The sequence below is a fragment of the Primulina eburnea genome, chromosome 14, assembly GCF_022965805.1.
Source record: "Primulina eburnea isolate SZY01 chromosome 14, ASM2296580v1, whole genome shotgun sequence".
NCBI lineage: Eukaryota > Viridiplantae > Streptophyta > Magnoliopsida > Lamiales > Gesneriaceae > Primulina > Primulina eburnea.
The window spans coordinates 279,742-407,039 of record NC_133114.1 but is presented as its reverse complement, the minus strand read 5'-3'; the positions used below and the strand labels follow the sequence as shown (position 1 = coordinate 407,039).

The window sequence follows — 127,298 nt, the reverse complement described above, 5'->3', positions numbered from 1 at the left end:
AATTGAAGTTTAATTACGATAAATTTAAATCTACAAGATTTTGTGAAAATATTTAAAAATTTGTGAGGCAAAAATAAGTAAAAATTTATCAACTCCACAAATGTTTGTTAATTAAAAGAGATCAGTAAATCTCTGCAACAAATGCATCCTCTAAGTTAAATGTATTGGTTTCCATTCTTCTAAACATTTGTATATTTTGAAATCGAAATTTAATTCAATCATCAATTTTTCGATTTCTTAAATTAAAGTCTAAACTATTTCTCTTACATCATTTTTATTCTCAATTAAACTTCAACTCATAAATTTGAAATAACTTATGATATAATATATATATATATATATATATATATATATATATATATATATATATATATATATATATATATATATATATATATATATATATATGATACCCCTATAAGGGCTCGGGTCATGGATGACCCAGGAAGTTTCATTGGGTAGCCCGTATAGAAACCAAGAGGGTGATTATTACCTACACGACTGGGTACTTCATGCATAGCCGGGTATTTACTTACCTCCCGGGCAGCTAGGGACCGGGCTTTAATGCTAAAGCCGAGGGCTCAATACCCGAGTAACTTACTTAGAGGATCTTATAGATTATAGGGAAGAAAGCGACTGGGCGGGAAGTCAACGTCTTTAGCCTGAACGTATCCCCGAAAATATTGAGAAGAAAGGGACTGGACATGCAGTCAACGTCCCTTATTCTTGGAGTACCCACGAAGCTATCGGGAAGAAAGGGACCCGACAGGCTGTCAACGTCCGAGGGTACAAGTAGTAGGTGAGCACGCGCATCAAGGTAACCCTAGCTTCCCCTTCTATAAATAACAGGTATAATTGTCATTTACAAGGTCTAGAATCTCTTCATTCGCAAGCATTCATACATATTTACTCAAGTTTTCTTCCTTGACAACCCTGCTGACTTAAGCATCGGAGTGGTCACGCCGGACACCCCTCCGGCGCCCATTCACGAGTTCCTTTCATTGTTTGCAGGTCACAGTAGAAGCCATTTACCTTGTTCAATTTCCTAAACAACACTATAAATTTTTGATTTGATCCGGTGGAGCACCCGACCCTGCTCATCCATTTCATCTGGATCGTATCATTGGTGCCGTCTGTGGGAAATTGAGACTAAGGCGTTGATATGGCTCACACGAGGAAGACTAACCAGAATAATTCCCGGGTTCAAGGAGCCGACGCAAATCATTCAAGACAAGAGGATGCTCCCCCTGATCTTATTACTATGACTCCAGCGGAGTTGGATAAGCGTATTAATGAAGCCGTAGAGAAAGCTATGGCTAGGCGGGAAGCTTCCCACCATGATATACCACTCGAGAAGGAACCAGAAAAAGAGCAGGAGCAGCAGCAGGAATTGAGGGAGGAGGAGAAGAGGGGAGAAGTGGAGGAATCCTCTGCTGGATCTAAGTCAGCAACGATAGTCGAGGAGATGTTGGAGTTAAAACAGAAAATGAAAGTCTTGGAAGGACAGCTGGAAAATCGTGGAACTTCTCGAGCGTCTGTCAAGGGACGCCCGTTTGCCGAGGCAATTATTCGGGAACCTCTTCCTGGAAACTTTAAATCTGCTAAAGTAAGGGCGTATGATGGAAACGAGGACCCGGAAGAACACTTGGCCAGGTTCGAGAATATGGCTATGCTGCACTGTTACACCGATAGGATCAAGTGTAAAGTGTTTTTGACTACGCTGGTGGACTCAGCTCAGAGATGGTTTGATGGGTTGGCTCCATTGAGTATTAAATCATTTGAGGATTTGCAGAAAGCCTTCTTACACCATTTCAGCAGCAGTAAGAAGTATAAGAAAACTGCTTTCAGTTTGTTCGAGGTGAGACAGGGGCCGGAGGAAAGTTTGAGGATGTATATCAAGAGGTTTAACAAAATGGCTTTGGATGTGCCTACTTGTGCTGCAGAGACAAAAACTACTGCCTTCACTCAAGGCTTAAAAGAGAGTGAGTTTTTCAAGTCATTAACGAAAAAAGTGCCTGAAGACTTTGAGGATTTGCTGTCTCGGGCAGAGAAGTATATCAACATGGAGGAAGCCCAGAAACAAAAGAGGGAAGCCATCAGGAAGGAAAGAGGGGACCGGGCACCTAAGCCCGAGGAGAGAGGACCACGGCGGGGTAATGCATGGCACTTTTCCCCGCATGTGCCTCTGAAAATTATCCGTGAAAGAGAAGTGCAGGAATGCAGTAGGGATCCGGTTCCCAATCATCAGCTGTCCCAACCCGAGAAAAATGGATTTTGCACCAGGCATGGTGTGTGTCAGCATAGCACCGAGAATTGTAAAGTTTTGAAAGAAGTTATGTCCCACCCACCAATCAGGGGCACGACCAGTACACCAAGAGGTCGAGAGGTCCACCTTGGACCTCCCGGCCACCGATACCTAATGCTCGAGTAGACTCAAGAAACAACCCGAGAAACGATATGGGTAGGAAGAGGGACCCAGAACCCGAGAAGAGGAGCCTTCGTACCCTGCTGCTGGACTGATTAAGATGATATCGGGAGGATCTACCGATGGGGATTCAAATCGGGCCAGGAAATCAAGAAGTAGGCGGGAGTGTCTGGAGGTGGAAGGATCTAGGAGGAATGAGGCCGTGATCAGCTTTGGCCCGGAAGACCTAAAGGGAATAAATATGCCCCACAATGATGCTTTGGTTATCCAAGCCCGGGTGGCCAATTACGACATTCTGAGAGTCTTTGTGGATTCCGGCAGTTCAGTCAATGTGATTTTCAAAGATGCCTTAGTGCAGATGGATTTGCAAGGGTTTAAGTTGGAAGTTGTGGAGACTGCCCTTTTTGGTTTTGCTGGACATGCGGTTTATCCGGAGGGAGAAATTGTTCTGCCGCTCACTCTAGGCTCCCGGGACATCAAGAAAACGGTCATGACCACCTTCACAGTGGTGGACTCCCCATCATCTTACAATATCATTCTGGGGAGGCCGGGCATGAATGAGTTGAGGGCAGTAGCATCTACTTATCATCAAAAGATCAAATTTCCAGTGGGAAGCCAGGTGGGAGAAGTTCGTGGAGATCAACCCTCTTCCCGAAAATGTTATGTGGAAGGTATCCGGGCAGATCAAGGCAAGTCGAGAAAGGAGGGGAAGAAAGCCAGGGTGGAGGAAATTTGGAAGGGCGGAGTGGAGAAAGGAGAAGTCCACTTTGTGGCAGAGGAAGAGCAGGAAGCTGTGGAGATAGGACCAGGCCAACAGATCCGGGTGGCCCGAGACCTCGATATATCCACCCGGGTCAGTTTACTTAAATGTTTAAAGACTAATATTCATGTGTTTGCCTGGTCCCAGCAGGAACTAACAGTGATTTCACCCCTGATATCTGAGCATCAATTAAACATTCTCCCGGGAGCTCACCCGATCAAACAGAAGAAGAGACACTTTGGTCCCAAGAAAGACAAAGTTATTGATGAACAGGTGAAAGAGTTGCTGCAAGCCGGCCACATCCGGGAGATACAATTTCCTACCTGGCTCTCGAATGTGGTGCTGGTACCCAAAGCCGTCGGGAAATGGAGGATGTGTGTTGATTTCCGGGACCTCAATAAAGCCTGTCCAAAAGATCATTACCCATTGCCCCAGATTGATCAGTTGGTGGATTCCACCTCAGGCTTCGAACTGCTTAGTTTCATGGATGCCTATCAGGGATATCATCAAATTCCTTTGGCAAAAAATGATCAAGAAAAGGCCAGCTTTATCACCTCGGGTGGTACATTTTGTTATGTTGTGATGCCTTTCGGGTTAAAAAATGCAGGGGCCACATATCAGCGTTTAATGGATAAAGTCTTTGAGAAGCAGCTGGGAAGGAATCTGGAGGTTTATGTGGATGATATTTGTGGGACCCTTAGCTCCTAATCGTTATTACAACACAATTTGATTAGGGTTAAGTAATCACAACGGAAAACGAGTTTAAAATTTCTTTACAATGAGCCCAAAATATCTCTTCTGATATTTAAATACTAAAAATAGTATCTAAATTCAAATCATAAAACACGCCCACACATAATCAAAACCAATCACATACAAACAACTCATATCCTCGGGACATGCCCCGGTATATAGATACATATACATATATACTGGGAACAAGACATAAACATAAAACCTCAACCCAAGCTGTGGCTCCCTCCAGAAGTACCATCTCCGGTCTCCTGATAACCTGGAGTACCTGTCATTGTCCACACACAAAGACAACAACAGCCCCCCTTGGGGGTGAGCAAAGCTCCGTATGGAACAACCACAATATATACCACAAGTATCTAAACAATGATATATGGTATGCAATGCATGTATGTCGTGGAGGTATCAGGTCAAATGCCCATCCACTGAGCACATGTCAGAATCAATCGAATCGCTATCAAATCAAATCAATGCTCGAGCTGGCACACCGGCCGATATGGGAATACACATATGACAACGTCGACGAAGCGTCGTCAATCCCACATCTCATATCCAATCATATGGGGCCACAATTGTCTATGCTTTACGGGTCATATAATACCGGCATAGCGATTGTGTTCACAAACCCCGGAGTCCAATCAAATCATATCAGGGTATCCAAGGATCATAGCTCAACGTGCATGTCATGTATCGATGTATGCATAAAATGATGTGTGTTAACAAAACATTTATTTATACATCGACACTCCAATCTCAATGTCATGTATGCCACATCAAATCATCAATTAGGCACATAGACACGTATTCCAATCCAATCCAATCAAATCAATCCAATCATATATCATATAATACAGATACCTGTCGTATGTTACCCGGTCGCAACATACCTCAATTCTTCGTTCCAATTGATGTAGCTGGAAGATACACTTTATCTACATCAATTACATACTCATTTCAATCAATAACATACTCCAAAATCATTAATATGAGTTTCAAATATCATTTGAAACTTCAAAAATTCATATCAAATCATAATCATATCATAATTCAATTCCGACTACGAATACGAGTTTATTGTCGGATATTCTACTACATATCAGAAATTCAACTTCAAATACATAATATTCCAGCACCTTGATATTTAAAGCTGATGGAACTGGAAGAAAATTACCTCAGTCAGAAGCCCTCGACGCGCAGATAACAAATATATAATTTGTTTCGCGTTTAGACGGCGTTTCGAAGTCAAATCGGACGATAGAAAATCAATTTCTCTTTCTCTATCTCGAAATTATTATGTTGCAAGTGAAGAAAACGAACAGAAAAAGAGTTCATATCCTTCCACCGCTCTCGCGCTCGGGCGGTAGAATTCTCGCGCCCGTGCGCGAGAAGTTCTGCCCCCGAGTGTCACTTGCACCGCGCTCGAGCGGTCAAAATCTACCGCTCGGGCGCGGAGGGTTCTGCCTAAAACATGCAGAGTTCCACCCTGGCGCTCGGGCGGTCATTTTCTACCGCCCGGGCGCCACACGTTCTGTACCAATATTTTGTTTTTGTACTTATTGGCGTCCGGCTTCTCAAATCAAATTCGTACAACACCAATTCATATACAATCTTCATTCTCTCAATTTCATTGTCACGAGAAACATCAAATACATAATCACATATCAAATCCATTAATTATCGATAATCATATCAGATTTACGATAATACGATACACGGTCCTTACAATATTCTGGGAAAGTCAAAGGAGGTGATGGATTTTATTGCTGATTTGGAAGAAACCTTTACCACTTTGACATCTTATGGAGTCAAGCTCAATCCTGCTAAATGTATTTTTGGAGTCAAGAGTGGTAAGTTCTTGGGCTTTATAGTGACAGAGCGGGGAATCAAGGTCAACCAAGAAAAAGTGAAGTCCGTCTTATGTATACCTTCTCCCCGATCTGTCAAAGAAGTGCAGAAGCTGACCGGGAGGATTGCCTCTCTATCTCGGTTTATATCTCGGTCAGCCCACAGAAGTTATCCTTTCTTTCAGGTTCTCAGAAAAGCCCAAAAGTTCGGATGGGATGACAAGTGCGAGCAGGCTTTCCAAGATCTTAAAAAGCATCTGGCCGAGCTCCCAGTTCTGGTAAAGCCTGAGCCCGGGGATAAGTTGTTTGTCTATTTATCCACTACTGAATATGCTGTCAGCTCTGTCTTAATAAAGGAAGAAGGCTCGGATCAAAAGCCTGTCTATTATGTCAGTCACGCTCTAAGAGGTCCCGAGCTGCGGTATAGTGAAGTGGAGAAGATGGCCCTGACTTTAGTTGTGACTGCCAGGAAATTGCGGCCTTATTTTCTATCACATCCTATTATCGTTCTTACTAACAGCCCGCTTGGAAGAATTATGACTCACTCTGAAGTATCCGGGCGGATGATCAAATGGAATGTGGAATTGGGGGAATACGATATTGAGTATAAGTCCCGGGTGGCCATAAAAGCGCATGCTTTATCCGATTTCCTATCTGAGATGATTCAACCTGCTGAGGAAGAGAGATGGAGGGTGTTTGTAGATGGGGCTTCTTGCCTGGTTGGATGTGGAGTCGGAGTCGTGATAATCTCCCCATCGGGAGAGAAGATTAAATTGGCAGTCAAAATTGATTCCCGGGTAACAAATAATGAAGCAGAATATGAGGCTGTTCTAGCCGGCATCCGAGCTGCCCGAGAAATTGGAGCGGCCAGGATTATATTATATTCCGATTCACAGTTGATTACTCAGCAGATCAAGGGCGTGTATGAGGTCAAGGACGACAAAATGCTCAAATATTTGCATCTCATCAAAGCCCAGGCAGTCGTATTTGTGGATTGGAGCATCGAACAGATACCCCGAGAAGAAAATGGAGAGGCTGATGCCCTAGCAAAAATGGCTGCTTCTTTGTCGGAAGACAGCACCCGGGAGGTTTTGTTTGTTTCCCGAGTAGTTTTAACTATTAAAGAAGAGGAAATGTTGACAATACTCGAGGATTCTTGGATGACCCCTCTGATCAAATTCATCCGGGACAATGAATTGCCCGAGGAGAAAGCTCGAGCACAGAAAATAAAAAGACAAGCCCCCAGGTTTGTTCTCCTAAATAATATCTTATACAGGAGATCATTCCAGGGACCATTATTGAAGTGTTTGAGCGGGAAGGAAGTGATTTATGTTCTTCAAGAGATTCATGAAGGATGCTGTGGTGAGCATTTGGGGGGATCATCTTTAGCTCGGAAAGCGATGCTAGCCGGGTTCTGGTGGCCGACTCTTCACCATGATTCGGCTCGAGTGGTCCGGACTTGTGAAGGCTGTCAGCATCATTCAAACTTTCAACACAGCCCAGCCACTCCTATGAAGCCTATTTGGGCATCTTGTCCTTTTGATCAATGGGGTATGGATATAGTCGGTCCATTTCCGGTTGCTCGGGCTCAGAAAAAATTCTTGTTGGTGGCTGTGGATTATTTCTCTAAGTGGGTGGAAGCCGAGCCCTTGGCTAAAATCACCGAGCAAGAGGTTTTAAAATTCTTATGGAAGAATATAGTATGTCGCTTCGGCATACCCCGGCGATTGATCTCGGATAATGGGAGACAGTTTCAAGGAAAGGAAATAACATCTTGGTGCCGGGAAATGAAGATCACCCAGTCCTTCACTTCTGTTGCGTATTCTCAGGCCAAAGGGCAGACAGAAGTTGTAAACAGAATCATTGTGCAGGCTTTAAAGACCAGACTGCAAGGCAAAGGGAAGGACTGGGTAGAAGAATTGTCTAGTGTACTATGGGCATACAGGACTACTCCCCGGGCACCTACTCAAGAAACTCCGTTCAGCCTGGTATATGGATCTGAGGCCATCCTTCCTGTTGAGATCGGTCAAACATCTGCCCGGGTAGAATCTTACCCGAGCAACAATGAGGATAGCCGTGCATTGGAACTGGATCTATTAGAAGAAAAGAGGGATCAAGCCATGATCCGGATGGAAGCATATCGAAACCGGGTCATGAAATCCTACAACAAAAGGGTCCGAGTTCGAGACTTGCAGATAGGGGACTTGGTTATGAAGAAGGTTAATCCAGCTGGGGACGTGGGCAAGCTCGAAGCTCGATGGGAGGGGCCTTACAAAATCATTAGGAGAGTTAGTTCAAGATCTTTTTACCTGGAAGATGCTCAGGGTAAACTTCTTAAGAGACCTTGGAATGTATTTCATTTGAAGAAATATTATGCTTAGCCAATGTACAGATGTAATTTTCACTTTGAAGAAATAATAAAGGATCGCTTTCCTCATACTTTTGCCTACTATAAGTGATAATGCGTAAAACTGAGGAGACATAAGCCCAGGGTACTACTCCCTGGCTCGGGGCTCCGTACCTCGACCATTCCAAAGTCCCGGGACCTGTTCCCCGGCCTAAGGTTCCGCACCTTAGTCTTACATAAGCCCAGGGTACTACTCCCTGGCTCGGGGCTCCGTACCTCGACCATTCCAAAGTCCCGGGACCTGTTCCCCGGCCTAAGGTTCCGCACCTTAGTCTTACATAAGCCCAGGGTACTACTCCCTGGCTCGGGGCTCCGTACCTCGATCATTCCAAAGTCCCGGGACCTGTTCCCCGGCCTAAGATTCCGCACCTTAGTCTTACATAAGCCCAGGGTACTACTCCCTGGCTCAGGGTACTACTCCCTGGCTCAGGGCTCCGTACCTCGACCATTCCAAAGTCCCGGGACCTGTTCCCCGGCCTAAGGTTCCGCACCTTAGCTCTTCATAAACCCAGGGCACTACATCCTGTTAAGTGTCCGTTCGTTCCAGGCATTTACATCACAGATATCCATTTAAAGTGCGGAAGGCTAATACCCGCTCACATAATTTGGTATCTTAGTTAGTTCTCAACACTTGGAAAACTGTGAGATTTGTTAGAACAAGAATATCCTGATCATATAAGGATCGAATGCTGAATTTTTATAAATATTGCAAAGAAGGATAAAACGAAAGAAAATATTGCATTACTACGAAGCCCGAAGGCAGATAGTGAACTTAAAAATAAAAAGATTACAAGCCTATTCTATATCAACAGGGCTGGTTTCTGGCTCTTTCTCCTCCTCTGTCGGCTTCTATGTTTGCTCTGCTTCTTCCTCTCCAGGTTTTTCTTCTTCCTCCCCCTCTACAGACTTCTCCTGCTCTTCCTCCTCTCCAGGTTTGCCTTCCCCTTCCTCCTCTTCGGATGCATCTTCATTGTCTCCCGCCCCGGCTCCTACAAGGGATGCAATGGCTAGCCCGAAGTCTGGGAAGTTTGCCTTATCCTCAGGTATAAGCCCGGCTTCTTTAAATTGTTGGCGACATCTGTTGAAGCCGGTCTTAAAGAGAGGATAGGCTCGATCCTCAACTGCTGCCTTGAATTTTGAGGACTCCAGGAAGGAAATCCTCAGTTGCTCCTTTTGGCTCTCAAACTCGGCCAGGGCCACCTCCGCTTTCTCAGCCCGGGACATCTGTTGTTCTATGGTGTCCATCAGGGAGATGTTCTTACCTTCAAGAACCGAATTGTGTCCTCGGAGAGCTTCCTCCCTGATGTGACCTTCAATTATTTCATCCCGGGCTTTGGCCAGCTCCGCCTGGGCAGACTCCATAGAACCCCGAAGGGTAGCCACCTCTTCCGCGTAAACTCCCTTTAACCGGGCCAGCTCCGCTTGAATGCGCTCGTGCGCTTCTTGAATAGCCTGAAGCTGAGGAGCCTGTCGATTGGTCAAGGAGGTCACCTCTTCGTGGGCCGATATCTTCATGTGAGCACTCTGTTCAAAAGAGAAGGCAGATCAAAATAAATAAAAATAATAAGTGAGGAGAAAGAAAGAAGAGGAGAAAAGAAGCTTACAGCCAGAAGCATGTTCACGCCCTCCTGGTACCGAGGGTCGGCGGCACACCCTGGAGGAAGGCCTCATCAACAGGAAGGAGCATCTGCTTGAATAGGTTTACTCTGACTCGGGAATCTTTTTCAGCAAAGAAACTAGCCCGAGCAGAATGTGCTGAGGGGAGGGGCTCTTGCAAGGACTCTTAGAGAGATCCTTGGGAAAAATCTTGAAAGGGCGCCTGGTCATAGCGCAGAAGGGGAGGTGTGTCTGACTGGTGCGCTTGAGAGGAAGCTTGACCCCCCTCTTGGTCATCTTCGCTAATAGTCAGAACAGGGATGGTCATCATTTTTCGCTGCCTCTGGCGAAGGGGGAGGGTATCTTCCTCCTCTTCTCGAGACTCAGGCGTCGCTCTCTTTGATTCAGATTGTACCCGGGCCGTCTTCTTTGCCTTGGCTGCCGCATCCTCAACTCCCTTTTCGGCAGCAGCCTTCCGGGCTCCCCTCCTCTTCTCCTTGGCTGCCTTTTCGGCTGCCCATTTCTTGGCAAAAGCCTCTTCCATTGAATCTGCATAAAGAGCAGAAGAAGGTAAAATACGAGTGCAAATATAAAGTAAGAGAGCAATTGCATAATGGATAAAGGAAAATTACCGGGTTGAAGACCCGATCCAGCAACTTCATTGATCACTCGGTCAATCGGATCCTCAACCCGGCCACTTAAGTGATGGGTAACTAGTTGCTCTTGGGTAATAAGGGTGGAGGAAGAAAACTTTCTACCCTCTACCAAGGCAAGGCTTCGGGTATAAAATTCCTCAAATTTATATGCCCGGGGAAGTTCTGGCTGAGCAGGAAGAGAAGCGAGGAACCCGGTTGGGCAATCAATAGGACCCGGGAGGCGAATGAAAAAATATCTTCCTTTCCACCCCTTTTGAGAGGAAGGGATATCATCAAGAAAGCGGGCATTAAGCCGGCAGAAAGGGAAAAGGCATTATCTCCTAATCTACAAATAAAAAAGTAATGAAAAACTTTGGAATTCATTACTAGATCATGCATCCGGAAGAGGACAAAGACCGAAGCCATGATCCGGAAATAATTGGGGTGGAATTGATTAATAGGTACACCAAAGAATTTGGCAACCTCGATATAGAAGGGGGAGATAGGGAATCGGAGACCATTTCGAAGCTGGTCCTGGAAAAAAGTAATATAACCCGAGGGGGGTTGATCAGCCCGATCAGAGGGCTCGGGTATGAGAATAGGGTAAGAAGAAGGAATGACCCCTAGGGTTCGAAGTTCCTCCTCTGCTCCTGGACGCAAGGAGCTTTGCAGAGAAGAAAACCAGGGAATCTCTGGGATCTCGGTGGAAGGACGGTCGGAAGCCCGGACCTTGCCTTTACCCTTGTCTTTTTTAGGGATCCGGGAAAGACCCGAAGAAGAGGGTTTAGAGGGTCTGGAAGAAGATGGGGGTTTCAAGCTTATAGGTTTTCTGGCGGTATGGGTAGAAGAGCGGCGAGAAGTGGGAGAAGGAGACGAATCAGAACGAAGAGCAGTAGATTCATACCCCGCCGAGCCTCGTGCATTAGCCCCGGAGGTGGAGGAAGTAGAGTTAGACATGATGGAAAGAGAAAACTTACAAGTGCGGTGGAAGATCGTCGGAGCAAGGAAACTTTGAATGCCGGAAACTGCGAGAAAAGAATTTGCAAGGGCTTCGCCGAGAATGGTGATTTGAAAGTGATTTTTGGAAAACCCTAGGGTTGCTATATATAAGGGATGAAGGACGATCTGGACCGTCGACTGAAAACACGTGTGCGGTCTCGATGCGCCCCAGAAATCACAACGGGCAGAATGAAAGGACGGCTACGCAGATCGAGGCGTCATGATGGCTTATCTACTCGGAATGCGAATCGACTGTGGCGGTTGTTCAGTAGGGCCCATATCATTTTAACCCTGCGTCAATCACCTAGGGGTACGAAGTGTTATCTTACTTTAAGCCCGGGAGGTTTAAGGCCCCGGCATTTTTACTTTAAGCCCGGGAGGTTTAAGGCCCCGGCATTTTATTTTAAGCCCGGGAGGTTTAAGGCCCCGGCATTTTATCTTAAGCCCAGGAGGTTTAAGGCCCCGGCATTTATATTGAGCCCGGGAGGTTTAAGGCCCCGGCATTTTTATGTTCTGAGTTTTGAAGGTATCGGATCTCGGAGGTATGTTTTGAATGGGTATGTTATAAAGATCTTATGTTCGAGTATGAAGAACCTAGTTTTTAGGGATTATCGTGTAGTTGTTGTTTTAGTACGCGTGAATCGACAAAGAAGTCTGTTTGCAGATAGTAAAAAGACAATGTACGTCAATAAAAATATTCACTACATAGAACATCGGCGAGTTGTTATAATGTTAATTCTTGCAGATACTTCATCTTGCCACTCAGTTATCCAGTTGGTTAACTCGTGAATACGAAGATTGACAAAAGACTCATAAGTCCTTATCTTCTCCAGCTGATGCCACTCCTTCCGAAGCATCATATGTAGCAGAACATGATCAGTAACCAAGTCTGTAACTCGGGCCACTGCAAATTCTCGGACATACTTCCTCGCTCTTGCTCTTTGTGCCCGAGTAGGGACGAGACCGTTACGGTAGGTAAAGTCCAGATCGTGAACTTTGTCCCGCACAGCCATGACCTTCACCCATACGCGCTGCTCGAGCCTTCTCTTCAGCTCCTCTAGACGAGGACGCATGGCATCCGTCACCAAGACGTGAGTACTGCTGCAAGCACTAGATCCGCTTGAACTAGACATACCGAATTAATAATCACCTTGTGGTTTGCTACCGTTTTATTTATAGACAAGCGTCTCTCAGTATGGGGAAGTCAAAGGGTCCCAACCAGTCGAAGCGTTTCCTTTGTTGTTTCAGAGCAGGAGTTAATTGAAACCATCGAATCTAAACACGTGGGCAGTCAGGATATTCCTTGAAAATTGTGCTAAGAAGGTGAAGGGGCATTGACGGTTACCAAGGCGCCCGACTGATACATCTGGGAATACGGAACGCTCTCATTCGGTGAAAGTTTTAATGATGAGTTGTATATCATCCTGATACCACGTGAGTAAGTCCGGGAGGTTTGAGACCCCGGCTCATTATTTTAAGTCCGGGAGGTTTAAGACCCCGGCACGTTATTTTCAGTCCGGGAAATTTAAAGCCCCGGCATTTTATTCCAAACAGAGCTCTAATACTTTATTTAAAGTAGGTGAGATTTTTGTTCTGGATGATCCAATCGCAGATTTACGAATTATATTCGGTTCATCATTGATTAACGTGCGAAGAAGAAAATGAAACAAATCAACAGATTTTATTCATAAAGGAATCGCTCATGCCTAGCACCAATTATTAGTACACCTACGACATCCTGCCACTCGTGGATCCAGTGGGTTAGTTCAGGAGACTGGGCGATGTTAAAGGACTCAGAGGATGAAATCTTTTCCAGTTGACGCCCTTCCTTCAGCAGCATCGCATGAAGCAGGACTTCATCAGTAGCTAGCTCTGCAACATGGTTCACTTCGAGCTCCCGTTTATACCTCCTCGCCACCGCTCTTTGTGCCCGAGTGAAGGCCAAACCCTCCTGGAGCGTGGCATTAAGATCTTGAATCTTATGCCAAGTGGACATCACCTTCAACAGGACCAACTCCTCAATGGTCCTCCTCAGATCCTCCATATGAGGATGTAGGGTATTGGGCGCTGGGACGTATATGCCACTGCAGACCGTAGATTCGCTCGAACTTGCCATGTCGAAGGTGTTATTTCTTACCTCCCATTGCCTTCCTGTATTTATAAGCACGTAGCATTCATTATTGAGGTAGGCGAAGAGATTGTTACGAATATCGAGGTACTAAAGTACTAGTCGTCAGAAGAAGAAAGGACATACGCGATTATCGAGGTGTCAGACTTATTCATTTCCCGAAATACGAAGCGTCTCCAGGAAGGAATTAAGGCTGACACCTGTCATCATAACAATCGGGACATCCAGGTAAGCAGGGGTAACATTTGTATTGAGTCCGGGAGGTTTAAGGCCCCGGCATTTTCTCTTGAGTCCGGGAGGTTTAAGGCCCCGGTATTTTCTCTTGAATCCGGGAGGTTTAAGGCCCCAACATTTTATCTTAAGACAGGGAGGTTCGAGGCCCCGGCATATTATTGCAAGCCCGGGAGATACGACGCCCCGGCATGCTACTTTTAAGCCCGGCGGATATACTTGAATCGAACAAATTAAGGTATCCTAAATAATCCTTCTCAAAATGATAAACGATGGCGATAGTTGGGTGGAATAGACGTGTGTCATTAATGCACTAATCAGTACGAATCAACGTTTTTTACGCTCGAGGTGTCGCATCCCTAGGTCTTTTCGATAAGACTTGAGAAAGATGGGGCCCCGGTATTCCCTCCGAAACCCGAGAGATGCGGAGCTCGGGCATCCTTTTTGGTAGAAATACGAAATCCTCACGTCTCCGGTTGTTACTTATTATTAGTTAATCTTGTCATTTGAGTTGTGCAGCCCGTGAGATATGCATCAGATAAAATAGTACAAAGACAGTAAACTCGGATAATAATTTTATTTAAAGAAATTATTTCGGATTACATCGAAATATGCCTCCTCTACGAAGGCTTTCCACAGATACATCCAACGTCTCACTTCTCGTGTAGCCCTTCCTTCGTAGCTCTTGGTGTCAGTGATATCGTTGAGAGCGTTCCTCTCTTTACGGAGCATCAGTTCGTACATGTGATCCTCTTCAAAAGGATCCCCCAACTCGGAAATATGTAGAGGTACTCCCGATACTTCTCCAATTTCGCCAGCAGCCGGGGAGTATTAGCCTCACCACAGTAGTAGAGAAGTTGTAACTCCTGCAGTGCCTCCCAGAAGGCAAGAATCTTGTGAAAGACCTCCTCTTCTATTTCCGTCTTTTGTCTCTCCGTAGACGCATTCATGAACTCTTCCGCCAGATCGGGGACGCTGGGATCGCTAGCACCTGCCATTATATCTTTCTAACAACACTTTGCTGGTATGATGGTTGATCGGTAAGGCACTATTTATGATAAGAACAAATTAATAATGACCGTTGATCTTCAAGATGCCTGAACGGTTGAGATAAGTTTTGGAAATTGTGCCGGGAGGTGAAAAGGCGTGCACAGCTGTCTAGGTGTCAGACTTATCCATTTCTCGAGATGTGGAGCGTTTTCTAGTAGGAATTAATTTTGGGTGCATCTCATTGTAACAAATGCGAAATTCAGGGAGGCTGGATAACAATTCATTCGGGTCCGGGAGACAAATCATCCAGGCGTGACATCTCCTCTACGGGATATTTGAAGGCTCCGATGCTATCATACACCATGAATTATTTCGCACCAATCGGGACAGCGAGTGAGACTCTAGCCCGACTATTTTAGGGATGGGTGGTGATACCCCTATAAGGGCCCGGGTCATGGATGACCCAGGAAGTTTCATTGGGTAGCCCGTATAGAAACCAAGAGGGCGATTATTACCTACACGACTGGGCACTTCATTCATAGCCGGGTATTTACTTACCTCCCGGGCAGGTAGGGACCGGGCTTTCATGCTAAAGCCGATGGCTCAATACCCGAGTAACTTACTTAGAGGATCTTATAGATTATAGGGAAGAAAGCGACTGGGCGGGAAGTCAACGTCTTTAGCCTGAACGTATCCCCGAAAATATTGAGAAGAAAGGGACTGGACATGCAGTCAACGTCCCTTATTCTTGGAGTACCCACGAAGCTATCGGGAAGAAAGGGACCCGACAGGCCGTCAACGTCCGAGGGTACAAGTAGTAGGTGAGCACGCGCATCAAGGTAACCCTAGCTTCCCCTCCTATAAATAACAGGTATAATTGTCATTTACAAGGTCTAGAATCTCTTCATTCGCAAGCATTCATACATATTTACTCAAGTTTTCTTCCTTGACAACCCTGCTGACTTAAGCATCGGAGTGGTCACGCCGGACACCCCTCCGGCGCCCATTCACGAGTTCCTTTCATTGTTTGCAGGTCACAGTGGAAGCCATTTACCTTGTTCAATTTCCTAAACAATACTATAAATTTTTGATTTGATCCGGTGGAGCACCCGACCCTGCTCATCCATTTCATCCGGATCGTATCAATATATATTTATATTATCGATATTATATATGTGTTGCTTTCGCTATTGTCCAAGTGATCTCTCTCACTATGTCATGCCTATGGATTATTGATTATAAATTCATTATAATATAATGCTGGAAAGTTTGGAGCTTAATGGATATAAATTAAGCAAAGAAAAAGAAAAAACACTCGACCGAAAAATAAGAAAAGAAAAACGCTTGAGAATTTTCCAAGCAGCAGAGGAAGCGCTGAGACGCCACATGAGAGGTCGAGAAGGGGAGGCGCTTGTTGCATGTGAAGGGCCCTCTGGAGACGCTAGAGACGCTTTACCACTTCTCTGTGCCAAGGGATGGTGCCCATATGCCTCTAGAGGTGCCTATATGCCTCCTCACGCGCAGCCCAAGTTAGAGTTAGGCGTTGAAGTGTTGTTTAACTACATTAGCGATTTCTCCATCATCCAATGTATCCAAATGTTGTCCCCTGGATGGATTTCATCAGAGTTTTGGATAAAGTGACATTTTAATACTGAAAAAACATGTCCCCGCATATTGATAACTTTACACATTATAAAATGTCAACAAAAAAAAAAACACTTGGTTCTGAAAAATTCTACAGACGCGTTTGCATTCATTTTGTCTATATTTCTTACTTCCTAAAAGAAAGATAATTTATATCATTTTCTATTATAGAATTTGAAATACACTGTGATGTACTTACAAAATAAGTTTTATCTAAGGAGAATATTGTCAATCACCGAAACACTAGAGCGAGACAAATTCTTCTTAAGGACATATTAGCATCAACTTTTGTCATTGTTCATTTGCCATATTCAAGGTACCACATTAAACCATCTTAAGAAGAATTTGGAAACTTTTGAAGATGGCTTCTTCATTTGCAACAACAACGAACACTCCACTGGAAAATGGAAAAAGGCTAGAAAATTTTAACGGTGTAGAACTCAAAAGATGACAACAGAAAATGTTGTTCCATCTCACAACTCTAAGTTTGACAAAGTTTCTAGAAGAAAATCCTCACATTGTACCCGAAGGTCCAGTTGATGCTCAAAAGAAAATTGTAGCTAATGCATCTAATCAAAGTGACTTTATATGGAATAATTACATTCTGAATGGACTTTACAATGCACTTTAAAACGTGTACTTTCAAGTCAAAATCATGAATGAACTATGTGAAATGCTTGAAAAGAAGTGCAAGACAGAAGATGTTGGCATCAAAAAGTTCATTGTTGGACACTTCTTGGACTTCAAGATGGTAGAATTCAAATCTGTGGTGAGTCAAGTGTAAGAAATACAAGTACTATTGTATGATATTAATGCAGAAAGGATGAGTCTAAGTAAAAAGACAAACCTGGTGGACAACTCAGATGTAGTTCAAGAAGACAAACCTGCGAGAAGACAAACCACATGGTAAAAAGACTGCAGAGATCCGAAGAAAGGGAAAGAGAAACCAAATGTTTTTTTTTCTGAATTTGATTTAACTGCAGTTGTCTTTGAGACAAACCTGGTGGACAACCCAGATGAATGGTGTGTTGATACGGGTGCTATCCACCATGTTGGGTTTAGAAACTCTTAACAATATTATTTTCGATGATAACAAAATTTGTTATTCTATTTCTAATATTTTTACTCAAGTGTGAAGTTGTTAACTCAAGATAAAAATTAAAACTCGAATTTAGCCAAATTGAAAATCGGCGAGTTACAGTGTTCCGATGATATTTCAAATATCGATGATGCAAATGACCAGCCGTCAAAACGACTGAACATAAAATTCAATTTGGGACAAGTCACATTTCACGTCAGTTGGGCTATATCAGATTTTATCTCGACAAACAGATGGCAGAAATGTTCACCAGTTTGGCTGATCATCAATGATCAGTTGGGTATGAGCAGTTCTGACATTTTGGTCAGCCTAATTAACTTTATTATCCAAATTAACCATTCACTATGTGCTATGAAGCTAAGAAAATGATCTACAACTAACTTCACAAGTCAAATTTTAAATTAAGTGTAAGATACTGATAAATGATAATGAAAATACTAGTTCTGCACATGATCCTCATCAGTTTGGTTCAATCTAGTTGACGAGCCCAAGTGAATGACCGGTCTAGCTGATGAGCCCAACTAGCAGTGGATCTCAAAATCAGTTAGGCTCGAGAAAAATGGCCAGAAAGGTGGAAATGATCGTTTCAATATCGGAAATAATACAGAAACTTTTCAAACGGTCATATTCTTATGTCAAACATATATATCATTGTTGAAGCATATAAATATAACATCTTAAAAATCAAATACAAGCTTTTAAAGAGGATTCAAATCATGAATATCTTACATGAAGGAATTATCTAGAATAAGAGTAAGCCCAAGTGTGATTATACATTTGATATATACATACACTGTAAAAATCATCACACACAATCACTCACACATATACATAATAATTGGTTTCAAAGTTTAGATGAGTGGGTTTTCACACAAGGATATTAAAGATTGTGTTTGTAGCCTTGACATAAGAGACGTTAAACATAACGTGGATTGTGAGATTGCGACATACATTCGAGAATGTGCTAAGAGTGTCAATTAGACAACATATAAGTCCTAAATTTATATGAGTTTCTACAAGGAGTTGTATAAATCAAAGTCTTCCGGTAGATCCTTCCCAATGAGAAGAAAAGATGACATAAAAGTTGTTAATCTGTAAACATTTATAAACAAATTCGTGTCTATTTATTTATCGAATTTACCAATTATTGTTATTGTTTTTAAGATGAATGTTTCAACTAAAAATAATCTTACATATTTAACTTGTATATATTTTAAATGTTTTACAAAAACATTTATTCGAATTCTACGAAAGATTATTTTGAATGTCTTCCACTTGGTTTGAAAACAAACCTCGATTTAATTATTGGTGTTCAATATTTAATGAACCGAGCTAATGTAGCTCAATAATTATCCCCCAATCGATCATGTTAAATGGTATCAAAGACGATTATTTTGAAAGAGCATTTTAAACTGATTCTTATCTTTAAAATTCAAATTTTCATATTTTCTAACGTATATATGCAAAGTTTAATTTTCAGACAGTTTGCAGAACTGTGGGAAAAATGGAATAACTCTGTGTTCGAGTGTCGAAATTAAAAATCGCTTTTTACATTGCATATATACTTGTATAGGATCTCAAAGGTGTATAACATGCAGCTTAATATAAATTTTTATAAAATTTAAAAAAATCATGTTGGGTTCAAAATTGATTTTTAAAATTTTTATAAAAGTCTATAAATATTCAAAATATTAATAGAGTTTTAATGACTACATGAAATTCTATTAAGTACAATAATTAAATCCTAAGATATTACAAAAAAATGTCAAAACAATGTCTTTGATTCAAAAGACAAAGATTTGGATATACATGTGATTGAGAAATCCTAACTCACATACTCAATACAAACACTTAAATTTTCATTTTTTGTTAAAATTATTTTTTTAGTTATATTTTTTGTAAAATTATGGGTTAAAGAACTCAAGTGAGTCTCATTTGAGACCGTCTCACGGATTATAATATGTGAGACGGGTCAATCCTACCCATATTTACAACAAAAAGTAATACTCTTAACATAAAAAGTAATATGTTTTCATCAGTGACCCAAATAAGATATCAGTCTCACAAATATGACCCGTAAAACTATAACACAAATTTTTATCAAAATACCATGCGTTGTAGCGGGGCCCATATCCAGTCACGTTAGCTGACTCCTAATCTCCTCTGCGTTCCCACGACCGAGTTATTGTTTTGAAATCCATTCTCAACTCAATTCAATCAATTGATTGAAATGCGGGAATCAAAGCCAGTTATGCTATCCCTTTTCGACTTCAATGCGTGGTAGTTCCTTCGCTGCACAGATTTTTCAACGTTTACATATACAATTGTTCGTTATTTGTAAGAATCTTGGCTAATCCGATTGCTGGTGTTTGCAGATCGAAGTGATTTCGCGTAAAATTTCAGCCAGGATTCGAGGAATTGATTTTTTCTCATGATTTGCGTATAGATTATTGTCTGTTTGGAATATTAATTGTTCAATATGTTCTCGCGATTTTTCGGTAAGCCCAAGCAAGAGGCTAATGCTTTGGAAACCCTAGACAAGCTAAATGAGGTATACTTTTTTATCCGTGATCTATTTATTAACTTCCTTCATCTTTGTTATCGTTTTGTTTATTCTTTTAATTATGCGAATCTTCTGTCGGGTTGAGATTTTTTGGGTGTAATAACAGTGCTATGTGATGAATGTTATGATCGTTCTTGTGTAGTTGACATAGTTGAACATAATAAATGCTTCTGTTAGCCATTTGGTGGAAACTAAATCAGTTTGCGTTATAATTGATGTGTTTTTGTTGGGTTTTTTTTGCTAGAGATGACAGGTGATCGCTCTGAAGCCAATAAATAAATTGCAAATTTATATGCAAGTTTTTTAAAAAATGAAGTTTCCCTCCCCCAAATTGTATACGGTCCCTTGTGTTGCCTCCGTCACAAATCCTCGGTCTTCCCCTTGCATTTTGGGTTCCACCTACTTTTGTAGATCAACCACCTCTGTTAAGGAACATTGTTCAAAGAAAGTAATCCAACTCCATTGATTTCAAGGCATGTTCCCATGTGGGTGAATGTGTTCCATATTCCTGAATTGGCCCTTTTTTGGACATTTTTTTGATGACTTAATTCTTTCTGAATTTATTTAATCATTCCTGTGATTCCATGATCTCTAAGTAGTTGCTTGCGAGGTGATGCAGACTCTTGAGATGCTGGAGAAAAAAGAGAAAGTTCTATTGAAAAAGGCTGCTGATGAAGTAGAAAAGGCGAAGGAGTTTACTAGAGCCAAAAATAAAAGGGGTATGGTTGATTGATGAGGGCTCCTTGGAGGTTCTCTTGCCCCGTACCCAGTTTACCATCTTTTCATCCTGAAAGTTTTTGAATTTTGTGTTTTCACTCTCCTGTTTATTGTTAAATAAATTTAATATGCTGGTCATATCCCCGAATACTTTAACTATTTTTATAACAAAGAACTTTGCATGAATTATGGTGATTTTTTAATGTTGTTTTGTAGTCCTAACTCCCCCTTATATGTTGTCACATATTATGTTCTTATCATGGTGCTCTTCAATATTCCGTCCCTTAATCTTCCCTTGCATAGTCCATCAATGACAGGTTGTGGTTGGGCTTGAATAAATAATCTGCTTTTCCTAACTTTATAAGTATGTTGTCTCAACATTTTATAACTAGATCTTAACTTGCCTGCTTTCTCACTGCTTTCCTGCTTTCCATATATGTACAGCTGCGATACAATGTTTGAAGAGGAAAAGACTTTATGAGCAGCAAGTTGAACAGCTTGGAAATTTCCAGTTGCGTATTCATGATCAGGTACTCCTGAAAGTTGCATAATATTCCCGCAGATGCTGTTTCTGCAGTTGATGTGGCTCTGTTGCTAAACTGAACCTGCACCTTTGTTGCAGATGATAATGCTGGAAGGTGCAAAAGCTACAACAGAAACTGTGGATGCTTTGAGAACTGGAGCAGCTGCGATGAAAGCCATGCAGAAGGCCACGTAAGTTGCTTATTACCCTGTAAACTATTTCGTTTAATAAAAATGGGCTTACTCGTGATTACAGAATTTTGAACCGTGCAAAAGTATCAAGGAAGACAAAAATTATTACTATAGGAACATAAAGAAATGATACTGTGGGGCCCGGGTCGTAATATAATCATTATCAACTTATAGTAGTGGAAGCATGTACAATCCTTAACTTTACAAAAGATAAGACAATCTTGTACATACACCGTTGTCCAGGGCTCCATTCATTCAGTCATTCAATAAGTGATAGCCGATCGGTAATCAGTCAGGAATAAATAAATTCCGAAATTCAGTATGAAGTACAATATGACCAATAAAATGAGAAATACACAATATGATGCAATATATATGAATAAATCGGTAGTTATGAAATGAATAAATTGGTAGTTATGAAACTTTCTTGTAAATTCATGCCAAATTTCAAACTCTATTATTGAAGAAATTTGTAGAAATACTCACAATAGAAAAAACCTCATATTGGTAAAGTAACTTACTTTTTGTCTTGATTTCAATCTCAAGCGAAGATAATTTCCTATAAATATAATTTGAGTTATTTTACATCGGTCATGATCGGTGGAAGGTATGAATCTTTTAAAAATCATTTTTGAACAAAATTTGTATGGATAGTTTTGATTAAAACTTTAAAAATTCATAACAATTAAAATACATGTTCAAAAATCACCAAACTTTTAGTGCATAAGTGATCGGCCGTCGATATGTCAACCACCAGATTGGGGCACAAAATTCACGCGCGGTCGGAAATTTTAAGGTGGATTGGTCTTGGCTTGATCTACATCTTTTATGTTTTACATGTTTTCAAATTCGAATCGCATAACAGATTTTGAAAAATTAGAATGACTATGAAGTTCATTTTGGACGACCAACAACAGTACTTCCCGTGACTGTGGGGATGATTGGCTGGCAAATATGTGAATTAGAAAACATTTTGCACACTTTTTATTTTAAAACCGAATTGAAGTTCGTTCAAGAAAAAGGGTAAATCGAGCTTGAATTGGCTACCTGAAACACAAGTTTCTGGAATTTTCCAGAAGCTGTTCTTCTTGATTCTTGAATTTCTGGGCAAGATCGGTTGCTGATATTGATACACCTTCTGTACACTTTGATTTATGGGTAGGCAAGGATAAACTTTTCGGGATTTTTGGAGATGGTTTGGTAATTTTCCCCATATTTTTCACTATTTTTGCCCCTCTCTATTTGTGCTCTATAAAACCCACGAAATTCAAAAGATTGTTGTGATGAAATACATCATATGAGGGTTATTTATAGTGGAGAATGAAGGAGAGCGAGTCATCTACCCTTAGCCAAGTGTTGACCCTATCTCGGTGATACATTTTCTATTAAATTATTGACATATTTTTCATTAAATTGGTGACATTTAATTATCTATTAATTTTAATTATTAATAGACAATTTTAAATTAATTAATATATTATTGAGTTTTATTTAATGATTTTATATTATATATATTATTTTTATTTATTTATTTATTTAAGTTATATTATTTTAGAAAGCATTTATATGTGTTTGTAGTGTTCAATTCAAATTTTATTTTAGAATAATAAAATTCATTTCATATAAATAACATATTAATATTATTTATATGTTTTTTATTTATTTCATTCCAACCCTTTTAGACATTAAGTAGATTAATATGTCTTTGAAATTAGGAATTTATTTATCATTTTCCTCACTGACTTTCGCTGTTGCAGTAACATTGATGATGTGGACAAAACAATGGATGAGATCAATGAGCAGACAGAAAATATGAAACAAATTCAAGAAGCATTGTCTGCACCTATTGGCACTGCAGCTGATTTTGACGAAGTATTCATTGCTCTGATTACCTCTTATGTTCAATGTTTTGATTGCAGAGAAGATATCTGACTTGTCTCTTTTCCTAGGATGAATTGGAGGCTGAGCTTGAAGAACTTGAAGGAGCTGAGCTTGAGGAGCAGCTCCTGCAACCTGCGACAACAGCTCCTGCTGCTGCTGTTAGAGTTCCTGCCGGAAGGCAACCAGCAAAGAAGATTGAAGATGACGACGATGAACTTGCTGAATTGCAAAGGGAGATGGCCCTTTGAAGAGGTAGGTTCTTTTCTGACCTTTGATGCCACTTGTTCGTTTTGCCTTTTATTTCAATTCAAGTTGATTCTCTGGGTTATGGTTTAAAAAAATTGACTCTCTGGGTTATAGTTTAAAAAAAATATATATAAGGAGATTTAAAATTCAAATCCTTGTCACCTAATTGATTTTAGTTGGTTTATCGAAATATAAGGAGATTTAAAATTCACCCTGCCTAATTTTAAGCGTCTGTATTAATAACTGTAACCAATTTCAAATTCACCAAGCATTAGACTAGTTTAAAATGATCAAATCCCTCCTAGAAAGTTAATTGCCTGTCATCTTTCAGGTTTTGCTACTAAAGTCGGGTGTACACTATGTTGGTAATTAAATCAGGCCTTGAGCTGCCCTCCCAGTTGTCAGACCAGAATTGGTCATTCTGGCATTTTAATGGTATTGGTGAGTGAAGAATTATATAGATTTGTGTTCCAATTGTGAGTGGTGGGGGAAGAAATTATTAAATATGTTTTGTGAATGATTATGAAGTGATTTTTAAGAAAATCCTCTGCGATTTATACGTATATATATTGACCCTAAATGGATGTGAGGGGGACACTTTTATCATGCGTTTTTTTATTATTAAAGCTCTGGACTGGTAGCGCAAGTAGTGAACAGACGTGGAAAGAAGTACACTTTCGATCATTTTAAGAATCACTTGGCGTTAATCTAACTAACTACATCAAGAGGTCGCTTCTATTACAAGATAATTCTGACTAACACAACTTGTGGTCTACTTCTTTAATTGAGATAATTCTGTTTAGCTTTCGCTAGAAACAACTAACTTTGAGGTTTCTATTATGAGTTTTTTTTTTATCTGCTAGTTATATCATAAACCAATTGACAACACCACATATAGTATTGTTCATTTTTCCCGGTTATACAAGTGTTTTATTAATTATATAATAATAATAATAATAATAATATATCAAAAACTAGATTGACATTAATAACGATGTCCTCAATTTTTTAAATAGTTATTTCATTTGTAATATTTATAATTTAAAAAAGATTGAAAATTTATTGTGCATAAAATTGCTTTAGCCAGTGGCTGCCGATGTCCATTATATATATATATATATATATATATATATATATATATATATATATATATATATATATATATATATATATATATGAATATTTTTGTATCGTCTCTTATAAACCAATTAATCCATTATTTGGGCTGGGATCTTATACTTGTTCCCAAAATTTTTTCCTAAATTTTTTGTTTTTTGAAGACTTTAAATTTTCAGAAAGAAAATCAAGATTGTGATGATTTTATACCATAAATCAAAATCAATGCATATGGACAAAAAACCCATTGATCATCCAAAGCTAAGAATGATTCTTGAAAAATCGACATTCACATCATATTGCACATATCAGGATCAAACGCTTACTACTAGACCAAAATGTATAACTGTTAGTGATATGGGTGTTAGTGATATGGGTAAAAGAAAGAACATCATTCCCAAGTTTGTTGATCGTAATTTTTCTTCAATCAGTGTTGATGGCTATGATTTTTATTTTTTGATGAGGAACAACAACAAGAAAAAGAGACGATCCAAAAACACTATCATCTAATTCAAGAATGTACAAGCAATCCGACGGCACCTAAAACTCGAGTGATGCCTTGCCACACATGTAATATATTCACCAGATATTTCGAAAATGTGAAACTTTCCTCCGGTGATTTGCAAACCAATTGATAATTATTGTTCGAAAGTATATAAATGACAACAAGGAGGTGATTATAGAGTTTTAACACGACACATCAAGAAAGATCATCAGGCGGAAATTGATATTGATCATTCTCAAACTCAAATATCAACATTCCCGTCTCAAACAAGTAACGATTCCTGACTATTTTATTCCGAAAGAGAAGTAACAACTAGATATTGTAAGATTTGACAACATTCTTTTAGTTTTTATAATAAATTATGTTTTGAAAATTTGCTTTCAACAAGAACAAAGCCTTCTATTAAGCATATCCCACGAAATACATTAAAACAAAAACTCAAAAAATTAGTAGTTAAACCCAAAAATAATTAATTAAATAATTTTTTAGTTTAAATAATAAAGTTTCATTATGTTCAAATATGTTGAATGATCATTGACAAAATTATTCATATATGAGTATTAATGTCATTGGATTGAGAGTTTTTTGAAACATTAAGAAAAGATTGCTTTTATATAGATGTTTTAACGAACCATTTTGAACAAAATATTTTTCAATTTATATTTATTATTTAAAAAAAATATGATTTAACTTCTAAAATTTTTTCAATTTATTTTGGTAATGATAGTGTAAATACTTCCAGTGTTATTGAATTTATTAAAATATGTAAACTATCACTAGGTGATATTTTTTTTATATTAATTGAACATGTCATATTTTAAGTTTGTATGTTAAAGACAGTTTTTTTTTTAGAATCACATATTAATCAAATCAGGACAACAATTTATTATCTATGGACACATCCTTAAGTTATGAAATAATGTGGAAATTTTTTCAAAATCAATGGTATGAGGCCTAAACGGTTTGCACAAGACGTTCCCAATAAATTTGGAATTCAACATATAAATTGTTATCATCGTATTTTCAATATAAATATTAATTAGGTTTATTTTTTCATGAACATCTTCAATTTTTTGATATTTACTTGTTTGTAAATCAATGAAACATATGCACTAGTATTTATGAAATTTTATATGTGTTTAATGATGATAATGACCAATTATCCGATGTTTATTATCATACTTCTCTTTTAATTTTAGCACATTATTGTAACATTGCATATATTTTTAGTGAACATGTTAAATCTAGTTATGATATTTTAGTTCAATATATTTATGTCATGAAAGCAAATTGTGGAAAATAATTTTTAGAAATTCCTGAAATATTTTTATGTCATTTTATTTTAGATGTTAGACTTAAATAAGATGTTTTATAAGAAATGAGGGCATTATATTATGATTCTTTAGGCTCTACTACGAAAACAATTCCATCTACCTAATTGATTTTGTTTAATATTAGAACTCATTTACATGACGTTTAAGTCTAACATTTTATTTTAGTCTAACATCTAAAATAAAACATCTTATTTTTAAGTCTAACATTTTTTTTTATTCTTTAACCTAATTGATTTTGTTTAAACTCTAACTTCTTTTAATATTTAAAATTGATTTACCTGTGCTAATACCAAATTTATCAAAAATTATACAAAAATTTACACATATTTTTTTTTTTAAAAATGGAAGCCCGGGTATAAGAGGCTGTAGCTCCGCCTCTGGCCGTTGAGCAAGTTTTTAAAATTCATTAGATGAGAGATGTTCTAATTTAAGGTTGAAAAATTTAGAAGTCTTATATTCGAACATAAAATGTTAAAAATGATGAAAAAACCAATACGAAACTTATGAAATATTTGGAACAAGGATGTAAGAAAATGTGAATGATTGAGTCACGTAGTTGCTAAAAATAATTATGTAAAGCAGATGTGTGAAGTATTTGGCGTTGGTGTGTCCTGCCAAGAGAATGAGAAAGACGGGGATATATATATATATATGTCTAATAATTTATATACAGACATACATACACGTATGAAGTGTGTGTGGTAGATTGATCATAGGAGCAACAATTAATTAAATAATTGAATAAAACACGTATGTCTTCCGATAATAGCGAAAATATTCGATAGATAGATAGATGGAGTTGTTCAATTATTGGATGACCTTTCTTTTATATTCTATGTATTATTACAATACACGTGTATTCTTTTTTTCTCGTTCGTGGCGTTGTGGAATTGCAATAATATGAATAACTACTAGTCAAGTAGAGAATGAACGAACAAAAAATGTCCTATTTTATTCCTTATGCATGTCGACAAAACCATTTCTACATACCAACTTCAATTTCATGCAGGCTGATGTGATGATCAATTTCAGAGTCCATGGCTGTTCTCACCTTTCATGTAGAGTTGGTGCTGTTTCAGCTACTTCTTTTTGTCATCCGGGCTTCATCTTCTACTTCTTGGCCGGACGCAGATGTGCTGTTGTTCCACCAGGACTACAGTCCACCGGCGCCTCCTTCTCCGCCGCCGCACCCCCCATCGCTGTCGTGTGAGTCTGATCTTGGGGGTGTTGGTACGCTGGACACCACCTGCCACATACTATCCGATTTGAATTTAACCAAGAACGTGTACATAAGAGGGACGGGTAATCTCGTGATTTCGCCAAATGTTTCCATCTATTGTTCCTCCTTCTTGGGCTGCGAGCTCGACATAAACGTCACAGGAAACTTCACGCTGGGAGAAAATTCAGCTCTAGTTTGTGGTGCCTTTCAGTTGGTTGCAGACAATGCGAGTTTTGGGAATGGCTCTTCTGTGAATACCACGGGGTTGGCAGGTTCGCCGCCACCTCAAACTAGTGGCACTCCACAGGGGATGGATGGAGCGGGAGGAGGGTATGGGGGCAGAGGTGCGGCCTGTTTGAGGGATAAGAGCCAGATTCCGGAAGACGTTTGGGGCGGTGATACGTATTCTTGGTCGGACGTTGTTAAACCACTGAGTTATGGGAGTAGGGGTGGAACAACGAGCAGGGAAGTTGATTACGGGGGCGGTGGAGGTGGGCGGGTAATGATGGTTGTGACGAGTTTTTTGGAGGTCAATGGTAGTGTTTTGGCTGATGGAGGAGATGGGGGCCACAAAGGTGGAGGTGGCTCTGGAGGGAGTATCTACATTAAGGCCTATGAGATGTAAATTTTTCTTACAGTCTTGGTGTTACTTAAATCTTACATTTTTTAAAAAGTTGGATCATCGTGTATACCTTTGAAGTTGTATTCACTGATTTCTGGTTTTGATGATTTGGTCTGAAGACCTCATTGTTGGTAATCTAAATTCGTGAGTGTAAAAGTTATGAGTATACTTAGATTATACAAGTCTTATCTGACATTGAACACAACATAAGAAATATTTGTAGACCTACATGTTCTGAATTTATGCGGCTCACAATGATTGGTTCTTATTGATTTGATATAAGGTGCATCAGTATCATATATCCCAATTATCACTTGGGATTATTTTTAGTATGGAGAACTATGCTATTTTCTCGATCAAATGCTACTACTTAGTACTTACCATTTAGGCAATATCTTGTTTCTCCATAATTTGTTAAACTTACAAATGAGTAATGGTATCCACTTCCTTCCTTCGTTGGACCTATGGAGTATGGATATTAGCAGAACACTCTTTGGTCATTCCACATTACCTATGGATGATAGACACCATATAATCTAATTTTCATCTCATCCATCATTATTCCGTGCCTTGTTTTCGTATTAATTTGATTGGGCCAACGAAAGGTTGGTGCATATGAGAGTTTGATTTCACTTATCCAAGTAGTTTCTTGTAAAGTGCAGGATTGGAATTGGCAGAATAAGTGCCTGTGGTGGCAGTGGTTTTTCTGGAGGTGGCGGTGGTAGGGTGTCAGTTGATGTTTTTAACAGGCACAATGTACCATTCATATCTGTACATGGTATGGGCTATTGCATTATTATTTCTCCATTCATTTTTCCTTTTAGCCATTGGTTATTCTTTGTTGCTTCTCCTTCTTCTACCGCCTTTACTGCCTTCTGCTTTATTTTCATATCTTGTGTATTACATGACAAAATACTTTCTCCAATTGGCATAGTGGAGAGGTAAAATACTTTTCCAAGGGTTTTTGCAATAAATGTGGGTCAATCCAAAATTTACTATGTGTAAGGCCCAAGCAATCCGAAATTTACCGTCTTTCTGCAGCAATGTCATATTAAATTTCTGTTTGTCATTTCATAAGGGACAACTGGAAGAGTATAGTGGATTAGAGAGCTTCATGCACACCATATGCACAATATGTTTTGTTTCTTCTTATGTTTGCTGTGGTTGAAACTTCATATTGTATGGGTTGTTAGACATGGTTGTTGTTCCAATACAGGGTGGACATTCTCATTTTCTGTGTTCTAGAATGATTTGAGTTTTTTCTCATAGCTGAAAGATCGTCATTCACACTACTTGGTGATAGAAACGTTATGAAATGAGTTACGAGAAATGTTCAAATTATTACTTCAGGTTATTTGATTTTGCAAAAGCTGCCAATGTAGTTAAAGGTTGATAGAAAGAATATACTTGGAATATCCAGTAAATTAACTGACAGATTAATATCAATGCTCCCAATCCCTTCTCTGCTCATTGATCATCTTGGTAGTATGTATGTAGTTGCTGTAGTTTGTAATCATGTCGCTTGTCTTTAGCTTGCATACCCTGCTGGGTCATATATTACTTGTTCATGCTGTGTATAGCTTGTTAAAAATTATACACTGCATCTTAGGTTAGGTTTAGGATATAAACCTAAGAGGGAAACCATCCCAAAAGGCTGACTTATTGGGTGGTATTATAAACCTAAGAAGGGTATCACCTCAAGAAGACTTGCCTATCGGGGTGATATATATTACACTTTTTTTGTTTATAAGCTACTATTTATTAATTTCAATGATCGACGTGAGACATTTGTAACACGGTAGGAATTGAAGCATTTAAATTATCTTTCAATGTGACAATTTGTGCTTTCAACGCAGGAGGAAGTAGTCGTGGCTGCCCTGAAAATTCTGGGGCCGCGGGTACATTTTATGATACTGTTCCCCTCAGCCTTACTGTGAGTAATCATAACAAATCAACATATACAGACACGCTTCTAATGGATTTCCCTCAACCATTTTTGACAAATGTCATTATAGAAAATCAGGCAAAGGCTGCTATTCCCTTGCTGTGGAGTCGTGTTCAGGTCAGTGTATTTCACTATCACACCCTCTAGCTACGAGTGTGCCAGGTACTACATGATGGACACATTGGGCATGTCGGTAATTTCGATCATACACATAAGAGAAGACGTGTTTTTTCTTGTTGACACCTTCGATTGAATCTTAGATGATCCATGGCGGGTTTCTGGAACTCTTAAAAAGTAATCAATGGCAAAGACTTGAAAATTGACTTTAATCATCTGCATAATGTTCTTGCTTTAATTTCTGTGGCATTAGAATCGATTTTATAGTTGGTTGCATATGCATTTATCTTTCTAAGCCTTTGAAAAATATAATGAACTTGTAGTTGGCACATTTTATACTGATAATAAACGGTTGTAGGGATCTAATCAAGCCTTTTTCGTGGATCATAAAGGTTCAAGGACAAATCAGGCTTGGCTCTGGAGGTGTATTGAGCTTTGGGCTTGCACATTATTCAATGTCGGAGTTTGAAATGTTGGCAGAACAGCTATTAATGAGTGATTCTGTCATAAGAGTGAGTGTCACATTATTCGATTTTACAGTTGGTTGCATATTCATTTGCTTTGCTGAATACTGTCACACTCACTAATATGTGGTTTATGTGATAATATCCAACTTTGCTCCTCTGCTTGCACCAACATTATGTTTAGACACATGATTTTCTTGTTTCCATTTCTTTCCCTAGGTTTTTGGGGCCCTTCGCATGTCTGTCAAAATGTTTCTTATGTGGAACTCTACGATGATAATAGATGGTGGTGGAGATGATAATGTTGAGACCTCATTGCTGGAGGCGAGTAATCTCATAGTCCTCAAGGTAAGCTACCAGCTACTTGTCCTAAATTTGAGCTGTCTTGTGTTTTGGTAATTGTTTGTCTATTCTTTGTTTAGAATTCATCCCTTATCCATTCAAATGCGAACTTGGGAGTTCATGGGCAAGGTTTATTCAATTTATCTGGACCAGGAGATTGCATTGAAGCTCAACGTCTTGTTTTATCATTATTTTATAGAATCAATGTAAGTAAAACAGCAAAATAAATTTTTGGGCTTTTTTAGACTTGTTACATGTTTCCAACCTAAAGGCTTTATTCCGAGGTGGGCCATGGAATTGCATATGCTTTGATTGTCATTTCTCACCCATGCTGACAAGCTGCCTAGCTAGCTTTGTCATGTTCTAGTTTTGTATCTGAAAGCAGCATATTTTTTTATTTCTTATTTGTTCTCTTTCTACCCCTTTCTGGATTTTTTTGAGCTTCCGTTAGTTTTTGTTCATTTGATATTAGTATTCTCTTTATTAAGGGACAATTGTTTCTTCGTATGCCACATTAAGTCACCTGATGGATTTCAGAAATTAAATATTAAATATTAGTTGGCACTTTAGAAATGTGAAGTGAACCGTAACAATATAGAAGGAACCCTCTCAATATTTAACAATTTTCTAGGGATGTCTTTAATCAGACGTAACTGTTAAAGTGCACAAGATCTGAAATTAGAGAATGTATTTCTCGTATGTGCATTAACCGCTACAAAGGACAGGGAACTACTATTTATAGTAGCTGAACCAACTAGAAACGTAAATTGCAAAACACGTTTATTGTGATGACTTATCTCCTATATACTAGCTAACACAACCCCGCCTCAAGCTTGGTATAAATTGCAAAGACCAAGCTTGGACAACAAAAAGGCATGTTGTTCTCTGCCCAAACTCTTCGTGAATACATCGGCAAGTTGATTATCATTGGAAATGCGAGCTGTCTGAATGATTCCCAACTTGAGCTTTTCTTGGATCAAATGGCAATCGTTTTAATATGTGTAGTTCTCTCATGATACATTGGGTTGGCTGCAATGTGTAGTGCAGCTTTATTATCACATAATAAACTTGCTGGACTAGTCAGGGTAAGGCCCATGTCACTGAGAATACCACTGATCCAAACAATCTCACAAGTTGCAGCAGCCATTGCCCGATATTCGGCCTCTGCTGATGATCTTGAGACGGTATTCTGTTTCTTGGTGCGCCAAGATAACAATGAGTGACCAAGTTGAATACAAAAACCAGTCAAAGAACGTCGAGACATAGGACATGACGCCCGATCAGAATTACAATATGCTGTCAAAGAATTCTGTGAAGACAGTAAAATGCCCAAACCAGGAGAGCCTTACAAGTACTTTACCACTCTAACAGCAGCATTCATGTGGGATTTCTTTGGGGAATGCATGAATTGACTAAGGTGCTGCACAACATAACAAATATTAAGTCTTGTAATGGTAAGATAAATCAATCGACCAACCAACCGTTGATAAGCATCGCAATCTGGAAGTAATGATCATCGGATGGCACAAGTGAAGTTGGAGTAGTCAGGTGTCCAATTCAACGGTTGTCAACTTCTTGTGTTGCTCCATTGGAGTGTCAAAAGGGGCTTGATGCCAGAAACACCAACATCCTCAATAAGCTCTAGTGCATATTTTTGTTGATTGAGATAAATACCATCATGAGATCGAGCAACCTCAATGCCCAGAAAATATTCCAATCTCCCAAGATCACGGATTTGTAACTGAGAATGTAAAAAACACTTCAAGTTAGAAATCGTGTCCTCACTACTCCCTGTAATGACTATGTCATCCACATATACCACAAGTATCACAATATGGTTGGAATCTTTTTTAACGAATAATGAATGATCGTGCTGTGATTGTATGTATCTTGCGACACGCATGATCGCAGGAAACTTGAGATTCCATTGTCGAGACGCTTACTTAAGTCCATATAATGACTTACACAATCGACACACCTTATGTTTATCTTGAACATGATAACCAAGTGGTAGTGTCATAAAAATCTCTTCATCCAGATCACCCTGAAGAAATGCATTGGCCACATCCATCTGTGTAATGGGCCACTGATAGGCTGCTGCTAAACTCAACAAGCACCTAATGGTGGCAATCTTGGCCGTGGGTGAAAAAGTATCATGGAAATCAACTCCCGGTTGCTGAGTATAACCCTTCGCAACTAGACGTGCTTTGAACTTATCCACTGACCCATCTGGATTGTGCTTAACTTTGTAGACCCAACTACATCCGATGGGTTTATTGGTATTATGTGGGAGATCAATTCACATCCCAAGTGTGGTTCGATTCCAAAGCAGCAAGTTCCAAATCCATGGCCGTTTTCCATCTAGTATCCTGAACTGCCTCATGATAAGAACGAGGTTCATGGGTAGAGGAAATAGCAGCCACGAAATGTTGGTACGGGGAAGAGAATTTAGAATAGGATAGACGATGAGATAATGGATAAACAAACTCGGAAGAATGACTTTGGGGGAGAGTTGAACAAGAAAAATCTTTTGTCTAGCGAGGTGCAACTTGTGTCCTAGAAGATCGGTGTAGAGGTGGAAAAATGCTAGGATCATGTAACTGCAATGTAGAAGGATCAGATACAGGCGATGAACTCTCAAAAGAATCTGAACTAGGTAAATGGTGTGGAAAAGGAAGGACAAAAGGAATCTTTGTGGCAAAAAGAAATATGGTCTCATGAAAAACAATGTCTCTGGATGTAAGCAATTTCTTACTCTCAAGACTCATGACCCTATATCACTTTTGCACATTTGAGTAACCTAGAAAAGCACAGGTTGTTGCACGGGCAGAAAACTTGTGATCAAGATGATGGGAAGTAACATAACAAAGAAATCCAAGTGTTCTCAAATGACAGTAAGAAGGAGCTTTATGAAACAATGACTCAAAAGGTGTTTTATTGCATAATAATGGGCTTGGTGTTCTGTTTATAAGGTAGACAACAGCCAAAACACAGTCTCCCCAAAATTTAAGAGGAAAAGAAGATTGAAATGGCAAAGCTCTTGCTATCTCAAGAAAGTGTGCTTTCGTTCAACATCCCCATTTTGTTGGGGTGTATATGGACAAGAAGTGAAATGAACCACACCAAGAGAAGAGAAGAAATCTTGACACTCCATTTTGAAAAAATCTGCAGCATTAGCACTTCAGATCGATTTAACTTTGGCTGAAAATTGTTGTGCTACTAAAGCAAAGAATTGCTTGAGCTGACGAAATACATCAAGCTTAGAATGCATAAGAAATGCTCAAGTACGCAGAGAAAAATCATCAAGATAGTTAGGAAATACCTCTCCTCATTATATGTAGGTGTATGGAAAGGACCCCAAATATAGGCATGTATAAGCTGAAATAGATGCAATGACTTAAAGACACTCACTTTGGGAAATGCCAATGTTGTTTGTTTTGATTGTGGGCAAACTGTACAATGTGTTAAGGATATGTTTTTAGATAAAAATGGCAACAAAGACATTCGAGAAATTGACATGTAGCCTAATCTCTTATGCCAAATATCACAGTCAATAGAAATCCTAGGAACAACAAGGCTATGCTGAAACTGTAAAATATTACAACGAGAATCAAAACATGAAGGCGAAGGCTCATTGTTGGCTGTACTTGAATGCTGGAACAGGTGGTTGGTGAGATGATACAACCCATTTCTCTCTTTACCAATCCCAATTATCCTCCCATTTGTTAGGTCCTGAAATAGGCAAAAACGTGGGTAGAATATGATGAAGCAATTATGAGTTTTGGTTAACTTAGAGACAGACAAAAGATTGAATTGCAATGAGGAATACAAAGCACATTAGGCAAGGTAATAGATGATGATAGGGTAACTTAACCAATATGACTTATGACAAGTTTGCTACCATTTGGCAGCCTAACAGAACTAGAGGAATCTGTCATGGATTTAGCACATCGCAAGAGAGATGAACATCTTGTGATATGTTCATTTGCACCAGTATCTATGATCTAGTCATCACAAAACTTCAACATATTACCTGCCATATTAGCAACTGGATCCTTGGAAGAGTGAATGGTATTAGCCCCCAACAACTTCATATCTCCGCATATTGTACTGAAGTGTTAACTCGGACAACAGGCTTGTTGGTGGCTGTTTCTTCTTCCTTAGAGTGACAGTCTTCTGCTAAATTCACGGCCACATGTGGTTTCTTAGGTTTTCCATACTCCTGAAACTCCTTTTATTGTCAGAATGAAGTTGCTGCCCATAGAAACGGTGCCCTGGATGATAGCCAATTAGTTTGTAACATATGGCTTTAGTATGCCTTGTCATGTTACAATACTCGCAATGATTGAGATTTGGATTCTGAGTCTGATACTTCTTAGTTTCCTCGGACTTATATTGTGAGGAGTAGAATATAGAAGCTGGCTGTGTATCCACTGGAACCAAAGATCGATGTGTTTCCTCTTGTGATAAAATAAAAAAGGCTTGTCCAACATTGGGGAGTGGATCCATCATAAGGATTTGGCTACGAATTGACATATAGCTATCATTCAATCCTAGAGCAACCTTTGCTGTTGTTCGTGCTTCAAGTATTGCTTTGCAGTGTCACATTCACAAGAAGGAAAAATGACTAAAGAAGCATACTCGCCCCCAAAGATGCTTAAGTTTGGAGTAATAGACAGAGATAATATTATTTCCTTGAACCAATCAGCTGATATCACGATGAATAGAGAAGATTCGTGACATGTTTACCTTATCAAATCGCTCCTTCAAATTAGACCAAACTACTGATGCATCTGTGGAATAGACAATACCTCCAAAAATCTCTTTGGAAACGGTTTTCATGGATTGATCCATGAAAGAACCAGAGCATTGCATCGTTCCCACTGGTTTATAGTGGCATGTCCAACTTCAGGCCGTGGATATGATCCATCGATGAAGCTGATTTTGTTCTTAGCTCTTAACGCAATATGCATAGCTCTACTCCAGATTCCATAGTTCTCAACTCCAAGGAGCCTATCATTCACCAAATTCATACCTAGCATGTCCGAAGGATGTGGAAACAACGGATCATTGAAAACAATTGCGGTTGCCATCACGAAATCAGGGAAGAAAATTCGAATAACTGCAATCAGCAACATATATCAGATCTCAATCGAGCACTTCTTCGCCGAAGAGAATTCTTCAGTCGCGAGCTAGATCTCGATTTGCCGAAAAAATAACGATTGTGGCGAGCACTTAGTGAATTGCAGCTAGTTTAGCTAGATCTTGTCTGCATCAAATCAAAAACCGGAGTCCAGCAGCAGAAACGAGTGATTGTTTGCTCTGATACCATGTTAAAGTGCACAAGATCTGAATTAGAGAATGTATTTCTCGTATGTGCATTAACCGCTACCAACTAGAAAGTAAATTGCAAAACGCGTTTATTGTGATGACTTATCTCCTATATACTAGCTAACAGTAACCACCGCAATAACAAACTTATATCCTGGAAGCTAAATCTAGCTTTGATTTGAAAAAAAAATCCCGCGATTATGGTTTAATCGGAAACCGAATATCACCAAGAGTGGAAGGGATTTCGGATACTATTTCTCTACTGAATCGAAAATGAGAAGTCCAGTTGACCTCCACAAGTTTGTTTGCAGTCAAGTAAAAATTTGCTTGTAGTATGAACTGCATAACTCCAAATGTCGTCACGAACTCAATCCCCTACGTGTATATACATAGGTTGAGAATAAATTATGCAATAACGACTATACCAGCCCATCAAATTATTAGATCAAATAATCTGAATATAATGGATAAAATCCAAGTAAATTGAGCCCACAAATAGGCTTCTAATCTTATGTTTCAAGCAGGCTGATCTAATTCAGTTCTTCATGTACGAGTTGGTCTATATTAACTTGGTTTAGTCTTCAAAATCTTGAGTGATCTCACTAAAAGCCTTTTAAAATCTTGTGGACTCTGCTCTTGAAATTAGTTTTTGACCAACAGCTGATGGTTCCTTTTTGGTCTTCTTAGCCTATTGAATTTGGCTCAATGTGCTACCATTTTGAACACCACAGCCGCAAGCTTCCAAATTGTTGATGGTCTGCCTTTACTGTCACATCACAAATTTTGTGTGATTATCATAATTTATTTTCACTTGAGTTAGTTTTGTACTGGAAAAGTAAGCAGAAAATGATATATTTAAATTCTTGTGTTGGCTCTCTTGGCATTTATGATTTCTGTCTTGCTCTTTGTCGATATAATTGTAGCCCTGTGGTAGCTCCGTGCCTCAGCCACTCAACTACGTTGTGCTTTAATGTTTTTGTTGTCTTGGTGTACTTTCTATTTCCGAACTTCAACACTGATAAGATATTTTTTGTTGTATTTTACATTATACATGCCTTTTCACCCACCACTTTCATTCAAAAGAAAATAAGCATTGAGAGCTATAAAAGTTGATGTCAAATGTCACTTTAAAAATTTTAAAATATTCAACTTCTTGCTATTTGTGAATGTAAAACGAATATTTTTTACAGAGCGTGTTTTATATTCAACCTAGCAAGACTTGCTAATGTCGGCAATTATTTTTAAGTGCCTGTGCTCCTGGATAGGATTGCAATTGGTCTTTAACCAAGTGCTGTTGTGTGATAGTTTGTATGTTCTACAGCTTTAGGTAGCGGACACATCAATTTTTTTAATACTTAACGGGGCTGTTTTGTGCTTTCTTTCTCATGCCATAATGAAGATAGGCCCTGGGTCTATTATCCGTGGTCCTTTAAAAAGTGCCTCTAACGAAGACAGGTAAGTTATGATTTCCAGTTCCTGTTTAAATAGCATGAGAAATGCAATATCTTTTCTCACTCTTTATTGATTTTTGCTACTTGTTAGAATGGCTATACTGGCTTGTGAATCACAAGATTGTCCCACCGAACTGGTTCATCCACCTGAAGATTGTAACGTGAATTCTTCTTTGTCCTTTACCCTACAGGTGTGGAATTTGCCACGTAGAAATAATGTGATTTGCATGTTTCCATTCAGTGCGGTTCAAAATAATATCACTGTTTGTTATTTCTTTCTCTGGTTAAGTTCCATAAATATTTACAACTGTTTCTTTTGTAGATTTGTCGAGTGGAGGATATCATTGTTAAAGGTTTTATCGAAGGTTCTATCGTTCATTTTCATAGAGCAAAGGCCATCTATGTCCACTCTTCTGGAACTATAAGCTCATCAGGAATGGGTATGATTACGTCTTTCCTTCACGCTGCATCACTTAATATCATTCTGCGAGGCATGTCTCTCAACTTCACCAGCTTAAAAAATCTTCGACGAATGGGAAACTTTCCTATTACCTTTTACTTGAATTAGTGGAACAATCTCTAAATTAGCCAAGAGTTAGATGTATCCATGTAACTGAATCTCATTTCATGTGTTTGACAATTAAGTATCTACTATTTATGCAGGTTGCATTGGCGGTGTTGGCCGAGGAAGTTTATTGAGCAATGGTCTTGGCAGTGGTGGTGGACATGGTGGTAGAGGTGGAATGGGCTGTTACAATGACAGCTGCATCGAGGGTGGCATATCATATGGAGACACAAATTTGCCCTGTGAATTGGGCAGTGGAAGTGGAAATGATAGCTTGGCTGTCTCTGCTGGTGCTGGCATTTTGGGTGAGCTCAAGTTTCAGCTGATTTGTTATGGTTTTTACTTCTATAGAATCAAGGAATGACATTTCCTATGTCATGTTGTCTTAACCAAGAATTGAGGTTATATGAAAACTGGATACTGTTGTTTTGGTGGTTCTAGAGTGGAGATCGTCATGAGAGCTAAAGCTTCAACATATTGAATTTTGCATGTGGATAAATTTATATTTCTCTTCTTTCTTAAATTCTCTCATCGTATGTTTTGGGCTTATTGTTATCATAAGTCCATAAACCATGTGCAGTGTTTTGGGCTACTTAGTTATATCGTATTCTAGATTCGATTGAGCAGATTTTGTATATAAATGGAAACAGTTTTTGTAACATTAACCCAACACTGTATTCTCAAAATAACTTTCCAAGCATAGAGACGTTATTATGCAACATATATTTATTGCAGAACTTATTTCTCTCCATTCCTAAAAATATTTGCTTTTCTTCTTTTGATCTTGATTTCCCTCTTCCTTGCAGTGATGGGTTCGCTGGAGCATCCATTAATGAATTTGTTTGTCGAAGGTTCTGTTACAGCTGATGGAGACAGCTTTGGAGAGAACCTCCAACAGGAGTATGCATTAAGTAATGATGCAAATATAGGGCCTGGGGGTGGATCTGGTGGAACTATCTTGGTGTTTTTGCACTCTCTGGCTCTTTGTGAATCTGGAAGTTTATCAAGTGTCGGAGGTCATGGCAGCCTAAGTGGTGGTGGAGGAGGTGGTGGTGGTAGGATCCATTTTCACTGGTCAGGCATTCCCACTGGAGAATTATATTGGCCATTGGCTGAAGTGAATGGAAGCATTCGTACAAGGTTAGTGCAGATACTTAACCTACAGTTGGTGATTTATCCCAAGTTTTTTATGTTTTATCATATGATAGTGCTAGTTTATGTGTATAAAGAACAAAATGTGTGTGGCTTTATTGTCGATGGATTTCTTCGAGAAAAATCCCGATTATATCCTGCACATGGCTATTTGTTAAGTTTTTTTAAATGGCAAGGCTCTGGGGACTGAACTAGATATAAAAATGGAATTTGTGGGTTGAAGGAAATGTCATTTGGCCTAATGTACGTTTTAAAGTATCAAACTACAATTTGAGCCACCTCTCATGAGCTCTAGGTTAGTGAAATTTGTTGGACAGACTTTTCTTTTTATTAAGTACTTGCATCAACTTTTCTTTGTATTAAGTACTTGCATCATTGAAATTAATTGTAAAACAACGAATTGTTGGACTTTGCTTTTCTTTGGGTGAGTGCAGTTCCTTTGAAATGAATGGATATAGCATGATTTGATAATTATCTCATATTTTTCTACGTACTATTGTTGTGTGAATCGCATTATGTCAGTTATACTAAATTCTCTGCTTGTACTACAGGGGTGGATTAGGTGGCAACCAAGGTCTTCCAGGTGAAAATGGAACTGTCAGTGGTAAAGCTTGCCCAAAAGGCCTTTATGGAACTTTCTGCGAGGTAGCTCATTATTATTTGCTTGGGAGCAATTTCTAAAAATTTCCTTCTCCTTCCCAAAATTCTAAGTTTTGTTAAAAGAGTTAACAGTAATTACCGAATTGGCCTTTGATTAATTTGAACTCAAAAGCTAAAAACTACAACATTTAGTTACATTGTGGTAATTTAATTGATTACTGAATGTTCAACATAAAAAATTTTTGTTGCCTCATTTCATTCACTTACCCATTGCGATTTTTTTTTGCAATGTTGTGACTAACCTGGAAACTGCCAACTTCTTTTTCTAGATTTCACTTGATGATTACTATGTTTGTTCTCTTAGTTATCTGACAAACCAGAGGAATTTTTGACATTCCAGAAACTACAAGGTAAAAGGTGATAGAGAAGAAGCTCTCTGATAATGTTTCTCTTAATTATGCAGGAATGTCCAGCTGGCACTTATAAAAATGCTACTGGATCAGATAGATCCCTCTGTTTGTCATGTCCAGGGAGTCAACTTCCTAATCGTGGTGTTTATATTCCTGTCCGAGGTATAATATACTGTTGGATTGTGTTTTTATGGAAAGTTTATTTTTCTTGAAAATTTGGAGCAGTATTTATTTTTATAAAAACATAGATTTGCGAAAACATGGAAACTTTTGAGTTACGCTCTATCAGTGGGCTTCAGATAAATTATTGTGTGCTCTGTCATAGTCATAAGTTACACTCGTGTTGGATCGTCTTCATGTTACGTGTAATTCAGGCTTATGTTTAACTGAGGTTACTGTTGCCCGAAGCAGGTGGTGCTACGAAAACACCTTGCCCTTACAAATGTGTTTCTGGGAGATATCACATGCCTCACTGTTACACAGCTCTTGAACAGTTGGTGTATAAATTTGGAGGACCCTGGTGGTTCGGTCTGCTGCTATTGGGCCTACTCATTTTGCTTGCATTGGTTCTCAGTGTTGCACGCGCGAAGTTTATTGGGGTTGATGAATCACCAGGGGCTGTTCCTACAAAGCAGGATTCTCAAACGGATAATTCAGTCCCTTTCCTGGAGTCGCTAAATGAAGTATTTTCTGGAGAACCTAGCACATTTAGTTTTGCTAAATTTAAAAGTTATAAGATTATGGGGGAAATACAGATTGCAATTTTAATGCAAACCTAGAATTTTATGGTAATGAGGAATGTAATTTCGACTAATTTCGACATTCCGTTTCCCAATCAGGTTTTGGAAAGTAACAGAGTTGAGAAATCCCAGAGTCATGTGCATAGAATGTATTTTTTGGGTCCAAACACATTTCGTGAACCTTGGCATCTTCCTCATACACCTCCTGAACAAGTTAAAGGAATAATGTAAGTTATTTCTCTCGTTTTTCCATACCAGATTCTTGTTCCGGTGATTCATTGTTGATATGCATTAATTACTTGTTTAACCAAGCATTTACTTTTATGATCCATCTTTTACACTTTGACATTAATGGTCTGAACTCTTTCTTATTGAAATGGTAGATATGAGGGTGCATTTGTTACGTTCGTGGATGAGATGAATGCTCTAGCTGCATATCAATGGTGGGAAGGGTCAGTACATAATGTTCTCTGTTTTCTTGCATATCCTCTCGCGTGGTCATGGCAACAATGGCGACGGAGAATGAAGTTACAGCGATTACGTGAATTTGTGCGGTCTGAATATGATCATGCTTGCCTACGTTCTTGTCGTTCACGTGCACTGTACGAAGGCCTCAAGGTTATTTTCTAAAGGATCCTTATTTGTTTGAATTATGCATGCGTTCTTCATGCTCTGAATAGATATCCTATATTTGAGCATGCCTTCTTCATGCTCCATCGTAGTACTAATCCTTTGGTTTATGTGTGATACCACCATTTCACCTGCTCCAAGTTTTTTTCTCAATGAGACATTTAAAAAATCTTTGACCCATGCCCGTTTCTGGTTGGCCTATGACCAACATTAGCCATCAATGAGTTTTTTATGTTCTGGAGATTATAATTATAAATTGTATTATTTCACAAGAAGTGTCGCTCATTCACTCTAACCAAAATAAGTAAGAGACATGAGTTTGCTCTACATCATTGGTGTGGTTGTTGAAAAAAAATTTGGGGAGAATGGTTGGAACATGGTCCAGAGATAGCCCATGCAAGTGGATGAGTATCATGGTAACATTAAAAAGATGTCGTTATGACCTGAGCTGTTAAGTTAGTAATTATTCATGTTTGCGACTGTAGGTTGCCGCAACTCCAGATTTAATGCTAGCTTATATTGACTTTTTTCTTGGTGGTGATGAAAGGAGAAGTGATCTTCCTCCTAGTCTCTGTCAAAGATATCCGATCTCTCTACTCTTTGGGGGTGATGGAAGCTACATGACTCCTTTTTCACTTCATAATGATAACATCATCACCAATCTCATGAGTCAGGTGTGTCATTATGCCATGAAATTGAGGTCCATACATAGAAGAAGATTATACTTAAAAAAAGCCATTTGTCTTGTACTCGTCAACAAAATGCCAAATTATACTGACTTGTACCTTTTCTGACAGTCTGTGCCACCAACAGTGTGGTACCGCTTTGTGGCTGGTTTAAATGCGCAATTGCGCTTGGCACACAGGGGTTTTCTGAGATCAAAATTTCACCGAATCCTTCGATGGTTGGAATTATTTGCAAATCCTGCATTAAGGAACTATGGGGTGCATGCCGATCTTGCCTGGTTTCCATCAACAACTGATGGGTATTGTCATTATGGGCTTTTAGTTTATGCTGTTGATGAAGACAAAGATATTGAATCGTTAAGATGTGATGATGGACTAGGAAACCAACAGCATTCACGGTATGATATTTGTTTTCAACATTATAGCATATATTCGTAAAGTATTATCTTTAATCTGCTATAAAGGCTTCCCTTTGCGTGAGCTCATGCACAAAATTTTACATACCGACTCTTAAAGATATTTTTGTGATTTGGATAATGTTTTACCGATGTGGAGGCCATTTCAGTCACTTTTTTCCTGACGTCATACACATGAAGGTGGTTTGGATGATTTTATATTTATTGACATTCTCCTGTGAAACATTACATCCTTTCCAATATTCTTTGGTCTAACCAACTTTTGGTCCCTTTGTCTTGTTGTCATGTAGTTCCATCAGTATCTATTCAAAGAATAAGGCGTATTCAGGTCAAACTCAGATAAGCACCGATGGTAATCCACGGTGGAAGATTTGTGGCGGGATTTTAGATATTAGAAGCTTGAAGGTGCTTGAAGAGAGAAGAGATATTTTTTTTCTGCTCTCTTTTCTGATTCAGAATACTAAACCAGTTGGCCACCAGGTATCTATTTTCTTATCTCTGTTTATATCTGTGCATTGTGTGTGTGCAAGTGTGTCTGGTTGAGTTTTACATGATTAAGAATCTAAGATGATAAAAAATTGGTTTCAGTTCTGACTCTGCACCAACTTCCACATACCCGAATAGGTATATAATTGATACTGTGTGTGTCTGTACGGTAGTGTATACTGTACAAACTGAAGTTTTGTGTCTACAAACCACCCGAACCCAACCTGACTATCTTATGCATTTATTTAATGTCATTTTCCCGTAAACTTTTTTTTTCTTCTGCTGCAGGATCTTGTTGGTTTGGTCATTTCTATCCTTCTTCTAGGAGATTTTAGTTTAGTGCTGCTCACTCTGCTCCAGCTGTATTCATTTTCTCTCGCAGACGTCTTTTTTGTTTTGTTTATTTTACCGTTGGGGATCTTGCTTCCGCTCCCTACTGGAATTAATGCTTTGTTCTGCCATGGACCACGGCGATCATCAGGTCTTGCACGCGCATATGCTTTGTGGAACATCACATCTTTGATAAATGTTGTAAGTTGCTTTATCCGTTCTCGATCAATATGGTTTAATCATAGACCACTCATCAAAGGGTTAAATAATTTTATTTTTTTACGAATCAAATAGCTCAACTTTGTTTCTTATTCATCTTATTTAAGTTTCACTTCTCATCTTTTGCTTTCCAGTAATATTATCACTTGTTAATTTTGAACATTGGGACCATATTCTGGAAAAGATCACTATTTAATATTTGGTTCCTGTTAAAGGTCTTACTTCATTGGTTTCTCTCCAGGGTGTTGCGTTCATTTGTTTCTATGTGCACTACCGTACGAAATCAAGTGAAAGACTCCCTTTTCAACCATGGAACATGTGAGCCAAATCTCCAGATTTTCAAACATCATTAGTCTATTTCTTTTAACACGTGTTTGTGACGATCTTCCTTCTATATTTACGCGCCCAGGGATGAAAGCGATTGGTGGGTCTTTCCCATTGCACTTCTTTTGTGTAAATGCATCCAATCTCGGTTCGTAAATTGGCATGTGGCTGATCTGGAAATCAAGGATAGTTCGTTGTACAGTGACGACTTCGACTTGTTTTGGCAGTCGTAGTCTATTTATTGAAGCAAATATTTTCCACTCCAATGCCCATCAAGTTTTTCTTATGGGTTTCTTGTTCAATATGAATATTTGTGGTAGTCATTTTGGGGTTCACACATGTAATTAAATTTATCTTGAAAGGGGTTATTGTAAGTAGTGTGTTACTGCAATTTGTATATAAGCCAACCTATCTTTTGAACTAGGTAGAAGCATAGTTACAGTGCTTTGTGAAAAGAAATTATTTCTTGTCAAGTAGTTAGGCGTTTATAATATAAATTTGAGAATCACATTGGATATAAGCTCGCATTGTTAGTTCAATGATTTTTTTTTTTTTTTTTTTTTTTTTTTTTTTTTTTTTTTTTAATATAAATCGAGCCGAATCTGAGTAGAATAGTTTACCACCTCTTCTGTAAAAGTAGGATTTTCTTCGTCTTGCAGGTATTCCCTAAATCCCGAGTATTAACAATGTTATTGTATAATGGTTGTCAATATGATCATGAGTGAGTGTATTTGGGGCAAAAAATTGCTTCCGGATATTGTTTTAATGGAGAGTTGAGAAGCCTGCTATTATAAAATGAATGAAATAAAATATTAATCATATAATCGACTGAAATATGTGTTTTATGTTGGTCCTATGTGTGACAGTTTGAGATGATAATATGAAAATAAAGTATAAAAACTGAACATCGAAATTTACATGAAAAAAAATTTAAAAATTATTAGGGTAAAAATCACGAGCAACAGAAGAATTTCACAATTATATTTTATAGTGTGCAACCACTAAATGTCTCTTAATATAGAATAACAAATATCTCACAAATATTATAGAAGTAAGTACTTAAATGCTATAAGATGAGAGAAAACTCGATGAAATGATGATTTCTGAATGCTTTTCGTCCATGTGAAAACGTGTATAAAAACGCGTCTTCTATCTGCATATTTCTTTGATCTGAAAATTTCGCTGCATAAGATACCCAACCACCCCTATTAACGTGGTTGTCTGCTCATCCATTTAATAAACATTTGTCTACATTTCTTCCACTTCGATATTTGACATGAGAATAAAATATATATCCACACATTTTTTCAATCTTGTCGGTCCCTACTCTTTACATTTCCGCTAGACCATTTGAGGAGTGGTGATATTGACTTGGTCAGAACATTAGCTATATTGTCTTTTGTATGGATCTTCTATGTATCCACACTTCTTCTGTTACTTCCCGTGTAAAGTGAAATTGAACTCTAATGTGTTTCGTACTGGAATGAAAGACCGGATTCCTTGCGATGTGCAAGACACTCTGACTATCAGTAGGGGTATGCAATCGGTCTATTCAGTTATCGACCGAACCGAATAGACCTATAACCGATTTAATCGATTTTATTTTCGAATAAACGAACCGATCAAAATATTCATAAAAACCGAATTAACCGAACCGATTTTCAAATCGGTTATTTCGACCATCGATCGAAATAATCGATATTTTTTGAAAAGTGTGAATTTTAACAAAAAAAAAAAACAAAACAATGGAGAGCTTGTAAATAACAAGAAACATTGAACAAAAAAAAATCAATAACAAATAGAAATATTGAAGATAAAATTATTGGATGAATGAGCTTCTTTCTAACATATGAAGTTGAGTTTCCTTCTAATGTATTTTTATAGCCCATATACAATTTAAATTAATATATATACTAACTCGGTTTAACCGAATTTTTCAAATTAAAACCGTAACCAAATCGAATTGACCGATTGTTGAAAATTTCAAAACCGAACTTCCGTTCCGAACCAAGTTTCCGAATTAATTCGATTCGGTCGGTTAATTCGATTTAACCGAGATTTTGCACACCCTTAACTGTCACAAAACAAAGAAATATTCTCTTGTTTGTGCTTGATCTCCTCCAATAACCTTTTAATCCATATTACCTCTTTGCAAGCTTGAGTAGCTGTCATGTATTCTACCTCCATTGTAGATAATATCATAACTGTTTGCAGTTTTGAAACCCAACTTACTGCTCCTCTGCAAGTGTAAACATATAACCAGTAGTAGATTTCCTCTTATTAGGATCTCATGCATAATCTGAATCGACATAGTCCTTCAGTGTAAAATCTGATCCTTCATAACATAATGCAGAATTTGAGGTATCCTTAATGTATCTAATGATCCTCTTAATAGTGCTCTAGTGCTATCATCCAAGATTCGTCATATACCGACTAACTACTTCTACTGCTTGAGCAATGTTTGGCCTTGTACAGATGATGACGAACATCAAACTTTTCATGATGATGCATATGGTATTCGAGACATTTTATTTCTCTCTGCTTCACTGATGAGACGCATCTTGGAGGATAACTTGAAGCAAACATGAAGATGGGTTGAAATTGGCTTACTATCTTGCATGTTGAAGCGTTGCAAGTCTTTCTTCAAATTATTTTTGTGGGAAAGCCAAATCTTTCTGTTACTTCTGTCTCGATGAATTTGCATCCCTAGAATCTTGTTTGCTGGTCCCAAGTCTTTTATATCAAGTTCCCTTGCTAATCGTGCCTTCAATCCTTGGAACTGATCTTTGTTGGGGCCTGCTACTAACATGTCGTCCACATACAACAACAAAATAATATAATCATCATCAGAACTATTGCATACATACAACGGTCTGCACTCAATCTGTTGTATCTAAGGCTCATGATATAGGAATCAAATCTATTGTATCAACACATTGGCGCCTGTTTGAGATAGACTTGTTCAACCTGCAAACCAAGTTATTTTTTCTTTTTTCCGCAAAACCTTCTGGCTGGAGCATATAGATTTTTTCTTCAGATCTCCATAAAGAAACACAGTTTTTACATCTAGCTGTTCTAGATATAGCTCAACCACTGCTCACAACGCCAACATTACCCTGACTGTTGTAAGCCTAACCACATGAGAAAATATCTAATTGAAGTCAATGTCTTTTTTCTGACCATACTCTTGTACCACCAACCTAGCACGATACCGCTCCACTTGGCTATTTCGATCACGCTTGATCTTATAGACCCATCTATTTCCAGAGGCTTTCTTCCCTCGTGGTAGTGTAACAAGATCCCAAGTGTTATTATTGTCTTATGCCTCCAACTCTTCTTGCATTGATATCATCTACAATGATACATCCGAGCTTTGAGTAGCCTCGTGAAAACTCGATGGCTCTGATAATAGACAATATGCAATATTACTTTCAATGACATAATTTGAAAGCAACTTGGTGGTCTTCTATGTCGAGTTGACTGCCTCACAATGGAAACCTCAAACTCAACACGTTCTTGTTCTTCGTGCTCTGGTACTGCATTACAAGAAATTTGACATTAGTCCGTCTTATTTTCCACCTGAAATATAGTAGTTTCTGAATTAAGCATGCCTTTATCTCCCTTTACTTTATCTTCATCGAAGATAACATTTCTGCTGATGATAAGCTTCTGGACAGTAGGATCCCACAAGCCAAACCCCTTAACTCCATCGGTATAACCCAAGAAAATACATTTTCTGAATTTCGAATCCAACTTCGATCTTTCTTGCTCATTGTACAGAACGTAAACAAGACTTCCAAATGTATGCAAATGAGAATAATCTATTGGCTTCCTGGTCCACATCTCCATAGGAATCTTCAGATCAATCGCCACTGAAGGAGAACGATTGATAACATAACAAGTGGTTGTGACTTCTTCCGCCCAAAATGATTTGTTTAGACATGCAGTCCTCAACATAGCTATTGTTTTGTTCAACAATGTTCTGTTCATGAGCTCTTCCAGCTCCATTCTATTGAGGTGTTTAAGCCGTCGTGAACTATCTTTTGATGCCCTCATGCTGACAAAATGCATCAAATTCATCACTGGTATATTCTCCTCAATTGTCAGTCCTTAGATACTTGATTTTCTTTTCAGAATCAAGTTCAACCCATGCTTTGAAATCTTTGAAGAACTAGAAAATATCTGATTTCTTCTTGATTGGATACACCCAACATCTCTTAGAGAAATTATCAATGAACAAGACAAAGTATCTCTCTCCTCCTAGGGATACAACCGGTGCTTGCCACATATCCGAATGAATAAGCTCCAATATGCTTTTGTTTTTGACATTGCAAGTGCCATAATCTGTTTTGTTCACTTGTAACATAATGCTCATAAAAGGGTAGTGACATTTTTGTAAGTTCCGGCAGCAGCTTCCTTTCTGAGAGTATTTTCAACCCTCATTTTGATATATGCCCGAGCTTTCTATGCTATAAAACTGTTAAATATTCTCTTGAATCAAACGATGCAACAGATAGTTCTGCCTCTTTGTGTGTTTCTCCCAAAAGTATATACATATTTGCAGCAATGTTTTATGCCTTCATGAAGGATCGTTTGCTGAGCAATCTTTCAGATGCTTCAAACAAAATATTCTTCAATGAGATGCAATAGCTCGTGTTCTAAGAATATTAACACCGATGAATTAAATCGAGTTTGACTAAAAGCCAAGCGGAAGAAACTCGAAGTAATTCTTCGTGAAGAAGACTGTTATATTAGAAAGCATTTTATCTTATGTAAACTGAATAATCGAAAAGGGATATACTAGTTTTTGCATTCATCAGTTCAGTTATGGTGACAGCTGAACTAATGGATATTCTAATTGATACAAACAATTTTAAAAACAATAGTTAAACAGTTAAATACACAAATATTTTTATGGATGTTCGAAGACTTCAACTGCTCCTACGTCACCCGTTCTACCGCCTCGGGTAGGATCCACTAAAAGACTTTGATTTATACAACTATTTGTACAAACTCACTCAGCTAGGACTTACCCAGTGCCTAAACTGAACTCCTAGACTTAGACTGAAGGCAACACCTTCCAGTCAACACTTTTTTAATGTCTATGTGAGAAAGACTACATACACAAGTTTAACGTCTTTGTGCAAGACTATATTTGAGTGGATGAGAGTGTTTGTGTGTGAGAACTGAACAAGGATGTTCTCACACACTGAGGGAAATACGCTTATAATCTAATCTGATATATCTGTGAAGAGTTCCCTCGACTGGGCTGAATGCTTCTCTCTTTAAGATGATATGACTTTGAAGCGTGCCCTTTCTTTTCTCTCTTGTGTTGTGTGTTATTGTTTGAGTCTTCACTAATATTCTCTTTATATAGGCGGGAAAAATGATCGTACAGTGAGACTCATTGGTTATATCCATTGCATCTTGAATTCGTTTATTGGACTTTGTGTCTCGATTTTTCGACTGCCCTTCTGAAAAGTTTTTGTCTTTAATGCTATGATGCAACGTCCATTATTGTCCTTTGACTAGATAATGGCTTTGTAACTTCACGTACAGCTGGATTCCACTTGAAAGAGTTTGTCTCCATCCATAACTGAAAGATTCTAACTGATGCTTTGAACTGGTCAGTTGAACTGATCTTTCAGTTGGGCTGGTGAAATCAGTTGATTCATTAGTTGAACTGATTTCACACTTGTTCAGTTGGACTGATCAGCTGGGTTTCTTCATCAGTTGAACACTCCTTCGGTTGGCCATGCTTATGAGGTTTTCCTGCTGAATCACCTATCAACTGGACAATCAGCTAGACTGCTCAATTGACGTAATTATTTAGACTGATTCATTTCGTGTGATCAGTTGGGTCTTTAGTTTTGCGATGTAAACATATCGTAAGTGATCCTAGATGCTGCACACTATGGTTGATCATTAGTAACATAATTAACAGGTTTTGTTATCGCCAAAATCAAGATTGCGAACTTGAAAAGTTACAACACTTCATAAACACATGCGCAACCCTTCACAATTTTCATGATCCCGTTCTCGATACGGGTTTTTTCATCCGATGTCATCCAATTTGCCACCATAACAAAAGATATTTCATCAGTCCCTTCACATGTCGTACCACCTGTATGATGCGAATTGTGCCATCAAACATTATTTTTTTGATAGTATCGACCCCATCGATTTCCAAGGCATGTTCATTTCCCATGAATACAGATCCTCCTGAGACTGGTTTATAATGATCAAACCATTATTTCTGAGATGTCATGTGTCACGTTGCTACTAAATCCATAATCTATGTGTCACAAAATTTGTACATGCCTTCTGTAACTGTTGCCGCTTCGCTAAATAATATTTCACCACTGCCTGAAATATTGGTCACATTTCCTTGAGAACTCTTCTCGATACTCGTACACTTTTCTTAAAGTGCCCTTTACCTCCACATTTAAAGAAGTAAATATTTTTCATTTATTTCTTACTTTGATCTACCTCGTCTTTGGCTCTCACTGGAGTCACGGTTTATAAATCTTCCTCTTCTCATTGGTAAAGTATCTGCCTACTTCGAAGTTACCAACATATCTCTTGGAACATTTCATGTTCGTAATATTGATTTTGATGTTAAAAAAACTTGTTTATTTGTTTCTAATGAGTTTACCTAAGTTCGCATAAACTGAAACTGATCAGACTTTGAACTGATTAGTTACCAAGCTTAAACTGGAGCTATGGAGATGCAAACTGAAAGTGACAACTGATTGTACGAACTGAACCAATACAACTGAAGTATCAGGAGCAGTTCAACTGATTGTCCAGTTGATAAGTGGTTCAGCAGAAGACCTTCAGAAGCCCGGTCAGCTGATGAAGTGGTCAACTGACGAAGAACCCAACTGACCAGTTCAACCGAATCAGTGAAATCAGTTCAACTGATGAGTCAACATATTTCATCCTCACCAGTTCAAGGACAAGTTCAACTGACCGATTCAGAACATCAGTTAGGATCATACCAGTTTGCAGATACGACAAGCTTAATCCAATTTTGCACAAATGTACATAAGCTATTGTACAATCAATGTACAATAAGAGACAGTTGCAGCAGCACTTAAAGCCAAATTTTCTAGATATCTATTTGAGGGAACATATTCAAACTGCAATGGATTCATTCACTGAGTCTCACTGTCCGTTCAACCAAACGCCTATAAATAGAAGCTGAAGCTCAGTGAAGAGATTACGAGAGTTGACGAGTAAAAAGACAAAATATAGAGATGGCACACATAATGCTTATCATCTTTGAAGAAGCAATCAGCCCAGTCGAGAGAACACTCCAAAGTTATATCAGCTTAGTTTAGAAGCTTATTTTCCTCAGTGTATGTCAGAACACTTTCGAGTAGTTTTCAGAGATCAGTTCTCACACACACACACACCACCACCACCACTTGCACAAAGACATAAAACTTGTGTATGTAGTCTTTGACACACATACGTTAAACAAGTGTTGGTTGGAAAGTGATGCCTTCAGTCTAGACTAGGATTTCAGTTAGACAGTGGATAAGTCCTAAGCTAGGTGTGTTATTACACTCGTTGTAATTAATCAAAGTCTTCTAGTGGATCATACCCGAGGTGGTAGAAGGGGTGACGTATGAGCAGTTGAAGTCTCCAAACATCCATAAACATATCTAGTGTTATTTCTATTTAACTGCTTGTTTTTGTTCTTAATTAATTTGATCAGTTCAGCTGATATCGGTTCAGTTTTGTCCATAACAGAACTGATATAAGCCAGAACTGATCCCATGTAATTTTCAGTTATTCAGCTGCACAAAGTATAAACTGGTCAGTTTTCTTAACGAATGATTACTTCGAGTATTTTTCGTTTGGTTTATAACCAAACTCGATCTAATTAATCGGTGTATACATTTTTAGAACACGAGCTATTGAAGTTCATCGAGAACATTGTGTTTGAAGCACCCTCAGAGATACCCGACCCGATCCATCACTATCTTCCTTATTCTTGCGCCAGCTTTCTTCTCCAAGAACCGTCGCTAAGACATCGTCGAATTTTAGATAGGCCATAAAAATATTGTTGGTTAAGTTGATGATAAATTGATTATATGAATCTGGTAGACTTTAAAGTAGAAGCTCCGCACGTTCATTTTTCTCTTTATTCTACATCGCATAAAATTGCTTCCATTTAATTTTTTTATTTCGTACTTGTCGGCCATTATGTCTACAACAATTTAGTAGATTGGACAAAATAATCTTGTTTTAATGAAAAAATCTCAAAAAAATCTTTTCTGATGTATAAGATCAGTCTAGGCTGCAATCACATATCATACTCAAAATTTTAAGAAATTTTAAAACAAAGCTCTAATACCACTTGTTGGTCCCACGTGTGGCAACTTGAGATAATAATATGAAAATAAAGTATAAACACTGGATACCGAGATTTACGTTGAAAACCCCTAAAAAATTTTAGGCTAAAAACCATGGGCATGATGAAAACAATTCCACTATAGTCTATAATATTTTATCGTGTACAACCACTCACTGTGTTTACAAAGAGAACACACACTTTCTTAATACATGAGAACAAAAACCTCACAAATATTATAGAACTAAGCACTTAAATGCTATAAGATGAGAGAAAACTCGATAAAGAGATGAATTCTGAATGGGGGGAGGAGCTCTATTTTTAGAGATTTTCGTCCGTGTGAAAATGCGTATAAAAATACATCTTCCATCTGAATTCTCTCCGAAATTCCGTTGCATAAGATACCCAACCACCACTATTAATGAGGTTGTCTGCTCATCCATTTAATGAACCTTTGCTGATTTCCTATTCCAAGCTTGACCAAGTGACATGTTCTTTTTTTAAAAAAAGTATGTGGTGCATGAGATTGGGGTGGGTGGTTTGACCTCATCAAATAGGGTTTGGCTCATGTAGACAGCTTGACGTCATATTTGATTTCTATCCATTGGGAAAATGGTAAAAATTAATATTTAGTAAAGTGACTTGTTTTAATCTATAGACATATATCTTAAACTGGTGTGATATTTATAGGAGAGACTGATGTATAATTGAGGCAAAAGATTCAAGTGGGTGATCCAAAGACGAAATATTCGAGAAGGAGTAGGAGGAATATAAACAAAGATGTGATATTCTTTTTCTTCACTATTTCTTTCTCAAACTCTTCAAACCAACATATTCTCCATGAAAAATATTATTCTCTAAGAAGTTTATATTACACATTTTCCTTCCCTCCCAAACAATCCAAAATCAAACACATCTTTTCTCTTTGTATCATTTTCTTTGTTCCGTACAACCTCAAATTCCAACATGTATACACTAAGCTCTATTGGCGTTACTTTTGGTCTAAATACACTTCAACCCAACAATCCAAACTCCGATGCTTGTTCTTTTCATCGCCACATTGTGTTCCTCGGATTTCTAGATTCGATCTTCCTCACATCACCAAGAAACTGGCAAACTCCATTTACATTTGCATTTAAGGTGTTTGATGATTTACCTGATTGCAAATGAAGCATGCACATTCTATATTTTCTTAATGGTTCAGTGTGAGATTCTTATTGATTCCATGGTTTGGTAAAGTCAGTCAAGGTGAAGTATTCCTTAACCACGATTCTAACGACGGATGCTATCGATATATAGAACTTCATATTTGATTGGCTTCATTCTTCTTTACTCTACACATTGTCAGTGGCTTCTATGTATTTGCACAAAAATAACATATATTTATTAATCTTAGAGATCATACCTGGAAATGTATTTACATCATTCGTTGGGTATGTTTGCTTGATATAGTGTTGAATTTTGCACTTAATGCTGGCCCATTTTCTACATATGCTTGAATTGGGATTTTTTTTGGGGATAAACCACTCTGCTATAGGTGCGGTAGAAATTCTTCCAATGATGATGTATCATGCACTTCTTGCTTCTCACTAGTTTATGGTCATATCTCATGATTGGAGCTTCATCTATATTTCTAGATCTTGCATCACTTTTCTGATTTATAAGTCACGATCATTATTTAGTTGCAAGAAAAAAAGTGACCTTGAAACGTCTACGGATTAAATTAACTGTTGAAATATTTTATTTTTTTTAAAAGTTATGACCGAAATATACACTCATAAAAATTTAAATAAGTTACTCATACGTTTTAAAATTCATCCATTCATTGACTAAAAATAACTGGAGATACACGAAATCTTAAAATGTAATAATCTCCTATTCTTCTGTTTAAAAGAGAAACTCGAGCATAATACAAGAAGTCTAACAACTCAACAACGTAAAACAAGATTCAAAATCATTTAAAAATGTCGCTTAAACCATGTCTGATAATCATATTATGCCGAAAAAATACAAGGTCCTCGGGTTTTCACGTGCACCCCCAGCTCAGGCTACTCAGTCTTCAGCACCTCCGGTCTCCACATCAACATGCTCACCTGCATCATTCACACCTAGTGAGTTTAAAGAATCAACACACCTGAACCGTGATAGCAAGTACATATACATCACTGTGAGACCCCGAAACTAAAATAGTATTGATGACATTTTTGTAAATAAGTTGAAAAATATTCAATTTATTTTGATGGCATTTTCGTAAATAAGTTGAAAAATAATGAATTAATTTTAAAGAATAAAATATGGCATATCTTTGTCATATGAAGTCCAAATGATTTGAGATTTGGATATATCGTAGAAAACTCAAAGATGTAGAAGTTTCATGTTTTGAGTTTTGAGAAATTTGGTCGTTTGATCGGTCCAAAGGGATATACCGATGTTAAAATATTAAATAGTAAAAGATAAAGTTGAGACTCACGTGAACGCCTCATTCCCTCAAGAAGAAAACAGAGGCAGAAATGAGAGATAAGTGAGTTTTGATTTTCTTTTCGATCGTGCGATTTATCGGTGTATCCAATCGACGAACCGATTCCAGTTCTGAGATCGTTGATACGAGGTCTTTGATTTGAGGTATAAATTTTTATAGTTTTGGTGATATTTGAAATTCGTCGATTTCTGGAATAAATCCGATAAATTGTTAAATCATATAGGAATTGAAGATTGTTGAATAATGTATGATTTTAACGAAGAAGAGATGATTATAGTGATGTTATTTTAAATTATTCCCAATTTATTATAATTAGAGAATTTTAATCATTTGATTGAGATTGAAGAATTATTTGTCGGCTATATATGCGGTAGAATAACTGACAAGAAAATAAGTTTTGAAGTCGGAGTGGAATTATGCGATGAATTGAATTTGATATGAATTTTCGAAGTTTCAAAAGATAATTGAAACTTATATTGTTGATTTAAATGAAGTAATTTATTGAAATGAATATGTTATCCGATGTAGATAGATTATTATACTGATATCTTCAAGCTACATCAACTGGAACGAAGAATTGAGGTATGTTGCGACCGGCTAACATACGACATGTATCTGTATTATATGATATATATTGGATTGATTTGATTGATTGTGATGAGATTACGTGTCTATATGCCTTATTTGTTGATTTGATGTGGCATACATGACATTATGATTGAAATATCGATGTATAAAATAAATGTTTTGTTAACACACATCGTTTGATGCATACATCGATACATGACATGCACGTTGAGCTATGATCCTTGGATACCTTGATATGATTGGATTTGATTCTGGGGTTTGTGAACACGATGCTATGTTTGGCATTATGTGGCCCTTAAAACATAGACATTTGTGGCCCCGATGATTGATTGAGATATGGGATTTGATGGCGCTTTGTCGACGCTATCATACGAGTATCCCTGATTGAGGTCGGTGTGCCAGCTCGAGCATTGATTTGATAGCGATTCGTTTGATTCTGACATGTGCTCAGTGGATGAGCATTTGACCTGATACCTCAACGACATACATGTATTGAATATCATATATCATTGTTTAGATATTTGTGGTATATATTGTGGTTGCTTCAGACTGAGCTTTGCTCACCCCAGAGGGGGCTGTTGTTGCCTTTGTATGTTGACAATAAAAGGTACTCCAGGATATCAGGAGACCGGAGATGGTACCTCTGGAGAGAGTCATGGTTGATTTGAGGTTTCGTGGTCTTTCCCAGTATATATATATATGTATCTCTATACCGGGACATGTCCCGAGGATATGATTTGGTTGTATGTGGTTGGTTTGTTTATGTGTGGGCATATTGTAATGCCCGAATTTTGAAAAAAATAAAATTGTGGCAGTAGTTGTGATGATTTATGGCTTTATGTTATGGTATGAATGGTAATGAATGTTATAGAATTGAATAGATAATGGATGGGTAGAATCAAAGGTTGAATTTGAGCTAAATAGATAATTGAAGTGCAGAAACGATATGAAAAATGTGGCAGTAGTTGTGGTTTTTAGCATACTGTTTTGTATATTGATCTAATTGATGTGAGGCCACTTTCATTAGAAAGATAAGACATAAGGCTATAACTTTCTTATTTTGAGTTTTTGTCAAATCATTAGGGAAGACGAGCCAAAAGCACCCCGAAGTGTGTCGTGCATATCGTCGTTCCTACAAGGACACATGTTGGGAGATTGAGCATAACTTTTTACTCAGACCTCCCAACGACATGAGGCCAATTGGATATGCAAGCCAAGCCATAGGGCTACAATTTCTAGTTTACCTCTTTCACAAATTCTGAAGTTAAAAATGCATTTTGGACAGAATACGGCGCGCCCCTGCGTCAGATCCCGCTCGATGGCGCGCCCATTGCTGAAATTTTGGTGTTTGGGCAGTATGGTGCGCGCCCTTGCGCCAAAAAACGCGCCATGGCGCCCAGCACATGTACAAAAACGTGTTTTGAGGTTTGGATGGTATATATTAGATTGGGGAATGATTTTTGTATCATTTCTTCTCATCCTCATTTCTCTCCATCGGTTTAGAGCTAGGGTTCCTCATTTCTCCTTCAATTCAATTTCTTCCAAGATATTAATATTGATTGAAGCCTTAATCTTTGCTTGGAGATTAGAAGTTCTTCTCCTCAAGAGTTTAGAAGCAAGGTAAGAAAGCTTATTTCCTTGGGTTAGTGATTGATGGTATTGTATGTATTGATGGTATTGTATGTATTGATATTTTGGAAAAGAAATGGAATTGTAGAGGAGCTAACTCTTTAGCACTGCACTCCACGTGTTTGACAAAATGATTCAATGAATGTTTTTATGGCATATTACGGTTAAGAAATGATACAGATTACTTCTTTACACAATTGTTGGAATTTGAGTTTTCTTGAATATCTAATTTGCGGACATTGATTTGAAGCCGTATTGAATTAATTATGAATTTTGTACAGAAATTGCTCTGTTTTGATAAATGATCCGAGTTCTTGATTTATAGTAGAATTCAGAGGTTCAAGACTTCTCATCTACACATTTTGATCTTCTTTTGGTAATATTTGAAAGGTATGTTACGGTCGGTAACATACGAGGTAAAAATATCAATTTTTTATTTTAAATTGAAAATTGTATGGCTCTATGAATTACTTGTGATTTGATGATGATTGTGCCCTTGAGATGAGTTTATTATTATATCGAAATGATGATATTGATTTGCATCATTACATTGCATATTGAGCCACTTTTTGATTCAGATTTAATATGACGGAGGTCGCCTTGATTTATTGATTTGTTGGACGTATGAGGTTATAGTTGAGTTAGCATAGTGTATGCGGAGGTCGCTGCTATGGCCTGAACACTATCTATAGGCACACCATAGTCCTGGAATTGTAGAACACAGCACCCCACCCCGAGCGGTTGAGTCGGTGGATGTTGCTGGGTGATTCTATTCCCTTGGGTAACCTATGACCAAATGATTCACTTGATCTTGAGATTTATTGATAGCCCACAGCTTCTGATCATGCATTGCATTATATTGCATCTCTATGAATTTATATGAACTATTTGTAAATTTTAATTCTCATATATTATTGATTGTATCATACTGGGTTTATACTCACTGGCATGTCGGCTACCTCTTGTTTTCATGTGCTTGACGGTAGGTGAGGCGAGGCTTGGGATGCCAGAGTCCAGTTCCAGGCGAGGAGATACGAGTTAGAGTGGGATTCTCGGGTCTTATGAGCTATTTGATGATGTTGGGATTACTTTTGTTCACTAGTTATTTTGACATGTTGAAAATTATATTTCAAACATTTGAGACATTTAAATTATTTTGACGATGTTTATGTCAGTTGGTGAACAAGAAATTATATTTTATTAAATCGTTTGGTTTGATACATTTAAAATTATTAGTATTAGATATCGGACCCGGGGCCCCACACATATTTTATAATATGAGATGAAATACTATTTTTAGTATTCAAATTATAGAAGAGATATTTTGGGCTCAGTGTAACGAAAATTTAAACTCGTTTGTTCGTTGTGAGTAATTAACCCTATCAGATTGTGTTGTAATAACGATTAGGAGTTAAGGGCCCTACACGTAGTACTGTAATTAAAATACCTTTCATGATCTTAAAAGCATGAGCTTAAACATAACGTGTCAAAGCATACACGTGTCCATAACATGTCCCATCATGTCAATATATACATGTTCATTTTCTTTATTTGAATTCAAATAATTAGTGTTGACTTTCGTATCAGCTCTAGTCGATGTATCTATCTACGTATAACAATGGTACCCGGCGGTGGGGATATCAGCCACAATATTACCCATCCACTAAGCCTTGGCCTTATATGTTCGTGTTCGTTTTCGTGTTTGTATTAGTCACAACAAACTCTTATCCTTCAAAACATATCATCATATTCATCAATTATAAAAAACATGCATAAACGTAAATTTTCTTAAAATCAAGCATGCAACGTATTTGTCATATTTTCATAAAAATTCATGTTCATAATAAACATATACATTTTAAAACATGTAATTTTTGGTTATCAGGACAGTGTCAGGACTGCTAACTCGATTCGAGTGCAAAATGATCATTTTGCCCCTAGAAACTCTAATTGACTCTTTTACCCTTAGATAACAAAATTTCGACCCAAAGCCACCCGAACTTTTTTAAACACCTCAAAACATTGTTGTAATCCTTCCTTAGACCTAACCTCGAGCTTGTTCTGTAACTTTTACGATTCGTTTTAGAACTTGGACCGGAGTCCCGGTTTTATCCCGAATCAACCCGAAACTTAACCAAACTCTCTTAAATTTTAACCACCACTTATTTACAACCTACCAGTGTAAGGCCCAATAATTTGATTACCGTAATTTGAAATGATTTGTGTATAATTACCGTAATCTGAGATTAATCTGAAATGATTTATTGATTAATCAAGGTAATTATAGACGGAACAGAGTGGACCGGAAAAGGTAAGAAAAGACGCAAAATGTATGTGCAAGGAGGTGTGCTCACGCACATGCGCGACGTGATGCACGAGTCTTGCGCGGAGTGGACAGAAGACCCCGCGCATATGCGCGGCGTGTAGGCGCGCATATGCGCGAGGTGTCCAGTAGCCTAGGAAGTGATCGGCGCATATGCGCGACGTGAACGGGCGCATAAGCGCGAGCAGTGCAGTGAGTTCTGCGCACATGCGCGACGGAAGGCGCGCATATGCACGAGAGATGCCGAGACACACGCGCCGAGAAATTGTGTCTCGCGCATATGCGCCGAAAGATGTCGCGCATATGCGCGAGACGTGTTACTTGAAGGACCAGGCCACTTGCCTTGCTGCATGCGTGGTATATATATATATATATATATATAAACATGCATATTTCTTCAGAAGAAAGAAAAAGGAAACGAAGGAATCGAGAAAAGTTTTAGTAAGGTTGTAGAAAATCCTTACGCCTTTTGTGAGCAATCCGTCCGTCTGTTTTCGAATCCGAGTACAATACCGTGTTCCTAGCGACGACAGCTACAACTGGACGTAAGTTTTGTTACGTTTAGATATCGTTTGAAATTATGATGTTGTCAGAATTGAATACGAATCATATATAGTGTTTCTGATACAGTAGACATCGTATATTTGAAGTCAGAATGAAGAACGGACTGTTTATGGAATTGTTATGATTTTTGGATTCAATTTGACTGAGATTTCATATCAGATGTGTATTGTTATTGAGAGTATGAGTTGCACCGATACTGATTACGAAGTCTGGTATTATATTTGTGATGTTTGTACTGACGGGGTTATCGTAACTGTATTGTTATGCCGTCAAAACATCAGTTGATTGATATTGATCAGTTTCAGTAGTGACTTCGATTATATCGGGATATTATCGATATGGATTAAATTGTATATGATCCGATATTGATCAGTTTAAGTTTTGATTTGAGTATTGATCAGAACAGGTTCTGAATTGAGTTATATATTGATATTGTGTCTGTTCGGTATTGTTATTACCAGATTGAGAATGGACAAAGTTGAATTCAGGACTTCGTCTTCGTCAGACCGTGAAGATAAAGCTATAAGTCAATGTGTATTGGGAGATCGACTTGAGTCAGTTTGGACTTGAGTTTCCCTAAATCACATACTTTACTTTATTGCATTGATATTTGCATTAATTTGATTGATGTACTTGTTCTCTTGATTTATAGATAGCAGGTATTAGAAGAGTAATCTTATGACAGAAGTGCCTGTTAGTGGTGGGATCGCCATGGGCACATTGCACGATGTCATAAGATAGTGTATTAGCGATAGTGACATAGTCTATCACCGGATAATTGGCTATCGATGTGGATAGAATTATAGCTCCTTCTATTACTGGTGATCGGTACCGTATCGACGTGGATAGAATTATAACTTCTTCTATTACTGATGATCGATGTCATATCGATGTGGATATAATCGGAGTTTCTTCTATTATTGGTGATCGATACTATACCGATGTGGATAGAAACATAGATTCTTCTATTACTGGTGATCGATGCTATATCGACGTGGATAGAACTGGAGTCTTTTCTATTACTGTTGGTTGATATGGAATGCCAATTTCTGGAAACCGGGATCCCTAGGCTAGGACTGAGTCTAGTCTGAGTCGTGGAGTCACGAGCATTGTCGACAGTTTGATATTGATTATGTTTCAGCTTTTGATATATATTGCTGTTATCTATCCATGCTTTTATGTTTATCATATGACTGCATATTTCGTTGATTTATACTGGGATTATATTCTCATCGGAATTATCCGGCTGTTGTCTTGTTTGTATGTGTACTTGACAACAGGTGGGACAGGTTCAGGGTCCAGAAGATGAGGAGAGATCGTGATTAGAGTGGAGGCTCCGGACTTGGATTAGAGATAGAGTTTGGACATTTGAGATTAGTTATTAAACCTTAGTCGAATAAATGTATGTAGTACAGGACTTGTACTTTTATACTGAGATGTATTTACGTTTTATTTCACTACGTTCCGCATTTTAAAAAAAAAAATTAGACCCTGTCTATTATAATTGATTATTTAGTCCCAATGATAATTAAGAACATGATTAGCGTCCGGATCCCCACAACCAGCCCCTAAACAACCTAAATACCAATTAAGACCCTCGAGAAAGACCATATAGCTGCTGGGAAATTTTGCACGCTAGAGGACCAAACCCTAGTTACAATTACAAGCTAAACGCTTGACCCTGCACCTAACCAGCTTGACTCGTAAAAAAGTGTGAAATGATGGAGAAGAGGAGTTTGGAACTTGAAAGTTAATTTGTGATGTTCGAAGACTTTTTATTTTATTTTATATTGATATCATATATTTTCATCGTGATTTTTTTAGATTTTCTTTTTTTTGTTGATTAATTAATAATTAGAAATTACTATTAGATTATAAAGTTAGTATTTAAACTAATGAAAAATAAATATCATATTTAGTCCAAGTTTTATTATTATGTGTTTAAAATAAAATATTAATATTGTTATGTGTTTTGAAATTTTTTATTTTTTTTTTAAATTAAAATAATAATGTATTAATATTGTGTAGTAAAAATTCAGACCGGGTTTGTAAGATTGGTCCGGGTATTGGTATAGAGTTTCGGGTCGGGTCAAGATCATATTGAGAATTTTTTTTAATACTATTGTTTCAACCTGACCTGAACACACCCGTATGGATACACCTAGTCCTTCTAATTCATCTTCGATCAAAATCAAGTAATCTAGGGATGTCAAAGAATCGAGTTTAGGTAGGATTAGATATCTCTTTCTTTATCCTAACTTGTTATATTAATCTCTTTTCCTATCCCCGTAAAATATTCAATTTCATCATCAACCTCACAAAAATCGGATGTTTGGATATTCATACTCTACCCAAATATTTTATCATCACCTACAATTGTATTTTCTCAAATTTGAATTATTTCGAGTAAGCTATGAATATTTACTAGAACAAAAAAAAAAATTAAATATATAAATTAACAAATTAAACATTAAAAAAAACAAAATATTATAAATAATTTATTATCACGTCATTGTCCTACGAAAATAACATCACTTTTATGTTAATAAGTTTCTTTATTTCGTTCAACTAATATCATTAAACGAATCAGTGGGTAGATTACTTGCTGTTCAAAGGATCAAGAACTATCTAGGTTGGAATATGAAGCGAGGTAATCAAAAGATGGAGCATGGCAAGTCTATATGCTATATCAAGAGTTCAAAGGGAGCTATTGTTTTTGGTATGTGTTTGGGCTAAAAATAATTTAATTACAAGCCCAAGTTAATTCTGAAGCCCAATTAAATAAGCCCATAACAGACTAATTCTTAATCGATTCAAAACTGATCACTGAGCGCGGAAGAGAAAAATAAAGTGGGAGGATAGTTAGAAATCGTGGCATTAATGGAGCAGATAGTGGAGATCATGGGGGAGTGGAGAAAACTGCACAACAGTCGGAAGAAAAAGACATCGGCAAACGCAACAATGGACACACACACACAACTCTACACAGAAAAATCTGCAAAAAAAAAGCTCTCTGCAAAATTCAATCTTCAAGCACTAGTTTTTAAGTTTTCCAGCAAATTTCTAGCACTCTACGCTTTCTCGTTTTAGATTTCAGCAACAAGTTATTATATTTTTCATGTCTTTGATGAATTCCTACAGTTTTGTAAATTCAAAATCATGTCAGGGATTTATTTCCATCACTTTCCAATAGTTTTTCTTTATTTTGGCATCGCATTTGTTTTAGGAGACTATAACTGACGGTCGAATTTAGAATTCACGTCGCTTGAATATTTAGAAGTTAGATTTTATCATTTTCACATAAATCGGTGCATTTTCGCACCTGGCACGCCCGCAACACCAAATATTGTGCAAACATATTTTTGGCACGCCCGGTGGGACCCGCACTATGGCGCCAAGGAGAAAAGAAAACGTCAACCAGGAGAGTGGAGAGTCTCTGGCTAATCAAGAGGGAACTCAGGTTCCACAGCCAGAGCAACCTACTGTTGAACCACATGCTGAAGAAGTAGATCTGCAGATTCCTACTACATACGATCAAGTTTCAAACAAGGTGATGGAAGAGTTAACTGCTATAAAGATTGAGGAAATATCACTGGCCCTGTCCAAGGCAATGGCCGACTGTTTGAAGACTCTACTGAGTAGACCGAATTAATCTACCAGAGGGGAGCAAAATACCACCGTCAAAGAGACTGGTCAGGGAAGCGACCAAGTCCATGAATTCGACCAGGGAGTTGGAAACTCAAGGGCTGGCGATCCTCGCCGCCCGGAGTTCACTCTTCCGAATCAGCCAGAAAGAAGGTATACACCACATCACAAGAGAGAACAAACCTTAGGAGGGAGGGCTCAGCCATATCCATATTCTCATGGAGTGGGGAGCTCAAAGAAAACTCAAGTGTATAGCGTGACGAATCCTCTATACCAACCAGAAGCTTATGATGACATATCGCACATGGATTATCAAGGAATGGATGGGGGCTTCCCAGGAGGTAAAATTGGTTTAAATGCAGGGTTTCAAGCTCGGGGGGCAAATCACTACCATCACTCACTCCCAGCTCGGAACATGCACGGGATTGATCCAGAAATGGTGAAAGAAGCTGTTCAAGAGCTGTATGGGCCGGCCTTGAAACAAATTGGCCGCCCAGAGTTCCGCAAACCCTATCCAGACTACATAGACATTAATAACCCATATCCAAGGGGTTATAGAGTTCATGATTTCAGTTTGTTCTCCGGGGAAGATGGCCAGTCCAGCATGGAACACATAGCCAGATTCACCATTCAATGCGGGGAGTTAGCCAACTTGGAGAACTTCAACAATCTAAAGTTGCGGCTATTCCCAAATTCCCTCACTGGAACCGCATTCGCTTGGTATGCCTCACTCCCCAGAAATTCCGTGATGATTTGGCAAGAAATGGAAAAACAATTCCACATTCAATTCTACAGAACAGAACCAGAAGTGTGCATTGCCGACTTATCGAGAATCACTCAAAAGAAAGGAGAGTCCGTGGAATATTTTATCGACAGGTTCAAAAAGATGAAGAATAGATGCAAGGTGTTCTTACCGGAGACAGAGTTCGTGAAAATGGTACAAAAAGGGCTGGATTTTGAACTAAGGAAGAAATTCCAGGGAATGGAGTTCAGGGATTTCTTCGAGCTAGCCGCCAAAGTGGCTGAATACGAAGAACTCTTGCGGGAAGAGTCCTACAAGAAGAAAACTGTTATGGGATCTTATTATCAGAAGGTGGAAGATGTGGCATTGGCAGAGATGCAATCGGCCGGGTCTTGCACAGTTCCCCTGCTAAAAAAGAAGCCAACAGAGAAGAACAACTCCCAACTCCCCAAAGACATGCAGTATACATTCGATGTATCAAAGACCGAAGAAGTTTTCGACTTCTTGGTGAAAGAAAAGTTCATCACATTCCCGCCTGATCACAAGATGCCACCTACAGAAGAGCTGAAGGGACGAGAGTATCGTAAATACCACAACTCCTATAATCATGCCACCAAATCTTGTTGGGCGTTCAAGAACATTTTGCAAGATAGAATTAACAAGGGAGTTGTGAAATTCCCCAACAAACAAGAGTCTATGGCGGTGGATGATGATCCTTTTCCCCCGGTAGCCTTGGTTAATGTGAATGTGACAGATTTGAGGGATCTTCTCAATGAGAAAAGAAGCCGATCCTTTGCAGTGAAAGACCGAGTAATCAAGAAATACTGGATTCCAAAGGGTCAATTGTTTGAAGCCCATGGAAGACATAGTGCCGATCAAATACGAACAGTTCAACCGTGTTTCCCCAGAAATGTTGGTGAATCCGCGGCCTTTAGGCCGAGGAATCAACATTTCCTTGAAAGACCAGTGGTGGAAAAACAATGGTTTAGAGGGGAGTCATCTTACAACCATCGCCAAAGGTATTCGGACAAGAGAAATGCATATGAATTTGAGTCACGAAGGGTGGAAACTAGAAAATTATCAGCCGATCAAGGCAGAGAACGGCGTTCATACGAAATCCCAAAAGGAAAAATGATTGAGAGCAGTGGAGTAAAGCCGAGATACGTCCTTCCAGCCAGAGGGGAGTTCAGTGAGTCTTGGAGAGTGGCCCAACACAAAAAGTTCCCTAGGCCACCCACTAGGATACAAAAGAGACGACTTTTGAGAGAAAGAGCTGTGGCAAGAAGAGAGGAGTCCGTTAAGTTGAAAAATGAATCCACAATTGATGTTCCAGTTTCCAGGGAGCCAGTGGGGAGTAAGTCCAAGTTTGGAAGATCCGCTACTGAGGATAAGTTTGTTGAAGATGATGATGATTTGTTAAGCGAAGAAGATGATCAAGCAAGAAAAACAATCAATTTTTGTATTGGAGAATTTCACATCACTGTGGATTGTGCCACAGGAGTGGTGATACTACCCGAGAGATTTAAAATGATGGAAGAAGAGAATGGGGAGTTGATGCCCCAAGGATCAGTGCAAAAGAAAGAGCATGCAAATAAACTCTCTGAAGGGAGTTCGAGAGTGATTATCTAGGAGGGCCACCCAAATAAGCCTCAACAGGTGATACTTGAGAAGCCTACACCGGCCATGACCAAGCACATAAGGCCGTTGTACATCAAGGCCCATGTCAATGGAAAACCAGTGTCTAGGGTCTTGATTGACAATGGCTCAGCCGTGAATGTTCTTTCAGTAAGGATGTTAAAAAGTCTTGGCAAAACTGAAGAAGATTTGATCCCTACTGAGGTTTCTGTTGCTGCGTTTACCGGGGAAACCACCAAGACCATTGGAGTGTTCCCCGCTGATGTTACTGTAGGGAGCATGTCGTCTTTATGTGCATTCTTTGTGGTGAACTCCTCCGCCAACTTCCAAGCATTGTTAGGCAAAGATTGGATCCATGCAAACCAGTGCATCCCATCCTCAATGCACCAACTGTTGTTATTTTGGAAAGGAGATGATGTGGAGGTTGTAGAAGCTGATGGACAGCCGTTTCAAACAAGTGCAAGTGCAGTGGAGGCCAGATATTACAATGGGGATTTTGGGCCTATCAAAATTCGTAGCAATAGCAAGAAAGAAAGTCCATTATACATGCAAACACCAACTCCAAGCTCGGTGTTGGAAAGAATCCTTAAGCCTATTGTTATCGTGCCGCCTAGGCCGATAATTCAATCCCTTATTGAAGAGGTTGAGGATTGAAATGAACCAAAAAGGAAAAGAGGTAGCTGCAACCTCTATATGGAAGGCACATGTGCAGCAGGTACTGAACAAATTAGAAGAAGAGTTAAAGCTCACCAAACCAGACAACAATGAGGAATGAAGAAATAACAGAGCAGAATGAGAACATTGTGCAAACAACAGAAGAGCATGGAAGTTTTGTTTTAATATAAGAGTAGGCTTATTGGCCACTTTTGTATATGTGTAGTTCTTCATTTTGAGACTTAAATGTGATGTGGGCCTTGGGGCCACTGATGTAAATATCCGTTGTTTATGGTTCAATAATGAGACTGATCAAATGAAGTGGGCCAATAGACCACTTTCATCATTTTGGAGGTATCTTGTTTCATTAGGGAGTCGGGTGAGGAAATAAAAGCAAGTAGAGAGGCTCATCTTCAGGGGGAGTTGTCCTTCTTCAGTGGGGAGTTGGCCTTCGGGGCCACTTTTGTATATATTAAGTTCCTTATTTCAAGATGTCACGTGATGTAGGCCTTAGGGCCACTGAAATAAATATCTGTTGTTTATGATTCAACAAAATAAAATTGATCGGAGAAAGTGGGACAGTAAGCCACTTTCATTATTTGGAAGACCATTTATTTCACTAGGGAGTCGGCTTTACGGCCACTCATTATATATGAATTCGGTCGATATTTCCAATGTTTTTATGTTTCCAGAAATCATGGTGAAGTAGCCTATACAGCCACTGCATAAATGGTTGCTTGCATGTGCAGTGACAGACCCGTGGCCATTAGGCCACTTAGAAAAGGGCAAGAAAGAAACATACCGAGCGGGGAGTTGGGCTCACCGAACGCAACATCGAGTAATAATGAAGAACAGAAGAGAACAAGGACGTTATGCGGACCCCAAGATGGAAGAAAAATAGGCTAACCAGCCATTTTTGTATGTTTTTAGCTTCAGGTTGTGAGATTTTGTTTGAAGTAGGCCTTAGGGCCACTAGTGTAAATATTTGTGATGGTTCAAAAATAAAGATGATCATTAAGTTGACCAGGAGGCCACTTTTATCATATTGGATTCATTGTGTTTTGATAGAGAATCAAAGAAGAGGATACCCTCGAGTGGGGAGTCTTAAGCCAACCTATGGTTTTGATTGAAACTGTTGGAATGAATTGGGTTGAGGGAATTAAGAACGAATATAAACTCCTTCCCAACATCCGATACACAACATCACATTAAACTCATCCTCATACCACATCCAACACCCAATGACCACAACACCAAACCAACAATCAATAGATAAGAAGCGGAGCCACCGCATGCAAGAACAGTAAGTAAACGTGTATGCGGGAAAGGGGTCCAACTGAAGTGCAAATACGTGTATGCGGGAAAGGGGTCCAACTGAAGTGCAAATGCATATACGTGTATGCGGGAAAGGGATCCGACTGAAGTGCAATGCATAATGTAAAGGATAAGGGAGTCGTCTTGAGTGATGCAGCATGTAAGGGCACATAAGTTCACGTAAGAGTTGAAAAGGTACCTGTGGTTAAGGAAACTCCAAAAACATCACGGCGTGAATGCCGAATGCACCATAGGACTGAGGCCAACCCATGGCCAATTCGCAATCCACGCTACCTGCTAAGAATAAAGACGCCACATCCCAGAAAAGAATCAGTACAAGACCCTGGTACAGGAATTCAAACCCTCTTCTCGAAGACCTCGAGATTAACCATACAAAGCAGGAAGGGTAAAGATCGTACTCCCACCAAGACAACAAGCAATGTTCAGGTGATTATTGTCACACAAATACGAATGAGATTGCGGTTCAATGTTCAAAACACAAAAGATATATATCAAGTAACAATTTAATCCAAGAAAGAAGAAATATTACCAATAGCAGTAGAAGGCGGCGAATTCTTGGGAGTTGTTGGTTGGGCTGAGGATCCCACGAAGCCTGTCGCCGTCAATGATGGGGTTAGCACAGGTGAATCAAAAACAGCCGAAAGGGAGTCTAAGCAAGCTGTAATGGGCGCGAGACCATGGCTCGAAGGGGAAATAGCAGTCGACCCTGTCAAAGTGGACGGGCTGAAACTTAGCGGGACGCCCGTAGATGACGCAGAGACGACAAGGAAGGGATCGAAACCGGCAACGGAGCCAGTGAACACAACGGGCTATGGCGCAAAGGAGGTGGCTTGGCCAGAAATGGCTCCCACGGCACTGAACTCATAGGAATGCGCAGGAGGGGAATCGTGAGCCATATAGCGTCTTTGGGCTGCGATAGAGAGCAATCGACATAAAAAAAAAAAACAGCTAGGAGGAGCTTGAGAGTCGCCACGGTTGAGGTGTAAGGCTGGCGGAGCGACGGGACTTCGCAGTGACAGGGGAGAGTAATCGGACAAAGGAGCGCCGAAGGGGAAGAAGGAAAAAGAAGATCGTGATTTGAATCTGTGGGAGGGAATTCTACTGGGCAGTGAAAAATTCATTAAGGAATTGGGCTTGGCCCAACAAATCACAAGCTCACTCCAAAGAAAATGCTCACGGGCCGCTCCAAACAAAAGAATTAAAACTGATTTATATACAAGCATTTTGGCCCAATGGGCCAATGCTTGCGGGGGGCAATTGTTTGGGCTAAAAATAATTTAATTACAAGCCCAAGTTAATTCTAAAGCCCAATTAAATAAGCCCATAACAGACTAATTCTTAATCGATTCAAAACTGATCACTGAGCGCGGAAGAGAAAAAGAAAGTGGGAGGATAGGTAGAAATCGTGGCATTAATGGAGCAGATAGTGGAGATCATGGGGGAGTGGAGAAAACTGCACAACAGTCGGAAGAAAAAGACATCGGCAAACGCAACAATGGACACACACACACAACTCTACACAGACAAATCTGCAAAAAAAAGCTCTCTGCAAAATTCAATCTTCAAGCACTAGTTTTTAAGTTTTCCAGCAAATTTCTAGCACTCTACGCTTTTTCGTTTTAGATTTCAGCAACAAGTTATTATATTTTTCATGTCTTTGATGAATTCCTACAGTTTTGTAAATTCAAAATCATGTCAGGGATTTATTTCCATCACTTTCCAATAGTTTTTCTTTATTTTGGCATCGCATTTGTTTTAGGAGACTATAACTGACGGTCGAATTTAGAATTCACGTCGCTTGAATATTTAGAAGTTAGATTTTATCATTTTCACATAAATCGGTGCATTTTCGCACATGACACGCCCGCAACACCAAATATTGTGCAAACAGTACGTAGTTTGACCATAATCTGCAACATTTTAACAACAGGAGTAGGATTATACACGAAGCATTACAGTTTGCATCATTACTCTCCATTGAGTATCACTTCTCAGTTTTTCATTCAATTCTGTATTACAGGAATATTCAGGTTCAAAAAGATCCATCCGCTGCCGCTGTGCGTGGATGACATTTCGTACCAAGATTTCCCGCCAATTTGTTGCTCATTCTCTTCATGGAACTTCCAGAGACCTCTTCGATCGACTCTTATTCCTTCTTAAAAGCTGCAAAACAATCAGGTTAGTGGAGCAAATACACTCCCAAGTGCTTGTTAACTCCATTCCCATGCCCATGCCAAATTTTTTACTATCTAAAATCATTGACCTCGAAGATTTCAACTACTCGACCCTTTTCTTCCCTCGAATCCCACTCCCCAACTCGTATGCTTTCAACATCATGATCCGGGGCCTCACCACAACGTGGCAAAGATTCAATCTTGCCTTGGAATTTTTTGATAGGATGAGATTTTCAGGAATAAAGCCCGATAATTTCACGTACCCATTTGTGTTCATTTCTTGTGGTTATCTTTTTGCCTTGAAAATGGGCGGAGCAACCCACAGTGAGGTTGTGAAAAGTGGGCTGCTTTCTGATTTCCACGTTGCTCATTCTTTGATCACGATGTACTCGCGGTGTAGTGAGCTGAGCTATGCACGGAATGTGTTCGATGAAATGGAAGAAAGGGATTTGGTGTCATGGAATTCCATAATATCCGGGTACTCAAGGTTGGGATTAGCTGCGGAGGCGATGGAGATGTTTGAGGAAATGAGGAAGGGAGGATTCGAGCCTGATGAGATGACTTTAGTGAGTGTTCTTGGGGCCTGTGGAGACTTGGGGAACTTGAATTTGGGCAGGTGGATCGAGGAATATGTTATGGCGAGGAGAATGGAACTCAACTCCTTCATTGGGTCTGCTTTAATTAACTTCTACGGGAAGTGTGGTGATTTGGACTCAGCCAGAAGGATTTTTGATTCCATAAAAAGGAAAGAAGTGGTCATTTGGAACGCAATGCTTACTGGGTCGGTCTACAAACTTATTCATTTTATTTTTGTTATTGCTGTATTCTTGATCAACGTTTCTCTATTGCTGCGAGCTTGATGCTTTTTTGTTCCTTTTCCTTTTCCACCTGTGGTTTAAAACAGATATGCACAAAATGGATTGTCGGATTCTACTCTTTCGATGTTCACTGTGATGAAGGAGACAGGGACAAAACCTAATGAAATCACTCTAATTGCGGTTCTCACTGCTTGTGCTTCTATTGGTGCTTTGGAAATTGGAAAACAGGTCGATGAATACGCGTCAAAGAATGGATATGAGCATAACATTTATGTTGCTACAGCTTTAGTTGACATGTATGCAAAGTGCGGGAATTTGGACAACGCATCTCGAGTTTTTGAAAGCATAGCCAAGAAAAACGAGGTCTCTTGGAATGCTATGATCTCTGCGCATGCTTTTCATGGAAGAGCACAAGATTCCCTTTTCCTATTCCATCACATGTTGGAAGAAGGAAAAACTCTCCCAGATGACATCACATTTGTGGGGGTACTTTCTGCTTGCGTTCATTCTAGGATGGTGGATGAAGGGTACCGATTATTTGATTTGATGAGCTCAAAATTTGGGCTGACTCCAAAAGTTGAGCATTACTCATGTATGGTCGACCTTCTATCTCGTGCTGGACGGGTTTATGAGGCTTGGGACTTTATTCAGAAAATGCCACAGAAACCAGACGAGATTTTATTGGGTGCATTACTTGGTGCATGCCAGAAGCTCAAAAACGTTGATATTGGGGAAAGGGTCATGCGGCTTCTTTTAGAGATAGAGCCTTCAAACTCTGGTAATTATGTTATCTCATCGAAAATATATGCTGATATGAAGAGGTGGGATGATTCTGCTAGGATGAGATTTTTGATGAAACAGAAGGGTGTTACTAAAACTCCAGGATGTAGCTGGATTGAGATGGATGGTGACCTTCGCGAATTTCATGCTGGTGACTTGTTAGTTGAAGATGCACAACAGATTCACCAAGTTCTTAATATTCTATACGAGGACCTGCTTATGGAAATTGATAATGTGGATGTTGAACTCCAAATTGAATATGCTAATGTCATAAACATATAAGGTACCAAAGCATTTAACTCCTGTTTTGGTACTTGAAAGATGTCTCTAAAAGCTACTACCATAGACGAACCAGCTTTAGTATTAAGTAGTGTCATTAAACACTTGATCATATCAAGTTACAATGTACTAAATTCAACTCATTGAAATTTATCTTACTTGTTCGGATCAAACAATCAGTGTTTGTGTGACTATAGTTTTGATGTATGCTAATCGTGGTGTTATAAGCTATAAGGAGCTGAATTAGGTACTATGGTTTTTTTTAGCTTTTTTAATATTTGTTTTGCAAAGTTTACGAGTTTACACAGTCTAAATCCCCTTGATCAATCAAACAAGCAAAATTAAAACAAGTAAATGGATGCAAAAAAAAAGTAAATGAAAGTGGTAAAGAACAAAGGATTTATGGAGGTTCGACAAAACATGTCTACTCCTCTCTATGGATTATAAAATCCTCAACCCTTGGTTGGATCGTAGATGATCCATGATGGGTTTCTGGAACCCTTAAAAATAATCTTTTCAGTTGGTTGCATATATGTTTATCTTTCTAAACCTTTGAAAATGTAACAAACTTAGTTTGCACCTTTTTTACTGTTAATACACAGTTGTAGGGATCTAATCAAGTTTTTTCATGCATCATAATGGTTCAAGGACAGTGCAAGCTTGTATCTGGTGGAGTATTGAGCTTTGAAGCGAACATTGTCAGATTTTGAAATATTGGCATGAGAGCTTTTAATGAGTGATTCTGTTGCCTGTGAAAATTGAGTTATAGGCTACAAATGTGTCAGTTCTTTTCCTTTGCTGAGTACTGTTACACTAAAATAGTATATTTTTTTAGTAAACTATAATATAGTCATTAATTAGAAGCAAAAGTTACAAATAGCGCGCAAGTGATCTGCACATGAAGAAAGAAAAAAGACGAAAAACCATATCAAGTCAACGACATATGTAATTTCAACTTCTCACTAGGTCTGAAATCGAGAAGTTCTTAAACTCTGCATGCTTATTTGTCTAGGTAGATGCCCGAATTTAATCTTGTCTCAACATTTTTCAACCGACTTTTCTAAGCGGTAAAAAATCCGTCTACTTCGTTCCAACCATACTGACAAGCAAATACAATGAAGAAACACATGGATTCTTGCCCTGAATTCTCCCAGAATCCTCATCTGGTTAAAGTTAGTGGCCTCTTATCTGATGCTTGACTTATATAGGAGGATTCTGGGTTTATGAATTTGCTGTCAGTATATCAGCTAGAAACAGTTATATTATATTTGGGTAAAAGTGTTTCCGTAACTACTCTGTCTTACTGCTTCAGTCTTCATTTATCTGTGTCGTCGATATAAATTTCTAGGTGTGGCGAGGCTTGGATGTTACTCTTGCATTGTAAAAGACTAAGAAAAATAATCCTTGTTAATTTTCTTTGTCTATTTTTTTTGTTCATGCAAATGGAAGTGAGCATCACCTCTCTGCAGTACTGATGTATTCCAGACCTTGAAATAAATGCGCTGAGAATATTTTGCTTGCTAGTCAACATTGTTTACATCAATCTTCAATACCGCAGAGGATTCTATATCAAATACTTCATGGTATTTGTTGTTGTCATTCTCTTTTTTTTTGATAGAAAACTAGAATATTATATATTAATAATGAATTGGTTTACAATTGATCGCGGATAAGAAATCCGCTGTCAACTAACTCCAACGTAATCATATTCTAAACTGTAAGGCCGTCAAAACTAATGGCCCGACCTAACAAACTTCCAATCTCTAACTACATCTGTTACACATAAATGACCGAATTTTTGCAAGCTCGTCGTCCATTTTGCAATTCTGAATTTTACTTTGTCCCATACATGATCGACCGACTCTTGTTCATCTTCAAATATTCTTCTATTTCTTTCCAACCATAAAGACCAAAAAACCCCATGAATAATCATCTGCCAGAATTCCTTCAGTGATGCTGGCAGTGGGCATTCGGAGTCAGCATCTAATAGATCATTAGCCTGATTCGGAAATGCCCATTGAACTCCCATTTCTCTTTGAACTTTGATCCATATGCACCGAGCGAAAGAGCAATGTATTAGGATGTGGTCCTGGCTTTCTTCCTCGTGTCGACATAAGCTGCACCATTGAGGCCATAGAGCACAACTCCTCCATCTTTTTTGCATCTTGTCACATGTCGGCAGCTTCCCCAAAGCGACGATCCACGAGAAAATCTTAACCTTTTGTGGTACATTTACTTTCCAGATATATGTGAAGTAATTGAAATGTGGAAATTCTGAATTGTTGAAAAAAGAGCTGTAAAAAGACTTGACAGAGAACAACCCCGACGAATCCCCCAACCAAACTCTATAATCCCCCAAACCTAAATTCAATCTAACTCCTTGTAAGACTCCTAACAGAATGACGAACTCTCGTAACTCCTCGTCGTTTAAATCTCTCCTAAACCTAATATCCCAAATCAATGAAGAGGAACCCCCCGTGTTAGAGACCTGATAGAAATGACTGATCGTTTTATTATTTGTGGTAGAAATACGAAATAATGAAGGAAATTTGACCATAAATGACTCCCCTCCCTCCCAGATGTCCTCCCAAAATCTTATGCGATTACCCTGATTTGGCACCCCTCTAATTAGTTGGTGAAAAGACTCGTAAGACCGAGAGATACACTTCCACATACTTTTAAATGTCGTTTTCTCCGCCAACCCCAGATCCCACCCATTTTCATTCAAACCGTACTTGCTTTTGATAATCTTTTTCCACAACGTTCCCCTCTCTGTCGAGCATCTCCACCACCACTTTCCTAGTAGTGCCTTGTTTCTGAGATTGATATTCCCCAATCCCAAACCTCCTTTTTCCTTTGGTTTACACACCTGTTTCCAACCTACCACATGACAATGTTTATCTCCTTCGTCACCATCCCACAAAAAATTCCTCATTAACTTTTCCAATTTTGCTGCCACATTCTTCGGTACTTTGAATAGGGACATAAAATAAGATGGCAAGGCGCAAAGGACGGACTTAATCAAAATGAGACGCCCACCTCTAGATAGATAGGCTTTCTTCCAGCTGGCCAATTTATTCGACATTTTTGAGATAACAGGTTCCCAAAACTCCATCTTTGAAGGATTTCCTCCCAAAGGTAAGCCTAAATACCTGATCGGCCATGACCCTTTTAATCCCCCAAAAGTAGCAGCCATCTCATCCACTTCCTCATCCGGGTAATTCAATCCGAGCACAACACTCTTCCCCATATTTATTTTCAATCCAGATCTAATTGAAAAACTTTTGAGAATGTTTACTATGACCAACAAGTCCAGCTGTGAGCTTGCGAAGAAAAGAACATCATCTGCGAACTGTAAGTGTGAGATTTGCAGCTTATTCTTTCCAATTTCGAACCCCTTAAACTCATTAGCTTCCCTCGCCTTATCCACCATTCTTCCCAACACATCTACAACAATATTGAAAAGAAATGGTGATAGTGGATCCCCTTGTCGTAGCCCTCTTTCCCCTTTAATTTTCCCACAAGTTCTCCCATTGACAAATATCGAGAAAGAGACCGTAGATACGCATCCCCTAATCCACCTCCTCCTTCGCTCCCCGAATCCCTTTTAAGTAGTGCAAGATCTAAAAATTGCCAGTCGACATTGTCATATGCCTTTTCTAGATCAACCTTAAGCACCCATCCCTTTTTCCGCTTTTGACGATATTCTTCCACCATCTCATTCGCGATAAGACAACAATCAAGTATCTGTCGTCCTTTGATAAATGCACATTGGTTTTCTGCTATGGTGTTATCCAAAACCCTTCTCAATCTATTAACCAGAACCTTGGACAGAATTTTATACAAGCTCGTGACCAAGCTAATAGGTCGGAAATCCTTAATCTTTCGCGCATCTTGTTTCTTAGGAATGAGACATATGTAAGTCTCATTAGTGATTCCATTCACGATCCCAGATTCATAAAATTCCGTGAACACCTTTGACACATCCCTTCGAAGTGTATCCCAATTTTGTTGGAAAAATGCCAAGGTGAATCCATCCGGACCCGGCGCTTTTGTTCCATCACATTCAAACACTGCCTTTTTAATTTCTTCCTCGTCAAACTGTTTTTCCAGTATCTCTGCTTCATCTATGTTAATCGGTGCCCAATCCATGCCTTCTAAACCCATCCCCGTCTCTCCTGATCTTCCTCTTTCCCTGTCTTCCTTCGAGAACAATTTCTTGTAGAAATTTATAATTTCAAGCTCAACTTGTTTTTCTTCGGTGATACATCTACCATCATCCGCTTCCACACTTTCAATCAACGCTCTGTTCCTTCGATTATTTAATAAAGCATGGAAAAATTTTGTGTTTTGGTCCCCTTGTTGTAACCAATTAATTTTCGCTTTTTGGCTTTGAATCTGGAAATTTGTGAATGTTGCTTGTTCCAGTTCGCATTTTACCACTCTTCTCTCATCATTCAATGCCTCTGTCCAAAGACCAGCCGATTCAAGACCCTCCAGTTCCTTGATTCTGTTGCTCAATTCATGGATTCTAACCCTTACATCTCCGAAAACTGCCTTATTCCATTCTGTTACCTCTCTTTTGACTATTTTCAGCTTCTGCATGAATTTGTATCCATCCCACCCCTGAGCACCCTCTTTGTTCCACCAAATCCTTACTAAATCCTTGAATTTTCGATGAGCAAGCCATGCATTTTCAAATCTAAATGGTGCTGGTCCCCATCTCAGCTTAGTTGTATCTAGCAAGACTGGGCAATGATCTGATGTGAGTCTTGGGAGCACCGTTTGTCTGTAATTTGGAAATAACTTTCTCCATCCGTCTGTAAATAAAAATCTATCCAACCGACTGCAAATTGGGACTACTCTGAAATTTGACCACGTGAATTTTGCATTTAGCAATGGTGGATCAAAAAGCTCCAACTCGTTTATCAAAGCATCAAAGCAGGACATGCTTGTAGTCATTGAATTACTGTTTAGTTTTTCTCCCAAATTCCTCACCACATTGAAATCTCCTCCTAGACACCAAAATTCACCACATATTGCTCTCAAGCCCGCTATTTCATCCCAAAACAATTCTCTGGACCTTGGCTTGACAGGCCCGTAAATAGCGGAAAACCACCAACTTATGTCATTTAAATTAGAAATCTCAATCGAAACCGAGAACTCCCCAATCAGGTTGCTGAGGACTTTGACTATTCTTGGATCCCACATGACAAGAACTCCCCCCGATCTACCCGCCGATGGCAAACAAACCCAATCAACAAATCTGGATTTCCAAACACTTGCCACAAATTTAGTATCTATCTTTTCACGTTTTGTTTCCAAAAGAATCACAATGTCCGGTCTTTCCTTTTGAATTACTGCCCGTATTAGTTGTCTTCTCCTTACCGCCCCCCCTCCTCTGATATTCCAAGCGCAAATCTTCATCTAAAACAATTTGGACCCCTCGAAGTGGAACCTCTTTCATAACTGATTCCGCATTGAAGTCTATACATTTCCCTCTTCAAGCGACCCTTCTACTGCATATCTCTTTCTCCTACATTTTCATCTATCCCAACCCCTGCCCCTTGTTGTTGTAGGAATTCCTTAACCTCCCCCTCCTTCGGCGTTGGTGTATCTCTGGTATTACTAGACTTTTCATCAACATTACCTACCCCACTCCCTATAAGACCACTAGACTTACCCAAGGATATAGAAGGAGATGATAAAATTGCATTTAACGATACGTAATGATATGGAAGGGAAGATTGATTACCGTTAAGTATCTGTCCCATTAAAGGTTTCATATTTTCTCGTGGATCATCGTTTAACTTGCTCTTTGTATGCGTTGGAGTTGAGAACAAAACCTCCAAATCAACAGCATCATCTTCAACCTGTTCAGGTTCTTCTGAAATGAAATATCCCACACTTTCTGAGTCGATAGAATCAAACTCTCCTTCTAGCAAATCATCATGTGAATATCAAACTCAATGTCCTCCAAGTCTTCCTTCTCCTTCGCTTCTTCTCTGCTGCACAGGTACTTGGCATGAATATTTTGAGTAACACTTTCCGGTACTATCTGTGACTCAGATCTCTCAACCTCTTCTGAATTGCTTCTTCGGCGATAAGTTTTCCAGAACTGCTGAGGTTTGTTATTGTTTAAACCGATACCCGGCCGCTTGTCGCAATTCTCAGAGTTTTTGCTTTCCATGGATCCAATAGAAGAGCTTTTAAACCTGGTTACAACTTTAGGATCTATATTCCTTAGAATTTTCAGCACCTTTCCTGCCTTCATTGATTCGGATATCCTCGTGGATGTTTTTTGTGATTCTTGTGGAGAATTTTTCCCCTGATTCGCTTCTGAAATGCCCCTCCAGCTCTCCGGCCCACGTACCTTTGTTGTTGCCGCATCAATCTTTTCTTGCAAATGTAGGTCCTCGAAGTTTGTGTTCCCCATGTTGTTTTTGTTATCCCCATCTTCAAACCTTGCTAAAGTATTGTAAATATTATTGTTTCCCCAACCTGCCAATATCTTCTTGCCATTTACGACTACTTGAGCATAAGTCTGCTTTTCATATTCTTCGTAACCTTTAGAATCGAATGTTTCCACCCGGATTCTAATCTCTGTAGGTCTTCCTTCCAATGGTATGCTCATCTTTGTTTGAATAAAACCACCTTCAGTTCCTTTCACCTTAATCCTCGCTGCTCCCAGCATCCTGAAATGAAGAGTATCGGGGCTGATGGCCAACAATCCCCCACAAAGATCCCCAATAATTTTAAAATTAGTTGGTGACCATAGTTCCCAAGGTAATCCTCGTATCCATATCCAACTATTGCAGCAGCTTTCAACGGAGTCCGATGTATTAATTCCTGTGGACCAACTATCAAATTCCAAAGACACTCGTGAATCGAAATATCCTTTCTTTAAGTTTATGTAGAAGGTATACTGTTCCGCACTCAAGGGCCACCATAGAGCTTTGTCAGCTTGAAATGGAAATAGCTTAATGTTTGATGTCGTTGATTTCTGGAGAACTTCTTCGATTAGCTTCCACGAAGAAGTTGCTCTGCCTCTGGTAACGATAATAGCCTCCTTCCAATTCTTCTTAACTTGCCTCTTATTACTGACATCAGAATCTGGGTTAAGATCTTCTCTGCTTTGCCTCTCCTCCAAACACTTCTTCTGTTGATTCATTCCCGACATTGGATGATTTTTGCCGTAAATAGTTCCTTTCTGAGCGAATTGCCTGTGATAATCTCCTGTTATCAGCTTGTCCAGTGCCTTTGATAATTTAATCCACCCGATTGCTTCTTCTTCACTTGGTACAATAGTAATGAACTTTTTCCCCAGCTTGTTGAACTTAGACAGTTCAATAAAACTTCCACGTTTATTGTTGAACCTCTGTATCGTGAAAACCGCATTCCTTCCCCTGAATCTGCGAAAAGACAAGGCTGCTTGGTTTAAGTGAATATATTCTCTGAAGGTGAGACTAATCCACCTAGCCTCGTCGCGATTAAAGTCCAGCATATAGCAAGCATTTCTAGTTCTTTCGGACCACCATATAGATCTGCCATCGGAGCTCGATCTCAGAGTGAACGTTTTAAAATCGATCTTAACTGTCTCATCCCTATTAATAGATCGTGAAGCGACATAACCATCCCTGAAATTTGTAAACTTATTTGCGAACATGACGACCCACCAGCTTACGACTCAAACCGGGAAAAAGGCGAATTTTGAAAACTGATAATTTCAAAATTTTGAATTTCTGATTTTTTGAAAAAGGAAAAAAGAGGGTGGACCCGCCGACGGCCGCCGACCGGCGCCGGCGACGGTGGAGATTGAAAAGGAGAAACTCAGAGGTTTAAGAATCTGGGTTGATGAGGTTGGAATCCAAATGGGAAGAGGAAAAGGGGGGAGAGATTCTCATCATGTACTTCATCGAAACTTGAAGCCCCAAAACTTGCTGATAGTTCAAAGTACCAATTCACTAAAACTTGCAAACTTTGGATTGGCCAGGGCATGTATTCTTGCAGGACTCTTACACATGAGGTGAATGTTTTAGAACTTGATAGTTGTTATGCTGTTCTTAAGTGTGCCTACATCAATTTTCAACTTCCCTGGATATGATCGTTCATTTATATTTGCTTTGTCTACATAGTTTCATCTTTTGAGAATTTTCTATTTAGTTATTCTTGTTGATTCTACAATTTAAAATGCTTCTATTAGCTTCTTTGTTTTCTCTTATATAAGCTGCTCTTGCCAAGATGCAACCTGTGGCAAACATGTTCAATTTCGTTTCCTATTAGTCATCTCTAAACCAACATGTGAAATGAATTTTCACCTTAATGAGTGAATGCAATTTATTTTCTTGAGCCACTAATATTTTTTTATGCAGGTTGTGACACTGTGGTACAGGACTCCAGAAGTACTACTTGGATCGCGCTTCTATTCCACTCCTGTGGATATATGGTCAGTGGGTTGTATATTTGATGAAATGGCGAACCATAAACCGTTGTTTCTCAGGGACTCTGAAATGTTAAAACTTTTTCAAATTTTTAGGTGATACGACTATTGAACAATATTTCTCTTCTTGTGCTTGTCCCTTCTTCTGATGTCACTCGTTGATAATCTGAGAAGAGTATTCTTAACATGCTAACATTATTCACATTTGCTATTTGATTTTCTTTTTGGTGCACAATGCATATAAAATGATACAAATATTTCCCTTCTCATGTATGTTTTGCTTAGTCGCGCAGGCGGTTTACTTGCATCTTAACTGTTTAAGATAAAATTTCTCTCGTCTTTTTTTTTCATCCATGATCCTTCCTATTTTTGAGGGTGGACTTGATCCAAATATGATTAATCGTGAAAATGTTATTTCTACATATTCAGTTTAAAATCAAATCATTTCTCAAGACTTGATTCCGAAGAATCAACTTCTATTCTTAAACTTGATTGACGTAATTTATTATTTATCTAATGTTTCTGTGATCCGTCATGTAGAGTTATGGGCACTCCAAATGAATATGTATGGCCTGGAGTGTCTTCTCTGCCTGATTTTAACCGTACATTTCCAAAATGGCCAGCTAAGTGATTGGAGTTGGAGCAATTTTTATTTCATGCTTACAAAACTCAAGGGCACGTAAGTTTTAATTGTTACCTTTCTTTACAGGACCTTGCTACCGTGGTCCCAAATCTTGATGCATTTGGTATTGACCTCCTTTACGTAAGTTCTTTTCCGTTCGAAGATGCAATTAGGTTGATATAAAATAGAGTTTGGATGCAATTAAGTGGCCTTTAAGAGATGATCATTCAGCGAAGTAGCTCATTTTTTCACCTCTTACATAAACTTAAATGAGAGGGCCTGGTCAAAGGTCTTTGTACTGCTTAGAAACCATAAGAAAGTAAATAGATCAGATAATCTGATCACCGATGAGTATTTCCTTTTTCAGAAAATGCTGCATTATGATCCCAGCAATTGAATCACAGCCAAACTTGCACTCAAGCATGGATACTTTAAAGATGTTGGATTGGTTCCCTGATTTGATTCACTTCATCCTGTCTCAAATGTTTGGTGGTATGTGACATCTCTTGAATTTACTCATGAAGATAGATTTGTGTGACGGTTTATGTTTTCTTCCTTTCAAACTCATTGAATATATGGTTCAATTGATACTGAAGCAGTGTAGGTCAATTTCACTTTCTCAAATTCCCTTGTGTCATCATGCTATGGTTTTCCCCCCCATTTTTTGTTGTTTCAACTTAAATTATGGTTATCTTAATTATGTTTTCCTGGGATTGATTGATCTTGTTTTGTGTTTTGAGTAAAGATAAGAGGAGAGTACATTCACAACGAGGGATTTTTTCTTCATGATAGAATGCTATAACATTGTATGATATTCGTGATGTTTTCTGATTTTTCTTCTCTAAAAATTTTAGGTTGGAATTTGACCTTATTTTGAAAAATCTCGAATTTTCCACTTTTTCACCATTTATTTACTAATTGCTTTTAGTGGAGACTGAAGCTGCAAATTTGTCTGAGATTTTGATAGATTATTAAGAAAAATTAAAGATATTTATACATACAACATGAAACTAAACATTATATATATATATATATATATATTTCCAGTTCGAAGATAATCCTTCTTCATTGAATCAATCATTTTCTGGAACCACATTCATTTCTTTGACATCATAATCTCTTTACAAAGTTAGGATATAATTAACGTGCTTCTCTTGCTATCTGAAATTTGACAAAAACAAAAATAAGATTTAAAAAAAAATGTCATACAAAGGCAGACTCATTATTTTTAGTGGACGGGTGTCTTGTGGTGTGTTAGTAGGTGATGTTAGCATGAAAATATTTAATTTTATTTGTGGGAACACAGAATTAGATATTTTGGTAATTTGTTTGAGCCTATCGATTTAATGTAATTTGAGGAAGAAACTACAATGAAATTTAAAGAATTTTTTATTTGATCGGATTCATCTTCCATAAAGCATGTACCCTAATTGTTTTACACGTTTTGTGTGATGAAGCATTTTTATATAAAAATTTGAAAGACTTGGAGATAGCTCTCGAGCTTTCTTTTGTCGCTTTACTTCTTGGAATGTCTTCATGCACCTGCAATAGATACATGAATTGCATGCCCAACATTAAAAGTTTTTCAGATATTGCTCATAAATAAAAACTGAAGATTCATTCTGAATCATATGTGAAATCATGTACCATCTTTTCGAAAGACAAATAATATGTAAAACCCCGTCTAAAATGATATATCTGAGAAATATAAGTTGGGTATTTAGTGTGTTAAAGGACAAATCACGATCTTAAATAGATGAACTGGTTAAATATATGCTCCACAATCCCATATGTATGATACAACCGTACATATGGGTTTTATTTAATATTCAAGTGACATGCATACAACAAAAGATCCAATGCTTTGCTATATATGATGTATATCAGCTGATGGAGTTTAGACTTAATTAGATGAAATATTGTAATTATCATATATATGAAGATTGAAGCTGGCATAAAATACCATGCCTTGCAAAGTTGCCAGCCTTGCGGCATATTTGTAATTGTGTGCATTCTTTTTTAACCTTCTTTGCTCCTATCCTGCAGGAAAGAAGAACAATCACGCTTTTAAATCTAAAAAAATCTACCCATTTTCCAGAATATGATTTATGCTTGGATTACCTGGAGCTGCTATTTTTGAATTTATGCATAACGTTGTCTAGTTTTTCAAAGTCAAATGGGCCATTATTCCTGTCAAAAAAATATTTCAAAATTGTATTTACAACCATAGTTCTTGTCAAGTAGTTAGGCTTTTATAGTGCAAAATTTGAGAATCACATTCGAGATAAGCTCACATTGTCAGTTCAATGTTTTTTTTTTTATAAATCGAGCTGAATCCGAGTAGAATAGGTTTACCACCTCTTCTGTAAAAATAGTTTTTTCTTCGTCTTGCAGGTATCCTTAAATCCCGAGTATTAACTTATAATTAGTTTATAGATGCATGTGGCTTAACAATATTATTGTATGATGGTTATCAATATGATCATGAGTGAGTGTATTTGGGGTAAAAAATGCTTCCAGATATTGTTTTAATGGAGAGTTGAGAAGCCTGCTTTTATAAATATGAATGAAATAAAATATTAATCATAAGCTTCTTGTAAAATTAATCGAAATGAAATCTGTATCATATTGGTTTGACATGATCGAATAGTGTTTTTCTCATATAGGCAGCTTGACGTCACAATTGATTTCTCTCCATTTACAGTAAAAAGAATTACTTAGTAAAGTGATTTGTTTTAATATATAGATAGATATATTAAACTAACTTGTGCGCTATTTATAAGAGAGACTGATGTATAATTGAGACAAAGACTCAAGGAGGTGGTCCACATTTCTTCGTCTGCTAAAATTTTACTTTTTTATCCTCAAAATCATTGTTATCCATATCAACCCATGTTGTGTAATCGTTGGATTGTTTGTAAATTTTTATGTTGTCTTTCAAGTGTAAATATATGCAGTTTTGTAAGAAAAGGAGATACCAAAAGAATCTTAAATGATGGGTGCTTTGGCTCATAATCGATAAGCTATTTTAGAGAGAATCGGAAGGAACAAGGGAATTAAAGTAAAAAAAAAAAAAAAAAAAAAAAAAAAATTAAAGTGGCTGGACAACCTTTATTCCTTGTTTTATGGTGCATCATTGAGCTTTCCATCCACACCTATACATACATACATACATACATACAAGTTTATTAATTAACTATTATATATTAATGTCCATCTTTGTATAATAAAACAAACATAGATAATCATATTGGGTTGTTTTCTGTTTTATTAAAAAAAGATGTCGATACGAAATCCGCAGAGGATGAGACAATCGTCGCTATTGCTACTCGGCATAGTGAATGTTCCTCTATATCACTACCTTCAATCAGTTAAAAATATATTTTTATTTTGAGCTCTATCTAGATTCATTATTCCAAAATATTTTCTCTGTCACACAAAAATTCAAATTCAACATCCCTTTCCTTTTCTTCACGTATTTGTATATACTGAAAATAATGCATTTACGTTGCTCGTGGAAAACATATGTTGGAGTAATTAGAATTCGAAACAAATCGACAAAATATAATTATAATAGTATTGTAAATTTTGACAATTCATGTTAATTACACACATATGTAACTCATTTGGAAAAAAATATATATTTGTTTAATTTTTAAAAAATGATTTGGCTACTCAATTTTTTTCTCATGTTTTTTTATAATATTGGTTTTTTTTTTTCATTATTTGTCGTATTCTCTCAACAAATGCATATATTTTATTATAGTATTCGGTTACTACAATTTTGTGGGCAATCAATGATCTGCAATTTTTTTTATTTTTTATGATGTTGGCTATTATTTTCTTTCATGTAAAATGACAATCATTGCTATTGAATATTTCTAATTTCCTAGTCACCTTTAATTTATTATACATTTATATTTGATAACATATAAAGTGTATATTATTATAACAATCTATCATCATATAAAAGTATTGACGTACTGATAAAATATATTGATTGAATGCTGTCATTTATTTGTAATTTATAATTATAATATTTTAAAAAATAAATAATCTTTTTACTGATTCTTATGACATCTATTTTAATATTTCTTATTAACTCACGCATAATGAGTATAATTAAATTGCTAATGTCCTATGTTACTATCTACAGAAAATAATATCTTTAATTTTCTTAATTTTTAATATATCTTCACAAGATAATTTGTGAATCCTTATTTTGAGAAAAATCCATTGCATTTATAAAGTTTGAATGATAAATATAACTTTTTAATATAATAAATTTAATTCAGAAACTGAATTCATTGTATGAAAAACAAAAATTCTTCCTCCATCTCTATTTTATTGTAAAACTCAGAGTTCATATTTTTTCCCTTTTATCTTTTTCATCCCACTATAAAAAGTTATAAAAATAAAAATTCATGTATATAAAAATATTTTTATTTATCGTTTTTCTTGAGTATATATTTTGTTATATGTGAACATATAATCTACTTCATTGTCTTAATCGGCACATATCTTCACTATATAATTTTTATACATTAAAGATGCATAAGTCCATTTTGTAGTTTTTCATTACCTGGACTTAGGCCAACACATTAAGATATGAATACATAGATATAAGAATTTTCAAATTCAATTTATTCACAATGATTTTTCATAACAAATACCAACTCAAAATAATGAAAATTTGGATTCATAATTAGTTTAAATACTATTTAAAAATAATAGGTGGAAACATTTCTTGACCTTTTAGTTGCAAAATACAATGATAAATGCATGTAGGTGTACTATTTCATTGTAACGATTATAACCTTCTTTAAATATCTCATTTCTCATTCAATGATCAAAATTTGTTTATTTCTTATTCCGATGATTGACAAATCCAATATTCCATTCATATGTTTTAGTTAATAATACTTACATGAATTATATTGTGTATTTTTTCAATTTCAAAAGAATAAATTATCATTAAATCTGCAACAATATCAAAAAACTGAAAACTGTTTCTAAATTTAAAAATCGAGTAACATATAAGAGACCAATTCAAAATTAAAGTTGATGCAACTTGTTTCCTCTAGTTTTACAATTGAATAATATAGGACCGAACGCTTGTCGTTTTACCAAAAATTATAGCTGATGGTAACAATGCAAGTAGGGGTGGGTAAAAATACCGAATTTTCGGTATACCGAGATTACCGTGCCAGAAAAATGCCGAATTTACCGAAATTTCGGTATACCGAAGTCGGTACATACGGTAACAATATTGAATTTTTCGGTATGTTAACGGTATGCAATTTGAAAATTCCGGTATATATCGGAATACCAAAATATTGAAAAAATATACAATTTTTAAAAAATATATAATATTTTAAAACAGTAAATTTATAAAATGTAAGCTTTTTTCTGTTATGAAATGGTATATACCGAAATTTCGATATACCGTACAATTTCGGTATAATCAGTATGCTAGTTATATGTATCGAAATTTTTTGATATCGAAAATTTCGGTACGATATCGATATGAATTTTCTTATACCGTAATTTTTGGTACGGTATCCAGTATATGATCTTCGGTACGGTACGGTACAATATACCACCCCTAGATGCAAGTCAAGTCTTTTAAACGATGCAACAGCTTAAACGCTAGCCAGCAGGGCTAATTATTATACCTAACAATTTCTCTCCTAATAATTGCATTCATTACCATCAATGAGAATTAAACTCGTGACCTTGACTGATATCAATTATAGGATCAAACGTTTATTGTTGTACCAAAAGTTATAGATGGTTGTAACAGTGCAACTCAAAACTTTTAGGTAACGTTTGGTTGGGGTGATTGGGTAGGATAGATAATTTTATCCTACTCTATCATCCTAATCTATCCGGCGTTTGGTTGGGGTGATTATTTAACCAAGTCAATCCCTCCTATGAATGATTAGGTTATATTAGGTAGGTTAAAATAATACCTCCTCACCCCCTAGGATTATTTATCCCACTCTTAATACCTCCTATTTTTCCAATTTTACCATTCTCCTAAATTCAAACTCACCACCCACTTCCCGCCTAAAATCAAACTTACCACCACTTCCCGCCACCGACTGCCGCCTCCACAACCGCCGTCGGCCGACCACCGGTTGACCGCCGAAGGACCGCCAACCGCGGCCGAGCACCGGCCGACAGGCGATGGACCGCCGGCCGACAGCTGTTTAGCGACGGTTTGTAAAAAACCGTCGCAAATAGCGACGGTTTTTTTCAAACGGTCGCTAAATGTCAAATTTTTTAGTAACTAAAATAAATAAAAACTAGATCGGCGACTGTTTCTCAAAAACCGTCGCTAATAGCGACGGTTTTTAAAATCAGTCGCTAATTTTCCGGAAACTGCCACCATTTCCGATCGGCTGCCGCCGTCGCGAAGGGGAAGGGCAATTTCGTCTTTTCATCCAAAAATTCAAAATTATCCTACACTTAAAAATCTTACCGAACATAATATTATTTTACACCATATATTACAATCCTACCAAAATCATTTTCTTTATCATTTACATACTAATCATTAGTTTATCCTATCCTTCCAACCAAACGCAGCCTTAGATAGTAAAACAGCTCAAGAGCAACATTTCAATTGTTCTACCCATATGATCAATTATTGTACCCAAAAAATAAGTTTATGCAAATGACCTTTTACTTTATTACGAATTTATAAGACATTTGAGTAGAATATATACTTGATATTCCACATAAGTACTAGAGGAAAAAAAATCATTTTCATCTATTCGATAATTTATATTTTAAGATAAAAAAATCAGAAAAAAATACATAACATGTTGACAAAATCCAAAAACCCAAATTGAAAAGTGAATTAATGCATTCTTTATTAAAAAATAATTAATACATTTATTTGACCTAACAGTTACCGTGCGACATAAAATCAATCCACTAAACTATAAATATCTACACACTTTAAATTTTAAAAATCTACACACTTTAAATTTCCAGTGCATTCCGTATGTTCAATTAAAATTGAATAATATTTTCTCCACGACTGAAGCATTTACTAAAATTTTATGTTATGATCGGGAAAGAGTTTAGAGGGGGGGTGAATAAACTCTTTAAAAATATTTGCTTTTTAAAATTGGCTTTCAATTGTTTTTAAGTTGTTGAAAGTTTTTCTTGAACGACTAGAAATATGAATCACTTGAAAATTGTGAAAAAACGGTTCATAATTTCTAATGATAGTTTCAACTGGTTGACTGTCTTGTTAACAAGAAATGGCTTGAAGAGTAAGTGCACGCGAAAAGTAAAGACGCATGATTTTTATGGATGTTCAGTGATAAAAACTCTTATGTCACTCTTTCTACCTCTTTAGGAAGGATTCCACTAAAAGACTTTGGATTTACAAACTTATTCCAACAGCTCACTCCAATCAGGACTCATCACATTGTCTATTTTGGAACTCTCAGTGATCACTTTATACTTCTAGATTTTAATAACCCTCGGTTCACCAGGCTACACATTCAATCAAATAACCAAAATGTTACGTATAAAAAAAACTGGATGTTTTGAGTAGCACGAAATTTATCTTGATTGATAAGATATCTTTCTGTTGAGTGCATGCTTTATAAGCGATGAAGTATATGAACTTTAAGAGCACTCAGATCTTTGAGTATGCAAGCTTCACTAGTGTGTCAATCACGTGGTTGAAAAACTTAAATGATCAAATTGTCTTCTGCATTCTTCAACTCTTCTTTTATAAGAAATCATTCCAATGGTCGGATAAGATGAATAACGTAAACCTTTACCGCTAGAAAGATGTGTCACTATCAGCTGCAACTTCATTAAATGTTCTTCAGCATACATTTAATGTTATCTTTGCTTGTGTAGCTTTAAATCTTGTTCCTCGAAGAGTTGCTACTGAGCATCCCTTTATTGCGACTGTTATCTTCATTAGGACTTGAAGGACATGTAAGAAATCTTTCTATTCTGGGATAATGATATTAATGCAGATCTTTATCAAGACTCGTGCAGAATATGATTGATTTGTAGCGGTGCAAAATCATTGAATATCCTGAGCAAGTCATAGAATGTCTTTCATTAAGTGAACAATAATATCTCTTTAACGAAGCGGTTTGAAGACTTTGAACAGTCGGTTGAAAGTCTTCTAAACAGTTGAAACTTCTTCAAGCTGTAGGCGAACAGCCGGTTGAAAGTTCAAGCAGTCGAAATCTAGACGGTTTAAATGGTTCTTGTTATACAAGGAAGATTGCAGCTATTTTTTGAAACAGTTAGATGTTGTCTTGATTTAATCAATCACAAAAAATTTAGGATAATAATAATTTCTTAACAATTTCTCCCTTTTGGTGATAACGAAACTTAACTGCAGAACTATACAACAATTTACAGATAATTAAGAAAGCTAAATAAGACAAAGATTGTATGTCGTGAGTGAATGAAATTACAAACTCTAAGCAGTAAAACAACAATAAAAAATAGCTAAAAAATACAATATGTTAACCTTTCTGTTGTTCTTCAAGCTATTTAGCTTCATCTGTTTTGGCACGCTCTGCAACCTTTTTCCTAACTGCTTCTTCTACTTTCTTAAGTTCCTTCTGCCACTCTCTTTCCCCCTTTTTGACATCACCATGCATCAGGAATTGCATGATTTTAGTAAGTTGAGCTCCTTGGGTATCCATGCGCTGATCAACATGTGTTCTTAGTCTAATCATTTGGCCCGAAAGCTCAGTGCACATATTTGAGATGCGAAGAATTATGCCTTTCTTGTCGTAGGGTAATGCTTGTATTCATGACATGGAGAGGTCATATTTCATGGATTGAAAGGCTTCTTTAAGATCAAATTGCTTCTGGTTGAGGGCAAGAATTTATTGATACATAGTCTTCAGACGATCCAAAACCTCCTGCTTATTGTCTCCTTCCACAAATTCTTATTACTTTTATGCCAAAAATATTATTTTTTATTTTAAATATGAGCAGAGTTGACCAATATCATGAATAAAGATCAGTGAAAAGCTCTTAGAAGAGATATGTTCTTAATTTAAACATATAATTTCTAGTTAATAGGTACAAGTAGATTAAAGAGAGTATAAAAATATAAACTCTAAAAAAATGGCATATCACAATGATTTTTTATCATGTTTTATTCAAGTAATTTAAACTGTTGATTGCAAATTTTTTTAAACACTCAATTTCTAGCAAACGTTACAAAGAAAAAGATTACATATTAGAAATCTGTAACTCTAAAAATCATATAAAATAAAAAATTATAAAATTATACTCTCTAAAAAAGTACATGTCATAATTTTTTTTCTGTTTTTGTTCGTGGGTGATGCCAGAGAATTTTTATGTCTTCGTCGAGAGTTCTTCTTTCTCTCCTCGTCGAGAGTTGTTCTAAACTACCGTTAATTTTTGTAAGATCTAAATGTTGAAATTTTGATCGTCTCTCAATGGAAAGGCTCATAGAAAATTTGACGCTATCAAAAGATGAAGATGAAGAAATCATCATTGAAGCCGACTCAAGCTCCCTGGAAGGTTCAGAATTGGACTTATGTTTGATTGGACGACTCCTTAATGATCGATCTATCGATTTCAATGCTATGAAAAATAGAATGGCGAGCATATGACGCCCAGGTAAGGGTATGTGCGTGAAGGAGTTAGAAGGAAACTTATACCTATTTCAAATTTTTCACGTCATCGACTTGAAGCGCATTATGGATGGCGGCCCATGGTCATTCGATAACCACATTCTTGTTCTTCATAAATTGGAATTGGTGGAAACACCAGCTATGCTTTCCCTTCACAATGTGGATTTCTGGGTTCAATTATATGATTTTCCGATAGGTTTCATGTCAGAACATATTGGTAAATTACTTGGTAATTTTATTGGAAAGTTTGTTGCATATGACGATAGTAACAATTCTTCCATATGGCGTACTTTCATGAGAATTCGAGTTACAGTTGATGCAAGGGAGCCATTAAACGCTTTAAGAAGATTAGTAAACAAGGAGGAGATTGGGTGATTGTAAATTTTAAGTATGAAAGATTGCCACAATTCTGCTTCATTTGTGGTTTACTTGGCCATATGGATCGCTTCTGTCACAAGCTTTTCGCCATCCCTGAAAACGATATCAAAAGAGAGTGGGGAACTTGGCTTCGTTCACCAATAAGGAAAAACACAAATACAGAGGGGAGTGGATGGCTTCGGGATGATGTTTATGCCGCCAAACCAAACAATAATATTGCTGGTTTAGGTCAGTATTATAGGAACTAATGCAGTCTGAATGAGATTGTAAATTTGGAAGCAAATCTTCTTGATACGTCGAAGGCACAAAGATGGGAGGATTTGAATTCTAATCACCGAACAATCAGGGTGGATAACAAAAAAGATTTAAAAGAAAATCCAAATGGATGTGCAAACCAAAGCTTAATGGATAACTCAGAGAAGTGTATCATGGAAATAAACGAGGAGCGAAAAAGAAGGCGTGGGATTGAGCATATCACGGATTCACAACACAATATGGATATGGGTATTAATATGCAAAGGAGTGAGGCCCAAAGAAATATGAAGATTGAGATTAGCAATCCAAAAAACTTATTATTGGCAGGCTCTGGATCCCAGGCCTGCCAGAACCCATGATAGTGTTAAGTTGGAACTGTCGAGGATTGGGAAACCCGCGGGCACTTCCTATGTTACGTGAGTAAATAAGAACTCACACACCAGATCTCATTTTCTTTTTTGAAACTCTTGTTCATGCCCAAAATTTAGAAGATATACGTATAAAGATTGGTTATGATGGATGTTTTGCTGTAAATAGAGATGGAAGAAGTGGGGGAATTGGTGTTTTCTGGCGACCTTCTTTTACATGTTCACTGCTGTCATTCTCAAATAATCATGTGGACATGGAAATACTGGATAATGCTATAGGTGGATGGCGTGTTACTGGATTTTATGGGTTTCCAGAGAGGCACCGAACAAGAGATTCTTGGAATTTACTTAGGACTATTGCTGCTGAATCCCATTTGCCATGGTGTATAATTGGTGACTTCAATGATCTACTACACTCCGAGGAAAAACAAGGAATGGTAGAGCATCCAGAATGGTTGTTCAAAGGCTTTCGAGAAGCTGTGATTGATTATGCACTCTAGGAAATCACGATGTAGGGATACCAATTCACATGATCTCGGAGTAGGGATAAGTCAAATGCAGTTGAGGAATGGCTTGATCGAGCTTTTGAAAATTCGTAGTGGATGCCTCTATTTCCAGAGGCCCAATTGAGTAATCTGTTTGCGGCTATCTCTAACCACTCGCCATTACTACTTCGGACTTCTCAACTAGAAATCTTTCCCCAAAAGCGCAAGTTTCGGTTTGAGAATAAATGGTTAAGAGAACCTAATTGTAAGGAATTGGTATAGAATAGCTGGAATGCTAAATCAAGTAAAGGTATTCTCCCCAGACTTGAGAGGTGCTCTGAAGTATTCTCAAAATGGGGACAAAGACGATTTGCAGGTTTCAAAAGGAATATAAATTTGTACAAACAGAAGCTGGAACAGCTTAGACATCTTTCGGATCCCGACTCGGTGGAAGAATATGACACAATAAGGAAAAATTTGATCGACCTCGTAATGCAAGAAGAGGATCATTGGCGTCAGCAAGCAAAATCATTTTGGTGGAGTGAGGATGATTTAAATACAAAATTCTTTTACTCAAATGCAACCGCCATAAGAAGGAGGAAAAAAATCACAAGGCTACAGGATGGAAATGGAATTTGGCATGAGAATGGAACAGATATAACTCACATTTCTATGAAGTACTTTACTGAGCTCTACTCGGAAAGTAATGGAATTTATGATCTAGTCATAAATGTGATCAATCCTAACATTTTGCCAGAAGATAATGACATGCTCCTCGCTTCTTACACTACAGAAGAATTTAAAGAAGCAGTGTTTCAAATGCATCCCGATAAATCTCCGAGACCGGACGGCTTCAATCCAGCGTTTTATCAAAATTTTTGGCATCTAGTGGGTCAAGATGTATATATCAATTGCAAGAAATGGATAGAGCATGTATCTTTCCCAGCAAGCCTCAGTGACTCAAATATTGTTTTGATTCCGAAATGTGAAACCCCATCATCTATGAAGGATTTTCGTCCGATTGCCTTATGCAATGTAATCTACAGAATTATGGCCAAAGTGATAGATTAAAGAAAATTCTTCCAAAGGTGATATATTTAGCGCAATCCGCTTTGGTTCCGGGTAGAACTATAACAGACAATATTTTGGTTGCCTTTGAGACTCTCCACCGTATGAAATAAAAACAAAAGGAGAAAATGGGTGGTGTAGTGTTGAAAGTGGATATCAGTAAGGCATATGATAAAGTCGATTGGAGATATCTCAAATGTATTCTAATTAACATGGGCTTCAACACCGGATGGGTACACCTCATTATGAAATGCGTGACTTCTGTACGTTACTCCATCTTGCTAAATGATCAAAGCATTGGCCCTGTTACACCTCATCGTGGCCTCCGACAAGGTGATCCTTTATCTCCTTATCTATTTATTTTATGTGCTGAAGGTCTTTCTGCACTAATTCGAAAAGCGGAAGCACATGGGTACAAGGTATGTCGAGGGGCACCCATTGTATCTCACCTGTTATTTGCAGATGATAGCTTCTTCTTCTTTAGATCCGCAACTGAAGACGCGAGTGTTATGAGGAATATTCTCCATACGTATCAGGAGGCTTCAGGGCAAGCAATAAACTTTGGAAAATCAGGTATATCCTATAGTGGTAATGTTCACCATGATGCAAAAGATAATGTCTCATCAATCTTAGGGTTGAACTCTCCGCTTGATAAGGGAAAATATCTGGGCCTCTCATCCTTGATTGGGCGATGTAAAAAATTGGTTTTACCTACATTAATGAGAGAATTTGATCGAGAATACAATCCTGGAAAAATAAATCACTGTCAAAAGCAGGGCGTGAGATACTTATTAAGACAGTGGCACAAGCTATACCATCATACTGTATGAGTGTTTTTCTATTGCCGGTGTCTATAGTAGAAGAAATCCAGCGAATGTTGAAATTTTTTTGGTGGGGATCGAAGAAAGACAATCAACGCTGTATCCATTGGCTTTCTTGGGACAAGTTGAGTGTTTAAAAAGAGAAAGGAGGTCTAGGATTTAGAGATCTCTATGGTTTCAATCTGGCAATCTTAAGGAGACAAGGCTGGTCCTTTATTGCCAGCCCAGATACACTCACAAGCCGAATTTTCAAAGCTAGATACTTCCCTCAAGGGGACTTCCTCACAGCTCAGTTGGGCCATAATCCAAGTTTTGTTTGGAAAAGTATCTGGAGCTCTCAATCATTGTTAAAAATTGGAAGCCGTTGGAAGATAGGAGATGGAACGAAAGTTAATACTTGGAATGATCCTTGGCTAAGAGAGGCAAACAATTTTTGGATTCAAACACCAATGATCGCTGGAATGGAATCACTGATGGTGGCTGAATTGATGATCCGTGGATGCAAGAAATGGGATGCTGAGCTACCAAATGAACGTTTTAATGCAAGGGAAATGTGTGAAATCTTGAAAATACCTTTACAAGAAACTCCAGTGGCAGATACAAGAATATGGCATTACAGCAAAAATGGGAGATATATCGTTAAATCGCGGTATTGGGTGGTTTCTGAGATTATGTTCGCCAATATGGAAGTTACGACTCCGGAAGCATGGAAACAAGTCTGAATTTACAGATCCCACCAAAAGCCAAAACTTTTTTATGGCGGGCGATTAGAGACTGCCTACCAGTTAAAGCAACTCTCCAACGCAAAGGTATTCCGGTCCCCCTCACATGTGTACGATGCGAAGATCATATTGAAAACATATGGCGTGCATTCTTACAATGCCCTTTTGCTCAAGACTACTGGAATGAATCCCATCTCTCCCATAATATAAACTCATGTGCAGCAGAGGTGGAAAGTTTTGCAGAAATGATATTTTTGATGCTGAATACATTAACGAATATGGAAGTTGGAAAGGAGTTTATGATCATGTAGGGCTTATGGAAACAAAGAAATGATAAACTATGGAACAATAAGCATTGCACATCATCGCAGCTGGTTCATGGAGCTTCATAGGCATTGTATGATTGGCTACAAGCAAAAGAACGAAGACCTCTGTTAAATCAGACCGTGCAAAGGGCTGGACCAATATGTAAAAGATGGCACAAACCTCCTCCTCACTTCCTAAAATGCAACACGGATGCAGCTATTTTTACAGACAATAATACATTCGGCCTTAGCAGCGTCTTGCGAGATGAAAATGGAGAATTTATGGCATGTCGAGTGCAACACGGCCCTGGAAATCCAATGGTGAAGGAATGTGAATTTCTTGCTCTACTCAATGCTATAACCTGGATCAAAGAGATGAACATGACAAATGTCATCTTTGAACTTGATGCAAAAACTATTGTGGATGTTATCAAATCCTCCGACCATGATACTATGGAGTTTGGATTTCTTGTGCACCAATGCAAGCATCTAATAAATCAAGGAACCTCATTCTCGGTTCAGTTTGCTTATAGACAAGCAAATGCGTTAGCAGATACTCTAGCAAAAGCTGCTCATTTTTATGCTAGTCCTTCTATTTATTTTGAAAGCCCGTCTTGTTTGATTGAACATTTGGATGATTATTGTAACTTTTTGCATGATTAATGAAATTTCTTTTTTTTAAAAAAAAGTACATGTCACAATGATCTTTTACCATGTTTATTCAAGTAATTTATAAATGTAAACCCAAAATAATTAAGGTTTTTTAGCTTTCAAATTTTAATTTATTTATTTATTTTTTGTTGTTTCAAAGTTTGACACATAAAAAAGGTGCAAAAAAAATTTTTTTTTTTGATATGATATATTTTTATCGAAGTGGAACTTGGAACTTGAAATCACTCCATGATACTGAAAGAATTTTTTATTTTATATTGATATGATATATTTTTATCGTGATGTTTCCAGGTTTTCTTTTCTTTTGTTGATTAATTAATAGTTTAGACAATTATTATTAGACTGTCAAATTTTGTATTTAAACTGATGAAACATAATTATCATATCTGAGTTAAAGTTTTGTTATTATGTTTTTAAATTAAAATATTACTATTGTTATGTGTTTCTAATTTTTTTATTTTATTTAATTATTTTGTTTAAAATAAAAAGAATAACTAATTAATGTTTCGGGTTGGTCAACTTGGTTCGGGTTCATGTATAGATTTTTTGGGTTCAAATCGGGTCCGGTTGAAAATATTGTTGCAATATTTTTATTTCAACCCGACCCGATCCCATCCGAATGACACCCATGGTCCTAATTCTTCACTCCAAATCAAGCGCCGTGTTCTTACACGATCTGGAGCATGTAATAGTGGACCAAGTCATGGCCCAAAGCTTTGTCCCATTTCAATTGTGTGACTTCCTTTCCTAAACGGACTTGGGCCGAAACTTTTTTCCCCGTAATTGAACGATATTAAATTTAAATTAATTAAAAACAAGTTAATTGAAAAAAATAATAAATAGTTAATTAATCAAATTAGACACGTTTGCTTTCTGCTGCCAAGTATTTGACACGCAAACGAACCGGGCGGAGACCCATCCCTTTTCGGCGCTAAATCTCTCCCGAATGCTCTTCCTGCTGTGATACATGTTGGAAATCAATTGAAAAATCGTGCAATTTCGGATAATTGATCGATGGAGGAAGATTTGATACCAGAGAGTGAGAGGTTACAAATTGAGCAAATTCGCGAGCTGGAATCGGAGGAGTTGGAAATCGAGGAAGTCGACAATGAGGATTTGTCTGACGAGGATATGTAAATGTCTAGTTGATTTTCAGATTCATTTTCCAGATTTTTTTCTTTCATAGTTTTAATTTCACGTTTGTGTACGTACTGTTTTACTTTTTAGTGTTTGGTTTCTGGAAATTGACGTGTGGCTTGCATTATATGAATGCCTTTCTATCACGTTTGATTTGATTTAGGGCTTTTGGATGCAATTACATAGATTGTGTGAGTTCCGTCGCTGGTTCATTATTGATTTTATCCTCTTAAGAATTTGCTTAACATGTGATGCTAGATGTAATGGTGATCCCGACAGATTGTGTAGGTTTGCTGTTTCTTTTTGCACGCATGCAAGCGCATGGGATACTTTGGTTCGCGGATAGTTCGTGTTGCCTTTTTGTGCATGTGCCTATTTAATTGCTATGTGAATTACAAATTAGAGAGATGGACCAGTCAGAATGTAGGATATTCATTAGTAATTTTGTTGCATGTTTGGAATTATCTAGAAAATTTCAAAGTTTATCGTCACTCCGTGTACTGGGAAATGCTAGTGTATTATTATACTTTACCCATTTTATTTTCTGTAATTTGATCATTTTATCTCGGGTTTGTAGTCACCAGTGGTGCTGCTGCATCCAACACTTATGACACCTCCTTAGTTGCATTGCATTCATACCTTGGTGGTAGGCATCTTCGTGTGAATTATCTTTTTTCCCCTACATATGTTTCAATCAAACATGAGATTCGATTGTTTTGTGCATGTGTATCAGAGGTTGATGACACTCATAACAGAATGGCATTTTTGGATGGTGGCGCTGTGCTGACGCTTCCGCTGTTCTATCTAGAAGGTACTTACCTAAAAACGTTGAGGTTGAATGACATCACCACTAACGTTTTCTTATTTTGTAAGTCAACTTGAATATTCTTCTGTTTTGGTTCAAGCATCCAAGAAAATTTTAGTGTTGCACACTTTTTTTATTCATTTGCATCAATAATCTCTTTCTATATCATTTATCATGGATGATGTCCTCCATTCAATCGAAATCGATATTTATTTATGTTCTTGTTATAAATGCCATTAAAATTAATGAGATTATCACAAGGGATGTTGCATAAGGTAGGATCAAAGATGGACATCAGATCTATTTTTTTCAGCTTCTGTATCTCTTGTTTTCAACTTCTTGCAGGTATTGTTTTATTCCCTGAGGCGACACTTCCTCTTCGAGTGATTTTTCCTAATTTTATAACTGGAGTTGAACGAGCAATGAGACAAGCTGATGCTCCTTATACTATTGGTGTGGTATGTGAATATTTCCTAATTCCTACTTCCTTTTCATGTGTCATTACTTTATTTTAGCTGTTTTTTCTTGTGTTGTATTGATATTGGCGATATATTTCAGGTTCGCGTTTATCGAGATTCAAATAGCGACAGGATAAGATTTTCAACTACTGGCACAACTGCTGAGGTTAGCAGAATTCCTTTAACAGCTGGGTATTTTCGCTGCAGGAAATAGTTGATTTTCTGCTTTTAATGTCCAAGATTCTCTTGCTCTTTTCTGGACCAGATTCATTATGCTACTACCAATGCTTTTTTGTAGTATCAACCGTTAAAATAAAAAATGTAATCTAATATTATCAGGAGATGCAGCCATATTATGAATGACTTATTGCATAGTATATTGTTTGCTATTACTTGTTTCATGAATATTGGAATTTCTTTTAAGCATACAAATTTTATAGACAACATATCGTATGTACAACTCTACTAAACTTAATTTTTTTTTATCACAACATACCATTTGTACAACACTGCTGCTGACCACAGGACAATGGCCGATGTGGTCGCCCTCCCCTTCATTCATCTTTTTTGTCCTCCCGCTTCTCCTTTTCTTCCATCCCTTTTTTCTTATACTCTTCCCGATAAGGGATTTTAGCAGCAGACAAGACTAGATCCAACTAACATCTATCGGAAGGAACATAACAGAAAATATGATTCCCCTCTCTCTTCTCCCCACTCTTTTGTACCTCAACCCTCGCCCACGTGGCTTCCCTACCTTCCTCCTAGAATATACATATTGGATCATGCGCCTCTGTTGTTCATGCCCACAGTGTTCTCAATGCCTACATCAGAAACAAAGGGTATAGACTATGGCCCCTTGTTACCTGGAATCACTTGAGTATGTTACTTCAAAAAAATTCGTTTTATGAGGGTAATCTCAAGGAGTCCGGTTTCTGTAAGTTGAGAAATCTCTGTTGAGTTCTACTGCAAATGAACAATTAACTCCTTTCATCAACTTTAAATTTTATATAGAACATTTAGTTCTAGAATCCTTACAACTTATCGCAGATTCGGCAACATCGGCGGCTAGAAGACGGTTCAGTAAACGTGGTTGCCCGCGGCCAGCAGCGTTTTCGTCTGAAGCGCCGCTTGATTGATGCAGAGGGAGCAGTAAGTTCTTTTAAATTTTCAAGCTAGAGTTCATGTTTTTGTACAGTTCATTTTATCATTATCTAACTGTTTTAAATAGCCATGTGGAGAGGTTCAGATAATTAGGGAAGATCTGCCACTAAGAACACCACGGGAAGTCGTTGGCAAGCTGGCTCCATTGAGAAACTTGCAAACTAGTAGTATCTGGAGCACACCATCTTTAAAGGATTCTCAGCTTAATCACCGCAGCTGTGAGGAGGGAAAAGATTCTGATGCAATGTCAGAGGGGAGTTTTGAAAGTGAACTTTCATCAGCAGAAAAAAGTTTGCACCAATCTGCTCTAGCCTCTTGTTGCCCTAATGTAAATGATGAGTCAATGAGCAGTGATGAGGAGAACTTTGTCCAGCATTCAGAATTTCATCCTGAATTGTCAGGATTGGATATCTATTTGAGGTCGATTCATTCAGAACACAACAAACAGAACTTACATGCTAGTTCTAATGTTGGAAAAAGGACCTTCTCAGGTGTGCAACATCACTACAGGGCAAAATGGGACAAGCGCTCCGTAGCCCTGCTTCGGAATGTTCCTGGAGCATTTTGGCCCAGTTGGGTTTACAACATGTTTGATTCTTATTCTCTTGCTAGAAAGGCAGCTGGTAAGGTGACTTTCCTTTGCATGTTTGGGAGAATATCAACATCTACACTATACATTAATTGAGACCACTTTACGTTAACTTTTTGGTATACCAAATATGTAATGCCCATAATACGCTTCATAGTATTAATACGTCTATTTTTCTTTGTTTTTTTGAAAGAAAAACCTCTAATTCAAACACCTTATTATCTATTTTATCTATTTGTATCCCTTGTTAAGCAGAGACTTCGATACTGATTGCTTGGGTATACAGGATGTAAAACCCTGATGTCTAACTACTAGTTTATATTTTGCATCACTTCATTAAGTATAGGAAATGAAGTGTGGAACTTTTGCAAGTTCTGCAACATCTCATGTTCTATCCCTTTATTTTAAATGTCCTTTAAGTTCACATGACCTTACTTTATGTTTTCTTTTTTAATTTGGCACAAATAGCTTTTACAAAATGAAGGTGCATGAACTGAAAACTTGTAAGTGATTCAATATATGTAATGTTGCAGATAGGTGGAAACAAGTTGTTAAATCACCAAGCATGGAGGGGCTTGTAATGAAACCAGATCTTCTTTCATTTCACATTGCTAGTAAAATTCCAATATCTGAATCTAAGAGGCAAGAGCTTTTGGAAATTGATGGTACTTCTTATAGATTGCGAAGGGAAATTGAGTTACTTGAAAGTTTTGATAAAATTCAGTGCAAATCTTGCCAGGTAATGTAGCATGTCATTACAGATTATTCATATATGCCTCGTGCTCCCATTTTTTTCGTTCATTGGATGCTTCTATGTCCTCTTGGGATATAACTCATAAATAGGTGTCAACTTTCTAAAGTTGTTTGTTACTCAATATTTTTTTAACAGGTCAAGGAATTGTGCATCATATTACAATCTCTATAACTGTGATTGAATTTGTTATACATTTAAATATGAATGTGTTACCATGGATGAATGTATATGTTATAGTATTCGTGTACCTTTGTGTCTTTGTTGAATTGATGATCACATTTTGCTTACCTTGTTTCTTTCATAGACGTTGATTGGAAGGCGAAGTGATATGTTAATCATGTCTAGTGATGGGCCTCTTAGTGCCTATGCTAATCCGCATGGTTTTGTGCACGAGGTAATGACTCTCTTCAAAACAAATGGAGTAGGAGTTGCAGGGCCTCCAGTGAAAGAGTTCAGCTGGTTTCCCGGGTATATTCTCTTCTTTCGATGGTTTCCTATGTCTCCTAATTAAAGATCCTGGTCTAAATTTGCTTATACTGGCATGGTATTTCATTGCCATCTGAGCCAATATATTTTGTAATGAGGCACCGCAAATAAGATATACACTCAGTCGTTTATTTATGGCAATAATATTTTATTGTTCAATGTTGGCGTTACTGCCTGATCCTTGATGAGTTGTGAGAATCACTACATGCCAAACTACCTTTGTATGACCTGTTTCTAGCATATATCATATTTGTGACTTGATTTCACCAAAATTTAACAGGCAATCTGTTTAAGATTTACCAGTAAGAGTTGACAAGAAGAAAATCTTGAATAAAAGAAGCTTATTGCTTTTTTTTTTCCAACGTGTTACTGTTTCCCTTGGTATCAATGTCACGACAGGCACAATTAAATACCTTATACATTCTGAATCTTGGTTTGTTCTTAATCTGTCAAATGATGTGAGTTTGATATTTTGGGCACGTATTGATGCAGGTATGCATGGTCGATGGCTGAATGCACCACATGTGGAACTCACATGGGTTGGCACTTTTCAGCCACGAGGAAGAAAATGAGGCCACGGTCATTTTGGGGAATAAGAAGCTCGCAGATTTTGGATGATACGAACTAAATCAATGTTACTATCTTTTGAGGAATTTGGTTCGCTGGTTTTTCATGTAGATTGTTTGTTGTTAGTCTGTGGAAAATAGAGAGCTTTGATAAAAAAAAAATTGACGGCTGTTGTTAAAGTTGCTTGGGATGTTTTGCAAATATAGAATCAAATAATCAGAATCTGTAACTAAGCCACCTCCAGGTTTTAGTATTTTGTGAAATTTCTCTTTCTTTTAAGGGATGCCGTTTATCGCGGGATAAACACACCATTTAAAAATAGACTAAATATTGAAATTAGAGTAGCAAAACGCATCTTTTTCTTTTTTTTTAAAAAAAAAAGAAATTCATTGAATTATTTATACAAATCGTGAGTGTTGTTGCTTCATCTTGATTTATTTGGAGTCGTGATGCTTGATGTCATTATGATTCGTAGTACTCTCTAGCATCTCAAGGAAAGCAAGAAAACCGAAATAGAAAAGGAGAGCAAAAATTATGGGACAGACCATATTTGCCATTTGCCCAAACGGGTGAATTTCAAATTCCGAAATCTCGTACAGCATCTTCCATCGACAAATTCAAGAACCCTGATTTCGTTGCAAACAATATTACTTGACAAACGTACAAAGAAATAAAACCTAAACAATAGAGTGGCAACAAACTCGAAGAAATGAGTACAACCTTAAATCCAATAAAAGAAGAAAAGAGAGAATATTCCAAGACAAAGTGAAAACATTGGTAACATCAAACCACGTGTTGATTATGTATAGGGATGTAAATGAGCCGAGCCGAGCCGAGCCGAGCCGAGCCGAGCCGAACAGTAGCTGGCTCGGGCTCGGCTCGTTTAACTATTTTTTCGGCTCGGGCTCGGGCTCGGCTCGAGCTCGTTACGAGCCTTAGGTTTGAAGCTCGGGCTCGGCTCGTTCGGAAATTATGACGCTCGGGCTTGGCTCGAGCTCGGTTCGTAAATGGCGGTTCGCTAATGGCGACGGGTTTTATAAAACGTCGCTAATATCGCGACGGTTTGAACAAAAAACCGTCGCTAATTAATTTTTTAAATGTTATAATTATTTAAATCTGAAATAAAAATATATTGTACTGTATAATCGAAAAAAAATTAACAAAATTTGAAAAATGTAATCATATTATTAATCTGCAAATAATAATACAAGTGTTTCATACAAAATGAATCAGCCATGTAGCGCTCCATCTCATCCTGTGATGTTGATTTAAAATGAATCAAACTGAATTTTCTTAATGTAACGTTGATGAGAATAACGAAATTTAATAAACTTAAGTGGAGCAGGCGGGATCGCGTGTCAACGAAAGATCCATCTGCATGTCGATGTGTGTGAACGTATAGCTCCCAAGACGTTGGATCTCTGCCATGTCGTGCTCGCTAAAATAAATTCAATAATCGTAAAACATTAACATTTATAATTAATGAAATATATATTTTTTTCCAAAGTACAATTCAATAAATGTCACGAACATCGTCGCTCGAATATTGAACCTCTTCTGTTTCACTTTCAGTTCAAATCAATTTCGTTGTCGTACATAACATTAACATCGACTAGATTTTGAGACGATAAAAGAAATTGAGTTGAGATGTCATGAGGTCCACTTTCGTTGTTTTGAAATGCATCGTTCGCATCAATTTGATTATGCTCAGTATTTGGCTCAACATCAGTGACATAAGCTCGCCTACGTAGAGTACTCACATGCATCCAATCTAATTCTGCTCTCTTCGTTGTTGGATAAGTCAAATACACAACTTGCGAGGCTTGCGTAGGAACACAATGGTTCGTAGTATCCAAGACTCTTTTTTCGATTGACATCAACAATTTTGTACTTTTTATTAGGAAACACAAATGGTTTGTAATTTCGTCTAAATATGGTTTGTTCTGACATTTTTTCGATTGTAAGGACAACAGATATATCTATTTAATAAACACTCAGGATGACTAAGTGCAAATGTTACAAACGACTCTAAACGCGACAATTTATAGACAGTTTGCTAAAACCCTAAACCCTAAACCCTAAACCCCAAAACCGTTGTCATCAGCGACGGTTTGCTAAAACCGTCGCTTATATTAATCGGCGACGGTTTATTCATAACAGTCGCTATTATAGCGACGGTTTGATGTAAACCGTCGCTATAATAGCGACGGGTTTAAATAAACCGTCGCTTAATTTAATATGCGACGGTTTTAATGCAGACCGTCGCTATATAGCGACGGTTTAGTAAAAACCGTCGCTGATATTTCCATTTTTTTCACTCATCGACCACTTAAACGAGCCGAGCTCAAGCTCACGAGCCAGCTAAACGAGCCGAGCTCGAGCTCACGAACCTATTATCGAACATGTTCACGAGCTAACGAGCCGAACATTAGTAATCTCAAGCTTGGCTCAACAAAATTGTCGAGCCCAAAATAAGGCTCGGGCTCGGCTCGATAAGCTTAACGAACGAGCCCGAACGAGCTTTTTAACGAGCCGAGATCCGAAAAGCTCGCGAACAGTTCGGTTCATTTACATCCCTAATTATGTAGTTCGGTCAGCGATAGCTACGATACACCAGAGTATGTTAGAGTAGATTCTCTGCAAGCCTACGGTTGGCTAGGGAATTTATTGACTCAAGTGAAATATACAATCTTTATTTTAATATAATTTAACATTTTATGGTCTTGTTATACTTTATCTGTATACCCATGCAAACAACATAGATAAAAGTCCTTGATTATGCTTTAATACAAATGAATCGTAATTCGATGTTGAAACTCATTTGTAAATACTGCATATTCTAAATTCGTTCCTAGTCGATTCAGCCGCCTAAAACAGGGATAAAGGCCGCTTGAGCTCGAGACTAGCATCTGTGATGTTGTGTACTGCGTTTCTTGGTGAGGGCATAGAGATGTCCAAACATGCAGATGGGTAGTCATATGATGATTATACCGAACAACCCTCCCTCGGACTTTCCAAGTGGTTATCATTCATCGAGAGGATAAGTCTGTTGTTATGATTGTACACCATTAGTCCTTACGACCTGGGACAACACTGAGGCTCTATATGCTAGGGTTGTGCTTTGACTCGTTTATCGGCTCCAGGAGAGTCATCAAGTGGCGAAGTTGGGTATAGTTGCGACACATATAGGAGCCAGTGCATTGTAGTCGGGGATTCACCGCTCACCTGCGGGTGTGGATATCCTATGTGATCTAATGAAATAATGGTGCATGGAATCTCTGGCCAGAGTATGAGATGTACGTTAGAGAAGGAGTTCTCAAATAGTACACGCGATGCCACTATTATAGTTATCACATAGTTATCGAATTATTATGCAATCCTCGATGAACCAATGGTTGCAGATTCGATCGGGATATATGAGATGAAGGGACCGTACTGTACGTTAATCATAATCGACTGGTTCTTGCAGGCACTATCAGTGATACCTAGGAGATCATGGGGCGATGCTACTAGACGCTCTTACCATGATCCGATGGGTGCAATCAGAAATGAGTTCTTACATTCTTAATCAATGTGTTGATGAAAAGAATGGGGCTAAATAGGGTAAGCCCAAATAAGAATAAATATTATTCTGAATCACAAAGAGTTGTGAACCCACGACTAGCTGTATCCCTGAACTATTGAGGGTCACACAAGCACTGGATCGTTTGTTCCCGTTGAGAGAATAAATTCAAGGAGTTGAATTTATATTATGATATAATAAATTCAAGGAGTTGAATTTATGATAATTAAATTTTGAGAAAATAAATTCAAGGAGTTGAATTTATGATATAGTAAATTCAAGAAGTTGAATTTATGAAATTTGGAGAGAATAAATTCAAGGAGTTGAATTTATAAAAATTTGAGAATTTAATTTATTAAACTCAAATGTTGGGTTTATTAAATATTAAATTTTGGAGGTGATAAAAATTCAAGTAGTTGAATTTATCATTTCAATAATAAATTCAAATGTTGAATTTATAATGTATTTAATTTATTAAGCTCAAGAGTTGAGTTGATTAATTAATAAATTAAATATGGTTGGTAATATGTTTAATAGGCTTGTAGGAGTACAAGTCCAACATATTAAATAATTAAAGTTTTAATGGGCCTTGATTAATGGATTAAACTAGTGTGACTAGCCCAATTAATTAATCAAGCTAATTAATGTTAATTAAAAGGGCCCCATTATTATACTATGATAATTAGGTCATTGGTTAAATATAAAAATAAGAGTTTGACCTAAAATAACCTAGCCTCCATTCTTCAAAGGTTGATTCACGTGAGTTTCAAAAATTCCTCCCAAAATTTTTGGCCAACTTTTCAAGAAAAAGAGAGTTGAGCCGTCTCTCGATTTTAATCTCCAACGATGAAATTTCTTCCAAATATTCTATTGCAAGAGGAACAAATCTTCTAGTCGTGGACCTGATTAGGAGATCTGAAGAACGTACGTGGGATTTACAACAAGAGCTATCTCCGCTAACCCCGGAATAGTTGGAGCCTAGTGATCTATTCACCAAAGGTATAATCTTTCTGACATCCTATGAATGTTTATGTAAAATCATACGAGCGCCCAAACAATATCTTGAATGTCAAGATCTAAAAATTTTTAAAACTTCTGCTGGGTTTGAGCGTGTAGAAAACCGAGATCCAACAGAGTATACATACAACTCTCGGCGTACTTGACAAAATCCTTGGGGCGTGGGATCCTGGAAGCCCAACCTGCACGGCCAGAAGAAATGATATCAAGCTAATGTAACTTATTGTTAGCAATGTCAGTAGCACTCAAAACGGAAAAAGAAACCATTTAAATCCATTCTAAATAATTCATCGACTATGATAAAATCTTAAGAATTTGTCCATGAGAACTTACCAAGTTCATATGCCTTAGCCGCAACTTCAGCTGCAATGGGGCAGAAATCTTTCTAATATTTGTGAATGGTGGATATATCAGTCCCTTGGCATAGTTCTCTTCCGTCACTTGAGCTGCCAAAGTTTCCGCTGCAGCGAAAAGTTACAATAGAATTGGAAGTCGTCCCTTTAAATTGTAGAGTTATAATGCATTTTAAAGGCTCTGTGAATACTCACAGGCTACCAAGAGCAGTTCATCATGTACATGCACTGTACCAGACATGATCCAACCCAAACCGAATCCAGGAAATATATAAGCATTATTTGCCTATGAAGATATGTGCTGGTGTTAGAATAGAGAATGAAGCAATAAAAAATAGTGCTTCTTTAGGATGTGGATATAAACCTGATCAGGCACGAATACTTTCCCATTGTACTCCACTGGATCAAACGGACTTCCACTGGCAAAGATGGCACGTCGCTGCAAGTGATATTGTACTATGAAAACTTGCCAAGGTTTTGGCATGAGCGCATTGGAGTTGAGGCGAGTTTGAGAAGTAGTATTCTTGAGTTTGACTACTTGAGGTGACTCAAACAAGCAATCTATCGAGAGCCAAGGTCATTCAGATATTCGGTCTACTCACATTTTTTATTTTTAATTTCTTTATTTATGAAAGAAGTAATAATTTAATCATCTTAAAATAAAGTAGAAAACAAACAAATAACTAATGATCGAGTTTGAGTAGCTCAATGAGCATTCGAACACGAATTTTTTGTTTTTGAGATCGCAAGAACAACTTGGCTCTTTTACACCCCTAGTTTATATAATTTCAATGAAAAAAGATCCATTTACCTCACTCCAAGCATAAGCTTCTTCAGCAGTACAGTCTGATTGTGAAGTTGGGTTTGAGAGAGCAAGAATCCGAGATTTCTATTTAAAAAATAGACTAAGATTAAAGAATAAAAAGTAACCTCATTTAAAGAAGCCATGGTCTCTACGACTTCGTTTGTAAAAGTTCTTCCAACACCCGAAGTTCCAATCAGAACTGTTCGTTTTATTGCCTGAAATTAGTAGATACATTACATATCGAGCAAAATAATTATCGTGGAGATCTTAGCGATACAAAGGGCTCAATTCAAGACACTGTCTTCCCACTTTAACTGCATCCAAAAGTTCTTTAACTGGTTCATGATCATGAGCCCATGGTTTCTTGAAATGCTGAAGGGACTCGAGATGCAAACTGACAACTAATCCATGTGGTCACAAATATAAAGTTTAATGATAGTAAACAAATTTATGTGGTACGTAATAAGAAAACAAAAGGGATGATGTCTTAAAGACGATCATTTTGTACCTTAGAGTCCACAAGCCAGATTTTCTTCCTCGTCTCTTCGACTGGAGCATTTGTCTGCACCCATGAGTCGAAAAATCAAGCAAGAAGCATAATTTAGCATGCACATTATTCAATAGCGATGACAAAAAATGAACCATACCCTTTTAGATATCTCAAGGGCGATAAGTTCAGCTATACCTGTCCCAACCTTTAAGAAGCAAAAAATAGAAGTCAGATCAAAGGATAAATTGTACCATATTCAAAGTTTATTTCAAATTTTCTAGGTAGCCCATTCATGCAAATATTGCAAGATAATTCACAAAACATAGGATGTAGAAAATATATATAAATTATATAATCAAGCAGGGGGAATGGGAATTCAAGAATAAAGTAAATGTAACCTCTCCAGCTCCTAGGAATAAGAAAGTATGATCAGCTAAAGTTCCACCAACAAGTTTCAGAGCTGCGACAAGCACCGCAAGAACTGCAGAAGCTGTACCCTGAGATGCCATAACTAAATTATGATAAATTCTTGACAAAGAGGGTAACATTTAAAATCAAACAGAAACATCAGAAAATCACTTTTACCTGGACATCATCATTAAACACGAGATGAGTCGTTCGGCATTTGGCAAGTAGCTCAAAGGCATTATGGTTTGCAAAATCTTCGAACTGACAAAATTATGAAAATTTGGACCAAATAAGAACCCGAATATCGATAATTGAAATGTGGCAAAAGATCATGCCCCACCTGTATCAAAACCTTCTCCCCATAATTTTGCTTGATTGCAGACATGAACTCGTCTAGGAGGTCGGCGTATTCCTGAAAGCAAATTAGAAGATATATCATTACCTTAAACATGCGAAAAAAGAAAACTTAAAAATGTAAAATTATGTATTCTTATTTTCCAAACAGAATAAAAGGAATTATTTAGACCTGACCGGTCGCTTTATTTTTCCTCAGACCAATGTAGAATTCATCTTCCAGCAATTTCTTGTTATTTGTGCCAACATCAATGATAATAGGCAGGCATTGTCAGGGGAGCATACAAAATTATCAGAGCAAGATAACTATATAAAGCGTGAGCTAAAAATTAGCAGATTTATTAAGCTATTCTATTAAAGCTTGAGCTAAAAGTGAGAGTTGCGCTTACTACTGAGGGACAGACTCCTCCAAGTGCAGTATACAGAGCTAGTTTTCCTACCGGAATTCCCATACCCTGCAACAATTACGAACATTTTCTTTTTGTAATTCCACAGGAATTATATGCTTCAGCTTCTAAGAAAGTATAAGAATATTTTATTTCACCTGGCAGCCAAGATCTCCAAGTCCTAAAATACACTCTCCATCAGTTACAACAATAACTTGAATCGACTTTTCTGGCCAGTTTTTCAACACTTCAAGAATCTTCCTCCTGGAGAAGTTGGATCATCGAGTTATCAAAATAAATCACAGAGAAAAGTTCTCTATGGGTGATACCCAAGGATGAATCCATCAAGATCCGGCCTAAACTCCCGGCCAATCTCTAAAGTCCACAGGTGACTGGTTCATGACAAGTCCAGGTATTCTACTATAAATACCAGGTTTGAGCGTATGATAAAGTATTTCACTATATTGTTTTCAGCAGCACCTTTAGCTGCTCCCTCCATATATCCTTAGTCACTGACTTGAACGTCGGAGGGGTTACGCCAGGACACCCTCCTGGCCTCCTCTTAACGGTCTTTTTCTTGATTTCAGGCTCAGGGTAATCTTAAGGCCCACGTCTGAACTAGTGACTCTCGTCGGGATCGGACCCTAAATTTCTCGTGAGTATCACTTGGCGCCGTCTGTGGGAAAATTTGAGTTGAGACGTAGAGATGGTAGGGAAGAGAGGGAGTATAAGAGCTACTTCAGCATCATCGCGTCCTCAGATGGGACCCGAACAGTCTCATGCTGAGGCAAGGCAGGAACAACCCCATCAGGAGGCGAGAACAGAACATCCTCGTCAAGAGAACAGGGTTGAGCAACCCCGTCCTAATGAAAATGTGGGGAACTTGACCTTGGAGCAGTTGGGCCACTTTATCACTCGGACAGTGGATGAGGCTATGAAGAGGAACCAAGAATCTATGTTTGCTGAAGAGCAAGCCACTCGCCAAGAGCAAGAGGAAAATGCTGAGGGCCACCAGAGCAGGGTTGAAGAGACACAGCCCCACCAAAGTGGGGAGATTGGTGAGATGAGAGAAATGTGGAAGGAAATACAGATGTTGAGGCAGCAGTTGGGAAGCAGAGCGCCGGCACCCAAGAGAGGAAGTCCCTTTTCACTAGCCATTTTAGAAGAAGGACTTCCTCCAAATTTTCGACAGCCGAATGTTGGATAATATGATGGACATACCGACCCTGAAGAGCATTTGGGGACATTTGAGAATGCGGCTCTGTTGCACCAATATTCAGATGGAGTCAGGTGTAGGGTTTTCTGGGCACATTAGTGAGGTTAGCCCAGCAGTGGTTTAACACTTTGCAGCCCAACTCTATACGTTTTTTGAGGACTTCTCAGATGCCTTCTTGCACCGATTTGCTAGCAGCAAGAGGCACCAGAAAAATTATTTGAGCCTGTTCGTGATGAAACAGCAAGAGAATGAAACTTTACGAGAATTTCTCCAGCGTTTCAACAGTTCAGCGCTGGAAATACCAGCTGCTACTCCTGACATCATGATAAGTGCCTTCACACAAGGATTGAGGGGAGGGGAGTTTTTCAGGTCGCTGGTCAAGAAGCCCCCTTCAAGCTATGATGAACTGTTGGCTCGCGCTGAGAAATATGTAAACTTGGAAGATGCCCAACGGTACAGAAGGATGGAGAACCGGCACCGAGGAAGTAGAGTTGAGGGAGTGGAGAAAGGAGGAAGGAAGAGGGGTGCAGGGGAAAGAGAGAAAGACAGAACTAGAAGTAGAGGACAATTCTCATCACATGTTCCCCTGGATAGGAGTCGAGATAAGGTGATGGAGGTGAGGGAGTCAGGGGAGAGGGGGGAGAAGTCACAGAGGGTTGAGAGCAGTGCTCGACCTCCGCCACAAGTTAGACAAGAGGGGTCCTCGTCCGGGAGTGAGCTGAGATCTCGTCCGTCTTCTAGGCGGGGTCGAGGCTCTCCATGGATACATCCGAGGATCGAAGAGCCGAGGAGAGAGGGTCGAGGTCAAGATGTCCCTCAGGAGCCCGTCGAGCCGAGAAGGGGAAGGAACGAGGATAACCACCCTACAAGAGGAATGATTAATATGATCTCGGGGAGTGCTACTGATGGAGACTCTGGGCGAGCTCGGAAGGCACATGGGAGAAGGTTGGAGAACTTTGAGATATCTAGGGGTGAAGACTTACCACAAGATCCCATCATCGGCTTTGGACCGGAAGACCTCCGAGGTGTTGTGACTCCCCATAATGATGCCTTGGTGGTGACGGCCACCATTGCCAACTATGATGTGGCGAGGATATTTATTGATAATGGAAGCTCCGTAAACTTCTTGTTCAAGATCACGTTGGATCAAATGAAGCTGGAAGGATTCGAGTTTGAGCCGGTCTCTACCCCGCTGTATGGGTTTGCAGGACACGCCATCCCACCTTTGGGTCAGATTGTGCTTCCCATATCCTTGGGAACTGATCCTCGGCGGGTAACAAAGATGATAGCGTTCACCGTGGTGGATATTTTTTCAGCATATAATGGAATTCTAGGACGACCAGCCCTGAAGGATTTCAGAGCCGTAGCTTCCACTTATCATCAGAAACTTAAGTTTCCTGTGGGAAAAGGAGTTGGAGTCTTGTGCGGGGACCAAAAAGTCGCGCGTCAATGTTATGAGGGGGTAGTGAGGGAAGAGGGGAAAAGAGCGCGTATAGAGGTTCACATGATTAAGAGAGGAAGAAGTGAGTGAATTTGTCCCAGGGAGGTATAAGAGGAGCATAAAAATTGGAGAAAGCACAGGGCAAGGCTTCAAAGAGACCCTGAAATGCTTACCACCTCAGAAATTCTTGCTCTTGAATTTATTGTTGATGTATTTCATCTTTGCATTTTCCCATGTAATCAGTTGGAATTCAATAAAACCAAGTTCTTATATTAAGTTCATGGATGTTGTTCTATTGTGAGGATGAAATAAATTTTATTTTTCTGCTAAGGCATCGTCTAGCAGAGGAGCAGTGGGGGTGGAGGAGCAAAAATTTTAATTTCCTGCTAAGGCATCACCTAGCAGAGGAGCAGAGTTGGGGTGGAAGAAAGATTTTATTTTCCTCCTAAGGCATCGTCTAGCAGAGGAGCAGGGGGGAGGAGCAAAATTTTTATTTTCCTGCTAAGGCATCGCCTAGCAGAGGAGCAGAGTTGGGGTGGAAGAAAGGTTTTATTTACCTGCTAAGGCATCGCCTAGCAGAGGAGCAGAGTTGGAGTAGAAGAGAAATTTTATTTTTCTACTAAGGCATCGCCTAGCAGAGGAGCAGAGTTGGGGTGGAAGAGAAATTTTATTTCCTGCTAAGGCATCGCCTAGTAGAGGAGCAGCGTGTAGAAGAAAAATTTTATTTTCCTGCTAAGGTCTCACCTACAGAGGAGTTAGAGGGTGGGGGCGTTGAATATTCATTCTCCTGCTAAGGTGTCACCTAGCAGAGGAGTTAGAGGGTGAGGAGGAAGAAATTTTTTATTTTCCTGCTAAGGTGTCACCTAGCAGAGGAGTTAGAGGGTGGGGATGTTGAATATTTATTTTTCTGCTAAGGTGTAACCTACCAGAGGAGTTAGAGGTTGGGGATATTGAATATTTATTTTCCTGCTAAGGTATCACCTAGCAGAGGAGTTAGAGGTTGGGGATGTTGAATTTTTATTTTTATTTTCCTGCTAAGACACCGCCTAACAGAGGAGCAGAGTTAGGAAGGAGAAAATAAATCTTCATTTTCTTGCTAAGGTATCAACTAGTAGAGGAGTTAGAGGGTGGACGTGTTGAATCTTTATTTTCCTGCTAAGGTATCACCTAGCAGAGGAGTTAGGGGATGGAGAAGTTGAATCTTTATTTTCCTGCTAAGGCGTCACCTAGCAGAGGAGTTAGAGGGTGGAGGAGTCAAATTTTATTTTCCTGCTAAGGTGTCACCTAGTAGAGGAGTTAGAGGGTGAGGGCGTTGAATTTTCATTCTCCTGCTAAGGTGTTACCTAGCAGAGGAGTTAGAGGGTGAGGAGGTTGAATTTTTATTTTCCTGCTAAGGTATCACCTAGCAGAGGAGTTAGAAAGTGAGGAGGTTGAATTTTTATTTTCCTGCTAAGGTATCACCTAGCAGAGGAGTTAGGGGGTGGGGAAGTTGAATCTTTATTTTCCTGCTAAGGTGTCACCAAGCAGAGAAGTTAGAGGGGGGATGTGTTGAATATTTATTTTCCTACTAGGGTAACACATAGCATAGGAGTTAGAGGGTGGAGACGTTGAATCTTTATTTTTTCTGCTAAGGTCTCAGCTAGCAGAGGAGTTAGAGGGGGAGGTGTTGGATCTTTATTTTCCTGCTAAGGTATCACCTAGCAGAGGAGTTAGAGGTGGGAGGTGTTGCACCTTTATTTTCCCGCTAAGGTATCACCTAGCAGAGGAGTTAGAGGGTGGAGGTGTTGAATCTTTATTTTCCTGCTAAGGTATCACCTAGCAGAGGAGTTAGAGGGGGGAGGTGTTGAATCTTTATTTTCCTGCTAATGTATCACCTAGCAGAGGAGTTAGAGGGTGGTGATTTTGAATTTTTATTTCCCTACTAAGGCATCGCCTAGTAGAGGAGCAACGTGCAAAATTTTAATTTTCCTGCTAAGGTATCACCTAGCAGAGAAGTTAGAGGGCGGGAGTGATGAATTTTAATTTTCCTGCTAAGTTATCACCTAGCGGAGGAGTTAGAGGGGGAAGGTGTTGAATCTTTATTTTCCTGCCACCTAGCAGAGGAGTTAGAGGGTGGGGATGTTGAATTTTTATTTGCCTACTAAGGCATCGCCTAGTAGAGGAGCAGCGTGAAAAATTTTAATTTTCCTGTTAAGGTATCACCTAGCAGAGGAGTTAGAGGGCGGGAGTGATGAATTTTTATTTTCCTGCTAAGTTATCACCTAGCGGAGGAGTAAGAGAGGGAAGGTGTTGAATCTTTATTTTCTTGTTACGGTATCACCTAGCAGAGGAGTTAGAGGGTGAGGATGTTGAATTTTTATTTCCCTACTAAGGCATCGCCTAGTAGAGGAGCAGCGTGAAAAATTTTAATTTTCCTGCTAAGGTATCACCTAGCAGAGGAGTTAGAGGGCGGGAGTGATGAATTTTTTTTTTCCTGCTAAGTTATCACCTAGCGGAGGAGTTAGAGGGGGAAGGTGTTGAATCTTTATTTTCCTGCTAAGGTATAACCTAGCAGAGGAGTTAGAGGGTGTGGATGTTGAATTTTTATTTCCCTACTAAGGACATCGCCTCGTAGAGGAGCAGCGTGAAAAATTTTAATTTTCCTGCTAAGGTATCACCTAGCAGAGGAGTTAGAGGGCGGGAGTGATGAATTTTTATTTTCTGCTAAGTTATCACCTAGCGGAGGAGTTAGAGGGGGAAGGTGTTGAATCTTTATTTTCCTGCCACCTAGCAGAGGAGTTAGATGGTGGGGATGTTGAATTTTTATTTCCCTACTAAGGCATCGCCTAGTAGAGGAGGAGCGTGAAAAATTTTAATTTTCCTGTTAAGGTATCACCTAGCAGATGAGTTAGAGGGCGGAAGTGATGAATTTTTATTTTCCTGCTAAGTTATCACCTAGTGGAGGAGTTAGAGAGGGAAGGTGTTGAATCTTTATTTTCTTGCTAAGGTATCACCTAGCCGAGGAGTTAGAGGGTGAGGATGTTGATTTTTATTTCCCTACTAAGGCATCGCCTAGTAGAGGAGCAACGTGAAAAATTTTAATTTTCCTGCTAAGGTATCACCTAGCAGAGGATTTAGAGGGCGGGAGTGATGAATTTTTATTTTCCTGCTAAGATATCACCTAGCGGAGGAGTTAGAGGGAGAAGGTGTTGAATCTTTATTTTCCTGCTAATCTATCACCTAGCAGAGGAGTTAGAGGGTGGGGATGTTGAATTTTTATTTCCCTACTAAGGCATCGCCTAGTAGAGGAGCAGCGTGAAAAATTTTAATTTTCCTGCTAAGGTATCACCTAGCAGAGGAGTTAGAGGGCGGGAGTGATGAATTTTTATTTTCCTGCTAAGTTATCACCTAGCGGAGGAGTTAGAGTGGGAAGGTGTTGAATCTTTATTTTCCTGCTAAGGTATCATCTAGCAGAGGAATTAGAGGGCGGGAGTGATGAATTTTTATTTTTTCCTGCTAAGATATCACCTAGCAGAGGAGTTAGAGGGTTGAGATTTTATTTGCCCTAGCAGGTTAATAATATCATATACAAATTCCGAAGAATCCATAAATTCAAATACAAAATACTCAAAAAGCCGCAAAGATGAGCCGATGATGAGCACAAATGTGTTGTACGCTCGTGCGGGGCGAGGGTGCACCGGGCGAGCGTGCGCTGTGGTACGAGGTGGGCGGGCAGAGGCGGCGTGGCTGGGCGAGGATGGTGGGGCGTGGCGAGGGGCGAGCAGGCAGCGGTGGCGAGCATAGGCGAGGCTGTCTGCGCTCGGGCGAGAAGGGGCGAGGGTGAGGGGCTGGCTAGGCGAGGATGTCTGGGCTTGGGCGAGGAGGGGCGAAGGCGAGGCGCTGGGATGGTGGGCGAGCTCGGCAAAGGCGAGGGCAGCGTGGCGAGGGGCGAGCAGGCAAGGGCGGCGAGCAGTAGGCGAGGCTGTCTGGGCTTGGGCGAGGGCGAGGCGCTGGCTAGGCGAGGAAGGGCGAGGATGTCTGGGCGAGGCTAGGCACCTGGGCGAGGAGGAGCGAAGGCGAGGCGCTGGGCTCGTGGGCGAGCTCAGCGAAGGCGAGGGTAGCGCGGCGCGCAAGGCCAGGAGGTGAGGCGCGCTTGGGCTGTGCTCTGGCGAGGAGGCACGGTGCGAAGGGGCTGTGCTCAGGCGAGGCGACGCGGCGCGAGGGGGCTGTGCTCAGAAAAAATGCACGGCCTCACCCTTGCGAGTGCTTATTTCTGAAAAAATTATGGGGCATTGCCCCCACTCCCCTACGACCTGACCGGACAGGTCGATCCCCGCGACCTGACCGGGCAGGTCGATCCCCGTAATTTTTGCAGCGGCAAACATCGTTCGTTAACGACAAACGAAATAAATTTTTCTAATATGGTACGTCCTCGCGCCGATAAACCAATGACAACACAACTAATCGAACTTTAAACCTACGATTCAGTTCGACTCGGGAGGGAGAGACTGGTGATACCCCAAGGATGAACCCATCAAGATCCTGCCCAAACTCCCGGCCCATCTCTAAGGCCCACAGGTGACTGGTCCATGACAAGCCCAGATATTCTACTATAAATACCAGGTTTGAGCGTATGATAAAGTATTTCACTATATTGTTTTCAGCAGCACCCTTAGCTGCTCCCCCCATATATCTCAGTCACTGACTTGAGCGTCGGAGGGGCTACGCCAGGACATCCTCCTGACCCCCTCTTAACAGTCTTTTTCTTGATTTCAGGCTCAGGGTAATCTTAAGGCCCACGTCTGAACTAGTGACCCTCGTCGGGATCGGACCCTAAATTTACCTTGAGTATCAATGGGGTAACATTAACTGAAAAGAAAGCGCACAAGGTAGTACTTTTCTTTTAAGCTGATGAAGAGACCCTGCGGACGCCTGAATATGCTACCATACTTCTGGCAGGCCTCACCGACTGTTAGGAGTATATATAGACAACGGGTAGAAGTTCTTCAACATGATCAATAAGAAGCTTGTAAAACAGCTTTCATTTCTCTCCTGCATGCTTAGGAAATGAAATCACACACAGCTTTCAGATTTTTTTTGAATAGAAGATCAGATATCTTTCCCAATTCTAATAGGATTTTAAAATGATTCGTCACGTTACGATTCTACTCTATTCATTTTCCATGTCCAAACGCTCGGTTTTAACTTGAACAGAATGTATGCATTAATGTGTGCATTACTGTTTCGCACCTGGAGATCCATCATGGCCATATATCACTGCAATGGAACTTTACAATCACGTCGATTCTTCATCAACCACTTCTCCTGATCACCCAAATAGGGAAAAGTAATTATAAGCAAACTAGGAGAAAAGTGTGATGACTAAAATGAAATAATAATTTCAAGACATTACCTGAAGCTCTTGAGAAAACAGTGTTGCAGGCAAAAAACCTGTCAGGTAATGTGTCTCTCTTTCCTTTTCAGTGAAAGCCATCCCTTTGTTGTGATGTGGATCGCGCAATAATGTAGTTCCACTGAAGATACATGTGACATATTTCAGATAAGCAAATGAAGGGAAGAAGACCATTTAATAGAAAAACAGATATGATGATGCAATATCCAGCCAGACATACATGATACATAATATGCACCCAAGGAATAATTCTTGCCTCGGCTTGGAATGGATTAAAAGCATCACGTGATGGGATATTGATATAAATCAAGACTGATATTGATTTTTCAAGAATTTTGAAGAATGTGATGACCTGGCTACCGTAACAGTCCATGGGGTTACAAGCTGATCCTCCGACGCCCTATCCTCGCAGTACACATCCTCAACACCTCCTCCGACCCCGGTTTTGTTCACTAAATCAAGCACCGATTCTCCGTCCATTTCCTTGAATGTGCTCTTGGTTCTTGTCTCCAACACTTGAAGAAATCCAAATGCCAACGAAATGAGCTGGTTTAAGTGTACCCGATCGGCTAACTGATGAGAGCATAATGGAATGTCTCTATAAAATGTACAGAGAGAGAGAGAGAGAGAGCCGGGGATTTCCGCCTTCTTGGCCACGGTAAAAGTTGGTATTTGGAGGTTGACAAATGTGTCATTTCTTATGAATTTGGTGAATAATTAATGATAATCATATAATTATAATAATAATAATAATATATAATACTCATTAAAGTTTTTTGGCCACCTATAGTATATTGAGTAAGCTTCTCGTTAGACGATCTCACGAATTTTTATCTGTGAGACGAGTCAACTTTATCGATATTCACAATAAAAAGTAATACTTTTTCATGGATGACTCAAATAAGAGATCCGTCTCACAAAATACGACTCGTGAGACCATCTCATACAAGTTTTTGTCAAGTCCATTTTTTGTAAACAAAAATCGGATCTACTAATTTAAGTGTGCATGGCTAGCATCCTAATTATTAGCGGAAGTGGATATCATGTGAGACCGTCTCACGGATTTTAATCTGTGAGACGGGTCAACCCTACCCATATTCACAATAAAAAGTAATACTCTTAGCATAAAAATAGTACTTTTTCATGGATAACTCAAATAAAAGATCTGTCTCACAAATACAACTCGTGAGACCGTCTCACACAAGTTTTTGTCTTATTAGCGATATCACGAATCTTTATTCGTGGAGTGACTCTCATGTGAGACCGTCTCACGGATCATAATCTGTGAGACGGTCCAACCCCACCCATATTCACAATAAAAAGTAATACTCTTAGCATAAAAAATAATACATTTTCATGGGTGACCCAAATAAGATATCTGTCTCACAAATATGATCCGTGAGATCGTCTCACACAAGTTTTGTCTTATTCGTGATACTAATCGGTGTAACTCTTATTTAAAATAAAAAGTAATATTTTTAATATAAAAAATAATTTTTTTAATAGATAATCCAAATAGAAAATCCGTATCACAAAAATGTCTATCGAGAGACTCTCATAAAATAAAATAAATGATTTAAAATGACAATGTTTTAATAAGATAAAAATAAAAAGTACAGTATTTTGATAAAAAAAAATCCAATAACAAGCTTGTGATATTCAGAGAATAACTTTCAACAAATTTTATTTTTTAAAATAATTTTTTTTAAAAAAACATTTTACCAAGATTATTTTGATGAACTTACCCTCTTAAGCTTCTTTCTTCATGTGTACGTCCCCTAAGCGGGTCGGTTGCTATGTTTTTTTAGGCATTTCTCCAGGAGCTACAAAATCCATGGATCTTCGTCCCAGGAAGAAACTACCCTTTCCCGGGTTCACAAAAGCTGAGGTATTTTCCCCAATCAATCAATTTGTTTGTGGGCTTTTAAAATTATTCGTATGAATTGTGTTTAATGCACGGCACGGCACGTTAATGGGAGAGGATAGATTGAAGATTCTTGGGAGTATTGGCTGCCAGCGATTTTTTTTTCTTTTTAAATTTTAACTATTTGGGTGGAATTTTATTATTGACTTCGTAAGGGTTGGTCTTGCTTGAAGAAATACTGAAAAATGATTACTCATATCTGAGTGCCGGTTAAATATATGCTCATACCTTTTTGACCAGGCATAATTCTAGACTTGCAGTGTTTGTAAACTTATCTTTTTTTATTAATCGATCAGATTGCTAGAATGGAGCAATTTCTTTATGAATCTAAAGAACAGTCTCTGGACGATGGGTGCTATAAAAAATTGGCTAGGGTCTTCAAGTAAGCTCTTAGGGTCCATTACCTGCAAGAGTGTTGAATCTTTAGTTCTTGCTTAAAGGTTGTATACTTCTGAAAATATATTGAAATGGCCTCAAATTCGTTTGCAGCCGATCTAGCGGTCGTGCTGGGAAACCTCCTTTGAAGTGGACTGAGGTTCTATATCATCCCTTTTGATGAATAACTACATCACTTCATTTCCTGTTATTTGATGGCTGTTTTGGACATCCGTGGTGCTGTAAATGGATTTCAGGTTCAAAGTTGGTTTCAGAAGCATCAACAAAAAAGCAGCTCTCCAGAGACATCCTCGGTCGCAGCCAAAAGGTCTTCTGCTGATCCAGAAGCTCGTACTTCTCGTAAAGCACCTGATAATCCAAATATGCCTGAAGGTGCATTTGTCTATAGGCCCTTCAAACTAGCAAGTTAGTCTGCAAAGTAGAGAATTCCTCTTGCCTACTTTGCAATGTCATTCCTTTTGGCCTTATATTTGACATCTGTTTGTTTAGCTTATTCTAGAATTTTAGTATATTATGTTAAGATGTGATAATATACTAGTATGTTTCTGAGAATTGGTGAAAAGGCATACTAAAGGTCATAATTATATTGGGAAAAAATGGAAAATGAAAATGGATGAAAATATATTTTTGAAAATTTGGAATGATAATGATGAGATGATGTTTGGTTTCATTTTAGGGAAAGGGAATTGGTTTTCCCAAATTGAAACCAAACAAAGTGTTGGGCTGCTGAAGGCTTTCTACACTACAAAATGGGAAGTGTGGCAATAGAAATGGGTTGGAGTGAGTCACTATTGTGCATGGGTAGTAATTAACTGGTAAATCAATTGATTTGTTGATAAAATATTTCTCATGGTCTGATGTAGAAATTTTTTGTACTGGAGAGTAGCATCGCAGAAGACGATCCAGTCTCCTACAATATTAATTTAAATTGAGATAGAGTTGTATGCTTGTTATTGTGATTGGTTGTGAAACTTAAAAATAGGTCGAGTTTTTGTGGGTAGATTACTGTTCAAAGGATGTGATCCTTGAGAAAATTTATACGATGACAGGTGAGAAAGATCAAGAACTATCTAGGTTGGAATTTGAAGCGAGGTCATCAAAAGATGGAGCATGGTAAGTCTATAGGCTATATCAAGAATTCAAAGAGAGCTATTTTTTTCGTAATGTGAACTCATTAGCTTGATCATCATCTGCAATGTTCGATTTTTATTTCCATACGGCTGTACTATAATTTTTTGATTGAACTCGCTGACACTAACAACAGGAGTAGGATTATAAGGAAGCCTTACTGTTTTGCAGTCAAAGTGGTCAAACAACTGTCATTATTCCCAATTCAGTATCACTTCTAAGTTTTTTCGTTCATTTCTGTATTACAGGTATGATGTTAATACATTTCTCGCCCATCGATTTCTCGGTTCTGGGGATATTGTGAGTAATATAATTTTGCCATTACAGATTATAATGATGTTATAAATTCATAAACTAGTGAACAGAATTTTCTGTTAACACATATACTTGAGGAAATACTGTTTAAAATAGCACCCAAATGGAGGGAAAGAAGTTTATTAACGACTCTACTTTGACAGATTAAGTTCATTGCAGGAAGTTCGTGTGAGATATGTTGGGTTTGGAACCGACGAGGACGAATGGGTAAACACTAGAACTGCTGTGCGCCTACGTTCTATTCCATTGGAGCACTCAGAATGCCACAAAGTTAAGGTTGGAGATCTTGTGGTATGCTTCCAGGTACCGTTTGACTCACATATAATACGTATAATTCTGAGAAATAAAGCATATTTCTAACTCTGTTGAGTATATAAACTGTATGATGAGTTTCATTATCGTTTTCATGATGTTATAAGAAAGCTTAGTAGAAAGCTGCAAGTAGATTTTGGGATCCTTTGAAGAAAAACAATGAAAAGATATAGAAAGATAATGCAAATTGTTTTTGATGAATATAAAACTGACATTTTACGTGGTTTCTTGAGTTATACGTGACATATTACTTATTAGTACATAGCTGTATCCGCTATAATTTCAAGGATCGGGGGTTCTAATGTATATAACATGTTTACGTCACATTCTTCTAACCAGGAGAGACAAGACCAGGCTAGATACTACGACGCCCACATCGTCGAGATTCAAAGGCGACTGCATGATATCAGGGGTTGCAGATGTGTTTTCTTGATCAAATATGATAATGATAATAGCGAGGTAAACGATGTATACTCTAATTGACTCTAAATCATGCTCTATCTGATCTGCTTTAAGTTTCTATTTTGTTAGGAGAAAGTGCGTTTGAGGAGATTATGCTACCGGCCAAACACAATAGCTCAACAGAATTAGGTCTCAGAAGTGGTGCTGTGGATCAACATATTTGGGTTATGAACAATATGCTTAGGTTCGTTAAATCTTGTGGGCACCTCTCGTTGGTTTTTGTGAATGTGTATGGATATTTAGCATCGGATTATGCTTGATGGAATTGCATATCTATATGGTTTTTACTTTTTATAAGTGTTGCATGTTTGCCAAAATTGGTGGAAAATGATACTTAATTTCTTGTTGAATAATCTCGAGGATTTCTTCTACGTAGAATCATTGGGATAGCATCCGAGATATCCCAATCTACGATTATATGTATGTTGGAAAATAGTATCACCAATCATTTATCCTGATAATTGAACGATTGTTAATGATAACATTTTATGACTGAGCAGTTCGCTTATGTTGTGTTCTCCGTGCCATGAACTTATTTCGTAAGCTTAAGTCCCATTTTGTGGCCCTATGTTGAAGCTGGTATGTGTGATTGTTGTTGCTTGAACTGATGCCATTAATATCGCCGGAATAGAGGACTGGAATTCAGATATTTGCATTTGATTTGATGACTGGTGGATAACCCATTTACTCCATTGCCATTAATATGGAAGATAGAAACGTTTCTTACTAAATTCATTCAAATTCGTATTTTTTAATTTCATATAGAATTCAAATTATTTGTCCATTTAAAATAATTCTTCAAAGTATCAAATCAACATTTCTTTCTTAACTTGGATTTTAAATAATAAAAACTTTAGCTAGTAATTGAATACCAGTATCTCTGCAACAAAGTTTTTATTTGGACTGAAATCCATTTATCCTTGTAGTCCCCCTCGATCAAGCAGGGACTAATCCTGTCGATTGGAGACAATTTTCTCTCTCCTCTGGTTATCATTTGTCATTTTGAACATATGGTGCGATGTTTTTATTAGAGTAAATGTCGAGCAAGTCAATTTGTGGTTTGAGTTTTATTGATTCTAATGTGAAAAACAATATTTATTTTAATAATTCTTTACGGTTTTATCCAATTATGTCATTTACTTTATTTATATACTCATGTAAGCTGCATAGATAAATTTCTTGAATAAATAGATATCATGATGTCTGCTTTTCAACGTAAGATCATGAAACTCATTCAGAAGCGTACCATAAATTTTAAAAAGGTTCTTAGCAGAATCAGCTGTCTAAAATTAGGATAAAGATCGCTTGAGCTTGAGAGTAACATCTATGATGTAAACGTCATGTTTTATTGGTAAGGGCATATAGATGTCTATTCATACAGATGACTTATCATTTGATGATTCACTGAACAACTCTCCATCGAACTGTTCAAGTTGTTATCATTTATCGACTGGAATAGTCTGTGTCTATGGTTGTACACCATTAGTCTTTTGATCCGGGATAACATAAAGGTTCTACGTACTAGCATGCACTTTGATCCATTTATTTACTCTATTGAGGGTTATCAATTGGCGAGGTTGTGTGTAGTTTCGAAATACGTAATAGCAAATGCTTTTGTAGTTGGGACTCACCGTTTTCCTACGGATGAAGAATTTCTTATGTGATATGATGAGTGAATAGTACAATAGATATCTGGTCAGAGTAAGATATGTGCATTTTTGTAAATGTGTTTTCTCAGTGGCATATAACATGTCACTATTATTACTCAAAGATACATCACATCGTTATCGAATTCATATGCAACTATTGATATGCTAATGATTGCTGATTTGATCGGGATATATAAGTTGATGGGACCGTACTGTATGTCAACCATAACTTAAGGTTGTTGCAGGTACTATCACTGATACCTAGGAGATCACGAGACGATGTTACTAGACGCTCTTACCGTGATCTGATAGGTGCAATCCGATGAAAAGAACGTGGCTAATTAGGATTAGCCTGAATAAGAATAAACGTTATTTTGAATCACAAGAAGTTGTAAACTCATAGCTAGATGTATCCCTGATTCGTCGAGGATCACACAAGTATCAGACTCTGTGATTCCCGTGAAGATAGTCAAATTTAACGAGTTGAATTTGACGACTGTAATTTGATGGAGATCAAACAGAAAGGTTATAAATGAGTTTACAAGTTGATTCAATTGAAGAAATAGAAGTTAACTTAATTGAAAATTAAGTAAGGAGAGTGAAACTGTCTATTTTGGTGAATTAGTTCACAAAACTGGCAACAGCAAAAAAATGGATCAGTTAAATTTTTGATATTCGAAATTTTCATTATATAAACAAGATTTATATCATTGATACAAATATGCTGTCAAATCATCGCTCAGGGTTATAATGAATTCACAATTATTTATTTAGTGAATTTAGAATTTAATTAAATAATAGTATTAGTAGTAATAATTACTAATATATTAACATTTACATGATTCTCATGGAATATTCTAGAAGGGTCTAGAATTGATTAATTAATTTATTAACAATTAATTAATAAATTAAATAATGATTATTTAAATTTGTATATATGCATGTACATATGTATATATTTATCATGTATGATCAAGAGTTGACTTTACATGATATTTTAAACAAGAGAATTTTAGTTAATGGAAATAAGGAATCTTGATAGGAGTATGATTATGATGAATCCTGAAAAGAGAATGACTCTTGATGTGACAATGAATCAAACTCTATAAATATTTCATTGAAGGTCATACGAAATAATACTATTTTTGCACACAAATTTCCTCTCCTCCCACATACAAGTTTTGGCCACCTTGAATTTTTTAAGAAAAATTTCACGGTTACTTCCACGACCATCATCGTCACAGGATCTCTGAAATTCCCGCGATCGAGTCTCAACGCAAAGGTTGTTTAGATCTCTAGTGCGATTTAAACAAAGAATCCAGTCTCCAATCGTGGACTTGATTCATGTTCAAAGTGATTTACAAGAAGTGTTATATCTGCTTAAAAATCGGAATAATCGGAGCCGATGTTAAATATGCAGAGGTAAACAATTCTAAACACCTTCTGGATGATTTATAAATATTACGACGTCCAACCATCCAGATTTAATTCATACTACGCCCAACGAACGTCTCGAACGTCGAAACTAAAATTTCAAACTTTCGCTGCGTATTGAGTGCGAGAAAAGGTACTCCAATAGTATTATCAGAGACTGTTTCCCAATCATATGTTTTGTTTAAATCGTGTTGAATATTTTATTTCTAAACACGTTTGAAATTCTTGAAAAATCACTGTCCCTGAAAATTATTTCTTAGGAAAAACAAAAAAATGCTTTAAATTGTATGAAAGTAGACGACAAGAAGGAAATGACTTCTTCCCCATAAAGTTGGAGACCCCTGCTGGTTGGACAACTATGACTAGATGCAAGTTATAATGAGGATTCACATCCTTGTAGTGTTGGTGGGGTGGTGCGGAGTCATGATGGTAATAAGTTGCTAGCGTTTGGGCAGAACATGTGTAAGCATCTGGCAGTTGTTCACAGAGAATTAATTGCGATTCGAGAAGTTCTGAAACTAGTTTGTGCGAAAGGATTCCAAAATATTAATGGTATTACTAATTATCATTTGTCGGTACAAGCATTTACCGACTCAAGCGAAGCTCTAGGTTACACGGGAGCTTGTGCTTCAGAGATTAATGCAGACTTCAAGTGGTCTTAGTCTCAGATCTAGGTTACACGGGAGCTTGCGCTTAAGAGATTAGGGAGTTAATGAAGAATTCAAGTGCTCTTAGTCTCACTCATATGTAGGAGTGGGAAAAAATATTGAATACTTGGTATACCTAAGTTATTGTACCGAAAAATATCGAATTTACTAAAATTTTCTGTAGTATCGATACCGAACTTTTCGCTACGTTAATGATATAGAATTAGAACTGAAATACCAAAATAATATATATCGGTATAAAATGTTATATACCGATATCGTATCGTACCCTATCAAAATCTTGGTATACCTCAACATTTCGGTAGATATTGATATAAGTATTTTTAATATCGTGATTTTTGGTCTGGTACGGTATATCACTCCTACCCATTTACGAAGATCAGCAAATCGAGTTGCTCATTCTTTAGCTGCGTTTGCTTTTTCCTCTCATTCATCTTTATGTTGGGTGAATGATATTTTTAATACTTGGCTAGTGAATATTGTAATAACATATCTTTCATAATTAATGGATTTACAAGTTTCTTGTTAAAAAAAATAATAATAATGCTTTAGTTGAATTGTTTACCGGATTTTTTTTGGCCCCCTCTTAGATACAAGTATGAGGCCTTGGACTAACTCGACTTATATCAAGTAAACGAGTCTGGTTGGTATTAAGGCTCATAGTGCACTCGTGCTTACGCAGGGCTAGGGTCCAGAGCTTTGGCAGAGTAACATCAGAGCTAGGTCATGAGCAAAAACAATCAGAGATAAGTGCTATGTTGAGAAAATATTATGTGCATAGGAGCTGCCTTTTGAATTTATGAGACAAAGTAGTAATGCACGAGAACTATCTCATTAACCTGTATGAACAAAACAACCTCCTGTTTCTCGATGCTCATTGGAATTCTTTTTTGTAAATCTTGTTGTTACCTCTTCTCTGCGTTTCTGAAATCTGGTCTTGAATCACGAACAAATAGCAGCAAAAGGATCAAGTCGAGGCAAGGATTTTCCTTTGTCCGCAAGACGAAATTGCCCGTATATAGTGCTATACGTCGCAGGCAATCGTCCCCAAGATACAACGACTTCACGTCAAGAATTTGCAGCACTTCAAATCTCGAAATCAACGAACACAAAATATGCAAGAGCTCTCAAGTATTCAAAGAAGCAAAGAATGCAGCAAGATGACCAAATTTTCGAACCTGTTTCTGT

The 127,298-nt window shown here is 38.1% G+C and overlaps 7 protein-coding genes and 2 pseudogenes across 29 annotated transcripts; 7 read left to right on the top strand and 2 right to left on the bottom strand.

The window, feature by feature from the left end:
• The first annotated feature begins 2,525 nt into the window (after positions 1–2,525).
• LOC140812367 (uncharacterized) lies at positions 2,526–3,893 on the top strand. The gene has a single exon (XM_073170612.1). The coding sequence runs from the start codon at positions 2,526–2,528 to the stop codon at positions 3,891–3,893; it is 1,368 nt and encodes a 455-aa protein (XP_073026713.1).
• Positions 3,894–19,614: 15,721 nt separating this feature from the next.
• LOC140812558 (vacuolar protein sorting-associated protein 32 homolog 1-like) lies at positions 19,615–24,197 on the top strand. Of its 2 annotated transcripts, none has more exons than XM_073170853.1 (8): positions 19,615–19,788; positions 19,887–20,062; positions 20,694–20,793; positions 21,236–21,321; positions 21,414–21,505; positions 23,263–23,377; positions 23,455–23,638; positions 23,964–24,197. In XM_073170853.1, the coding sequence occupies exons 2-7, from the start codon at positions 19,991–19,993 to the stop codon at positions 23,632–23,634; spliced, it is 645 nt and encodes a 214-aa protein (XP_073026954.1). In that variant the 5' UTR covers positions 19,615–19,788; positions 19,887–19,990; the 3' UTR covers positions 23,635–23,638; positions 23,964–24,197. The 2 variants fall into 2 exon arrangements, with proteins under 2 accessions (XP_073026954.1, XP_073026952.1); XM_073170851.1 differs by having other exon boundaries at positions 19,615–19,791.
• Positions 24,198–27,488: 3,291 nt separating this feature from the next.
• Positions 27,489–45,109, top strand: LOC140813040 (uncharacterized). 3 transcript variants are annotated; one of them, XM_073171452.1, is made up of 23 exons: positions 27,489–28,427; positions 29,091–29,206; positions 30,285–30,361; positions 30,444–30,490; positions 30,849–31,002; positions 31,174–31,302; positions 31,377–31,502; positions 38,027–38,082; positions 38,170–38,269; positions 38,401–38,518; positions 38,742–38,948; positions 39,450–39,783; positions 40,347–40,440; positions 40,859–40,967; positions 41,217–41,488; positions 41,645–41,772; positions 41,929–42,163; positions 42,661–42,849; positions 42,973–43,259; positions 43,568–43,757; positions 44,052–44,294; positions 44,554–44,630; positions 44,722–45,109. In XM_073171452.1, exons 1-23 carry the CDS (start codon positions 27,625–27,627, stop codon positions 44,867–44,869), a joined length of 4,239 nt encoding a protein of 1,412 aa, XP_073027553.1. In that variant the 5' UTR covers positions 27,489–27,624; the 3' UTR covers positions 44,870–45,109. The 3 variants fall into 3 exon arrangements, 2 of the variants coding, with proteins under 2 accessions (XP_073027553.1, XP_073027552.1); XR_012113818.1 differs by having other exon boundaries at positions 30,285–30,490; positions 30,883–31,002; positions 44,146–44,294; positions 44,722–44,861; XM_073171451.1 differs by having other exon boundaries at positions 27,490–28,427; positions 30,285–30,490; positions 30,883–31,002.
• An 18,068-nt stretch (positions 45,110–63,177) lies between these two features.
• Positions 63,178–84,021, top strand: LOC140811434 (pentatricopeptide repeat-containing protein At2g34400). Of its 19 annotated transcripts, XM_073169313.1 has the most exons (9): positions 63,178–63,300; positions 70,613–71,547; positions 71,671–72,647; positions 74,093–74,232; positions 80,531–80,669; positions 81,016–81,089; positions 81,624–81,710; positions 81,793–81,846; positions 82,073–84,021. In XM_073169313.1, the coding sequence occupies exons 1-3, from the start codon at positions 63,250–63,252 to the stop codon at positions 72,644–72,646; spliced, it is 1,962 nt and encodes a 653-aa protein (XP_073025414.1). In that variant the 5' UTR covers positions 63,178–63,249; the 3' UTR covers position 72,647; positions 74,093–74,232; positions 80,531–80,669; positions 81,016–81,089; positions 81,624–81,710; positions 81,793–81,846; positions 82,073–84,021. The 19 variants fall into 19 exon arrangements, with proteins under 19 accessions (XP_073025414.1, XP_073025417.1, XP_073025418.1 ...); XM_073169316.1 differs by lacking the exon at positions 81,016–81,089; XM_073169317.1 differs by lacking the exon at positions 81,624–81,710 and having other exon boundaries at positions 81,793–81,829.
• On the bottom strand, positions 83,634–84,710 carry LOC140812357 (histidine-containing phosphotransfer protein 4-like; annotated as a pseudogene).
• A 9,339-nt stretch (positions 84,711–94,049) lies between these two features.
• LOC140812354 (uncharacterized) lies at positions 94,050–96,432 on the top strand. Its single transcript, XM_073170600.1, has 3 exons — positions 94,050–94,494; positions 94,884–95,458; positions 95,857–96,432. Exons 1-3 carry the CDS (start codon positions 94,050–94,052, stop codon positions 96,430–96,432), a joined length of 1,596 nt encoding a protein of 531 aa, XP_073026701.1.
• An 882-nt stretch (positions 96,433–97,314) lies between these two features.
• On the top strand, positions 97,315–102,637 carry LOC140812078 (uncharacterized). 2 transcript variants are annotated; one of them, XM_073170272.1, is made up of 10 exons: positions 97,315–97,580; positions 98,163–98,224; positions 98,312–98,389; positions 98,729–98,841; positions 98,942–99,007; positions 99,889–99,990; positions 100,070–100,625; positions 101,125–101,330; positions 101,650–101,813; positions 102,324–102,637. In XM_073170272.1, the coding sequence occupies exons 3-10, from the start codon at positions 98,335–98,337 to the stop codon at positions 102,457–102,459; spliced, it is 1,398 nt and encodes a 465-aa protein (XP_073026373.1). In that variant the 5' UTR covers positions 97,315–97,580; positions 98,163–98,224; positions 98,312–98,334; the 3' UTR covers positions 102,460–102,637. The 2 variants fall into 2 exon arrangements, with proteins under 2 accessions (XP_073026373.1, XP_073026374.1); XM_073170273.1 differs by lacking the exon at positions 98,163–98,224 and having other exon boundaries at positions 97,315–97,574.
• A 342-nt stretch (positions 102,638–102,979) lies between these two features.
• On the bottom strand, positions 102,980–118,517 carry LOC140812351 (NADP-dependent malic enzyme-like; annotated as a pseudogene).
• Positions 118,518–119,547: 1,030 nt separating this feature from the next.
• Positions 119,548–122,730, top strand: LOC140811900 (protein SAWADEE HOMEODOMAIN HOMOLOG 1-like). The gene is made up of 9 exons (XM_073170021.1): positions 119,548–119,710; positions 120,043–120,128; positions 120,236–120,281; positions 120,379–120,514; positions 121,192–121,255; positions 121,519–121,570; positions 121,745–121,888; positions 122,237–122,356; positions 122,429–122,730. Exons 1-9 carry the CDS (start codon positions 119,588–119,590, stop codon positions 122,486–122,488), a joined length of 831 nt encoding a protein of 276 aa, XP_073026122.1. The 5' UTR covers positions 119,548–119,587; the 3' UTR covers positions 122,489–122,730.
• The last annotated feature ends 4,568 nt before the right edge of the window (positions 122,731–127,298 follow it).

Excerpts from the sequence above, each read along its gene's own strand:
- LOC140811434 (XM_073169311.1), top strand. The coding sequence starts at position 63,250 with ATGGCAAGTCTATATGCTATATCAAGAGTTCAAAGGGAGCTATTGTTT. Across the intron at positions 63,301-70,612 it reads AAAGGGAGCTATTGTTTTTG|GAATATTCAGGTTCAAAAAG; the intron begins GTATGTGTTTGG and ends TCTGTATTACAG. Across the intron at positions 71,548-71,670 it reads TGGAACGCAATGCTTACTGG|ATATGCACAAAATGGATTGT; the intron begins GTCGGTCTACAA and ends GGTTTAAAACAG.
- LOC140813040 (XM_073171451.1), top strand. The coding sequence starts at position 27,625 with ATGGCTGTTCTCACCTTTCATGTAGAGTTGGTGCTGTTTCAGCTACTT. Across the intron at positions 28,428-29,090 it reads TACATTAAGGCCTATGAGAT|GATTGGAATTGGCAGAATAA; the intron begins GTAAATTTTTCT and ends TGTAAAGTGCAG. Across the intron at positions 41,773-41,928 it reads GAACAAGTTAAAGGAATAAT|ATATGAGGGTGCATTTGTTA; the intron begins GTAAGTTATTTC and ends TTGAAATGGTAG.
- LOC140812367 (XM_073170612.1), top strand. The coding sequence starts at position 2,526 with ATGATATCGGGAGGATCTACCGATGGGGATTCAAATCGGGCCAGGAAA.
- LOC140812558 (XM_073170853.1), top strand. The coding sequence starts at position 19,991 with ATGTTCTCGCGATTTTTCGGTAAGCCCAAGCAAGAGGCTAATGCTTTG. Across the intron at positions 20,794-21,235 it reads TAGAGCCAAAAATAAAAGGG|CTGCGATACAATGTTTGAAG; the intron begins GTATGGTTGATT and ends ATATATGTACAG. Across the intron at positions 23,378-23,454 it reads CTGCAGCTGATTTTGACGAA|GATGAATTGGAGGCTGAGCT; the intron begins GTATTCATTGCT and ends CTCTTTTCCTAG.
- LOC140812354 (XM_073170600.1), top strand. The coding sequence starts at position 94,050 with ATGGGTGGTGTAGTGTTGAAAGTGGATATCAGTAAGGCATATGATAAA. Across the intron at positions 94,495-94,883 it reads AATAAACTTTGGAAAATCAG|AGAAAGGAGGTCTAGGATTT; the intron begins GTATATCCTATA and ends GTGTTTAAAAAG. Across the intron at positions 95,459-95,856 it reads CTCCGGAAGCATGGAAACAA|GCATTGTATGATTGGCTACA; the intron begins GTCTGAATTTAC and ends GGAGCTTCATAG.
- LOC140812078 (XM_073170273.1), top strand. The coding sequence starts at position 98,335 with ATGGCATTTTTGGATGGTGGCGCTGTGCTGACGCTTCCGCTGTTCTAT. Across the intron at positions 99,008-99,888 it reads CTACTGGCACAACTGCTGAG|ATTCGGCAACATCGGCGGCT; the intron begins GTTAGCAGAATT and ends AACTTATCGCAG. Across the intron at positions 101,331-101,649 it reads TTCAGTGCAAATCTTGCCAG|ACGTTGATTGGAAGGCGAAG; the intron begins GTAATGTAGCAT and ends TTTCTTTCATAG.
- LOC140811900 (XM_073170021.1), top strand. The coding sequence starts at position 119,588 with ATGTGTACGTCCCCTAAGCGGGTCGGTTGCTATGTTTTTTTAGGCATT. Across the intron at positions 120,282-120,378 it reads CTCCTTTGAAGTGGACTGAG|GTTCAAAGTTGGTTTCAGAA; the intron begins GTTCTATATCAT and ends AATGGATTTCAG. Across the intron at positions 121,889-122,236 it reads ATCTTGTGGTATGCTTCCAG|GAGAGACAAGACCAGGCTAG; the intron begins GTACCGTTTGAC and ends TCTTCTAACCAG.